At 49.8% G+C, this 128490-nt stretch overlaps 7 protein-coding genes, 1 non-coding gene and 1 pseudogene across 17 annotated transcripts; 7 read left to right on the top strand and 2 right to left on the bottom strand.

Annotated features, from left to right (window-relative positions):
* The first annotated feature begins 11967 nt into the window (after window positions 1-11967).
* GRIPAP1 (GRIP1 associated protein 1) lies at window positions 11968-41943 on the top strand. 3 transcript variants are annotated; one of them, XM_039475562.2, is made up of 26 exons: window positions 11968-12044; window positions 14746-14812; window positions 14951-15012; window positions 16047-16073; window positions 16872-16979; window positions 21649-21799; window positions 24158-24342; window positions 24536-24583; window positions 25592-25623; window positions 25713-25760; window positions 25886-25985; window positions 27398-27475; window positions 27698-27790; window positions 29623-29757; window positions 30823-30918; window positions 31265-31477; window positions 31605-31718; window positions 33443-33520; window positions 33623-33718; window positions 33841-33897; window positions 33997-34096; window positions 35982-36112; window positions 39298-39420; window positions 39605-39698; window positions 40390-40544; window positions 41382-41943. In XM_039475562.2, exons 1-26 carry the CDS (start codon window positions 12003-12005, stop codon window positions 41472-41474), a joined length of 2526 nt encoding a protein of 841 aa, XP_039331496.1. In that variant the 5' UTR covers window positions 11968-12002; the 3' UTR covers window positions 41475-41943. The 3 variants fall into 3 exon arrangements, with proteins under 3 accessions (XP_039331496.1, XP_074248268.1, XP_074248267.1); XM_074392167.1 differs by having other exon boundaries at window positions 11982-12044; window positions 14903-15012; window positions 40408-40544; XM_074392166.1 differs by having other exon boundaries at window positions 11982-12044; window positions 14903-15012.
* Window positions 18924-19012, bottom strand: LOC120366699 (small nucleolar RNA SNORA40; annotated as a pseudogene).
* Window positions 41944-43605: 1662 nt separating the features above from the next.
* Window positions 43606-51956, top strand: KCND1 (potassium voltage-gated channel subfamily D member 1). The gene is made up of 6 exons (XM_003939557.3): window positions 43606-46517; window positions 48890-49052; window positions 49151-49234; window positions 49322-49420; window positions 49693-49943; window positions 50446-51956. Exons 1-6 carry the CDS (start codon window positions 45397-45399, stop codon window positions 50669-50671), a joined length of 1944 nt encoding a protein of 647 aa, XP_003939606.1. The 5' UTR covers window positions 43606-45396; the 3' UTR covers window positions 50672-51956.
* A 2019-nt stretch (window positions 51957-53975) lies between these two features.
* Window positions 53976-54082, top strand: LOC120366663 (U6 spliceosomal RNA). The gene has a single exon (XR_005581248.1). It is a non-coding gene; the product is annotated as a U6 spliceosomal RNA (small nuclear RNA).
* A 1076-nt stretch (window positions 54083-55158) lies between these two features.
* OTUD5 (OTU deubiquitinase 5) lies at window positions 55159-87950 on the top strand. Of its 5 annotated transcripts, XM_074391714.1 has the most exons (10): window positions 55159-55499; window positions 55680-56623; window positions 68038-68131; window positions 77697-77761; window positions 77850-78006; window positions 78105-78253; window positions 84151-84354; window positions 86108-86309; window positions 86421-86657; window positions 86867-87950. In XM_074391714.1, the coding sequence occupies exons 2-10, from the start codon at window positions 56030-56032 to the stop codon at window positions 86989-86991; spliced, it is 1827 nt and encodes a 608-aa protein (XP_074247815.1). In that variant the 5' UTR covers window positions 55159-55499; window positions 55680-56029; the 3' UTR covers window positions 86992-87950. The 5 variants fall into 5 exon arrangements, with proteins under 5 accessions (XP_074247815.1, XP_074247816.1, XP_074247814.1 ...); XM_074391715.1 differs by having other exon boundaries at window positions 55159-56623; window positions 86870-87950; XM_074391713.1 differs by having other exon boundaries at window positions 55159-56623.
* A 3380-nt stretch (window positions 87951-91330) lies between these two features.
* On the top strand, window positions 91331-97117 carry PIM2 (Pim-2 proto-oncogene, serine/threonine kinase). The gene is made up of 6 exons (XM_003939556.4): window positions 91331-91612; window positions 91742-91851; window positions 92591-92641; window positions 94886-95258; window positions 95717-95893; window positions 95990-97117. Exons 1-6 carry the CDS (start codon window positions 91552-91554, stop codon window positions 96151-96153), a joined length of 936 nt encoding a protein of 311 aa, XP_003939605.1. The 5' UTR covers window positions 91331-91551; the 3' UTR covers window positions 96154-97117.
* Window positions 97118-97670: 553 nt separating this feature from the next.
* On the top strand, window positions 97671-111533 carry SLC35A2 (solute carrier family 35 member A2). 3 transcript variants are annotated; one of them, XM_074391717.1, is made up of 5 exons: window positions 97671-98915; window positions 100171-100254; window positions 100492-100674; window positions 107420-107571; window positions 109227-110058. In XM_074391717.1, exons 1-5 carry the CDS (start codon window positions 98825-98827, stop codon window positions 109980-109982), a joined length of 1266 nt encoding a protein of 421 aa, XP_074247818.1. In that variant the 5' UTR covers window positions 97671-98824; the 3' UTR covers window positions 109983-110058. The 3 variants fall into 3 exon arrangements, with proteins under 3 accessions (XP_074247818.1, XP_003939603.1, XP_074247817.1); XM_003939554.4 differs by lacking the exon at window positions 100171-100254 and adding an exon at window positions 111251-111533 and having other exon boundaries at window positions 97715-98915; window positions 109227-109963; XM_074391716.1 differs by lacking the exons at window positions 97671-98915; window positions 100171-100254 and adding exons at window positions 98926-98993; window positions 111251-111497 and having other exon boundaries at window positions 109227-109963.
* Window positions 111534-111571: 38 nt separating this feature from the next.
* Window positions 111572-117571, bottom strand: PQBP1 (polyglutamine binding protein 1). Of its 2 annotated transcripts, none has more exons than XM_010350205.3 (7): window positions 117319-117571; window positions 116932-117016; window positions 113104-113215; window positions 112671-112783; window positions 112193-112477; window positions 111920-111983; window positions 111572-111787 (listed from the first exon to the last, which is right to left on the bottom strand). In XM_010350205.3, the coding sequence occupies exons 2-7, from the start codon at window positions 116996-116998 to the stop codon at window positions 111631-111633; spliced, it is 798 nt and encodes a 265-aa protein (XP_010348507.1). In that variant the 5' UTR covers window positions 116999-117016; window positions 117319-117571; the 3' UTR covers window positions 111572-111630. The 2 variants fall into 2 exon arrangements, with proteins under 2 accessions (XP_010348507.1, XP_010348508.1); XM_010350206.3 differs by having other exon boundaries at window positions 111920-111980.
* TIMM17B (translocase of inner mitochondrial membrane 17B) lies at window positions 117561-122521 on the top strand. The gene is made up of 6 exons (XM_010350207.3): window positions 117561-117659; window positions 118516-118615; window positions 120818-120881; window positions 121706-121834; window positions 121927-122037; window positions 122127-122521. The coding sequence occupies exons 1-6, from the start codon at window positions 117634-117636 to the stop codon at window positions 122213-122215; spliced, it is 519 nt and encodes a 172-aa protein (XP_010348509.1). The 5' UTR covers window positions 117561-117633; the 3' UTR covers window positions 122216-122521.
* The last annotated feature ends 5969 nt before the right edge of the window (window positions 122522-128490 follow it).

The following is a 128490-nucleotide window of genomic DNA, read 5'->3' as shown; positions in this document are numbered from 1 at the left end:
CAAGATTGTGCCATTGCACTCCAGCCTGGGTAACAAGAGCAAACCTGTTTTTCAAAAAAAAAAAAAAAAAAAAAATACGGCCAGGCGTGGTGGCGCACGCCTGTAAGTAATCCCAGCACTTTGGGAGGCCGAGGTGGGCAGATCATGAGGTCAGGAGACCGAGACCATCCTGGCCAACATGGTGAAACCCCGTCTTTACTAAAATACAAAAAAAATAGCTGGGTGTGGTGGCGCACGCCTGTAGTTCTAGCTACTTGGGAGGCTGAGGCAGGAGAATTGCTTGAACCAGGAGTTGGAGGTTGCAGTGAGCCAAGATTGCACCATTGCACTCCAGCTTGGGCAAGAGAGCAAGATTTTGTCTCCAGAAAAAAAGGATAACAGTTCTCCTGAGATTGATCTATAGAATCAATGTAATCCCAGTCAAATCCCCAGCAGACGTTTTTGTAGAATTGACAATTTGATTCTAAAAGTTATACGGAAATGTAAAACAAAACAAAACAAAACAACGAAAACAAAACCTTGAAAACCTGGAACAAATTTGGAGGACCTGCACTTCCTGACTTCATGACTTACTATAAAGCTACAATAATCAAAATATTGTGGTATTGGTGTCAAGACAGCCAATTATATCAATTAAAGAGAATAGAAACTCCAGAAACAGGCCCACACATATATGGCCAATTGACTTTTGAAAAAAGTGCAACGTGCAGAATGGAGATTCTTTTCAACAAATAATGTTAGAACAATTGGATAGCCATGTGCCCCCCGCCGCCCCCTGCCAAGTTCTTAACTTCTTTTTTTTTTTTTTTTTTTTTTTTTTTTTTGAGACGGAGTTTCGCCCTTGTTACCCAGGCTGGAGTGCAATGGCGCGATCTCGGCTCACCGCAACCTCCGCCTCCTGGGTTCAGGCAATTCTCCTGCCTCAGCCTCCTGAGTAGCTGGGATTACAGGCACGTGCCACCATGCCCAGCTAATTTTTTGCACTTTTAGTAGAGACGGGGTTTCACCATGTTGACCAGGATGGTCTCGATCTCTCGACCTTGTGATCCACCCGCCTCGGCCTCCCAAAGTGCTGGGATTACAGGCTTGAGCCACTGCGCCCGGCGCAACTTCTTACTTTTCTTTTTTTGAGACAGTCTTGCCTGTCGCCCAGGCTGGAGTGCAATGGCATGATTTTGGCTCACTGCAACCTCCACCTCCCGGGTTCATACAATTCTTGTGCCTCTGCCTCCCGAGTAGCTGGGACTGCAGTTGCACGCCACCACACCCGGCTAATTTTTGTATTTTTAGAGACGGAGTTTCACCATGTTGGCCAGGCTGGTCTCCAACACCTGGCCTCATGTGATGCACCCACCTCAGCCTCCCAAAGTGTGGAATTACAGGACTCCCGAAATTATAACACTCACTGCTTCATCGGGGAGAGGACTGACTGTCTGAGAACAGCTGGGAAAGAACTTTCTGGGGTGACGTAAACATTCTATATTGTGATAGGGGTGGGAGCTACTTGAGTGTATTCCTTTATCAGGCTGTTATGAATTTTAATTTGTGAACTTTACTATGTAAATTTTACCTTAAAAATGCCTGTAAACAATGGGTGGGGTATGCTGGCTGTCATCTGCAATCCGGGCACTTTGGGAAGCTGAGACAGGTGAATTGCTTGAGGCCAGGAGTTGGAGATCACCGTGGACAACATGGCAAGATCCCTATTTCTAATATATATATATATATATATATATATATATATATACACACACACACACATATAGTGTGGAATTAGAGGACCTCTGAAATTGTAACATATATAGTAATATATATATATATAATTATTATTATTATTATTTTTGAGACAGAGTCTCACTCTTGTTGCCCAGGCTGGAGTGCAATGGTGGAATCTTGGCTCACTGCAACCTCCGCCTCCCAGCTTCAAGCGATTTTTCTGCCTCAGCCTACTGAATAGCAGGGATTACAGACATGTGCCACCACACCCAGCTAATTTGTGTATTTTTAGTAGAGACAGGGTTTTACCATGTTGGCCAGGCTGGTCTGGAACTCCTGACCTTAGGTAATCTTCCTGCCTCTGCTGCTCAAAGTGCTGGGATTACAGGCATGAGCCACCATGTCCTGCCATGCCTGGCTAGTTTTTTAAAAATATTTTTTGTAGGCTGAGCACAGTGGCTCACGCCTATAATCCCAGCACTTTGGGAGGCCGAGGCAAGCAGATCACGAGGTCAAGAGATCAAAACCATCCTGGCCAATATGATGAAACTCCGTCTCTACCAAAAAAAAAAAAAAAAAAAAAAAAATTAGGTGGTATGCCCTAAGTGAATGCAAAAAAAAGTAAAAAAAAAAAAGAAAAAGGCTGAGTGTGGTGGCTCATGCCTGTAATCCAAGCACTTTGAAGGCCAAGGTGGGTGGATCACCTGAGGTCAGTAGTTCAAGACTAGCCTGACCAACATGGTGAAACCCCGTCTTTATATAAATAAATAAATAAATGAAATAAAATAAAATAAAATTAGGTGGGTGTGGTGGCACATGCCTGTAATCCCAGCTATTCAGGAGCTGAGGGAGGTTGTAGTGAGCCAAGATCTTGCCACTGTACTCCAGCCTGGTGACAGAGTGAGATTGTGTCTCAAAAACAAAAATTAGCTGGTCATGGTGGCGTGTACCTGTAGTCCACGCTGCACAAGAGGCTGAGGCAGGAGGATCACTTGAGCCCAAGAGTTTGAGGCTGCGGTCAGCTGTGATCACATCACTGCATTCCAGCCTGGGTGACAAAGTCAGACCCTGTGTCAAGAAAAAAGAAGTATGGGAGGCTGAGGCACGAGAATCACTTGAACCCGTAAAGTGGAGGTTTCAGTCAGCTGAGATTGTGCCGCAAAAAAAAAAAAAAAAAAGTCTGTAAACAAATGTTGTACTCTGGTAAGTAGATTTGCTTTTGAAGTGGTATAGGTTAGGCAATTCTGAAAATTCCTTTGTATTATCTAGGCTTGAGGAAACAAGCAACTATATTAGGAATAATGGGAGTTACTTACGAAAAGACTGACAAATATGGATGGGGAAAAGAAAAGTTTACTCTGCAGTGTTGAACTGGAATTGGAGGTATCAGAATCGCATGGTTTTATATATAGACAGAAAAAGAGAGTTATGTTATAATGAGAACCAGTGTGTGTGTGTGTCCATCCCATGTTTCTTCACTGAGAGGACCTAGAAACAAATATATCTCTAGCAATGAGCAATAAGCATATCTATGGTACAAATTTGGTTTCAATTTCGTTTTTCTATGTTTCTTTCCTTTTTTTTGAGACAGTCTCACTCTGTCACCCAGGCTGGAGTACAATGGTGCAATCTCACCTCATTGCAACCTCTGTACCCGGATTCAAGCAATTCTCGTGCCTCAGCCTCCTGAGCAGCTGGGATTACAGGCGCATGCCACCGAGCCCAGCTAACTTTTGTATTTTCAGTAAATTCAGGGTTTCACCATGTTGCCCAGGCTGGTCTTGAACTCCTGGTCTCAACTGATACACTGGCCTAGGCCTCCCAAAGTGCTGGAACTACAGGCATGAGCCACCACACCTGGCTGGCTTTTCCATTTAAAATTTTGTCTTTAAATAATTTTGGATTAATAGAATAGTTGTGGCCAGCCCGGTGGCTCATGCCTGTAATCCTTGCATTTTGGGAGACTGAGGCAGGCTGACTGCTTGAGCTCAGGAGCTGGAGACCAGCTTGGGCAACATAGCAAAAATCCATCTCTACAAAACCTATAAAAATTAGTTGGGCGTGGGCCAGGTGTGGTGGCTCACACCTGTAATCCCAGCACTTTGGGAGGCCAAGGCGGGTGGATCATGAGCTCAAGATATCGAGACTATTCTGGCCAACATGGTGAAACCCCGTCTCTATTAAAAACACAAAAATTAGCTGGGTGTGGTGGCACGCGCCTGTAGTCCCAGCTACTCTGGAGGCTGAGGCTGCAGAATAGCTTCAACATGCGAGGCAGAGGTAGCAGTGAGCTGAGATCGAGCCACTGCATTCCAGCCTGGAGAAAAAGCGAGACTCTATCTCAAAAAAAAAAAAAAAAGAGAGAGGAGGGTGCCAGGTGCAGTGGCTTAGGCCCGTAATCCCAGCACTTTGGGAGGCCAAAGCAGGTGGATCACGAGGTCAGGACATCGAGACCATCCTGGCCAACATGGTGAAACCCCATCTCTACTAAAATATAAAAAATTAGCCGGGCATGGTGGTGCGTACCTATAGTCCCAGCTACGCAGGAGGCTGAGGCAGGGGAATTGCTTGAACCCGGGAGGCAGAGGTTTCAGTGAGCCAAGATCATGCCACTGCCCTCCAGCCTGGCAACAGAGGAAGACTCCGTCTCAAAAAAAAAAAAAAAAAAGGCTGGATGCGGTGGCTCACTCCTGTAATCCCAGCACTTTGGGAGGCCAAGACAGGTGGATCACCCGAGGTCAGGAGTTCAAGACTAGCCTGGCCAGCATGGCAAAACCCCGTCTCTATTAAAAATACAAAAAAAAAAAAAAAATTAGCCAGGCATGGTGGCAGGCACCTGTAATCCCAGCTACAAGGGAGGGTGAGGCAGGAGAATTGCTTGAACCGGGGAGGCAGAGGTTTCACTGAGTAGAGATCGAACCATTGCACTCCAGCCTGGGCAACAAGAGTCAAACTCTGGCTCAAAAAGAAAGAAAAGAAAAGAAAAGAAAAGAAAAGAAAAGAAAAGAAAGAAAGAAAGAAAGAAAGAAAGAAAGAAAGAAAGAAAGAAAGAAAAGAAATAAAGAAGAAAGGAAGGAAAGAAAGAGAAAAGAAAGAAAGAAGAAAGGAAGGAAGAAAGAAAGAAAGAAAGAAAGAAAGAAAGAAAGAAAGAAGGAAGCTGGGCGCGGTGGCTCAAGCCTGTAATCCCAGCACTTTGGGAGGCCGAGGCGGGTGGATCACGAGGTCAAGAGATCGAGACCATCCTGGTCAACATGGTGAAACCCCGTCTCTACTAAAAATACGAAACACTAGCTGGGCATGGTGGCACATGCCTGTAATCCCAGCTACTCAGGAGGTTGAGGCAGGAGAATTGCCTGAACCCAGAAGGTGGAGGTTGCGGTGAACTGGGATCATGCCATTGCACTCCAGCCTGGGTAACAAGAGCAAAACTCCATCTCAAAAAAAAAAAAAAAAAAAGAAAAGAAAGAAAGAAAGAAAGAAAGAGGTCAGGGTGCGGTCGTTTATACCTGTAATCCCAGCACTTTAGGCGGCAGCTCGCACCTGTAGTCCCAGCATTTTGGGAGGCTGAGGCAGGTGGATCACCTGAGGTTAGGAGTTTGAGACCAGCTTGACCAACCTGGTAAAACCCCATCTCTACTAAAAATACAAAAATTAACTGGGCATGGTAGGGCAGGCCTGTAATCACAGCTACTTGGGAGGCTGAGGCAGGAAAATTGCTTGATCCCAGGAGTTAGGGGTTGTAGTGAGTCGAGATCTCAGCATTGTACTCCAGAATGGGCAACGAGAGCAAAACTCTGTCTCAAAAAAAAAAAAAAAAAGTTGGCCGGGTGCAGTGGCTCATGCTTGTAATCCCAGTACTTTTGGAGGCTGAGGTGTGCAGATCACTTGCGGCCAGGAGTTTGAGACTATGCCCTGGCTAACACGGTGAAACCCCATCTCTATTAAAAATTCAATAATTAATAGTAGCTGGTGGCACATGCCAGCTACTTGGGAGCCTGATGCAGGAGAATTGTTTGAATCCAGGAGGTAGAGGTTGCAGTGAGCAAGATTGAATCACTGGACTCTAGCCTGGGTGACAGAGGGAGACTCTGTTTCTGTCTAAAACAAAAGGATAGCTACATGATAGGATTAGCAAGAAAAAAAGACACAGTTGGGATCCAGGAAACCATGCACAGGCTTCTTTATACTCTGTACCTCCCTTGAGCAAGAGGCTGAAATCTGGAGGACCAGGCACAACCTTCCAAATAAGACTCATTTAATTTCTCCAGTAATGAGTTGTGACAACATGTGCAAAGTGCAAAGGGTTGTCTACTGGGGAAGCTCATTACTCAGTGCCCCAGTGTTTTTAGTGGAGACTAGTCACGTATGCACTATCTACCTAGCACATCCCAGAATCCTAGACTCAGAGAGAATGCAGATGTTCTGCAGAAACCACAGTTTTTCTACAGTTTAGGCAAAATGAACCACTTTTTTTTTTTTTTTTTGAGACAGAGTCTTGCTCTGTTGCCAGGCTGGAGTGCAATGGTACAATCACAGCTCACTGCAACCTCCACCTCCTGGGTTCATTCGATTCTCCTGCCTCAGCCTCCTGAGTAGCTGGGACTACAGGCAAATAGCTATTTTCCAATTCCATCATTCCTTGTATATTTATTAGTTGGCATTCCTCTGTGAGGAAGAGTTTTCCCTTCACCTCCATTTATTTATTTAGATCACTTTGGACTCCTGGATCCTTTTTTAATTCAAATTCTTTAAAGGTGTGGTAAAACAAGATGTTCCAGGCTAATCTTGTACTTTTCTTGCCCAGTCCTGCAATCAGCCATTTCTCAAAGGGGCCCTTGTTCCTGTTAGTGGAAAATGGTAATTAGGCAAGATAAATCAATTAGAGCCAGTGTGGGTGTGATTGATTAGAAAAGAATAAATAAAGATATCACTATTTTCAGATGGTATGATTTTGTACCTGGTAAACCCTAAAGAATCAATGATAAAACACTCTAACAATAAAAAATATTCAGTAAAGGGCCGGGCGCGGTGGCTCAAGCCTGTAATCCCAGCACTTTGGGAGGCCGAGGCGGGTGGATCACGAGGTCAAGAGATCGAGACCGTCCTGGTCAACATGGTGAAACCCCGTCTCTACTAAAAATACAAAACATTAGCTGGGCATGGTGGCGCGTGCCTGTAATCCCAGCTACTCAGGAGGCTGAGGCAGGAGAATTGCCTGAACCCAGGAGGCGGAGGTTGCGGTGAGCCGAGATCGCGCCATTGCACTCCAGCCTGGGTAACAAGGGCGAAACTCCGTCTAAAAAAAAAAAAAAAAAAAAAAAATTCAGTAAAATGGAAGGATATAAAATTAACAGAGAAATCAATGGCTTTTGTATATATCAACAATAACAAGTGAGAGGATATAAAGATGCACAGTGGCTCACACGTGTACTTCCAGTTACTTGGGAGGTTGAGGTGGGAGGATCACTTGAGCCCAGGAGTTCAAGGCTGCAGTGTGCAATGATCACATCTATAAATAGCCACTGCAGTCTAGCTGGGGCAACATACTGAGATGTGAATATATGTGAGGAACACTTTTAAATGCATCTGTCAAAACCCATCGATCTTTATCAATGCCTGTAATCCCAGCACTTTGGGAGGTGGATCACTTGAGGTCAGGAGATCGAGACCATCCGGGCCAACACGGTGAAATCCCGTCTCTACTAAAAATACAAAAATTAGATGGGTGTGGTGGCACACACCTGTAGTCCCAGTTACTCAGGAGGCTGAGGCAGGAGAATTGCTTGAACCCAGGGGCAGAGGTTGCAGTGAGCTGAGATTGCTCCACTGTACTCCAGCCTGGTGACAGAGTGAGACTCCATCTCAAAAGAAAAAAAAAATGTTAGGCCGGGCACAGTGGCTCATGCCTGTAATCCCAGCACTTTGGGAGGCCGAGGCGGGTGGATCACAAGGTCAGGAGTTCGAGACCAGCCTGGCCAAAATGTTGAAACCCTGTCTCTACTAAAAATACAAAAATTAGCTGGGTGTGGTGGCACATGCCTGTAATCCCAGCTACTCAGGAGGCTGAGGCAGGAGAATCGCTTGAACCTGGGAGGCAGAGGTTGCAGTGAGCCGAGATCGTGCCATTGCACTCCAGCCTGGGTGACAGAGTGAGACTCTGTCTCAAAAAAAAAAAAAAAAGTTTGCTAATGTATGAAACATTTAAAAATACAACCAGGAGGTCAGGGGATCAAGTATGGAATGGAGACTGTGACAACATAATTTATTTTATTATTTATTTTTTTTTTTTGAGAAGTCTCACTCTGTTGCCGAGGAGTGCAGTGACACAATCTCGGCCCACTGCAACCTCTGCCTCCTGGGTTCAAGCAATTGTCCTGTCTCAGCCTCCCGAGTAGCTGGAACTACAGGCGTGTGCCACCACGCCAGGCTAATTTTTGTATTTTTAGTAGAGACAGGGTTTCATGCTGTTGGCCAGGCTGGTCTTGAACTCCTGACCTCATGATCAGCCTACCTCGGCGGCCCAATGTGCTGGGATTATAGGTGTTAGCCACCGCGTCCAGCCAACAACATAATTTATATATTACAAATGTAGGCAACGGCCAGGCACGGTGGCTTACGCCTATAATCCTAGCACTTAAGGAGGACAAGGCAGTCAGATCACTTGCGCCCAAGAGTTTGAGACCAGCCTGGCCAACATGGCAAAACCTATCTCTACCAAAAATACAAAAATTAGCCAGGTGTGGTGGCAGGTGCCTGTAATCCCAGCAACTCGGGAGGCTGAGGTAGGAGACTTGCTTGAACTCTGGAGGTGGAGGTGGCGGTGGCGGTGAGCTGAGATCATACCGCTGCACTTCCGATTGGGCAACGTTGTGAGACTCCATCTCAAACAGACACACATACACACACAAACACACACACACACACAAAACAAATGTAGGCCAGGTGTGGTGGCTCACCCCTGAAATCCTAGCACTTTGGAAGGCAGATGTGGATGCATCACTTGAGCCCAGGAGTTTGAGACCAGCCTGGGCAACATAGTGAGACCTCATCTCTACAAAACATTAAAAAAAAAATTTTTTTTTTCCAGGATGGTAGCCTGTGCCTGTAGTCCCAGCTACTCAGGAGGCTGAGGTGGGAGGATTGCTTGAGCCCAGAAGGTTGAGGCTGACGTGAGCCAAGATCACATCACTGCACTCCAGCCTGGATGACAGAGTGAGACCCTGCCTCAAAAAAAAAAAAAAGTCCGGGTGAGATGGCTCATGTCTTTAATCCCAGCACTTTAGGATGCCCGGGCAGATGGATCACCTGAGGCCTGAGGTCAGGAGTTCGAGATCAAGCTGGCCAACATGGTGAAACCCCGTTTCTACTAAAAATACAAAAGTTAGCTGGGCATGGTGGTGCGTGCCTGTAATCCCAGCTACTCAGAACTGAGTAGCTGAATCCGGGAGGCAGAGGTTGCAGTGAGCCAAGATCGCGCCATTGCACTCCAGCCTAGGCAACAAGAATGAAACTCCATCCCTCCCCCTCAAAAAAGTTGTTAATATTCCTAATATACAAAGAGGCCAGGTGCAGTGGCTCATGCCTGTAATCCCAGTCCTTTGAGAGTTGGAGGTGGGAGGATCACTTGAAGTCAGGAGTGTGAGACCAACCTGTCCAACATGGTGAAACCCCGTCTCTACTAAAAATACAAAAATTAGCTGGGCTTGGTGGCTGGCACCTGTAATCCCAGCTACGTGGGTGGCTGAGGCAGGACTATCTTTTGAATCTGGGAGGCGGAGTTTGCAGTAAACTGAGATCATGTCACTGCACTCAAGCCTGGGTGACAGAGGGAGACTCTATCTAAAAAATAAATTAAGGGGCCGGGCGCGGTGGCTCACGCCTGTAATCCCAGCACTTTGGGAGGCCGAGGCGGGTGGATCACGAGGTCGAGAGATCGAGACCATCCTGGTCAACGTGGTGAAACCCCGTCTCTACTAAAAATACAAAAAATTAGCTGGGCATGGTGGCGCGTGCCTGTAATCCCAGCTACTCAGGAGGCTGAGGCAGGAGAATTGCCTGAGCCCGGGAGGCGGAGGTTGCGGTGAGCCAAGATCGCGCCATTGCACTCCAGCCTGGGTAACAAGAGCGAAACTCCGTCTCAAAATAAATAAATAAATAAATAAAAATAAAAATAAAAAATAAATTAAGTTAAATTAAAAAATAAATTAAGAACATATATTAAAATGGTTCTTGGGCCCCGTGCGGTGGCTCACGCCTGTAATCCCAGCACTTTGGGAAGCTGAGGAGGGCAAATCACCTGAGATCAGGAGTTTGAGACCAGCCTGACCAACATGGAGAAACCCTGTCTCTACTAAAAATACAACAATAGTCAGGCATGGTGGTGCATACCTGTAATCCCAGCTACTCGGGAGGCAGAGGCAGGAGAATCACTTGAACGTGGGAGGCGGAGGTTGCGGTGAGCCGAGATTGCACTATTGCACTCCAGCCTGGGCAACAAGACTGAAACTCCATTTCAAAAAAAGAAAAGAAAAGAAAAGAGAATGGATAAACAAATTGTGGTCTATTCATACGCTGAATTTGTTTTGTTTTGGTTTTTGAAACAGAGTTTTCCCTCTGTCACTCAGGCTGGAGTGCAGTGGGGAATCTCGGCTCACGGCAACCTCCACTGTCAGAATTCAAGCGATTCTCCTGCCTCAGACTCCCGAGTAGCTGGGATTACAGGCGTGTACCACCACTCCTGGCTAATTTTTGTATTTTTAGTAGAGATGTGGTTTCACTACGCTGGCCAGGCTGGTCTTGAACTCCTGACCTCAGGTGACCAACCTGTCTCGGCCTCCTAAAGTGCTGGGATTATAGGCGTGAGCCACTGAGCCTGCTCGGCTCATACTATGGAATTTTACTCATCGATAAAAATTAAAAAAAAAAACTATACACAAAACAACTTGGATGAATATCAAAAGCATTATGCTGAGTGAAAAAAAGCCAGACAGAAAAGAATACATCCTCTCTCATTCTATTTGCATGAAACTGCAAGACAAATATAATCCAGGTAACAGGAAGCCAATCACTGGTTACCTGTGGTAGGGGGTGGGGTTTGGGATAGGGTACAAAGGAACCAATGCTCCCTATCTTGCTTGTGATGGTGGTTACGAGGTTGTATACGTTAGTCAAAGCTCACTAAATTGTACCCTTAAAATTCGTGCATTTATACATATAGACAGATTGATAGTGTTATCTTTTAATAAAGTTAATTAAATCAAGAAAGGAGTCCTGGCTGCTGCTTTGTGTGCGTGTGTGTGTAGACAGACTCTCGCTCTACCCCCTGGCTGGAGTGTAGTGGCGCGATCTCACCTCACTGCAACCTCCGCCTGGCAGGTTGAAGCAATTTTCCTGTCTCAGCCTTCGGAGTAGCTGGGATTACAGGCGCCCGCCACCACGCCCGGCTAATTTTTGTATTTTTAGTGGAAATAGGGTTTCGCCTTGTTGGCCAGGCTGATATCGAACTCCTAGACCTCAAGTGATCCGCCTAGCCTCGGACTCCAAAGGGCTAGGATTACAGGCGTGAGCCACCGCGCCCGGCCTTGGCTAGCTACACTGAGATACCATTTCTTATTCTCAGATCGGTGAGGATTACAGTGGGTTCTAATACTTAATTGAATGATCCTGATGTTTCACCACCCTGGTTTGTTTTTGTTTTGTTTTAATGAAGCTTTTTCATTTGATTCACTGTCATTCTTTCCACTCCGCTATTTTTAATTTATTGGTGGCTAAGTCCTTTACCTAATGTGACGTACAGCATCATGATAAGAAAATCACTGTCGAATCTTAAAAAAGCCAAAGGCTTTACAAGAGGTGGGATTCCCCTTTGGGGTCGCCCTGAGGAGGGCGGGAACAAGACCAGAGCGAAGCTTCCGCTTTCATTTCTATGGTTATTAAGTTACCCATTCTCATTAAAGGAGTAACGCGGAAGGGTTATTTTCTGTCGGCAAAGACTTCCCTAGCGACGAGTCCACTCATGAGACGGGGATGTCATAATGTCGTACCACAATGGGTGGCCTAGAAGAGTCCAAAAGCAAATCAGATGACCTACATTCTGGTATAACGTTATATTACAATTCACCTGACCCGTCGGTTTCGTTCTTTTCTCTGCGTCTCCAAAATGCTGTCCTTTGGATTTACGTTCTACCCCCTCCATTCCTGGCCAGTGGTTTGGTCCGACCTTAATTCTGACAGGAGGCACGAGCTGCGTCTGCGCAGAAAGCTGGCGGGGGGGTGGGGGGAGGAACATGGCGCAAGCTCTGTCTGAGGAGGAGTTTCAGCGGATGCAGGTGCTGCTCGCGGTGGGAAAGACCACCCGGCTAGGCGACCGAGGGCGGGGTAGAGAGAGGTCGTGCCACCAGCTCTGAGAAGGGGTTGGTTGGGATGGACTCTGAGTTTAGGGGGTGGGTCTGGAGAAGGTAAACTGAGGCTCGGAGTGGTGAGACTATTGGATTCCGAGATATTCTGGGGCTTTGAAGGTTGGACTCTGTTAGCATTGTGGGCGGGGGAGAGCGCCCTTGAGTAGGCGGTACCTTACTCAGACATGTAGGGGACGAGACTTTGGGCTCGTGCAGGGGACACCGTCGGCGTGTGATGATAATGGGCTTTGAGGGAAGGAGATCCTGAGAAGGCGAAACCATTTTGTCTGGAGAGGAAGGAAGCGGGTATTGGGTCGTTTGCGTCATGGTGGGGGGAGCCCTTGAGAGGGCAGAACCATTAGTGGGTGGGAGGTGGTAAGTTTTTGGGTGATACCACTGTACCCGGGGGTTGAGGAAAGACCCCAGTTGTTGTCATTGTTCCTGGGAGGTGGAGATCCTATGCCATTGGTGGTTGGTAGTGCATCTTAAGAGGGGCGGCACCATTGGATGATTAAGGGTGATCCCATTAGGCCTGGGGTGAAGAAGTCCATGAATGGGTAATACCATTAATCCCATTAATTGGAGGAAGGACTAGAGGAGGTAAAAGAGTGATACCTTGTACTACAAGGAGGGGAGATCACTGGGCTTTCGGGAGGTACCTCCACTTGATTCTTTTGAGGTGACTCTGAGATGCAATGAAAGGCCATAGCATTGCACTATAAATGGGCCCTTGTCAAGAGGGTTCCCTACTGGGGGACTCTGAACAGGGTCCTGCGTGGGGAGGGGAGGAACTCTGAGGGAGGACAGGTAATCCCATTGGTCCTTGAATGAGGGAAACCTGCTCTCCTGTGTGAGGGACACTGAGAATGGAAGGGTGAGTTGATTGGCCCATGAATAGGGAAGACCACTGTCATCTGAAGGGGATTCTAAGTCATTCTTAGAGTCATCCAGCTGGCCCACCCAAGACCTTGTAGAGGTGTACTCTGAAGGGTGTAGGGCCATTCCTGTTGGATCATGACTGGGGAGCTCTTGAGGGGAGTGGGGGTACCCTTGAATGAGGAACATTGATCGCACTGGGCCATGTATTAGGGAGAACTACTAGGCTTTGTTGGGAAAGGAGTCTCAAGGGATACAAAGGATATTCCAATTGGACCAGGACTTGGAGAGACAGATCACTGGGTCCTCAGGAGGACAGGAGCAGAAAAGATTCTATGAAGACCAACGCCTCTGACCTTGAGCAGACTACCAGAGGATAGGGAGTGGAGGCTGGTGCCGTGGCAGGGAGGGAAAAATCCTGGTAGGGGAAGGAATGGTGAGTTCCTTATCGGGAAGGAACCAGCCTTGCTGGGTAGAACCAGCCTCAGGGCCCTACAGGGGTGATAGGGAAGAGGATGCTGTTTGGAATGGCCCATACTTCACTTTCCCTTAATTATTATTATTATTATTTTTTTTTTTTTTGAGACAGAGTCTCGCTTTGTCACCCAGGCTGGAGTGCAGTGGCATGATCTCAGCTCACTGCAACTTCCACTTCCCAGATTCAAGCAATTCTACTATCTCAGCCTCCCAAGTAGCTGGGATTACAGGCGCGTATCACCATGCCCGGCTAATTTATTTGTATTTTTTAGTAGAGACAGGGTTTCACCATGTTGGCCAGGATGGTCTTGGACTCCTGACTTCAAGTGGTCTGCCCACTTCGGCCTCCAAAAGTGCTGAGATTACAGGTGTGAGCCACTGTGCCCAGCACTTTCCCTTAATTCTTTTTTTTTTTTTTTTTTTGAGACGGAGTCTCTGTTACCCAGGCTGGAGTGTAGTGGTGCAATCTCAGCTCACTGCAACCTCTGCCTCCTGGGTTCAGGCGATTCTCCTGCCTCAGCTTCCCAAGTAGCTGGAACTACAGGTGTGTGCTACCACACCTGGCTAATTTTTTATATTTTTAGTAGAGACAGGGTTTCACCATATTGGCTAGTCTGGTCTTGAACTCCTGATCTCGTGATCCGCCCACCTTGGCCTCTCAAAGTGCTGGGATTACAGGCGTGAGCCACCGCACCCAGCTCTCCCTTAATTCTTGAAGGGGGCCTGGATGTATTTTGAGAGACTTGGAAGTCGGGGTGGGGGGACCCTGGAAAGTCCCCTGAGTCAATGAAAGTTGGACAGAATACTAGACCCTCTTCCCTTGGGAAAGAGGGAAGAAGACAGGCTTCTACCCGCTGCCTTCAGGGGCTTCCAAGTCTGGCCAGAAAGATGGACAACCCCCCTGATAGTGTGTGTTCAGTGTGTGGAGAGGTCAGCCAGGATGAGGAGGAGGAACTTTATCCTGTGGGCATGGAGAGCCAGGGAACTCACATAAGCAAGAACCTAACTGGGGCAGTGCTCTAGGATCGAGTGCAGTGTGGATTGTAGTGTGAGATGGAGATGGGAGCCTGGCTGGGGTTATAAGTGGAGGTGGAAAAGGTGAGCCAGGGTCTGAGGGCCTGGAAGCTCACTTTGGGTACAGCACATACAGGTCTTAAGGAATACCTAAAGAGACATATGGAAGGCGTAAGGTCTGGGGAACTTAGGAGCTTGGTTCCCTCATGGTAGGGGTAGGGGTGCTTTCCTGACCAAGTCTTTTCCCTTCCTGCTTCCCGCAAAGGCTCAGCTCCTAGAACTCCGGACAAACAACTACCAGCTTTCAGATGAACTACGCAAGAATGGTGTTGGTGAGCCAAGAGGGCCTTATTAGATGGGGGTGGCTTTGGGGCATGGAGTCTGAGGTTTTTCCTCAGAGACCTGGCAGGAAGCCCTTTCAGTTGCTTGCCACTGGCTGAGGCTGAGATACCCTGCTTTCCCGACACCAGAACTTGCCAGTCTTCGACAGAAGGTCGCCTACTTGGATAAGGAGTTCAGCAAAGCTCAGAAGGTACCTCCCTCCACCCACCCATCCACCTACCCGTCCACCCTTGCTCTACCTATCTGACTCATTCATCCCTTCAGTGAGCAGCTGCAGTGAACCAGACCTAATTTTGCATGCTGTTTTCATGTAGTCATTTAAAGAAATCTCATGGAATTCTCTTTAGTTTGCTAATTTCGTCTAATCCTGCTTAATTTATTGATTAATTTTAATTTACTTTTAATTCATTTCTAATTTCAGTTACTCATTCTCATTCACTGACTTTTAATTAAATATTCAAATCTATCAGTAAATCTGCCTCGAATCTGCCTCCTGTCCTCCACTCACACTCCTAGCTTGTGCTCCTATTTCCCATCCCTGTCCTGGTCCAGTTGAGAAAGTGACAGCAAACTCACCTCTCAGATACTCTAAAGATGAGAGATGAGATAGAATATAACCTATTGTGGCCCCTCAAGACATTCAAGGTTCTCCTTTGTCGCTGCTCTGTCCCCATACCTAGCACAATGTTAACACATAATATGTGCTCAATAAATATTTGTTAAATGAACGAATACAGAATGCAGAAAATCTGGCAGTCAGGAAGCTGTGCTTCTCTTTGGTAGGATGCTGATTCCCCTAAGCTGGCAATGCTCTTGGCTGCCTAGCAGGGGAGTGACAGTTTCCACACTGTGTGGGAGAGACCCACAGAAACAAGTATGGACAGATGTAGCAATGAAGCCACAGTTTCTGAGCCTGGAGATCCAGCCCGCAAATGGTTAAATACCATCTCCCCCATCCCCCTACCAGCCTCAAGAGCTTCCAAGAAAGGATGATTTCTGTGTACTGGGGCCCCAGGGCAGGACTTGCATTCATTCACTCACTCACACACTCATTCTATCATTCCTTTGGGCTCCAAATTGTCACACATGTTCTGTGATTGAAGATGCTCCCATCCTGCAACCTCTATTGTCCTCCCAAAACGCTTGGCACGATTGTCTCCATACCCTAGTAAGGCAGTCCGTCTCTGTTCACTTTAGCTCTCTTCCCACCCACCCCCACTTTAGGCACTGAGCAAGAGCAAGAAAGCTCAGGTAAGGGGATCCCTGGTGGGTGAGTGTGACTGGGAGACTCTGTCTTGGTGGGCTATCTGTATATGCTGAGCTTTTCTTGTACTGGCCTTTCTTCCTCTGTGTGCCCTTATGTCTGCTGCTACCTCACTGCCATGTGTTGCTGTATCTGTCCGTGTTTCCCTATATTTGTCTCTAACTCTGTCTCTTTCCTTCTCTTTCTCTCGCTATCCTTTTCTCTGCGTCTCTTTCTGTCTCTGTCTCTGTCTTCTTGTTCCTGTCTCTCTCACTCGTTTCTCTTCCCAATCTTCTTTCTCTCTCCCCCATCTGTCTCTGTGATTTCTCTTTTTTCTGCTTTCTCTCTCTGACTCTTTGTTTCTCCCCCACCATTCCTCTCTCTTCCTAACTCATTTATTTCCTTGACCCCTCCTTCTCTTCTCCCTGTTCTGTTTTTTCCCTATTGATTTCTGTTTGTTCCTCTCTCCATCTTTTTCACTCTCTTCCTCCCAATCCCTCTCCCCTTTTCTATCACTCCCCCCGTTTCCCCATCTCTACCTCCTCGCTCCCCTATCATTATCTTCTCGTCTTTTCCTCTGCTCTCTTCCTCCCTGTACTCCCTTTTCTCTACCTTCCCATGTCTTTTTCTCTCCATCCTGTCTCTCATTTTGTCCCTCCCTGTGTCTCTCTCTCCTATCTCACCTCATTCTCTGTACCCTATATCCTCCCCTACCCATGTCATTTTCTCCCTCTCTCTGTTTCTTTGCCCTACCTCCCCATCCTTCCTGCCCTTGCTGGAGTCCTGGCCCTTGTCTGCCACTGCAGGAAGTTGAGGTACTGCTGAGTGAAAATGAGATGCTGCAGGCAAAGCTGCACAGCCAGGAGGAGGACTTCCGTTTGCAGAACAGCACGCTAATGGCCGAGTTCAGCAAGGTGCTGGTGTCTGGGATAGTCAACGGGGAAATGAGGGGTAGGGTCCATCTGGGCTGAAACCTAACATCAGCAGAGTGATTGGACAGGGTCTGGCCCTGGAGCACTGTCCGTGGTGCTGAAGCAGGTCCTGGATTGCTGCTGGGGGGCAGTAATTTGAAAGATGGAGCCACTCACTGTGCTGGGATTAGAAGGCTTTGAGCCCTGAGGTCAGCTGGTTCCTGGCTAAGTCACTCCTTTTATTTGAGCTTCAAGTCTCCATGTGTATAACGTGGGGTTGATGCTATGGAGCTCCAAGCTATTTGGTGGGGCGGGGGGAGGGGGAAGGGTTAGGTAAAGTTCTTATGCTTAATATAGAATGGAAAAGTGTTCGAGCTTCTTCCCTTTTCTTCATCTGACATAAGCCTGAGGTTCTACCTCTTCCAGATAATTCATCCTGGATCTACTAATTATGTCTCTCCACTGATTTTAGTGTCCTGGCTGTTTCTAAATCTACTGGGCAGTTGGAAGCATTGTCTTTTGTTCCCTCATCTATCTTCTGTAAACAGTTAATACTTGTTTATGTTGGCCAGGCGTGGTGGCTCATGTCTGTAATCCCAGTACTTTGGGAGGCTGAGGCGGGCAAATCACAAGGTCAGGAGTTCAAGACCAGCCTGGCTAACATAGTGAAACTCCGTCTCTACTAAAAAATAAAAAAATTAAAATTCTCCAGGCATGGTGGCATGTGCCTGTAATCCCAGCTACTCGGAAGGCTAAAGCAGGAGAATCGCATGAACCTGGGAGGTGTAGGTTGCAGTGAACTGAGATAGCACCACTGCACTCCTGCTTGGGGAACAGAGTGAGACTTCATCTCAAAAAAAAGTCTATGTTTTTAGTATATTTTAAGGAAAAAAGTCTCATGGCAGCAAAAATGGTATTTCTAAGGCTCCATCTGAGAATATAGTGCCTATGACCTTAAAAATACAAAACCGAGGCTGGGCGTAGTGGCTCATGCCTGTATTAATCCCAGCAGTCTGGGAGGCTGAGGCGGGCAGATCACAAGGTCAAGATATCAAGACCGTCCTGGCCAACATGGTGAAACCCTATCTCTATTAAAAATACAAAAATCAGCTGGGCATGGTGGTGCACGCCTGTAGTCCCGACTACTCAGGAAGCTGAGGCAGGAGAATCGCTTGAACCCAGGAGGCAGAGGTTGCAGTGAGCCGAGATCATGCCACTACACTCCGGCCTGGCGACAGAGTAAGACTCTGTCTCAAAAAAAAAAAACAAAATCTGAAAATAACCTTTAAGCAGGTACAATACCAGGAGAGGCACTTGAGCAAGTAGTGGTTACCAGCAGGACTCTGGAACCAGAAGGCCTAGATTAAAATCTTGGCTCTATGTTTTACTAACTGTAATCTTGAGCAAGACACTTAACTTGCCTGGTTCTTGGTTCCCAAATATCAAATAGAAGTCATGATAATAACAGTACCTGCCTCCTCACAGGGATTTTGTGAGGACTAAATGAATAAATGTATGTAAATCACTTAGAACAGAGCCTTGCACATAGTATCAGCTAGGGAAGCATTAGCTATAATATTATCCTTCTATTAATTCATCTTCCCTCTAAAATATTTGACTTTTTAAAAGTTTTTTTTTTTTCTGCAACATTTATTTTTTAAAGGAATGGATTTTGAGAGAAAACAATGTGGTACAGAAGTATGGAATAGAAAGCAAATACAAATGTAGGCTATTTTGCTAATTGTTTTATAACCACAACAAACTAGTTCAGAGAATCCCCTGTACAAAACACAGAGGTTCAAACATCAAGGTGTTCCCTTAGCAAGGCTGAAAATTTCAGTCTCTGGTATTTGAAATTTAGGCTGCAGTCCTTGTTTTTGGATGGATCACTTGGTGTGTGGCACAGTCCATGTTTTTTTTTTTTTTTTTTTTTTTTTTTTTTTTAACAATATCCCTTCTTATAGATATCAAAATTCATGCTGAACAATGAATTCTGGGTTGCAAAAGAGGATTTATTTTTTGCACCTATCCATGCTTTTTTTTTTTTTTTTTAAATGAGACAGAGTCTCATTGTGTTACCCAGGCTGGAGTACAATGGCCTGATCTCAGCTCACTGCAACCTCTGCCTCCCAGGTTCAAGTGATTCTCCTGCCTCAGCCTCCCGAGTACCTGGGATTACAGGCGCATACCACCATGCCCAGCTAATTTTTATAATTTTTAGTAGAGACAGAGTTTCATTATGTTGGCCAGGCTGGTCTCAAACTCCTGACCTCAGGTGATCTGCCCGCCTCAGCCTCCCAAAGTGTTGAGATTACAGGCATGAGCCACCGCGCCTGGCATACTTTTTAAAAGTTTTATATCCACCTTGTGGCCCTCCTCTGCTTTAGCCTCTACCACCTCTTATCTGCTGTTTCTACAGCTGCCTCCCTGGTCTCTTCACTTCTAGTTTCTTCTACTTAGTTCACACCACAGAGGCTATTCTGACCAGCAGATGTTATGACATCACTCCTTTACATAATATATTCCAGTGCCCCCTGTCTTGCCCCTAGTTCAGAGCCCCTAGTATTCACATAACTGCTGGTCTCACCAACTGACTCCTCACTGCTTCCTGCCTCCAGCCTCCATGGTATCATGATTCTTGCAGAATGAGGCAGGGGCAGATATTCTTCCATAAATACAGCTTGTTTCCCTGCACCTGTCCTGGGCTGGCACTGGAGCAGTTGTAGGGACTTCCTACATACTCCCCTTCCTCCTCCCACTCCTCCCAGGAACTGGAAGTGCTCGCAGAGAGACCTATGTTAAACCTGCCACCACCCCTTATTCACCACGACATTTCAGCTCAATTGTTCCTTCAACAAATAGTTACTGAGTACCCACCACATGCTCTATGTTCTAGAAATCCAGTTGTAAGCAGCACAGAATGATCTCCACTCTTGGATAGCTTACATTCTGGAGGTGGGATGGGGAGAAAGATAACAGTAAACAAATAATACTAGTAGTGATAGCTGACATTTATATGGTGTTCTGTGTGCCGAGTCCTGTTTGAAGTACTCTACATGATTCACTCATTTAATCTTTGAAACAAGCCTATGAGATATTATTAGTGTCCCTATTTGACAGACGAGGAAAACTGAGTTCCATGGAGATTAAGTAATTTGTCACACAGCTGGTAAATGACAGAGTAGAGATTCACATTCAAGCAGTTTGGTTTCAGAATCTGTGCTTATAACCCTACGTTACAAAAGAAAATTGTGATTAGTACTAGGTAAGAAAGAAATGAACAGAGTGCTGTGACAGAGAGTACTGGAATTTTCTGTGTTGAGGGATACTACTTTAAAGGCAACATCTGAGCAGAGCACTGAAGAATGCAAAGAACCCAGTTATGTGAATACGTGGATAAAAGAATGGGTGTTCTGGGTAGAAAATATTGCAGGCAGGCCGGGCGTGGTGGCTCACACCTGTAATCCCAGCACTTTGGGAGGCCAAGGCAGGTGGATCACCTGAGGTCAGGAGTTCAAGACCAGCTTGGCCAACATGGTGAAACCTCGTCTCTACTAAGAATACAAAAATTAGCCAGGCAGGGTGGCGCATGCCTCTAGTCCCAGCTACTCAGGAGGCTGAGGCAGGAGAATCGCTTGAACCCAGGAGGTGGAGGTTGCAGTGAGCTGAAATCACACCACTGTACTCCAGCCTGGGTGACAGAGCAAGACTCCATCTCAAAAAAAGAAAATATTGCAGACAATAAAATAAAAATTCTCTGTAGGCCTTGGTATTCTCATCTGAAAGGAGGACAAGGGATTTTTTTCAGGACTACTTTGAGAAGTATACTTTAGCAGGAGTTGGGCAGGGGCTGGCTTAGTTTTATTGGCATTGTATGCCTCTCCAAGGCTAACGGCTGGCAATGCAGGAGCTGTCATCAGTTTTTGGCCCTGGAAATGCCCTGCAAGCTCTTTGTGGTGCCTAGGATGAGAGGGAGCTGTCTCTAGACCTAGGATCCAGGACACAGAGCCCTCCACAGAAGAGGGGTGGCAGTAAGGCTGTCTGTAGCACTGATAACTTCCAGAGGAGCCTGAGGTCTTGGATTGCATCTCTGAGGTTGGAAGTAGGAAGGGGAAAATTGTTCTTGGTGTCCTTATGCTTGGTATGCTCTTGGTATCCTCTAACTCTGCCACTTAAAAGGGGTGTGGACCAAGCACTGTGGCTCACGCCTGTAATCCCAGGACTTTGGGAGGCTGAGGCGGGCAGATTATGAGGTTAGGAGATTGAAACTGTCCTGTCTAACATGGTGAAACCCCGTATCTACTAAAAAAATACAAAAATTAGCCGGATGTGGTGGCAAGGGTCTGTAGTCCCAGCTACTAGGGAGGCTAAGGCAAGAGAATCGCTTGAACCCGGGAGGCAAAGGTTGCAGCGAGCCAGGATGGCACCACTGCACTCCAGCCTGGGTGACAGAGCAAGACTCTGTCTCAAAAACAAAAAAAGATGTGTGAATTTGAAATTGTTTAACATCTCTGTGCCCCAATGTCCTTATTTGTAAAGTGGGAGGGCACCTACATCATAGGGTCATGATGGGAATTAAGTGAATTGTAAAGTGCATGGACAAATGCTATGTAGGTTTCAGCAAATACCGTTCTGATTCTCTGCTTTTTTGCCCTTTTCTTCCTCTGTTCAGCTCTGCAGCCAGATGGAACAGCTGGAGCGAGAGAACCAGCAACTGAAGGAGGGGGCTGCAGGAGCAGGGGTTGCCCAAGCTGGGCCCATTGTGGATGGGGAGCTGCTGAGGTTACAGGCTGAAAACACAGCCTTGCAGAAGAATGTGGCAGGTACATAGAGGCCCTCCTGGGGATGCGGAGACCCTGGGGCTTGAGTAGGGCAAGGAAAGCTGTCATCCTCTCAGGGTAGGGATAAGAGCTTCAGAGTTATGGTTGGCCCATGCACTTTGTGGCTTCGGACAAGCCATTTTGCCTCTCTGAGCCAACGTCTTGTCATCTACATAGTGCATGTAGTGATGTCTTGTCACCTGGAAGATTGTAGTAGAGATAAAAGGTGGTATCATTCTGCATTAGATAACTTTCTGCTACCTAGCAAATGTTACAGATTAGCAGCTTGAATGTCAAGAAGGAGATATTTGCTAAGTGGAGAAAGTGAATAGAGTGTTGGGAAAATTCTGAGCCCAGGTTATAAGTGGGGTTTGGGATGAAAGCTGAAAGAAAGCTTGATAGCGTGTGGGAGCATGTGGTGTGTGGACCTTTCGAGAGCAGCTGGGACTTCGGTGGTGGTAGGAGCTGATTCCATGACCAGGAGGGAGACTTAATAGAATGTGGGTGGGAATTGGGAGGCTCTAGGAGGGATTCAGCTGTACGTCGAGGGTGGCACATGGTGGACATGGTCTTAAAAGATTATGGGTGGCGCTTGAAGGATTGAGAATGGGGTTTATGAATCCAGCTTGAGCTAATTTAATAGTAAACAGGATCTTAGTGGTTGGTAGGGCTTGAAAGATTTGTAAGAGGCTGAGCACAGTGGCTCATGCCTGTAATCCCAGCACTCTGTGAGGCCAAGGCAGAAGGATCTCAAGGCTAGGAGTTCAAGACCAGTCTGGGCAATATAGCAGGACCTTATCTGTACTAAAAATAAAAAAATTGACTGGGCCCAGTGACTCACACCTGTAATCCCAGCACTTTGGGAGGCTGAGGCGGTCGGATCACCAGAGGTTGGTCGTTTGAGACCAGCCTAACCAACATGGAGAAATCCTGTCTCTACTAAAAATAAAAAAGTATTCGGGCATGGTGGCGCATGCCTGTAATCCCAACTACTCTAGAGGCTGAGGCAGGAGAATCGCTTAAACCTGGGAGGCAGAGGTTGCAGTGAGCCAAGATCATGCCATTGCACTCCAGTCTGGGCAACAAGAGTAAAACTCCATCTCAAAAAAATAATAAAAATTAAAAAATTAGGCCAGGCGTGGTGGCTCATACCTGTAATCCTAGCACTTTGAGAGACTGAGGTAGGCAGATCACCTGAGGTCAGGAGTTTAAGACCAGCCCAGCCAACATGGTGAAACCCTGTTTCTATTAAAAATAGAATAATTAGCCAGGTGTGGTGGCACATGCCTATGATTCCAGCTACTTGGGAAGCTGAGGCAGGAGACTTGCTTGAACCCAGGAAGCAGAGGTTGCAGTGAGCAGAGTTTGCACCACTGTACTGCAGCCTAGGTGACCGAGGGAGACTCTGTCTCATAAATAAATAAACAAGTAATAAATTTTTTTTTTTTTTTTTTTTTTTTTTTTGAGACGGAGTTTCGCTCTTGTTACCCAGGCTGGAGTGCAATGGCACGATCTCGGCTCACCGCAACCTCCGCCTCCTGGGCTCAGGCAATTCTCCTGCCTCAGCCTCCTAAGTAGCTGGGATTACAGGCACGCGCCACCACGCCCAGCTAGTTTTTTGTATTTTTAGTAGAGACAGGGTTTCACCATGTTGACCAGGATGGTCTCGATCTCTTGACCTCGTGATCCACCCGCCTCGGCCTCCCAAAGTGCTGGGATTACAGGCTTGAGCCACCGCGCCCGGCCCAACAAGTAATAAAATTTAAAAATCAGCCGGGCATGGTGGTGTGCACTTGTAGTCCCAGCTACTTGGGAGGCTGAGATGGAAGGATCGCTTGAGCCCAGGAGTTGGAGGCTGCAGTGAGCTATGATTGCACCACTGCACACCAGCCTGGACAACAGAGCAAGACTGTCTAGGGAAAAAGATTTTTTGGGGGAGGCTGAGGCGGGAGGATTGCTTGAGCTCAGGAGTTCAAGACCAGCCTCAGCAATGTAGCGAGACCTTGTCTCTACAAAACAATAAAACAATTAGCCCAGTGTGGTGGCACATACCTGTGGTCCCAGCTACTTGGGAGGGTGATGTGGGAGAATCACTTGAGCCCAGGAGGTCAAGGCTACAGTGAACCATGATCACTCTACTGCACTCCAGCCTGGGTGACAGAGCAAGTCCCTGTCAAAAAAAAAGAAAAAAATTGTAAGAATTGTGGCTAGGGCTGAACCTTCGTCTTTTAGGCATGTGGTCACTTGGCACAGGGTCTCTGCCACCTGAGGGGTTGAATGCCAGTTCTCCCTCTATTCGAGGCATGGCAAGGGACTTCAGAGACCACCTCATCCATCATGTATTCCTATTCTACTTACCAGCCCTGCAGGAACGCTATGGGAAAGAAGCCGGGAAGTCCTCAGCTGTCAGTGAGGGCCAGGGGGACTCCCCAGGGGGCCCTGCCCCCACCATCCCAGCCCCCATGCCACTGGCAGAGGTGGAGCTGAAATGGGAAATGGAGAAAGAGGAGAAGAGATTGCTCTGGGAGCAGCTGCAAGGCTTAGAGGTGAATCTGGGTCTGTTGGAGCTGGGATGCCAGAGGCAAGGCAGATGTTCTGCCTCTGCCTATGGTCCCACAGAGATGTCTGTGACATCACCATCTTGTGGGCTGATGGGGTAAGGGAAGCAGGAGGGCAGGGGAAGACCTCTCCTCTGTCCTTGCTGACAACAACACTCCCATTCCTCATCCTTCCCTGCAGAGCTCAAAGCAGGCCGAAACATCCAGGCTGCAGGAAGAACTTGCTAAGGTGGGGCTGCTTGGCTCTTTCCCATTCTATTCCCAATCTGCTGGACTCTTTCCCATTCCACTCTCAATCTGACTTTTGAGGGCAGAAGGGGCATTGTACCCCATCAAAACCTCAGTTTCATCATTTGTGAAATGGAGAGACTCACACCTGTGTCTCAAAGTTACTTTCAGTATGGAATGGGCTAATGTGGTCCTACTATATCTTGTGCATGACAGTTTCATCCCATCCATCTCCTCTCAACTTTGCCCATTCACTTAACTCGTTCATTCATGGAAGCATTTACAGACTCCTGGCTCTTATCTTAGGACCTGGAGACCCAGTGATGAGGCAGCCAGTCATGATCCCACTTTCCAGGCCTCCCAGCCTAGCCATTCTATAACATGGCCATTGGCCACTATTTTGGGAGCATAAATACTAGACTTTGGAGCCTGAAGGATCTGGCTGGAGATAATATTGTTGTTGCTGACCAGCTAGGCAACCAAATTACTTAATCTTTCTGAGATTCAGTTTCCTCATTTGTAAAACTGGTACTACTCACTTCTCACGGCTACTTCGAGGATTCCACAAGATAACATGAGTAAGCCGGGCGTGGTGGCTCAAGCCTGTAATCCCAGCACTTTGGGAGGCCGAGGCGGGTGGATCACGAGGTCGAGAGATCGAGACCATCCTGGTCAACATGGTGAAACCCCGTCTCTACTAAAAATACAAAAAATTAGCTGGGCATGGTGGCGTGTGCCTGTTATCCCAGCTACTCAGGAGGCTGAGGCAGGAAAACTGCTTGAATCTAGGAGGCGGAGGTTGCGGTGAGGCGAGATCGCGCCATTGCACGCCAGCCTGGGTAACAAGAGCGAAACTCCGTCTCAAAAAAAAAAAAAAAAAAAAAAAAGATAACATGAGTAAATCCTGGCTTCCAAAAAGGACTTAATAAGAAGTGTCTGTATTGATTAAGTTTATTTTTGTCTTTATATTGTTCTCAGTGTTATCTCTTGTCTGTACTCCTCTCCCCAGCTCTCGGAGAAACTGAAAAAAAAACAAGAAAGGTAAATTTCTTTTTCCCAGGGGTATTGAGGGCCAAGGGGGGAATTGACTTATGGAACTGACCCATCTATATCTGTCTTTCTGTGCCTAGTTTTTGCCGTCTGCAGACAGAAAAGGAGACGTTATTTAATGACAGCAGGTAACTGCTAGATTTGCGGGCATTGGTGGACAATGGGGACAGGGCCCAGTGAAGACTACAGGGGCAGAGCTAGGAGACTGGGCCTCAAGCCATGCCCAACACACCCCCTCCCCCATCATCCCTAGGAACAAGATTGAGGAATTACAACAACGGAAGGAAGCTGATCTCAAAGCTCAGTTGGCTCGAACTCAGAAGCTGCAGCAGGAACTTGAAGCTGCCAATCAGGTGATGGGGGCTGAGTTCTGAGATCCCTGGGGTAGGGGCTAAGACTGGGAGCCTGGAGAGGTCTGAGGTCCATGGAGGCTGGTTGGGGAGTCTGAGATTTCCTGTGTTGGAAATCGGTGCTAGGCCCCCCTGCCCCAGGAGCTATGAAAATGGGAACTGGAGAGACCTAGGAATTGTTATAGGAGTATTCATGAATGTAAGATCTCAGGGGGCTAAGGACTTAGGGGGCTGTGTGCTGTAAGTTTGTATAAATCTGAAGCTCCTGGAGGTTCGAAACCACAGTCTGGATAAATTTGTGGTCACTGGGGCCTAGGACCAGGCATTGCAGTAAGTCAGAACTCCCTAGGCGCTGGGTGACTTTGATCTTTAGGGGTCTGGGATGTCAGTAAATTTGCGACTCCCAAGGAGTGAGGACATGGCTGGGTAGATATATGACTTTCAAGGGTGAGACAGTTGGGGCTGAAGGCTGAGTGCATTTGAGACTCTCAGGATCTGGGCACTGACTTGGGCCTAAGACCACCTAGGAAGTGGGATCATAATGGGCTAGGTGGTCCTGAGATCCTTGGGGGCTGTGAACAAAAAGTTGGTCAGTCTGAGACCTCCAGGGGCTGGAGCAAAAGTCTAGATGGGTCTGAGGCTCCTGAGGACTGGGGACTGGATGAATAAAGCCTCTGGATTTCCTTCTAGAAAAGGTGAGTCTGAGGTTCCTTGGAATGGAGGATATGGTGGCTTGTGGTTCTCAAGTCCCTAGAAATTAGGAACATGGGATCTGAGACAGGAGTCTGGATAAAGCTGAGATCCCCCCCCCACCTCAGGAACTGGGTCTGAAGATCCCAAGAGACTAGGGAGCAGAGTGACAGGTGAAAGGGTCAGTCTGAGAGTTCACCAGGACCTGGAAACTAGGAGGTTGTGAGTTTGAGACCTCTAGGATCTGGGACTGTGAGTTTGGGTGGATCTCACTTGGGAGGTAGGGATATGGGAGATGAGTGTGTCTGAAACCCCTGGTGGTTGGGATTGGGAGACTGGATGAAGCTGTCATCCTTGTGTGCTGACTACATCTGAGATCCATGGGGCTGACTGTGTCAGAATCCTGGGGCTCCCAAGCTTGAAACTGGGTGAGTATGAGATCTTTTATGGATGGGAGCTGAGTGAGTTTGAACCGCGCAGGAGCTAGGGCCAGGAGCCTAGGTGTGTCTGAGATCTTGGAGGCTGGGATAGAGGGATTGACTCTGTCCCAGGCCCTGAGGGTAGTGACCTGGAGTCTGGGTGAACTTGAGATCCCTGCTGGCTGGGTAATCTGAGACCCACAGGTGCTGGGAACATGCTGTTGGGTGGTCAAAGAGGGAGTCTGTATGGTTATTTCTACACCAGGGGAGGCTGACATGTAAAATGGGCTACCCTGGTCTCCACAGAGCTTGGCAGAGCTGAGAGATCAGCGGCAGGGGGAACGCCTGGAACATGCGGCAGCTTTGCGGGCCCTACAAGATCAGGTATGCTGTACTGGGTGGGCTCAGGGAGCTGGGATTCAGGATGGGGCAGCCTGAGTGGGTACTACATAGGCAGGCAAGGTCCCAGGGGTCCTGCTTCCCCCAAACCTTCGTGTGTGTGTGTGTGTGTGTGTGTGTGTGTGTGTGTGTGTCCTTTCGTAGCCGCAGGTAGGTCCTGTCCCCCTGTTTTGGACCCGCTCTCACCTGCTGTGGGCGTGGGACCAGGTATCCATCCAGAGTGCAGATGCACAGGAACAAGTGGAAGGGCTTTTGGCCGAGAACAATGCCTTGAGGACTAGCCTGGCTGCCCTGGAGCAGGTAAAGGACGCCTGGGGGCCCTTGCGGATCCCTCTCTAGTTCCCCCATCTCCATCTGCTTCTGGTCCACATCAGGGTAGGGTGGTCTGGCTCCATGCTGTTCTCCTGTCTTTGTTTCTGTTGCTCCTTTTTGTTGGCGTCTAGCCCTTTTCTCTCTGGCCATCCATCCCTACGTTTTTGTTTTAACTTTAAAAAATTTTATTGCCGGGCGCGGTGGCTCAAGCCTGTAATCCCAGCACTTTGGGAGGCCGAGGCGAGTGGATCACGAGGTCAAGAGATTGAGACCATCCTGGTCAACATGGTGAAACCCCGTCTCTACTAAGAATACAAAAAATTAACTGGGCATGGTGGTGTGTGCCTGTAATCCCAGCTACTCAGGAGGCTGAGGCAGGAGAATTGCTTGAACCCAGGAGGCGGAGGTTGCGGTGAGCCGAGATCGCGCCATTGCACTCCAGCCTGGGTAACAAGAGCGAAACTCCGTCTAAAAAAAAAAAAAAAAAAAAAAAAAATTTTACTGGCCAAGCATGGTGGCTCATGTCTGTAATCCAAGCACTTTGGGAGGCAGAGGTGGGCAGATCACCTGAGGTCAGGAGTTCGAGACCAGCCTGGCCAACATGGCAAAACCCTGTCTCTACTAAAAATACAAAAGTTAGGCCAGGCGCAGTGGCTCACGCATGTAATCCCAGCACTTTGGGGGGCCAAGGCAGGCAGATCACAAGGTCAGGAGTTCGAGACCAGCCTGGCCAAAATGGTAAAACCCCATCTCTACTAAAAATACAAGAAAATTAGCTGGGCATGGTGGTGCATGCCTGTAATCCCAGCTACTCGGGAGGCTGAGGCAGGAGAATTGCTTAAGCCTGGGAGGTGGAGGTTGCAGTAAGCTGAGATTGAGCCACTGCACTCCAGCCTGGGTGACAGAGCGAGAGTCTGTCTAAAAAAAAAAATACAAAAATTAGCCGAGTCTGGTGGTGCCTGTAATCTAAGCTACTTGGGAGGCTGAGATAGGAGAATCACTTGAACCTGGGAGGCGGAGGCAGCAGTGAGCCGAGATGGCGCCACTGCATTCCAGCCTGGGCGACAGAGCAAAACTCTGTCTCAAAGAAAAGAAAAAAAAAAATTTATTTTGTAGAGGCAGGGTCTCACTATGTGGCTCAGACTGGCTCAAACTTCTAGATTCAAGCTATCTTCCCACCTTGGCCTCCCGAAGTGCTAGGATTACAGGCGTGAGCCATGGTGCCCAGCCTATCTGCCTTTCTTGCATTCTAGCTTCTCTCTAGTAAAGTGCATGAAGTGCATTAATCCTAAGTGTACACTCAGTGAATCCTCTTTTCCTTTCTCTCTCTCTCTCCTTCCCTCTGTCGCTCTTTACTCTCTTTCTCCCTTTCTCTCCCCACTGCTGCCATAGCCAACACCCAGATCAAGGAATAAAGCACTTTTAGTACCCCAGAAGGTCCCCTTTACCACTTCACAGTCAGTGCTTCCCCAGAAGTAACTATTATTCTGATCTCTAGCAACAAAGATTCATTTTGCTTGTTCTTTAACTGCATATAAATGGAATCAGCTGCTCTTTGTCTCTGACTTCTTTCTGGCAGCATTATGTAAGTTTATCCATGTGCAGCACAGCTCTGTTCTCTTATTGTTGTGTGATATTCCATTGGATGGAATACCACATTTACCCATTCTCTTCATTGCTTTTCTGTTTGAAATTACCTCTCTCTTCCTGGTTCTCTTCCCACCTTCCTCCCTGTTTCCCTGGATCTGGGAGGCTCATACCCTGTGCCTGGCCCCTGGGGTCCTTTTTACTCTACTTCTCATTACCACTGCTTTCTCCAGATCCAAACAGCAAAGACCCAAGAACTGAATATGCTCCGGGAACAGACCACTGGGCTCACAGCTGAGTTGCAGCAGCGGCAGGCTGAGTATGAGGACCTTATGGGACAGAAAGATGACCTCAACTCCCAGCTCCAGGTAACACCTTTGGCTCTGGCCTGTCTCCTCCTAGTTCCCTAAGTAATGGCCCAGTGAAGTCCTCAATAAGGTGGAATAGGAAGACTAGGATTAGGAGGACCTAGGCTCCAGTCTGGCTCCTTAACTTATTAGTACCTGTGTGTCCTGGGAAAAGTCATTCACTTCTCTGAAACTGAGCCTCTTCAGTTAGTTAGGATGTCCATTCTTTTTTTTTTTTTTTTTTTTTTAAGACATAGTCTTGCTCTGTCGCCCAGGCTGGAGTGCAGTGGCGCAATCTCAGTTCACTGCAATCTCCACCTCCCAGGTTCGAGTGACTTTCCTGGCTCAGCCTCCCAAGTAGCTGAGATTACAGGCACCTGCCACCATGCCCTGCTAATTTTGTATTTTAGTAGAGATGGAGTTCCACCATGTTGGTCAGGGTGATCTTGAACTCCTGACCTCAGGTGATCCACCTGCCTCAGCCTCCCAAAGGATATCCATTCTGATTCCATAATAGAAACCAAAGAATCATGGATTAAATAAGATAGAAATTTAGTTCTCTCTTGTTAAAAGTCCAGGTAGGTTGTTCAGGGATGGAGTGATGGCTTTCCAATTATCAGTGACCCAGGTCCTTTCTCCATTGCTGTTCCTCTACCTTCAACACAAGACTTTAATCTTGGCATCCAAGACGGTTGCTGAAGCTCCCCAACCATCATGTTTGCATTCTATTGGGAAGGAAGGAGGAAAGGAGGCAGGGAAGAGCGTGCCCCTTTCCTTTAAGAGCATAACCTAAATTACACTCAGCGTATACAGGAATAAATCACATGGCCACACCTAACGGTGAGGGAGGAGGGGAAATATCTGCTAGACAACTGTATGCCCAACTATACATTGTATTGATAAGGAAGTAAGGGAGAATGAATACTGGGGAGCAAGTAGCAGTCTCTGCTATATTTCCTATCCAGAAATTGAGATCACAATACCAACTTTACCAGGGAGAAGGGAGATGGTCTAATAGATGGTCCTGGGTGACTAGCACCTGCCGGGTGCTCTTTATCAAACTCATCCCCTTTGTGTCTGCATTAGGAGTCATTACGGGCCAATAGTCGGCTGCTGGAACAACTTCAAGAAATAGGGCAGGAGAAGGAGCAGTTGACCCAGGAACTACAGGAGGCTCGGAAGGTAGGCTGACATGAAAGTTTAGCGGGGAGGATGAGGGGTAGGAATTGGCTCAGTCGATGAGCCATGGGAGGATGCAGGGAGGTGGTATAGCCAAAATATGTGGGTTTAAGAGGGAAAGGAAAATTGACTGGTTTGTGGTTGACCAGTTTCTTGGCCAAATCCATGACAGTGGGAGGGGAAAGAAAGAAGTGACCAGTTCCATAAGGATGGGTGATGAGTGCTTTAGCCAGTTCAATGGAGACGGGAGGGAATGGAGTTTGGCTAGTTGCTTGGGCATGGGAAGAGGATGGGAGGCCTTTTTTTGGTGTTATGGAAGGAAGTTGACTGCCATCCTCCTGGCCCCCAGAGTGCTGAGAAGCGGAAGGCCATGCTGGATGAGCTGGCAATGGAGACGCTGCAAGAGAAATCCCAGCACAAGGAAGAGCTGGGAGCAGTCCGTCTACGGCATGAGAAGGAGGTGCTGGGGGTGCGTGCCCGCTATGAACGTGAGCTTCGAGAGCTGCATGAAGACAAGAAGCGTCAGGAGGAGGAACTCCGTGGGCAGATCCGGGAGGAGAAGGTGGGTGGGTAGATGACAATGCCCTTCCTCCTCTGAAACCACAGCTTTGCTGATAGGCCAGTGTGTGGCGTGTGTGAGGTGCCTACTCCTCTGCCTGCCTGGCCCATGACAGTCTGCCCCATCCCAGGCCCGGACACGGGAGCTAGAGACTCTCCAGCAGACAGTGGAAGAACTTCAAGCTCAGGTACACTCCATGGATGGAGCCAAGGGCTGGTTTGAACGGCGCTTGAAGGAAGCCGAGGTGAGTTGGTGATGCCTGGTCCTCACCATGACTGGAGCCCTCATGTCAAACCATAGAAGCAGGAGTAGTCAGGCCCTGGAACTTTCTGAGATGTTCTGATCTTAGGGATATCCTCATAGTCCTCTGGCTCAATAGCAGCCCTCTGGACTGGATTAGGGGATGGCCATTAGATAGGACAGACTGTCACATGTTCAAGGCTGCCCTGCCTTTGTGCAAATTTGGAAAGGCACTTCTTTCTCCTGAAACTGTACTTCTGTCAGGAAATTAATGCAATACACTGATGTTATTTAAACAAGAACCTGCTGGGTGCGGTGGCTCATGCCCATAATCCCAGCACTTTGGGAGGCTGAGGTGGGCAGATCACTTGAAGTTAGGAGTTGGAGACCAGCCTGGCCATGATGAAACCCCGTCTCTACTAAAAATATAAAAATTAGCCAGGTGTAATGGCTGGCACCTGTAATCCCAGCTACTCAGGAGGCTGTGGCAGAAGAATCACTTGAACCCAGGAGGCAGAGGTTGCATGAGCTGAGATCGTGCCACTGCCCTCCAGCCTGGGTGACAGAGCAAGATTCTGTCTTAGAAAAAGAATCTTTGTTGCCATTTTCTGGAAATCTTTCTTTTTTTTTTTTTTTTTTTTTTTTTGAGACGGAGTTTCGCTGTTGTTACCCAGACTGGAGTGCAATGGCACGATCTCGGCTCACCGCAACCTCCGCCTCCTGGGTTCAAGCAATTCTCCTGCCTCAGCCTCCTGAGTAGCTGGGACTACAGGTGTGCGCCACTATGCCCAGCTAATTTTTGTATTTTTAGTAGAGACAAGGTTTCACCATGTTGACCAGGATGGTCTTGATCTCTTGACCTCGTGATCCACCCATCTCGGCCTCCCAAAGTGCTGGGATTATAGGCGTGAGCCACCGCGCCTGGCCTTTTTTTTTTTTTTTTGAGACGGAGTCTCGCTCTATCATCCAGGCTGGAGTGCAGTGGTGCCGTCTCGGCTCACTGCAACCTCTGCCTCCCAGGTTCAAGTGATTCTCCTGCCTCAGCCTCCTGAGTAGCTGGGACTACAGGCGCGTGTCACCATGCCCAGCTAATTTTTTATATTTTTAGTAGAGACGGGGTTTTACCGAGTTAGCCAGGATGGTCTTGATTTGACCTTGTGATCCATCCACCTTGGCCTCCCAAAGTGCTGGAATTACAGGCGTGAGCTACCTCGCCCGGTCCATTTTCTGGAACTCTTATAATACATTGAAAGGAATTGTCATGTAGCAGTGAAAAGCACAGGCGGGAGCCAGTTGTTTGTTTAGGTTTAAATCCTGGCTGGGTTGCTTCCTAGCTGTGTGACCTTGGACAAGTTATCTTACCTCTCTGTGGCCTCTTTTCATCAATGGTAGAAAGGGGATAACAATAATATCTACCATCTAGGTATTATGGGAGAATTATAGAAAATGAGTTAATATATGTAAAACCCTTCGAACATTCTTGGCACGTAGTAAGTGCTGTGTTATGTTTTGTTAAATAAGAGAAAATGGTAATGGAAATCTAGGTCAACCATGTGAATGGGGCAGACCTAGATGTGAACTTCTGTATACTGCCTAAGGGCGTGTGGGGTTCCCTGCAGGAGGGGTCATTTCTGCATACTTCTGGACCCCCATTGCAGTCCCTCATACCCCTAACTGGGGATGATGTCTTCTGAGGGGCTGTGGCGAGACCTGGGACTTGTTTTGTAGGAATCCCTGCAGCAGCAGCAGCAGGAACAAGAGGAAGCCCTCAAGCAATGTCGGGAGCAGCACGCTGCCGAGCTGAAGGTGCCTCTCGCATGATGGTGTTCCTCTCTCCAGACACTGACGGGCCCCTTGGGAGGACAGAGGCTTCCCTAGCCAAGGCCTGAGCTGCTTTCTGCTTTGCAGGGCAAGGAGGAGGAACTACAGGATGTGCGGGATCAGCTCCAGCAGGCCCAGGAGGAGCGGGACTGCCACCTGAAGACCATTAGCGGCCTGAAGCAGGTCAGCGAACCCTGCACAGCCCCAGACACACCCCTGATCCTCAGTGTGCAGCAGGGCAGGGAGGGAGCATGCTGCAGGCAACCCTTCCAGCACCCACCAGCCATGCTTGCTTTCTCCCACAGGAGGTGAAGGACACAGTGGATGGGCAGAGGATCCTGGAGAAGAAGGGCAGTGCTGCGGTAAGACAGAGGGGTGCCCAAGCACAGCTCCCTCCTACCAGTGGCCTCCTCCTCTGGGCCCACTGGGCCTCAGTCCTAAGCTTACCCCCTACCCCAAAGCTCAAGGACCTCAAGCGGCAGCTGCATCTGGAACGGAAACGGGCAGACAAGCTTCAGGAGCGGCTGCAGGACATCCTCACTAACAGCAAGAGCCGCTCAGGTGAGGGACCAGGAAAGGAAGAGGAGGCTGAGGCATGGGGAAGGCAGGGCCTGGGCCTGCAGGCTGCAGGTCAGTCCTGAATCTTCCTCAGCTGTGCTTTCCTGCTTCTGTCGCTCTAGAGCTCCATCTGTCTTTTACCTTTTGTCTCTCCTCTGATTCTTTCTCTGCATTCTCTGTTTCTTTCTTTCTGTCTCTTTTTTGCTCTGTCTTCTCTGTTTCTGTCTCTGCCTCTTTCTCATTTTGTTGTCTTTCCTCTATATTTGCCTTCATCTCCTTACTTTCTTTCTCTAGTTTTCTCCTTTTCTCCTCCCCCCTTTCTTTTCTCTGTTCCTTTATCTCTTCTTACTGTTCTCTGTCTCATTTTTCTTTCTTTCTTCTGTTTGTCTGTTTATATCTCTGTCTCCTCACTGTATGTACTATACACACTCCCACACCTCACTTGGTGTTTCTAAATCTGTTGTATATAATCTCTCATTCTATAAATCTCTACACTCAAGTCCAGGGTCCCTGATATCAAACTCCCTGAGTCCCTGCCCTCCAGAAGCCCCCAGTTGAGCTAGGGAGACAGACTTAAGACAGTCAGCAACACTGTGGTGTTTTCATTTTACAGCTAATCCAATCTGTTATTTCTGCCACTTCAAGCAGAAGACACACACACACACAACTTGAGTTGCTTCAGCCTTTTTTTAGACAGGGATGGCCTATAAATATATTTAAGTAAGTAAAATGCAGTGATGGCTCTGGTGCATCTCTGAGATCACAGACTCAGAGAAAACTTGGTCCCTTGTTCCCCTACTCGGGATACCTATGGATCCCCAATTCAGCCACCCCACCCTTGCTGGAGATCCTTGAGGGCGTGTTGTCATCCCCCTCCCTGACACCCAGAAGCAGCTACATGAGCAGCCGCACAAGCTCTGTGCCTGTGCTTTAAGTGACGTGGCAAAACAGATGTATCTCTCACCAAATCAATTTTTCTCTGAGGCACTCAGTCTCCTGAAGTAACCTTTCTTTATAAAGGAGGAGTTCTGTTTCTGTTTTATTACAGATGAATGTAAAAATCTTGGGAAAGGTTACAATTGTATACCATACATTCACCTTGTCCATTAGATTAGGTGCATGGTTATGAGATTTAGGTGCATGGTTACGAGAGCCTGCCTGCATCTTTTGTCTCTCTGTTGCTGTCTCTGCTCTGGCTCGTTTCTTTAGTTTCTGCCATTTGCTCTGGCTTTCCATCTCTGGCGTTTTCTCTCTGCAAGTGGCTGTGCCCTGTGCCTTCTCTAGTTGTCTTCCTTTCTTTGAACCTTGTGTCCGAGTGTGTCTGTTTGCCACTTGAGGCCCACGTGTACCCACATTGCTGTGTTTCTCCAGCCTCTTCCATTTTCTCTCTCTCCTTTTGTATGTGTTTCTCCAGAAAGGCAGCCCTTTTTTCTTTTCTTTTCTTTTTTTTTTTTTTGAGACAGTGCAATGGTGTCATCTCAGCTCACTGCAACCTCTGTCTCTCGGGTTCAAGTGATTCTCCTGCCTCAGCCTCCCTAGTAGCTGGGATCACAGGTGTGCACCATCACACCCAGTTAATTTTTGTATTTTTAGTAGAGATGGGTTTTTACCATGTTGGCCAGGCTATTCTTGAACTCCTGACCTCCAGTGATCCACCCGTCTTGGCCTCCCAAAGTGCTGGGATTACAGGCGCTGGGATTACCCTGCGCCTGGCCTCAGCTCTTTTTTCTGTCTCTGTCTCGCCCTGTCCTGCCATCCGCTTCTGCCTTTCCCCATGCCTAGGTGTCTCTCTTTCCATCTCTGTCAAATCTATTTCTGCTTCCTACTGGTGGCTATCCTGGGACTCACGGGGATTGGGGCTCAAGTTTCTCTTCCCTCCACCACCCAGGCCTTGAGGAGCTGGTTCTCTCAGAGATGAACTCACCAAGCCGGACTCAGACAGGGGACAGCAGTAGCATCTCCTCCTTCAGCTACCGGGAGATCTTGCGAGAAAAGGAGAGCTCGGCTGTTCCAGCCAGGGTAAGGGGCAAGGAAGAACCTACAGCCCCAGCTTCTCCCAACCTAAAAATCTGAGAACCCCTCTCCTTTTCTCCTTACCTAAAACCATATCCTACTTTGGGGCACAGCACACATATTTTCTTGTCACCTTCTCTCCAAGCCCACCAACTTGGATTCAGATTGTTATATGGGGGACAGGCCAATAATCCTCTCTCTCTCTCTTGCTGACTCTCTGTTTCATCATCTGTGGGCTAATTTCCCCTTCACTGTAGTACATTTTCTAAAAACCACAAATGATGCCAGGTGTGGTGGCTCACACCTGTAATCCCAGCACTTAGAGAGGCCGAGGCAGGTGTATCATGGGGTCAGGAGTTCGGGATCAGTCTGACCAACATGGTGAAACCCCATCTCTACTAAAAATACAAAAAAAAAATTAGGCAGGCGTGGTGGGGGCCTGTAATCTGAGCTACTCAGGAGGCTGAGACAGGAGAATCACTTGAACCCGGGAGGTGGAGGTTGCAGTAAGCCAGGATCGCACCACTGCGCTCCAGCCTAGGCAACAGAGTGAAACTCCATCTTAACACACACACACACACACACGAGCAAAGATTTTTTTTTTTTTTTTTTTAAGAGACAGGGTCTCAATATGTTGCACAGGCTGGAGTGCAGTGGCTATTCACAGGCGTAATCCCACTACTGATCAGGATGGGAGTCTCGACCTGCTCTGTTTCCAGCCTGGGACGGTTCACCCCTCCTTAGGCAACCTGATGTTCCCCTGCTCCCGGGAGGTCACCATATTGATGCCGAACTTAGTGCGGACACCCAATTGGCATAGCGCACTACAGCCCAGAACTTCAGGGTTCAAGCGATCCTCCCACCTCAGCCTCCCGAGTAGCTGGGACTACAGGCACATACCACTGTGCCCAGCCAGCAAAGATTTTTTAAAACCTTAAATGTCTGGCTGGGTGTGGTGGCTCATGCCTATAATCTTAGCACTTTGGGAGGCCAAGGTGGGTGGATCACTTGAGCTCAGGAGTTCAAGACCAGCCTGAGAAACATGGTGAAAACCCAACTCTAAAAAAAACAAAAACCGCTAGGCACGGTGGCTCACGCCTGTAATCCGAGCACTTTGGAGCCCAAGGCGGGCGGATCACCTGAGGTCAGGAGTTCAAGGCCAGCCTGACCAACATGGTGAAACCCCGTCTTAAAAAATAAATAAATAAAAAATAAAACCCAAAAAAACCTTAATGTAAAAAAAAAATTTTCACCATCCAGAAGTCACCATTGTAAATTCTTAGTTCAGGACCAGGCTTACGCCTGTCATCCCAGCACTTTGGGAGGCTGAAGCGGGTGGATCACTTTAGGTCATGAGTTTGAGAACAGCCTGGCCAACATAGGAAAACCTTGTCTCTACTAAAATGCAAAAATTAGCTGGGCATGGTGGTGCATGCCTGTAACCCCAGCTACTTGGGAGGCTGAGGCAAGGGAATTGCTCAAACCCGGGAGGTGGAGGTTGCAATGAGCCAAGATCACACCATTGCACTCCAGCTTGGGCAACAGAGTGAGACTCCATCTCTAAATAAATAAATAAATAAAACAAATTATTGCCGGGTGCCGTGGCTCACGCCTGTAATCCCAGCACTTTGGGAGGCCGAGGTGGGTGGATCACAACGTCAGGAGATCAAGACCATCCTGGCTAACATGGTAAAACCCCATCTCTACTAAAAATACAAAAAAAAAAAAAAAATTAGCTGGGCACAGTAGCACACACATGTAGTCCCAGCTACTCGGGAGTCTGAGGCAGTAGAATCGCTTGAACCTGGGAGGCAGGGGTTACAGTGAGCTGAAATCGTGCCACTGCACTCCAGCCTGGGTGACAGAGCAAGACTTCTTCTCAAAAAAGAAAAGAAAAAATAAGTAAATTCTTAGTTTATACTCTTCCAGAATTCTCTCTCTTTTTAAAACCTAGATGAGATTAACCTGTTTTTATTCAACTGTTGTCTCTACCTTCCCAATTTGATAAATTTTCAAGTCATCAGCTGGGTACGGTGGCTCACACCTGTAATCCCAGCACTTTGGGAGGTGGAGGTGGGCAGATCACTTGAGGTCAGGAGTTCAAGACTAGCCTAGCTAACATGGTGAAACCCCATCTCTACTAAAAATACAAAAATTAGCTGGGCGTGGTGGCACACGCCTGTAATTCCAGCTACTCGGGAGGCTGAGGCAGGAGAATCACTTGAACCTGGGAAGTGGAGGTTGCAGTGAGCCTAGATTGCACCACTGCACTGCGATCTGGGCAACAGGAGCAAAACTCTTGTCTCCAAAAAACAAAAAAAAATCATGTTATCTAATACTTTGACCTTAATCATCAGATTTCTCTAGTTTGCCCCAGAATGTCCTTTCTTGCTGGTTTTATGAAAACTAGCATTCAGATTCAGAGCACATGTTATATCTGGTTGTTTTATGGCCCTTAAATCTCTTTTTTTTTTTTTTTTTTTTTTTTTTGAGACAGAGTTTCGCTCTTGTTACCCAGGCTGGAGTGCAATGGCGCGATCTCGGCTCACCACAACCTCCACCTCCTGGGTTCAGGCAATTCTCCTGCCTCAGCCTCCTGAGTAGCTGGGATTACAGGCACGCATCACCATGCCCAGCTAATTTTTTGTATTTTTAGTAGAGACGGGGTTTCACCATGTTGACCAGGATGGTCTCGATCTCTTGACCTTGTGATCCACCTGCCTCAGCCTCCCAAAGTGCTGGGATTACAGGCTTGAGCCACCGCGCCCGGCCTGGCCCTTAAATCTCTTTACTGTGATCCCTTTTTTCCTGAGACCAGCTTGTTGAAGAGGCCAGCCCAGTCGCCGCACAGGAAGTATGTTACCTTTTGGGTTTGTCTGCTGGCTTCCTGATAGTATGATTTAGCATGTCCCTCTCTCTTCCAGTTTTCCTGTCAGCTGAAAGTTAAATCTCATGTGCTTTGGGATCTTCCTTTAATCCTCTCCATAAGGCTCTGATGTCGTTACTCTCTACCCCCGTTTAGGCAGAGGGGAAAACAGTCTGAGGGTACCAAGATGGACCTACAGTCCCAGTTTCAGGGTCTGTGTTCTCTCACCTACCTCTGGCCTGGTTCTCCGCCCCAGTACCTGACACTTGTCTGGGGTGGGTGGTGCTAAGCCTGGGGCTGGCCTCTCCCCTTCTCTTTCCTGCAGTCCTTATCCAGCAGCCCTCAGGCCCAGCCCCCTCGGCCAGCAGAGCTGTCAGATGAGGAAGTGGCTGAGCTCTTTCAGCGGCTGGCAGAGACACAGCAGGAGAAATGGATGCTGGAAGAGAAGGTGCTGCCTGCCTGTCTGCCTGCCTGCCTGCCCGCCCGCCCGCCTGCCTGCCTGCCCGCCTGCCCGCCTGCCTGCCTGCCCATCCTCACTTGAAGTGCCCTTGGGGATGTGGGATATGGCCGGGACGCCTCATGTGTGAACATGTACAGTAGAGAGGTCTCAAGTGGGCTGGGCCATCCTGCAGGTGAAGCACCTGGAGGTGAGCAGTGCCTCCATGGCAGAGGACCTCTGCCGGAAGAGTGCCATCATTGAGACCTACGTCATGGACAGCCGGATCGGTCAGTGCCCGCTCCCCACCCTTAGCCCTGGTCCAGCCTTCACCTGGCCTTCCCGCTCCTTTCTATGCCTGGGCTTCTCTCCTCTCCTCTTGGAACTCAGAGAAGCTACTGACAAGACCATGACCTATGGAAGGGAGAACAGGAAAGTGCTGTCTCTTGCTCTCGCCTCCTCCCTCTTCTGTCTCTGTCATCTCTCCACTCTCATTCTCCAGTGTGTCTCTCTGTCTGCTTTCTCCTTTCCTCTCCCTATGCCTCATCTTCCTCTCCCCTCTCTCTCCCTTCTCTCTTCCTGTTTCTTTTTCACCCACCGCCTTCATCTTGTCTTGCTGTCTGTATCCATACATTTTCCTTCTCTGTATCTTCATTGCTTGTGCTTCTTTCTTTCAAACCTTCTCCTTCACAGATTTTTCTTTATTAATCAGAATCATACCAACCAACATGTGCCGAGGGCTTTCTGTGTGCTCTGTGCTTCACATGCAGTCATGTGCATCTTTCCAGTCCATGAGTTATCCTCATCTCTCAGGGCCGCAGAGCTAGTGACTGACAGAGCTAGGTTTCCTATGTCAAAGCCTCTGCCCTACATGGCGTGGCTTTTCCTGCTCCCTTCTCCCCTGGTATTCGTCTCACTCTTTTCTCCTCCGGCTCTGCCTGGCTCTGCCGAGGGGGTGGTTTTCAGCCTGGGCCCTTGCAGATGTGTCTGTGGCAGCAGGCCACACAGACCGCAGCGGGCTGGGCAGCGTCCTGAGAGACCTGGTGAAGCCAGGCGACGAGAACCTTCGGGAGATGAACAAGAAGCTGCAGAACATGCTGGAGGAACAGCTCACCAAGAATATGCACTTGCACAAGGCGAGTGTGGCCTGCCAGCCTACCCATCTGTTCACCCAGCCGCCTGCCTACCCAGCCACACAGCCCATGGGTCACCCACCCACCCAGCCCATCCTCCCAGCTATCCTCCTACCCACTCAGCTACCCCATCATGCTCTCATCTTCCACCCTCTCATCAACTTACCCATTTGTTCCTTCCATGTACCCGCTCATCCATTTATCTACACATTCACCCAACCATTTGCCCATCTGTCCATCTATCCAACCTACTACTAATTCATCTCATTGTCTACTTCGTCCTGCCACCCATTTCCTGACAGATCATTCTCTTACCTACTCATCAGTTGCCCCTTATGTTACCTTTCACCCACCCAGTGACCTTCCTGCCTGCCTATTGATCTCCATCTGTCCTCTGGACAATTCATTTGTTCACCTGTTTGCCTACAATAGATCCCCCATGGGCCCACATACCCATCTTTTTGCCCAACCTGCCACCCAAAGACTTCCCCCATCTCTGAGAGTCAGAAAGGAGTCAGATCCAGCTCCTGCCTTTGAGAAGTAAGTGCACACTTAGTAGAAGGGCAGGTGGCCAGAGTGGTGGTGTATCCTGCAGCACCACCATGACGCAGGAGGCGCTGCACTCCCATATCTGTAGCTCGCCACCCATCTTCATGACTTGAGCCCAGCCCACTGCTGGTGGCGCTGTGAGCTTCTCCAAGTACCTTCCCATCCCAGGCCAGACACAGCTGAGCATTGATTAACGAAGGGGCGTGAAGGAAATCACAGATGATACCCTAGGTTTGGCAAGGGAGCAGCCTGTCCCGTTCTCTGGCCCCTGATGGTTCATTTGTTTCTTAGGACATGGAAGTTCTGTCCCAGGAAATTGTGCGGCTCAGCAAGGAGTGCGTGGGGTCTCCTGACCCAGACCTAGAGCCAGGAGAAACCAGCTAAAGACCTGCAGGCTGTACCCACCCCCTCCCCTTCCTACCCGCTAGGATGCCATTCCCCTGGGCTGTGGTGGGAAAATGAAGGCTGGAGCCAAAATCAAATATGTTAGGAGACTGGACATTAAAGGGGCTAGAGGCCTGACGCTTAGTGTTAATGATCCTGTCTTAGGGCAGAAGCCACTGGGAAGTGGGGATCCTGAGGGAAGGGGCAGGGATTTCTCCTTCTCCTTGGTCCTGGCTCCCAAGGGCTTCTGCCTTTATCTCTGCATGAGCTCTCCTTCCCAGAGACCAACTCTTTATTTTATTTTATTTTATTTTTTAATTTATGTCTGGAGCCTGGCTACTCTGCATTTGGGATTGGGGATGTTGGGTGGGTGTGTGGTCCATGTTCAGCGTTCTAGCAACACGTGTGTGTGTGTATGTAAAGGCTGTGCAGCCAAAATACCATCTGGCCAGACGGGCCCACCCACTGACTGTCTGGTCTCGTTCTTTTCAACCAGGAGGGATGTGCTGGGGGCGGGGAGGTTCACACCACTGGAATAGGGAGGGAGGTCTCTGGCTGCAACATTACTTTCTTTTCCCTACCCTCATCCAGCCTGTCTCCATTTACTGCTGACCAACCCCTCAAACTGAGTGGAGCTGAAATACCTGCAGATATGTACATGGGTAGACATGTATGGGATTGCGGGTGTAGATGAGTAGACAGATAGGAGGATGGATAAGTGATTAGATGGACTGATGGATGGATAAGTGGATGGTTGCATGGACTGATGATGGATAGGTTGAAAAATAAACGATAGACGTATGGATGGATGGGTGGTTGGATGAATAAATGGGTAGATAGATTGGTAGGTGGATAAAAGATGGATAGTGGAGATGTAAATGCACAGGTAGATAATAGGTCTGTGGACAAATGGATGATGGATGAATTAGGTAGATAGGTGAATGGATGGGTTTATGGACAGGTTGGGAGTAAATGAACCAATGGATAGGGGAATGGATGGATGGGTAGATGAGCTAATGAATGGGAAAGGTAAAGAGTGGGGGAAAAAATGATGAGTGGAGCTATGTATGAACAGAGATGGGTGGAGGATGTCGCCCTGCGTGTGTTCTGGGTGGACAGAGATGGGTGGAGGATGGATACAAACAGATAGGTTGGTGAATAGTTAGGTGGATGGGGTGAACTTACAAATGGATGAATGAGTGGGTGGGTGGATTAACAACTAAGTGGACAGATGGGTGGGTGGAGGGATGGTTAGAGTAACTGGTTGTGTGGGTGGGAGAACGGGTGGATGGGTAGGTGGAAGGATGGCCGTAGAGATGGACAAATCAGGAGTGTGCCAAGTGGGCAAATGGAAGATTACATGGGTGGGTAAATTGGATCAAAGGCTAGGCCTGGCCCTGTGATACGATGCCCCCATCATCACACTCCTTTAAGGTTAAGCATCCCTGGTGGTATGTCCTATGCCCTTTCACATCATGTAATGCTCCAAATGACGCTATCGAGTTAGGATAACACTCTCCATCTTACAACTGAGGAAACAATGCAAGTCACTTGCTCAAGGATGCAGCAAGTCAGTGGCAAAGCTGGAGTTTGAACCCACTGTTAGCCAGCCAGAGGCACTCCATAATCAGTGCTCCTGCCATCCAGAAGCAGAGCCCTCTAGCGGAGGAGGTGTGATTTGAGGCCACTGGATGTGGACAGATAAGGGAGACCCCCCTCGGAATGGGGCCTGCCTGGGAGATGACTTGGTAGGGGCGTGGGACCTGGATTGTCCCCCTCTACATTCCCTTTACCCTCATTTCATATCTAAAAACAGGAAGTTGCGTGCTCCAGTCCCACAGCCGAAATCTTAGAGCAGGGGCTCTAACCTATGCTGCGTTCCTCAAGGGGCAGCTTTGGAGACTTGGCCGTCTGGAGAAACACTCCCCAGCAATTACCCCTGGTTCTCCTGCCCTTCCACAGTCTAGGGGGGCAGGGAGGGGACAGCGCTGCATCATTCCCTGTGGCACTCCGCTCTGGGGCCATTAACAGACGCCTCCCCATCGATCGGATCTGCTAAGTGCTGCTGATTCAGGCGAGTGGGGGTGGGGGCCCCTGGGGGCAGAGGGGGTAGGAGCTGGGCAGGAAGAAAGGGGAGTCCAGGAAGGAGGTGAGGAGAATTGGCAAAGTTCCCTGCCACCCCCATTTTCCAGATGACGCGACTGAGGCCCAACCAGCTTTGTAGGAGGCGGAGTCTCCCCAGGGTCCCTCTCTGGCTATCCTAGGGGAGGGGGCTCAGGGAGCCAGAGGCCCCTCCCTGCCTCTCTCTTCATCTCCCGGCAAGCTTGGAGGGGCGGGGAGAGAGAGCCAGAGGAGGAGGAGAACTCAGGCAGCTCTGCAGAGGGTGCCAGGAGCTCGGGTGTTTGGTACCCCCAGCCCCACCGCTGTTGCTGCTGCTGCAGCGGGGACACAGGTGAGGACGGCCCGAGGTGGGGGGAGGGGGACCACCACTAGCGCTGTCCTCATCCTTTCCTGGTCCAGCCCCCACACCCTAGCCCATCCTGGGATAGTCCCCAGGGGTCCCGCTGGACCTTGTCCTTCCCAGGCATCCTTCCGGGGACCCCGAGCCCTCCCCCTGCCTATGCCACCTTCTCTCCTACGCCTGGCTGTGGTTGCTTCTCTTCCTTCTGCTGCCGCTGCTGCTACTGCCACTGCCCGGCAAGCACCGCCAGCCCCTCGGGGTGTGGTTTCCCCAGACCTGCCCCCAACAGTGGGACCCAGCCTTCTCCCAGCCTCCCCTGCCAGCTTCCTGCAAAGCCCAGGAGCACCCCCTCCCTGGAGACACACCCAACTCCCTTACAACATCCCACCCCATCTTAATCCGATTTTGGGGTAACCCCCTTCCTCTGATTTAGTCTTTATAGATCCCCTGGGTGCTCTGGGACTGTGCCCAACTTCCTAACATTTGAGTCCTAGTCCCTTGGAATTCCCCAGGCCCCTTTCTCCTCCCTGTAGAACTCCTGAGAGTGTCGACCAGGTTTTCTGGGCCCCTCTAGATACTCACCTCCCCCAGATAACTCTCGGCCTCTCAAAAAATAACCCAGCCCCTCTCTAACCCTTTAGATAATGCCTTCCCCTCTCTAGCCCTACTAGGAGGCCTTCGCCTCTCCTTTCTTCCCCAGAACTCCTGTATAGTACAGACACCCCCCCCCCGGGCTATTCTTGGCAGCTCTAGGCACTCCCAATACACCTTTCAGCCTCTTTACAACCTCCTGGCTCCACACCCACCCCTCGAGATGCACCAGCTCCCTTTCCAGATCCGTGAGGGGGCTCCAACTGTCTTATGCTTCTCCTAGAAGTCTTGAGGGTGTGGGCAACTGTCCTCACCTGTCTCAGCCCCTCTAGAACCCCCACTTCCAGGCATTCTCAGCCTCTTTCAAGCACCTCAGGTCCCATTTCTATCCCTCTGGATGCCCCAGTCTCCTCTCCAGCCCTGCAAAGGAGTTCCAGGCCCTTCTGCCTTCCCTGAGACTCTTGAGAGTGTAGACAACTCCCCACGTGTGTCTTGGCCCCTCTAGATGCCCCCCAGACACCTCTTAGGCACAGGCTGACTCCTTTAGAATCATCTCAGTGTCTCTAAACCCTTCCTCAGCTCCTTCTTGGCCCCATCCCCCCACCCTTTTTCTGCTCTTCTCCACATCCCCAAGTCCCTTCTCAGTCCCTCAGGACATTGCCCAGGCCCTTCCTAGGCCCTATAAATGTCCCGCAAGCTCCTGCCCATCTCTCTAGTTCTTCCTCCTGGTTCCTCTTGGCCTCTCTAGACACCCCCAGTTTCCTTGTTCAGGTGGCTCAAGGCATCTCCAAGCCCCCACCATCCTGGAGACAGCCATATTCTCCTAAACGCCACCCCCGCTAAGTCTCCCTGGGCTTGGGGAGTGGCACGATGGCGGCAGGCCTGGCCACGTGGCTGCCTTTTGCTCGGGCGGCAGCGGTGGGCTGGCTGCCCCTGGCCCAGCAGCCCCTGCCCCCCGCCCCGGGGGTGAAGGCATCTCGAGGAGATGAGGTTCTGGTGGTGAATGTGAGTGGACGGCGCTTTGAGACCTGGAAGAATACTCTGGACCGCTACCCAGATACCTTGCTGGGCAGCTCAGAGAAGGAATTCTTCTATGATGCTGACTCAGGCGAGTACTTCTTTGATCGGGACCCGGACATGTTCCGCCACGTGCTGAACTTTTACCGAACAGGACGGCTCCACTGCCCGCGACAGGAGTGCATCCAGGCCTTTGATGAAGAGCTGGCTTTCTATGGCCTGGTCCCCGAGTTAGTCGGTGACTGCTGCCTTGAAGAGTATAGGGACCGAAAGAAGGAGAATGCTGAGCGCCTGGCAGAGGACGAGGAGGCCGAGCAGACCGGGGATGGCCCAGCCCTGCCAGCAGGCAGCTCCCTGAGGCAGCGACTGTGGCGGGCCTTTGAGAATCCACACACGAGCACTGCAGCCCTCGTTTTCTACTATGTGACCGGCTTCTTCATCGCTGTGTCGGTCATCGCCAATGTGGTGGAGACCATCCCATGCCGCGGCTCTGCACGCAGGTCCTCGAGGGAGCAGCCCTGCGGTGAACGCTTCCCACAGGCCTTTTTCTGCATGGACACAGCCTGTGTACTCATATTCACAGGTGAATACCTCCTGCGGCTGTTTGCCGCCCCCAGCCGTTGCCGCTTCCTGCGGAGTGTCATGAGCCTCATCGACGTGGTGGCCATCCTGCCCTACTACATTGGGCTTTTGGTGCCCAAGAACGACGATGTCTCAGGCGCCTTTGTCACCCTGCGTGTGTTCCGAGTGTTCCGTATCTTCAAGTTCTCCAGGCACTCACAGGGCTTGAGGATTCTGGGCTATACACTTAAGAGCTGTGCCTCTGAGCTGGGCTTTCTCCTCTTTTCCCTAACCATGGCCATCATCATCTTTGCCACTGTCATGTTTTATGCCGAGAAGGGCACAAACAAGACCAACTTTACAAGCATCCCTGCGGCCTTCTGGTATACCATTGTCACCATGACCACACTTGGGTGAGTGCGGACTCTGTATTGGAGGCTGCCCAATCAATTACATTCACCCTTTCTGCAAAATTAGGAAGTTTAAAGGAATGATCTCCTTTCCTTCCTTCCTTCCTTCCTTCCTTCCTTCCTTCCTTCCTTCCCTTCCCTTCCCTTCCTTTCCTTCCTTCCTTTCTCTTTCTTTCTTTTTTTTTTGAGACAGAGTTTTATCTATCACCCAGGCCAGAGTGCAGTGGCAAGATCTCAGCTCACTGCAACCTGTGCCTCCCAGGTGATTCTCCTGCCTCCGACTCCCAAGTAGCTCGGATTACAGGTACATGCCACCACGCCCAGCAAATTTTTGTATTTTTGGTAGAGATGGGGTTTCACCATTTTGGCCAGGCTGGTCTCCAACTCCTGACCTCAGGTGATCCACCCACCTTGGCCTCTCAAAGTGCTGGGATCACAGGCGTGAGCCACAGTGCCTGGCCTCTTTCTCCTTTTGGGCTTCAGTTTGCTCATCTGTATAAACTGAGGGAGCTTGACTTATTCTTCAGATCCCTCCCAGCTCTGACAATGCCTTAATTTTCTAGGTCAGGAGACTTGGGTTCAAGGATTATCTTAGCTGCTGTCTTTCTGTTGATGTCGTTTTCTCGTGGCCTCAGTTTTCCCCTCTGTAAAATGGGAAATGCCGATCCCTTCATCATCTAGAGAGGATTCAATGGCATCACAGTTGTGAAAGTTCTCTGAATGTTTCTGGTGCAGGATACATAGGTGTTGGCTTTCTGTTTTGGGGACTCATGTCTGCAACCTTCTAGAATTGTCTGCTGTGTGGGGCACTACTTCTGTGCCTTTGCGATTCCTGGATGTTTCCCAGAACAAGATGTTTTCAGCATTTTTTTTTTTTTTTTTTTTTTTTGGTCAATCACTGCAGAAGAAACAGTTGGGATAAAAGTATCAAATGGAATCATCAAACTCATGAGCTTTCTTTTTTCTTTTTTTTTTTTTTTGAGACGGAGTTTCGCTCTTGTTACCCAGGCTGGAGTGCAATGGCGCGATCTCGGCTCACCGCAACCTCCACCTCCTGGGTTCAGGCAATTCTCCTGCCTCAGCCTCCTGAGTAGCTGGGATTACAGGCACACACCACCATGCCCAGCTAATTTTTTGTATTTTTAGTAGAGACGGGGTTTCACCATGTTGACCAGGATGGTCTCGATCTCTTGACCTCAAACTCATGAGCTTTCTAAAGATATTGTCTAGGGCAGATGCTGTGATCCTTCTCTAAGTTTCCATCACTGGGATTGAATATACAGTTGGTGCTCAGTGTTCATTGAAGGAATGACTGAATGAATTGGGTTTGCTCAGTGCCTTCATAGAAGTACAAAAAAAAAATTGATTTGGGGTTTCTAAAGAGTAGACATTAATTCTGGTTGGAGGCCCAGGATCAGACCGACAGACAAATACTGAGTGCTTACAGTGGGCTGGAACTGAGTATTTTGATGGCTTTTACTCTATTCAAGTCCTCACAACAACTCTGTGAGGGTGGATGGCTGCCCATGCCTCATAGTTGAGGACACGGTCTGAGATGACACATCACAGAGCGAGCAATGGCCAAGTTGGAGAGACTTTTGAGCAGAGTCCTGCATGCTTAAAATGAGTCAAAATACAGAAATAAGGAACAGCCATCCTAGGGCACAGCCTGAGAAAGGGCTTAGAGGCTGAAGACTGCAGAGGCTGTGTTTCTGTGGAGAAATTCTGATTGGTTCTGCAATCAGAACCAAAGTATGCAGTGTGATCTTTGGCGAGTCAGTTACAGAACCTCCCTGATCTTCAGGGGAGCTCTCTGTGAACAAGTTAGTAAGGCTGACTCTGCTCTATCTCTGTGGGAGGTGGGTGGCATGGAGAAAGGCAGGGGGGTTTCAAGGCTCCTCCCTGTTTCGTCATATGTGGACAGTTATCAAGGATTCCCCTATAGGGGAATGAGAAGGGGGTCCTACCTAGACCAGGTAAGACAGAAGCAGCCAAAACCAACAGAACACTCCTCCCAGGACTTGAAGCCCTTCGGCTCGCCTGTGGTGCTGGGACTCTCTCCCCAGGAGGCTGTGTTCACTGCCTGTGAATTCTGAAGAATTGCTCCCCTCTACTTGGTTTTCACAGATTTCCAGCTGACTCAGGTGCCTGGTATATAGCTTGGACAGGGGCAGCAGATAGTAGGGGCTGAGGGCCAGGCCCATTTCTTATTTGGCACCCCCCCGACGTTTTACAGAGCAAGAAACCAAGGCACTCAGAAGGGTTGAATGCCTGACCAGGGTCACAGAGCTAGGCTGGGTTAGATGGGATGGAGTGGGGGACTGAGAGGTAGGTGGGCACTTTTCCTGACCTTGACCTACCTCCCCTCGCTCCAGCTACGGAGACATGGTGCCCAGCACCATTGCTGGCAAGATTTTCGGGTCCATCTGCTCACTCAGTGGCGTCTTGGTCATTGCCCTGCCTGTGCCAGTCATTGTGTCCAACTTTAGCCGCATCTACCACCAGAACCAGCGGGCTGACAAGCGCCGAGCACAGCAGGTAACCACATTTCCCATCTGAGCACCTCCTACTGTCCACACCCCAAGCCAGTCTACTTTGGGGCTTACCCCCTGACCCTTTATCTCCTCTCTCTGCAGAAGGTGCGCTTGGCAAGGATCCGATTGGCAAAGAGTGGTACCACTAATGCCTTCCTGCAGTACAAGCAGAATGGGGGCCTTGAGGTGGGTTGGGGTCTGGACTGGGGTTAGGGTCAGCCATGACAGTGAGAGGAAGGTGCTGCCCTTATCGCTCTGCTCCATCCACTCCAGGACAGCGGCAGTGGCGAGGAACAGGCTCTGTGTGTCAGGAACCGTTCTGCCTTCGAACAGCAACATCACCACTTGCTGCACTGTCTGGAGAAGACAACGGTAAGGCCTAATGTGAGGTGGTATAGCAGAATATAGGGGGTCCCTCTGTGCCCATGCCAGCTCTCTCCCTTGGATGGGAGGCTCACTACAAATTGTGGAAATCACACAGAGCTTCCTGAAAGAGGCTACAGGAGAGCCAAGCCTTGAAGGATGGGCAAGGGAAGGGAAGAGAGAGCAATTTCCAGAAAGGAGAAAACAGCCTGAGCAAAGGCTTGAGGGTGAGATCAGCTCCCCTGGGATGCCCCGTGACTCTGCCTCCCTTCTGCCCACAGTGCCATGAGTTCACAGATGAGCTTACCTTCAGTGAAGCCCTGGGAGCTGTCTCGCTGGGTGGCCGCACCAGCCGCAGCACCTCTGTGTCTTCCCAGCCAACGGGGCCCGGCAGCCTGCTGTCTTCTTGCTGCCCTCGCAGGGCCAAACGCCGTGCCATCCGCCTTGCCAACTCCACTGCCTCAGTCAGCCGTGGCAGCATGCAGGAGCTGGACATGCTGGCAGGGCTGCACAGGAGCCCTGCCCCTCAGAGGTAAGCAGCCCTCCTACCTGCAAGCCATACCTGGGGAAGCTCAGAGCTTGCACCAGTGGTTTTGAGATTTCATGATTCCAGGCCTAGCAAGTTACGCTTGAACCCAAACCCCTCCATGCTAGGAGCTTGGGTTTATCTTGTCTGGAACTCATTCTTCATCTATTTTTTTGTTCTGTTTTGAGACAGAGTCTCACTGTCACCCAGACTGGAATGCAATGGTGTGATCTCAGCTGCAGCTTCCACCTCCTGGGTTCAAGTGATTCTCTCACCTTAGTCTCCCAAGTAGCCAGGATTACAGGCATGTGCCACCATGCCTGGCTAATTTTTTGTATTTAGTAGAGATGGGGTTTTGCCATGTTGGTCAGGCTGGTCTTGAATTCCTGATCTCAGGTGATCCACCCGCCTTGGCCTCCCAAAGTGCTGGGATTACAGGTATAAGCCATCGTGCCCAGCCTAAGATAACTTTTTAAGAGACTTCCATCTTCTCCACCCTTGTCCACAGCCGCTCAAGCCTCAATGCCAAGCCCCATGACAGCCTTGACCGGAACTGTGACAGCCGGGACTTCGTGGCTGCCATTATCAGTATCCCTACCCCTCCTGCCAACACCCCAGATGAGAGCCAACTTTCCTCCCCTGGCGGTGGCGGCAGGGCCAGCAGCACCCTCAGGAACTCCAGCCTGGGTACCCCTTGCCTCTTCCCCGAAACTGTCAAGATCTCATCCCTGTGAGGGGTAGACCTGCCCATTCAGAGGGCCCTCTTCATTTCTGGGGACTTCTTTCCAAAGCCATATTTTTGGGAGGCAGAGAGGTGCAGGCTTGGGGACCCCTTCTGCCCCCCACCGAGAACTATGCAATGGAGTTTTGTGAAATGGTCCACATGGTGGGGAAGTAGCAAGGGAATGGGAAACTTCCCCCCATCTCAGACATTTTTCCTGGTGGTAACTGAAGCACTGGGCTTCCACAGGCCCCTGGCCTCCTTGTCCCAGCACACTGGGAATGGCCCCTCTCTCCCAGCTGGACTCCTGCATGCTCCTCCCCCTCAGGCTCTCAGATGAAGGTAAAGCTTTGATCCAACATCTGAGCTCTGGCCTAAGAAGGAGAGTTGAGATTTCCTTCTCCCTCCAGCTGGGATATGGAGATTTGGAGGTTCAGAGAAGAGAACCCTCACCTCTGATCTGGCCTCTAAGTGAGGTCCTCACCCTCCATCTAGCCCAACAATTCCCAAATTCCGAAGCTTGGAATGCAAACACAGGCTTCATGGGCTGTGGCCTCTGCAGTGACCTGCCATCCCCAGGCCTTGTCTGAGGGGTCAGGCTGCCTCTCCCAACACACACTCAGATAGCACAAACTTCACCATCCCCTTCCCTGGCTGCTGGAAATGGGACCCCGCAACCCTATCCTCTGCTGGGCCCACAGCAAACTCTAGCAATAGCAGCTGCTGCCGTGTCATTATGCAAAGCCTCTGACCAGTTTGCTGCAGCATTTACATCTGCCCTAATCAGGGGGCCACCTCTAACTACTCTTCCTCCTCTCTTCTCCTCTGGTTTGCTTCCTTCCTGGGTTGGGCTGGAGTCTGGACTGGCTGAGATAAGAGCCTGGCAGCCAGCAAGAGCTGGGCGGTGTCTGGAGATCATGGGCTGATTCCATGTTCTTGGGCAAGAGTCCAGAAGCATCAGGGACTCAGGCCTGGGATGTTCCTGAACTTGGGAGTTATAGGAGACAGGAGGAACTTCTTGATCTCCTCCTCCTCCTTTACAATTCCTTTTCACATACTCCTTTCTTCTCCCTCAAGTCACCTTCCAGAACTCTGCTCTCAGGCTGAAATCTGGCATCATCTCAGGTTCCCTGTCCCCAGCACTGTCCCCATGGAGCTGGCGGCTGACAAAGATGTAGTTTCCATCAGTCAATAAAACCTGAGAGGAGAGATGAGGACTGACTATCTCCTGGCTCTGTGGGTTTGGGGGCTGGGTTGGGCTGGAGGGGTTGAAAACACTCTGATTTTGATCCCTTTTAGCTAGGAGAAGGGCTGGTATGGGTCAAGGTATGGGAGATGGATGGTTGTTGATATATTCTGAAAGATGGGGATCCAGGAGTAATGAAAGAACGTGGTTTGAAGAGTCCAGCTACAGTCAGTGAGGAAGGCCAGGGGGTCCTGAGGCATTCCTCCTTGGATATCATCTGCTCCAGTCTCCTCATTCACAGATGGGGAAACAGACCCAGAGAAACACATAAGTTGGTTAGAGGAGACTTAAACCCAGGCTTCCTGACAGCAAACAACTCTGGGAATTTAACCCTAATAAAAGCATCTCTTGGTTTGGTAAATTTCCCTTCCTTGCGGACACCCCCTACATTCTCTCTTCTTGGCTACTGGCTATACCAGGCTAGTGTGTGGCTGAGTTCTGTAGAGCACTGAGCAGAGACCATGGATTCAGGTTGACCTGGGTTCCAATCCCTGGGTGAGAGAATCATTTACCTTCTCTTGCCTCAGGTTGCTAATCTGTGAAACAGGGATAATATATTTAGTTACCAAATATTTATTAACTTCCATCACATGCCAGCCCTAGGAATACAAAGATGGGCAAAGTAGACATTGTCTCTGTTGTAGAGTTGAGCATGGAAGGCAGACAATTAAGTCATTACAACATGGTGTGGCAGAACTAAGATCCATGTGTTATAGAAGCATGCAGATGGCAGGAGAACCTAACCTGGCCAACACACAAGGAATGAGTTGGACTTAGCCAGGCAGCAAAGGAAAGGGTGCAATGTTCTAGGCAGAGGGAACAGCATGTGCAATGACCTGGAGGTTAGAGAGTGAGCTCAGGCCTTCGGGGAACTGAAAGTAGTTCAGTCCAGCTAGAGAGGAGAGTGCGAGCCTGTGAGGAGAGGAAGGATGGAGAGGTAGGCCAGATAACAAAAGGCTTTGGAAGCTATGATGCAAATTTTGAACTTCATCCTAAGGATAGTGGGGACCTCTAAAGGCTTTTAAACAGAAAAGTCATAACGAAGTTTGTTTCAGAGGGATCATTCTGTCTGTGAAGAGTGGATATAAACAGTCCTGGAAGGAAGAAAAGTAGGGAGGAGGCTTTCATAGTAGTCCAGGTGGTAGGTGACAGTGGCTTGGACCAGAGTAGTGGCAGTAGAATTGGAGAATCTAGAGATTTGGGAGGTAGAATTGGCAGGACTTGGGATTGACAGGCATGTGGGAGTTGAGGAAGAGGGAGCAGTCAAGGTTGACCCCCAGGTTATGGCTTGAGCAGTGGCTGGATGGGAGTACTATTCCCTGGTAAAGGGAACATCAAAGCTGTTAGCACTCAGTGCTAGGTACATAGTAAGTAGTTCGTGAAAGGTAGCCATGATTACTATCATCAGTTCAGTTTTAGATGTGTAGTGAGTGGAATATATGGGGCTGGAGTGAGATGATCATGAGAAGATTCAATATGATAATGTGCATAGGTATTTGGCACAGAGCCCTGAACACAACAGGCCCGGTAAACATGAAAGTCCCCTCCTCCCATTAAGTCTCATGAGCAGAAAACACTACTAGAGCCCATTTATTACTTAATGCCTTTCAGGGAAGAACTTCAACTAGGGTTAGTATCTGAAGGGAATCAAAGCCCTATTCAAAACAGCTTTCCCATGGTCTCTTTCAGTCAACCTGTTGTATGGCTTGTCTCCTAAGACTGGAAGTGAACTCTAAATACCTTCTTGGTTCATCAGCTCATCTGAACCCCACAACCATTCCCTGAGATAGTATGGGCAGGCATTATCATTCCCGTTTTAAACATGGGTAATCCCAAAAGCAACACAATGAGTTCCTCAAGGTCTTAGTTGGTAATGGTCCATCTGTGCCTGGAACTGAAGTCTTTCTGGCTCCAAAGGCTGGGGTCCTTCCACTGCACCACCATACAGACTACTTTATTGAACACTTCCTATGTGGTGGGCACAGCACCAGGCCCTTTACAAGCATTAATCTCTGATCCTCAGATTGGAATTATCATTGCCAATTTATTATAGAGTGGAAATTGAGGATGGGTGCTCGCTTCCCAGCACATATACTAAAATTAGAATGATACAGAGAAGATCAGCATGGCACCATGTGAAAGGATGACACGTGAATTCGTGAAGCGTTCCATTAAAAAAGTAAACAACAGGCCGAGCGTGGTGGCTCACCCCTGTAATCCCAGCACCTTGGGAGGCCGAGGCGGGCAGATCACGAGGTCAGGAGATCGAGACCATCCTGGCCAACATGGTGAAACTCCGTCTCTACTAAAATACAAAAAATTAGTCGGGCATGGTGGTGTTGCACCTGTAGTCCAAGCTACTCGGGAGGCTGAGGCAGGGGGAATCCCTTGAACCCGGGAGGCGGAGGTTGCAGTGAGCTGAGATCGCACCACTGCACTCCAGCCTGGTGACAGAGGAAGACTCCGTCTAAAAAAAAAAAAAAAGGTAAACAACAACAACAAAAATTGAGGACGGAGTGGGTGCTAAATGACTTGCCAAAGATCACTCAGACAGGAAGAGCAGAGCTAGAATTACTGTGTAGCTCTCCAGCCACTCAATAGCAGGGATTTTGCCAACCCCATTGCGAGACACTGACTGGTGACAGAGGTGGTTCATAAATCTCGATCGACCCAAGCAAACTTAGTTTTAGAAAAAGGCTAGGCTTGGCCAGGCACGGTGACTCATGCCTGTAATCCCAGCACTCTGGGAAGCTGAGGCGGGAGGATCCTTTGAGCCCAGGGGCTCTATATCAGCCTGGCAACATAGCGAGACTTTGTCCCTACAAAAAAAGTGGAAAAAAAAAAAAATTAACCGGGCGTGGTGGTGTGCGCCTCTGGTCTCAGCTATTCGGGAGGCTGAGGCAGGAGAATCGCTTGAACCTGGGAGTTGGAGTCTACAGTGAGCTATGATCGCGCCACTGCATTCCAGCCTGGGCGACAGAATGAGACCCTCGTCTCAATCAGAAAAAAAATTAAAAGGCTGGGCCGCGCCTGCGCATTAGCCATAGGGGCGGGGAGGTCACCGCGAGGGCGAGAGTGCTGTGTCGCCAAAGAAGGCGTGTCTGTTTCACAAACCACCACTGTCCCCACGGTGCCTGTCGGTCTCAAGGTTGGTCGGTATGACGGGAGTGAAGGCGTCTCTTAACCAATCACCGCAGAACTTAAGCTGTTGCCGGGGTGAAGCGGTGTTCACCTCCCCCGGAAGGGTATCTGCAGGTGGGTGGGATCGGAAGTGACGCTCAAGAGGAATGCTATGCTCTGGACTATTGCTGTTTTCCTGTCAGTCCGGCTGACAGCGTTCAAGTTGGAAGCCTGGAGGGGAGGCGTTTTTCCTTTCGTACGTGGAACAGGCCACGCTGTCCGTCCACAGTAACGACGCCTGCGAGTCAGAGCTTCGGGGAGAAAAGTAAAGAGCAAGACGGGACCGACAGGGAGAAAGGCTGGGAACGAGGGTGTCGACTTTGACTGAAATTTGAGACGGAGGGCACCGGAGGGCAAGCACTCGCCTCTGATTGGCCCGTGGGCGTCGTCGAGGACCCACGCAGCTGCTCAATTGGTTGGTGTTAGCAATTGTTGTGGCGGCGGCGACGATTTTGCCCACGTACTTCCGAGCGAGGGGCGGGGCTGTGCCCTGGCGCGCGTGCGCAGCGCCCCGGGGCCCCACCCGGTAGTGCAGGAACCTGCGAGGGGGCGGAGTGAAGAGGTGCTTGTTTTGGTTCTGTTTCCTTTGAGGCAGAAGGCCGGAACAAGCGTAGCAATAAGCTTGCTGGACTTGGAAAGAAAGCTACGACAAACTCGCCGCACTGCCTTCATCTTGGACTTCACATCCGGGTTTTCCTCCCGGCGTGACCCGCGCGCCGCCGCCGCCGCCGCCGCCGCCACCGCCACCGCCACCGCCGCCGCCGTCGCCGCCGCCGCCGCCGCCGCCGCCGCCGCCGCCGCGGGTTCTCGGACCGGTGCCGCGATCTCTTTATCCGGGTCTCGCCGTTCCCGTCGTGCTTCGCACACTACACCAGCCCCCTCATCCGGGTTTTCTCCCGGCGTGCTCTGCGCCGGGTTTGCTGGGGGGTACTCGGCGGTGCAGCCATGACTATACTCCCGAAAAAGAAGCCGCCGCCTCCCGACGCCGACCCTGCCAACGAGCCGCCGCCGCCCGGGCCGCTGCCCCCGGCGCCGCGGCGCGGCGGGGGCGTGGGCGTGGGCGGCGGCGGCACGGGCGTGGGCGGAGGCGATCGCGACCGTGACTCCGGCGTGGTGGGGGCCCGTCCTCGAGCTTCGCCACCGCCTCAAGGCCCGCTACCAGGACCACCGGGCGCTCTTCACCGCTGGGCGCTAGCAGTGCCGCCTGGTGCAGTGGCGGGCCCCCGGCCACAACAGGCTTCTCCACCTCCTTGTGGGGGCCCAGGTGGGCCCGGCGGCGGGCCCGGTGACGCGCTGGGCGCAGCGGCGGCGGGTGTGGGTGCCGCGGGCGTGGTGGTGGGTGTGGGTGGTGCCGTAGGCGTGGGCGGCTGCTGCTCCGGGCCTGGGCACAGCAAGCGGCGACGTCAAGCTCCCGGGGTTGGCGCGGTTGGAGGGGGTAGTCCCGAGCGTGAGGAGGTCGGCGCAGGCTACAACAGTGAGGACGAGTATGAGGCTGCTGCAGCACGCATCGAGGCTATGGACCCCGCCACTGTCGAGCAGGTAAGAGCTGTGGGGTGATGGGTGGGCAGCTACAGTAGATGGGACCCCACACTGTGAAGATACTCGAAGGCTGTTTGAGATCGCCCCAAGGGATCTAGGCCTTTTCACTAGGCCTGACAGTCTTCTCTCGTGGTAGGGGTGTGAGACACCTTCTTTCCTCCCCTCTAGGGATTTGGGGCTAGAGGCCTACGATGAAGTGGCAGACTTAAAGGTGGGATCCAAGGCCTCTTTTAGGGTCTGTAGTCGTCATTCCAGCTCCTGGGACCTCATCTTGTAGGGCCAGTAGGTGAGAGTTCTCCAAGAGACACAGGTAGGATCTCGCCCCTCTTGAACAGGAGTCTCAGGTTTCCCAAGAGACTTAGGTCTGTGTTCAGTGGCTTAAAAGGTCTTTTTCTCTGGGATACAAGTTTGGGATTAGCCCTCCAGGGAAATCAAAGTAGAGACCTCAGAGAAGGGATATGAACATCCGCAAGGAGCCTTAAGCCCCTTCAAGAGTCTGAGACACTGCATATAGGACAACCCTCTCCACTTTGCTGGGTAATAGAACACAGGACCACTGAATAGCCAGACCTGAGAGCTCAAGGGTCCTAACTCTGTCTTCAGGGGCCTGAGAGTCCCTCTAGAATCAGGGTCCTGATAAACACATAACATCCTCTTTAATACCCTGGGGAGAGGGATCTTCTAAGCTTTTTCCAGGGATATAAGACTTTTTGCAGGGAGACATGGGCAACATAGGATCCCAGAGATGATGTCTGGGGCCTCCCTGTGGATCTCTGCCTACCGTTAAGGGCCTGAGAGCCACTCTATCAAGGACATTTGAGCTTTCTTTCAGGGACAGGAGATTCATACATACGCTGGTGACTTCTGTGTCTAGAGGTAAGGTCTGAGCTTCTTTCTCAAGAAACTTGAGATGTTCCCCTGAGAAACAGGAGGACTCCTCCCCCAGACCTGACCCCTGAGACCCTTTTCTTGGGGCATGGATAAAGGATCCCTGTGGAACGGGGTCCTGAGTCTACCCCCAAGGGTTTGAATCCTACCCCAGGTGTGCAAAGGCCTGTTCCCCACCTTAGGAGCTGATTTCTAAAACTACCCTGAGGGTACTGTCACCTCACCTCAGACAACATACATACACCCCAGTCATAGGTGTCATTTAGAGACATAAGGTTTGGGCCTCAGATTCCAGCTCCCCTTGGAGATATGAATAGAGTAGGATTCTGAGGAAAAGAGTCTGGGGCCAAACTTTTGCTCTGGGACAAGAGATCCTTTGCCTTAGGGACTGGGGCCTGGCTCTCACTTGGGCATGAGGCTCTCCTCCTACCACACTAGGCAATCCTTTCTGTCCAGGGAGAGGAATGTGAGGTCATCCTCTCCCATTGGACAGATGGACTTGGATGCTCTTCAGGGTTATATGAACCCCATATTCTGAACCCCCTTGTGGCCAGGGCCAAGAAGGTCCTCCTCCTTTCTGTGAGAAGATTGTCAAGTCCTCGGGACATGGAGTGTGGAGCCTCTCCTCTGAAACCAAGAGTGATTTCGAGTCTCTCCCTGACCCAGCTATGCTTGCTTCTCACCTCTAGGTCATGTAATAAGTTCTGAACTGCTTTTGACAAGCTTTTTTCTTCCCAGAGACAGAAAAGGGGTTTGGGACATTGCCACTCTGGAGAAACTCTCCTCCCATATTCCTTTTCCCTTCGGCTCAGGTAAATCTGTAATTCACAGGGGCCGCAAGCCTTGTCTTGAGCCCCTTGTTCTTGTTCCCTTCCTCCCATCATTCTGGCACGATAAGCCATCTGTACTCAAGGGTCAGGACCAGTTATTTCTTCTCTGTCTGGTCAGGTAGTTTCTCTCCTTCCACAGAAGCAGGGAGCGGTACATCACGGGTCCCAGGGACAGAGGAAGAACATCCTGTGCTGGCATGAGAACTCAAAAACACTTCCTTACTCCCCCTCCCTTGATATACATCCCTGGTTCCAGGTGCAAAGAGAAGGAACATCTTGTGCTGCCATTGTAACTCAGAAACACCTCCTTACGCCCCTTACAGTCCCTTATACTTGTCTTTACAAGAACGTAGGAGTAAGCTGGGCATAGTGCTGTGTGCCTGTAGTCCCAGCTACTTGAGAGGCTAAAGCAAGAGGATCACTTGAGCCCTGGAGTTCAAGACCTGCTTGGGCAACATAATGAGACTTCATCTTTATTTAAAAAACAAAACGAAACAAAAAAAAAAAAAAAAAAAGGGCTGGGCATGGTGGCTCATGCCTGTAATCCCAGCACTTTGAGAGGCAAGCAGATCATCTGAGGTCAGGAGTTCAAGACTAGCCTGGCCATCATAGTGAAACCCTGTCTCTACTAAAAATACACAAAATTTGCTGGGTGTGGTGGCACGCGCCTGTAGTTACAGCTACTTGGGAGGCTGAGGCAGGACAGTCGCTTAAACCTGGGAGGCGGAGGTTGTAGTGAACCAGGATCATGCCACTGCACTCCAGCCTGGGTGACAGAGTGAGACTCCGTCTCAAAAAAAGAAAAAGTCACGTTCTATGGGCTCATGAAACCTGCCCTTCCCAATGACAGAGGAGAGGCTTTCTGTCCCTGCACTTCTTGGGACAAAGATGATCCTCTTCTCCCTTCCTCACCTGGTCCAACTGGAGAGCTTTTGGGGATGAGAAGAAGGAACATTCCTCCTACCACTGCAGTATTGGTCCTAAACTGTCACTAGGGCTGTTTGTAGCCTGGAGGTGAGTTGGATCCCTTGGGAAGAGAGGGAGTTGTTGAGAGGGAGTCTGGATGATGATTCTGGTTCTGGTTCTGACTACTTAGGCTTCCTCATTGTCCTGATTCTCTAAATGTATCTCTACTCCCTTTAGGAGTCTTTTTGGTACCCTGGGGTCCAGGTGCTGGGTGGGTGGTGATGTCAAGGGTTACCAGGCATGGTTGCCTTGCTGAGAGTCTGCTCTGTGAAAAGGTCGGCCTGTAAGCATCTTGAGTTTAGAGACCCCACAGAGAGCTCTTTGAGAAGGGGCATATGAACTGAGGTGGTGGAAGAAGCTGGGTGTGGTACCATAGTTGTTGCCTGGGATCCAACTCTGGGTCTTTCAGGGCTTTGCTGGGTAAACCAGGGTAGGTTCTACCTATGCTGTCTGGGCCTTAGTTTTCTTACTGGTCAGGCAAGATGCTGGTGAGGTGTTGTTTAGCTTTGGGATTTTAGGGAACTCAGTCCAAAGCTCTCTGGACCTGGAGGTGATAAAGAATGATGGATGTCTTTTGAGGAGGAACTGGGTTTCTCCCCTCTCTTCCTGGCTCCTCTGTTCCCTCTCAGCCATCCAAGCTTGGTGGACAGGACAAGCAGCCTGTTTCGTATGAGGCTCAGGGTTGAAGAACAGCCATTTTTTGTGGGCAGCCATGTTGTAGCGAACAAGCTCGGTGGGATTTCCTGTCCGGAGGCATGTTGGATAGTGGTGTAGAGAGGTAGAGTTGTATGTGGAGTTTGGGCTTCAGAGCAAGGCAAGCTTTGAGCCATCATCCCTCAATTCTTTCATCACCTTCCAGACTTCAGTGTCTCCTCCTTACCTGCCTTATAGCTTTAGGCAAACTACTTCCCCCATCAGCTGCCTTTATTGCAAAAGTTCATTCATGTCCAGGTGCGAGTATGTGACCTTGCTCACCTTGGACCTTGGCGGGTTCTTCGTCTTGGCCAGAATGGGCAGTTTGCCCCAGGGTCATCTTGGTTCTTCCTAGAAGACTTTATCCACTCCTAGTAACCTATCTTTGGTAGCAAAAGCCCTTCATTGGGCATCTAGGAACCTGCTGATTTCTTGGGCTCCCCTTACCCCACCTGGAATTGGGTAGCTAGCTGGTAGGAAAGCAGGAAAGGGTCGCTGCCCAGGCAATATGGATATGAGTCCTGTTTCTGCAGTAAGTTTTTTTGTGGTCTTCAGGCAGTTTCCTTCTCTGGGTCTTGGTTTCTCCCTCCATGAAATGGGTAGTGGTGATGAGGGAGGTTAGACTCACTGCTCTGAAGTAAGTTGTAGTCTTTTCTTTAATTCCCTGCTGCCACTCCCTTCACCCTTCATGCAAGTTTTAAGTGGGACCGCTTGACCTTTGGGGGTTATGCTAGGACACTTCAAGCAGTGTTCAGCGTCCTCCTTGGCTGGTGCTGAGCCCTTGGATGTGTTTCTTTTAACAACTTTAATGAGATGTAATTCATGTACCATACCATTTACCTATTTAAAGTGTACAATTCATTGGCTTTTAATATATTCACAGATCTGTGCATCCATCACTACAGTCAATTTTAGAACATTTTCATCACCTTGAGAAATCCTGCACTCCTTAGCTATCAGCCTCCAATTTCCTTATCCCCTTCCTGCCTCTGGCAACCACTAATTTACTTTATGGCTTGATTGATTTGTCTATTCTGGATGTTTCATGTAAATGGAATAGTATGCAGTTATTTGTTACTTGGTTTTTTTCAGTTAGCATAGTACGTTCGAGGCTTATCCACGTTGTAGCATTTATCAATACTTCATTCCTTTCTGCTGCTGAATAGCAGAATAACAGGATCTTGGTTTTTGTTTTTTGTTTTGCTTTTTTTTTTTTTTGAGACGGAGTCTTGGTTTGCCACCCAGGCTGGAGTGCAGCAGCCTGATTTCGGCTCACTACAACCTCTGCCTCCCGGGTTCAAGCGATTCTCCTGCCTGAGCCTCCCGAGTAGCTGGGATTACAGGCCTCTAACACCATGCCCAGCTAATTTTTGTAAATTTAGTAGAGATGGGGTTTCACCATGTTGACAAAGTTGGTCTTGAACTCCTGACCTCAGGTGATCCACCCTCCTCGACCTCCCAAAGTGCTGGGATTACAGGTGTGAGCCACCATGCCTGGCCAATTTTGGGGGTTTTTAATCCCCCTCCCCTCAGTGGCTTAGCCAAAGCTTGGGGCCTTGCTCTTCTTCCCTTCTGCCCTGGAGGGGTTGTGTTGGTCCTTAGAGTGCAGTGTGTCTATGTTTCTCTTTGGATGGATTGCCTGTGTTTTGTCCATGGAGCCAGGCTAGTGTTCTGGGTGCTTTGCTGGAGGGGGTGGTCTTGGCACCAGGGCTGCTGAGACAGAACTGTGAATCCCAGAATACTAAATACCTCTTGGCCGTGGGCTCTGGGAAGACATCTGTCTATGAGCTGCCACTGCTGCTGCCATCTTTTGTCCCCTTCCCACTTCAGTGGCAGCCCATCCATCCATAGGCAGAGTCAGTAGTTTCCCAGGCTGAGAGGGGAGATTCCAGGGCCCTGCTGCCTTAATTCTAGCTTCTCACCCTGGAGGATGCTAGGTAGGTGGACCCTGAAGAGTGGGATCCATGCTATGTTGTCTCACAGTCGTGAGGTCCTAGGGCTCAGACACCAAGGATTGCTACCAGTGGGGGTGTGTTAGTTTCCTGCGGCTGCTGTGATACTACCACAGACTGGGCGGTTTAAAACAACAGAAGTTGACTGGGCACGGTGGCCCACCCCTGTAATCCCAGCACTTTGGGAGGCCAAGGCGGGTGGATCATGAAGTCAGGTGTTCAAGACCAGCCTGGCCACGATGGTGAAACCCCCATCTCTACTAAAAATAACAAAAATTAGCCAGGCATGGTGACAGGGCCTGTAATCACAGCTACTTGGGAGGTTGAGGCAGAGAATTGCTTGAACCCAGGAGGCGGAGTTTGCAGTGAGCCAGGATCCTGCCACTGTACTCCATCCTGGGCAACAGAGCAGGACTCCATCTCAAAAACAGACAAACAAAAAATACAACAGAATTTTATTCTCTCACAGTTCTGGAGGCCAGAAGTCCAAAATTAGTTTCACTATATCCAAATCAAAATGTTGGCAGGACCATACTCCTGGAAGCTCTCAAGGAGAATTCAGACCTTTTCTAGCCTCTCACGGCTGCCAGCATTCCTTGGTTTATGTTACAGCTGCATCATTCCAATCTCTGCCTCCATCTTCACCATCGCCTTCTCTGTATATGTGGTTTCCTCTTCTGTTCTTACTAAATTTTCCTCTGTCTCTCTTTTATAAGGACACTTGTAATTGCATTTAGGTCCTACCTGATACTCCAAGATAACCCCCCATCTCCAGATTTAATAATGTAAGTTAATTACATCTGCAAACACCTCCCCTTCCTCTTCCCCTTCTTCCCCTCTTCTGACAGGGTCTTACTCTGTCACCCAGGCTGGAGTGCAATGGTGCAGTCTTGGCTCACTGCAACCTCCACTTCTAGGGCTCAAGTGATCCTCCAGCCTCAGCCTCCCAAGTAGCTGGGACCACAGGTGCAAGCCACCATGCCTGGCTAATTTTTTATTTTTGTTTGTTTCTGAGATGGGGTCTCGCTCTGTCGCCCAGGCTGGAGTGCCGTGGTGTAATCTTGGCTCACTGCAACCTCCACCTCCCAGGTTACAGCAGTTCTCCTGCCTCAGCCTCCTGAGTAGCTGGAATTACAGGCGCCTACTACCACGCCTGGCTAATTTTTGTATTATTAGTACAGACAGGGTTTCACCATGTTGGCCAGGCTGGTCTCGAACCCCTGACCACAAATGATCTACCTGCCTCAGCCTCCCAAAGTGCTGGGATTACAGGTGTGAGCCACTGCGCCTGGCCTGTATTTTTTGTAGAGATGAGATTTCACCATGCTGCCCAGGCTGATCTTGAACTCCTAAGCTCAAAGCAATCTGCCTGCCTTGGCCTCCCAGAGTGCTGGGATTACAGGCATGAGCCACCACACCCGGCCCTACGTTTTTCATTATAAGTTAGCATTTACATGTTCCAGGGGTGTTAGGGTTTGATATCTTTGCGTGGCTGTTAATCAGCCTACTACAGAGGCTTTTTTCCCTTCCAAGGAAGGGAAGGGAACTCATTAAGTGGTCTCTTCCCTTCAAATATTACAGGGGAAGCCCTTAATACTTGAGTCTGCTCAGCATCCCTATTGGGAGGCTTGATGTCCCCATTCACAGATTGGAAAACTGTGACTTAAAGCAGTTCACCACATGGCTAATTGGTGGAGCTAGATTGGAACCCAAGTCAGTTGGGTTCCACAGCCTCCTCCAACTTCACTTGGGCCTTTAGACCACTAGGTGACAATCTTGTCTCGGCTCCTGGGATCCTCTGGTGTTAGAGAGCTTTACTCAGCCTTTTTGTGGAGGCTCAGAGGTAGGGACTTTCCCACAGGCTCTGCAATGGGTTTGCAAGGTTCACAGCCTGGACTTGACCTCCTCAGGCAAGGGCACTGTTGGAGCTTAAACTTATCTATGGCTGAGCTATCCCCTACCCCCAACTCCTAGCAGCCCTTCCTAAGCAACGCTTTACCCCCAAAGGGAGAAAGAGAGAGAAAGGCCAGAGCCCAAACTCTTCAGGCTGCTGATGCCAAAGCCAGTGGGTGGCTAGCAGTCCAGCCTCTAGATCCAGGCCTGGATGCCAATTTGACTGGCCCAGGACCCAAACCCTGCTGTGCCAAGGGGCCTACTCAGGTCTCTTTCATTTTTAGAGACAAACAAGGGTATTTCATGAATGGACTGCAAGGTATGTCCTCCATGCTGTGGCTCATGGGAGCCTTCCCTGTTGTCTCTACACTAGGCTTTGCTGGTATCCAAACTCCAGCTCCTTTCACTTTTTGCCTTTTTTTTTTTTTTTTTGAGATGGAATTTCGCTCTTGTTACCCAGGCTGGAGTGCAATGGCGCGATCTCGGCTCACCGCAGCCTCCGCCTCCTGGGTTCAGGCAATTCTCCTGCCTCAGCCTCCTGAGTAGCTGGGATTACAGGCACGTGCCACCATGCCCAGTTAATTTTTTGTATTTAGTAGAGACGGGGTTTCACCATGTTGACCAGGATGGTCTCGATCTGTCGACCTCGTGATCCACCCGCCTCGGCCTCCCAAAGTGCTGGGATTACAGGCTTGAGCCACCATGCCCGGCTTTTTTTTTTTTTTTTTTTTTTTTGAGACAGAGTCTTGCTCTGTTGCCTAACCTGGCTAGAGTACGATGGCACAATCTCAGCTCACTGCAACCTCCGCCTCCCAGGTTCAAGTGATTGTCCTGCCTCAGCCTCCCGAGATACAGGGATTACAGGCACACGTCACCACGCCCAGCTGATTTTTTGTATTTTTAGTAGAGATGGGGTTTCGCCGTGTTGGCCAGGCTGGTCTCAAACTCCTGACCTCAGGTGATCCACCCACCTTGGCCTCCCAAAGTGCTGGGATTACAGGCGTGAGCCATCACGCCCAGCCTCCTTTCTGCCTTTGTAAAGTGTGGGTAATGTTTCCTGCCACCTGGACTGTGGTCAGGACAATTAAATGAGGTCACTCTTTGCATCTGGCGTGGGGTAGGTATTCAGCTAATATGAGTTCGTCTTCCTGGCCCTCCCTGCTTACCTGCCTAGTACTACCCAGAACTTTAGCTCTACGGAATTCATAGCTGGGCTCCGGGCATCCCTGGTGCTTTGTGGCAGAAGTGACTTCATTTCCCATCCAGTTAACAAGCATTTTTGGAAGTCTTGATGTTTTAATGCTTTGCTCAGGTGGCACCTCCTCTCAGGTGCTCGCCTAAATGGCTGGATCAGGTCTCTGTTTCTTTTCTTTTCTTTCTTTTTTTGAGACAGTCTCACTCTCTCACCCACCCAGACTAGAGTGCAGTGGCATGATCCTGGCTCACTGCAACCTCTGCCTCCCAGGTTCAAGCGATTCTTCTGTCTCAGCCTCCTCAGTAGCTGGGATTACAGGCATTCAACACCACACCCAGCTAATTTGTTATTGTATTTTTTAGTAGAAACAGGATTTCACCATGTTGGCCAGGCTGGTCTTGAACTCCAGACCTCAAGTGATCCACCTGCCTCAACTTCCCAAAGTGTTGGGATTACAGGCGTGAGCCACCGCACTGGGCCCCTTTTTCTGTTTCACAACACCTGGTATTCACCTTTTTCACAGCCCTATTCATACCTTGTGGTGGTTACCAGTTTCCCTGCCTCTCTGCTAAGTAGTTTGTGAACTTATCAAGAGTAGAGACTAAATCTGATTCATTTCACTGTCCTCACTGCCCAGCCCAGGATCGATCTTAGTAGCTACCTGGTAAGTCTTTCTTGGCTGGATAATGGGAGCCCCTCTCCTGTTTGATCTCCTTTTCTTCTCTTTTCCCCCTCTCTCCACAGGCAGGAAGTTGTTGTGTTCCCTTCTTTTTTAAGAACCTTTTCTTCTGTCAGGTTTGGGACTATAGTTATGGTTGCAGCATTCCTGCTGGAGACCCCTGGCTGGGGCAGGCCCATGACTCTGGGAGATGGCTAACCCTGTGGGGCCAGGATGGACTTAGGGATAACTGGCGGGAGTGTGTTAATCCACAGGCTCGGGGGCAAGGAGGGGCACCTGGACCACTGGAATGCTGTATACAAAAAGGAGTCTTTGCGCTGCCCATAGAAGCTCATTAAGGGCTTCCAGGTGCCTTTGTCATCTTTAGAAATCTAGCCACATCTTCCTGAGGTATGGGCCCTGATGTTGGGGCTGACTGGGTATTCCCTTGTCAAATCTTCATCCCCTCCTGTCCAGCTACTCAGAAGGACTTTCTGAGGGCGTCTCAGTTGTACATAATCTCCGTGCTGATTTCGTCCACTTCTGTGATTGGCAACAACCTCCCCCAGTATATGGTACGTTATTTAAAAATAATCTTTAGGTCCTGATACTCCTCTGAACCTGTTGACAGCTCTGTCCGGTAGATCAACGTATCCCCCACTCCATAGGAAACTGAGACTGATGTCGGGCAGCAATGTGACGAAGCTGGGGTTGGAACCCAAAGCTCTTTGCTTCCGAACTTTGTGCTTACAACTTTGCTAGAGATGCCTCTCCACTGGCTTTCCTAGGGGATGGGTTCCACCCCTTGCCTGAGCTGGGGAAAAATAGCCTTATGGATAGGTGGGCCTCTATGTCTGATTTCTGTTAGCCTGGATCGTATAAATCCCTGGGTAGGGCCGTGTCCCCAGGGAGCAGGCTTGAGATCCTGTTGTTTGCAGCCCTGTTGATGGGTCAGGCTGGCTGCTTCTGGTAGCCAGCAGAGGGCGTGAGGGACCCAGGAAAGGTTGATCTGCTGCTTCTGGTTTGTTTTGTTTTGAAATGAAAATTATGTTTTAAGAGGTTATGTGGTCATTTTTTTTAAATTCAAAAATATGTATTTATACAGGTTCATTTAACTTGAACCTTTGTGGTGCCAGATGTGCTTTGAAATTTAGGAAAAATTCAGAATCTATAACCCTCACCTGGTGTATATACTTTGTATTATATAACACCTCCAGCAGGGTCTAAGGCAGTACTTCATAATCAAACACCTGAATATTGTCTACATTGAAATATTTGAATATTCGCCCCAAGTGGGATAGATTCTTGTCAGTTCTGGTCAGATTATCATGCCAAATGAGTTAGATAGAGACTTTTGATTTTCAAAGCTTTTTGGGTTTAGTATACCTTTATAAAAGGGAAATGGGCCAGGTGCAGTGGCTCGTGCCTGTAATCCCAGCATTTTGGGAGGCTGTGGCGGGCAGATCATGAGGTCAGTAGATCAAGACCATCTTGGGTAACATAGTGAAATCCCATCTCTACTAAAAATACAAAAAGTTAGCTGGGCATGGTGGCACACACCTGTAGTCCCAGCTACTCGGGAGGCTGAGGCAGAAGAATCACTTGAACCTGGGAGGTGGAGGTTGCAGTGAGCCAAGATCACACCACTGCACTCCAGCCTGGGCGACAGAGCAAGCAAGACTCCGTCTCAAAAAAAATGGAAAGTGAAATAAAATTGCTAATAAAATCAGCACTTAGGGATGATACTTTGCTGTCTAGTCTTCCCAATTTTGTGTATGTGTGTTCGTATACATACATAAGAATATATGTGTATAAATGTGTGTGTATGTGTATCTGTTAAATGTGTTTAGTTACAGATGAGAGCATTGTTTGCAGACTTGTTACTTATACAGTATATCTTGGAATCCTCTAACTCTTTGTCAGATTCAGGATCTAGGCTCTTGCCACTCACTTCCTCTTCAACATCTTTCCTAGATGAAACCCCTTGAGGTAGAGCTACATTCTCCACCCAGACACTTGCTGGGTCTGAGTCTTTGGCTGTCTGGTGGAATGTGGCTCCCTGGGCCAGGCCCTTCAGGATCAGCAGAAGGCAGATGGGGCCACTGTTCTCAGGTTCCTTGGGACCCTTTTGGGAAGCAAGTCTTAGGTTCACCCGGCAACTGATTCCCTATAAGAGTCTCCTACTTCACATTCATGGAGTGGTCAAACAGGGCTGAGAACTTTACTTTGCCCAGCGTCCTCTCTTGTCAATGATCTAGGCCCCTCAGGAGCTTAAGGTCGGGGCCCAGGGGAGGGAGTACAGGTCTTCCCTGTTGCTGACTCCCACCTTTTCCCTCCAGCAGGAGCACTGGTTTGAAAAGGCCCTACGGGACAAGAAGGGCTTCATCATCAAGCAGATGAAGGAGGATGGCGCCTGTCTCTTCCGGGCTGTAGGTGAGTCTCTGCCTTAGTCCTTAAGGGCCTAGGGCTGCCCCTAAGCAGTGTCCCAGTTATCAGGAATAGCCCCTGAGACAGGGTTGAGGCAGTTAGCTAATCTTTTAGGGACTCTAGACTCCACTCTCAAGTTGATATGTGACCTTTAGCTGTGGGTCTTGAGACTTTGTAGTGGTGGAGGATTAATACTAATAATAGCAAGAATAGTGATAAAGAAAATAACATCCTTTGGGACACATTGGTCTGTCAGGTGCTACAGGAAACCTCTTTGATTCTCCACTAAGCTAGGTGAGTGTAGGGACTACTGTTGCTTCCATTTGTCAGAAGAGAAAAGTGGCTCAGAGATGGGGGAGGTGACTTTTCTGGAGTAAAGTAAGTAGTAGAGTTGGGATTCAGTGTCTGGGTTAGATTAGTCTGAGGCCCATGCTCTTAACCATAGCACACTGCTGTCACCCTGGGCTGTAGGACCCCTAGGTTTATACCCAGATCCCATCTCTGGTGTGTTGTGAGTCTGTTCCTCAATCTGTGTGTATGCGGGCTATGAAACTAGATCTCTACAAATTTCTTTCTTTTTTTTTTTTTTTTTGAGACGGAGTTTCGCACTTGTTGTCCAGGCTGGAGTGCAATGGCGCGATCTCGGCTCACCGCAACCTCTGCCTCCTGGGTTCAGGCAATTCTCCTGCCTCAGCCTCCTAAGTAGCTGGGATTACAGGCACACGCCACCATGCCCAGCTAATTTTTTGTATTTTTAGTAGAGACGGGGTTTCACCATGTTGACCAGGATGGTCTCGATCTCTCAACCTCGTGATCCACCCGCCTCAGCCTCCCAAAGTGCTGGGATTACAGGCTTGAGCCACTGCGCCCGGCTTACAAATTTCTTATATACATTTTTTTCAACTTACACGAAAGAAGAAGGATGAACCCTCATGTACCCGTCATCCAGCTTCAAAACAGTCAACACATGGCCAGCCTTGTTTCATCACTATCCCACCCACTCTTTCTCACTCCCCTGAAACAAGAGTATTTTAAAGCAAAACCCTGACATTGGATCATTTCATTCATAAATATTTCTGTATGTTTCTCTGACAGATACAGACTTTCTTCTTTTTAACATAATCAAAATGCCATTACTGCACCTAACAGAATTAATAATGCCTTAATATCATCTGCTATCCAGTCTGAGCTGGATCTTTGAGGCAATTTTGGCTCTGAATGTGTGACCCAATAGGTAGTTGTGAGATCCTGTGCTAGGGTGAAGGGGAAGCTGGGAGTGTGACCTGATCCTCCCTTTGATGCTCTGATACCTACCAAGGAAAAGTACCCTCTGATAGGTGCTTTGAGCTGGGAGTCAGAAGACCTACCTTCTAGTTCTGGTCCTGACTCATAACTGCTGTGACACTTGGCCTTGGTTTTCCCATCTGTGAAATGGTGTTGATTCTCAGTGCCTCTTTGAGTTCCTTCTTGGTCTGCTGTTCTCTCCGTCTGTGGGTACCCCCATGTCTACTGGTGGGCTGGACTGTTTCAGGCTCCATCCCTGGCTGCGCCACTGATTCTCGGTATGACCTTAGGCAAGCAGCTCTTCTTTCTGAGCCTGTTTCCTCGTCTATAAAATGGGGCTAAAAGACCCTCATGCTGTAACGATTTAATGAAGTTGCTTTGGTAAATCCCTTTAGTGCCTGACACACATAGCAGACTCTCAAGGAACAGTAGTATTTGTAAAACCCAGATGCCATTTTCAGTGGTGCCTCAGAGTCACATGTGTTTGTTGAAAGGGTGGAGTGAGTGATCTCCTCTCTATTCTGCCAAGCAGAAGAGGCCCAGTGGGCTCTGTTGGACTGGGAAAAAACTCACCCCTCCTACACCTCTGGCTCAAGTCTCTGTTCTCCCTGGGATGTTTCCCAGAGGAAGAGCTGGGTTTGGGGGCATCTTGGACAAAAGGAAGGCAAAGGAAGAATAGATGGGGACCTGTTAGGTGCTAGGCCCCGTGTCGAGACCTCAGGCCGGATGTGGGGTAAGCAGGGCTGCTGGTGGAGTTAGGATCAGAGAATGCAGCAGGCATCTGAGTCTTGGGCAGTCATTGAGGGTAGGCCTTGGGGCCAGCTAGTGAGGACCCGGCTTATGTAGTAACTCATATCAAGAGCAGAGAGAGAGAGTGCGTGTGCGTGCGCGCGCGCGCATGTGTGTGTGTGTGTATGTATATCTAGCTGTTCTCCCCAAATACCCCCGACCCTTCCTCCCACTGGGGCCTTCAGTAAGGGGGCCTCCACTTACAGGAAGAGCTGACCACGGCAGGTTGAAGGCCTTTCCTTATCGGCGCTATGACTACACATTTCCCCTGACTAGGCTGCCTTTGGCTTTTCTCTGTAAAACCTCAGAAGTCTGTGGCCTCTCCCCAGAAGTACATGGCCCCTGGTCTCTAGGCCTTATCTGGAGGTTTCCCTGGTGCAGAGTGCATAGTACATGTGCCTGGGAAGGGGACTTTGTCCCCGGGCTTTTTGCTGCCCCCTCCCCCCGTTTCCAGCCTAGCCTGGATGGGGACAGATGGCAGTCAGCTTAGGCTGTAGCGTGAAGCCCTACAGGTTGACTTCCTGCCCTGTGTTGAATAGTGGAAGGAACGTTTAGCAGAGTTGGAGCTGGGGGCGGGGAGTGGTGTTGCAAATGTAGAGAGCACTTGTTTCCTTGACCCCTGCTGTGTGATAGGCATTCAGCTGGGTGCTTCAGGTTCACTTGCAAAACTTGGATCATTATCCCATGAGAGGTGAAAAGATTGAAGCATAGAAAGGGAAATGACATGCTCAGAGCCATTAGTCAGAGCTGGCCTGGGAACCCAGAGGTGTCCAAAGGACACATTTTGTTGTTGTTGTTGTTTGTTTGTTTGTTTTTGAGACAGAGTTTCACTCTTGTTGCCCAGACTGGGGTGCAGTGGTATAATCTCGGCACACTGCAGCCTCTGCCTCCCGGGTTCAAGTGATTCTCCTGTCTCAGTCTCCTGAGTAGTTGGGATTACAGTCTTGTGCCACCATGCCAGGCTAATTTTTGTATTTTAGTAGAGATGGGGGTTTCACCATGTTGGTCAGGCAGGTCTCGAACTCCTGACCCTCATGACCTACCCGCCTTGGCTTCCCCAAGTGCTGGGATAACAGGCATGAGCCACCGTGCCTGGCCAGGACACATTCTTTTTATGATCCTAGGATCCTTAGCTTCTTAGCTTGGTTGTCAACTGGCAGATGACCTTGGCTGTGTTCCTTAATGTCTCTGGGCCTTACCTCCTCCAAGTAGGAGCATGTGGCCCTGTGTTGTTGGGAGTCTTGAGGCAGGTGGGTTTCTGCCTTCTGTTCCCCTGGATTATCTTCCCTTTTTTTTTTTTTTTTTTTTTTTTTTTTGAGACAGAGTCTCGCTCTGTCACCTAGGCTGGAGTGCAGTGGCACGATCTCAGCTCACTGTAGCCTCCGCCGGCCAGGTTCAAGCAGTTCTGCCTCAGCCTCCTGAGTAGCTGGGATTACAGGTGTGTGCCACCATGCCTGGCTAATTTTTTTGTATTTTTAGTAGAGAGTAGAGATGGGGTTTTATCATATTGACTAGGTTGGTCTCGAACTCGTGACCTCATGATCCACCTGCCTCAGCCTTCCAAAATGCTGGATTATCTTCCTGTAGGGTCCTACCATTTGCTTTAGAGACATCTGAGAACTGCCTACTCCCCAGGTAGCTGCCTGTCTGCCATTGGTTCCCCTGAGTGAACCAATATTCATTGGCTGCACTCAGTTCTCTCCCACCTCCTCTTATTGGGGACTCGTGAGCATAGGAACCTGAGCCTCAGAGGTAGCCTCAGTGGCCCACCCTGTCCCTGCTATGCTCAGATAACCTCCTCTTGGAAACGTGACTCTGCATCTCTCCCTTGCTCCCTCCCTCCATGTGGCTTTGACTCAGCAAAAACCTCTAACCCTGACAGGGTCCTAGTGCTAGCTTCTGTGGGCAAAGTGGAGGCCACATGGTTGTTTCTTCATGAGCCATAGGGGAGCAGCAAGGTCTGTGCATGTTACCAGGATGAGGCCCAGAAACATTAGCTAGGCCCACTCCTCTGGGCCTTTTGGTCTTGGAACCTGGACCATCAGCACTAGGAGGGATGGATCTGAGATCAATTTTGACTGTTTTATAAATGGGGAAACTGAGGCCTCAAGAAAGCCAAGACCTTACCCTATCTAGGTCATACAACCAGTGTCAGAACATTGATATCTGAGGTTGAACTAGGCCACAGAAGGAAGAAGATTCCCATGGGCCATTTCTTATACACCAGTTTCTTTCAGCCTCTCTCCCCTGTATCCTTCAGTTTTTCTCATTCTTGCAGTGAGAATCCTTAAGCAGAGCAGCACATATCTCAGGGACTAGGCTATCCAGGTTGATGAGTTCTCCTGTCTCTCCCACTGAGGGTATGCCAGTTGTGGTAGTTGGGGCCACAGACCAGGTCACACCACAGCTGCTTGACAAGCGGGTGAGACCTTTGTCCTGGCTCATATCCTCAGGAGATTTGTTCTCAGTGGGACCAGGGTTCCCACTGGACTAGGAGGGTAGTGTGGAGCAGACCAGGTCCTTGTCTCCCTCTGTGGCTGTGTGTACACATATTTGTGTGGTTTGTTTTTAGGTTCCCTGTAGATACCAAGGTTCCTTTTTTGCCCTTAATGGAACTTGCTATGGCTCTTCTGGCAGGTAAGCAGCTATTTGGGGAGTAGGCAGTTCTCAGCTGTCTCTAAAGCAAATGGTAGGACCCTATAGGAAGATAATTCAGGCTCCCGTGTCTTGCTTCTTCACATAAATCTGGGTACATACTGGTTAGTTTACATTGGTTACATAAGGACTTCTCCTAGACAGCAGAGGAGAGAGGCTGAGGCTAGTCTGTTAGAGCTCTTAGGGTTATTTCCCCTGTCCTTCACCTACCCAGCCAGAGGCTAGGAAAGAGGTTGGTGGGATAGAGTATTCCTCAGTTTGTAGAGCCTCACATCTTCAGTCTTTCCTGGTTGGTGGCAAGGGCGTCTGCTCGTTGAATGTGATAGTTCTCTGTTGTGGGATTTGTTGGGTGAGCATTTAGCTTCAGGGAGCATCTTTGGCAGGCTCTGCTGGGTGTGTATACACATGTGCATTTCTATGTCGTCTATGTGTCCAGAAAAAGGAAAGAAGTGGGGTGCATATGGGGAGGGTGAGGTTGGCCTCTGTGGCCCTAGGGAGAGTTACAGCCCCTGATATCTATAATCTTTGCCCATTCCCATGTCTTTCCTGGGTTCTAGCTGATGCCTGCTTGTACTGGTGTGGAAACTGAGGCACACAAGATCAGGTCCTGCCCCAGGGAGTAAGGTGACTAAGATGGTAGCTAGACTGGGATGAGGGTGGTAATATCACCTGGGGCCAGCAGCTACCTTTGAGAGCATGGCCTTACCTTCACCCCCTCTAGATGTGTGATTCCAGGTCAGCTTTACCACATTTCTGTGTCCCCTGTGTAAAGTCAGAGTGTTTTGGTAAGAATAGAATGAGTTCGAGTGTGAAAAGTCTTTGGTGGAACCAATTGTAGCATCGTACTGAGGATTTCTGAGCCCTGTTGGAGATGGGAACAGAGGTAGAATGGTGGGGGACCCCCTTCTAGCTGGCCTCTGGGAGGGGAGAACAGGTGCAGATTGCCCACAAGTGCAGCGTCAGCAAGAGGAGGAGTTTCAGTTTCTATCAAAACAAGTTCTCTGAATTCCCCTTCCTCTGCAGGTCATCCCCCCAACCTCAGACCCCTCCAAAGGGAAGTCTAGCCTGGCCCCTAGCCCTGTGTGCCAGCCTTCTGGGAAGAGGAGGGCTTTCTGGAGGACAGAGGTGGAGCTAGGAAAGTCAGAGAAATGAATTCTTTTTTTTTTTTTTTTTTTTTTGAGACAAAGTTTCGCTCTTGTAGCCCAGGCTGGAGTGCAGTGGCGCGATCTTGGCTCACTGCAACCTCCGCCTCCTGGGTTGAAGTGAGTCTCCTGCCTCAGCCTCCCAAATAGCTGGGATTATAGGTGTCGGCCACCATGCCTGGCTAAGTTTTTGTATTTTTAGTAGAGATGGGATTTCACCGTGTTAGCTAGGCTGGTCTCGAACTCCTGACCTCAGGTTATCCACCTGCCTTGGCCTCCCAAAGTGCTGGGATTACAGGCATGAGCCACCACACCTGGCCAAAAAGGAATCCTTGTTGAGTACTTCCTATGTGTTTAGCTCTGTGCTTAGATGCTTTTCCTGCCTTATATTATTGGAGAAATCCTTCTATTCTCCTTGTTGTGGGGGGTACTATTGCTGTTTTCCTTGGTTTGGAGATGCATATATTCTTCTACATTAATGATTCCAAACTTAGGGTATACCTTACAATCAGTGTGGTGGGTTTCCTCCCTCAAAAGCTGTGATTAAATACATGTTATTTAATACACCATATCACCTAATAGTGGAGGATTGAGGAGAGAAGTTGGTATTTTACATTTTACAGATAAGTACAGAAGTGTCATAACTTGTCCGTACTTTAAGACCCTGTTTTATGAAGCCTGTATAGATAATTTGATATTAATTTGACTGCTGAAGTTTTGAACTAAGGGCTCAGAGGTAGACTTGTGGACCTTTGGTTTCAGTAAAGATAGAGAGCCGGGAGAGAACATGCAGCCTAAGCTCTGCATTTGGGGCTTTCCTCTGGCTGAGGAATTGCAACAGAAATGAGGAGAAGGGCTTTATAAGTGGTTCTGGCAACATTCTGGCTGTCTTGTGGGTAACTAGCAATATGAAGGAATCGTTGTCCTCATGACAAATGGTGCTCCTGTTTTCTTGACCACCTACTGTGCCTTAGGTGCTTGGCAGACCTCCTGTGTAGGTTTGACAACACCCAGCAAATGGAAGGGGAGTTAGTTACTCTCTCCACCTTATGCCTGAGGACATTTCAGCTCAGAGAGGTTGAAGGCCTTATCCATTGCCACACAGCTAGGAGGCAGCAGAGCCCTTCTGCCAGGCAAAGAGGTTAGTGGCAGAGAAATGGGACCCTCGGGGTTTTCCCCCAGCTCCCTTCCCTGTTCCACGGTGTCCTCTCTTTCCCCCATTTTCCTGCATCTGGCGTCGAGCTCTTGAAGATAGAACTCCCAGGCCTGGAAATGACAATTGACTTTTCCATCGAGATAGGTTTTCTCCAACACCTCAGCCTATCTCTTTGAGCCTGGCCAGCCAACCCCTATTTAACCCCTTCACTCTCATCTTTGTTCCTGTTTACTGCAGTTGCTGACAGTACTGCCTCCCAGCACCCCAAGCTCAGCCTACAGAAATAGCTCCTCAAGCAGCTCACTGTGCGGGCTCTGTGGTTCTGGCTTCTAAGAAAGGCAGCAGCAGGGGGCCCCCAGCCTGTGCACAGGACATGTGACTTGCTGGAAATGCCGCTGAGGGGGCGGGGAAGAGTGTGGCCGCAGAACCCACATCCTTGTTTACATTGGTGAAGGGGCTACCCCTTCCCGCCTTCACAGCCTCCACACCCCCTCACCCTTCAGGTCTCTTTGCCTCCAAGAGGACTGGAGACAATTGTGGGCCCTATTTTTGATCTCAGAATAGCCTTTCTCACAGAGCCCTCCAGAGTAGGAAGGGGAAGGCAGGGAAGGCATTCTTCTGACTGTTTTCACGAAGGTAGACTGACAGGGAGGAACTCAGGAGTGTTCCCATATGACCTGATCCTAGCCCAGTGCCCTAAGGGGGATCCCATCAGAGCAGTGGTCCTCTGGGGAAACAAAGGGACATTCCCTAAACCAGTAGAAATCAGACTTGCATGATCTTCAAGCTCACTTTAATTTCACAGGGAGAAGAGCTCCCTGGCTTACCCAGCCTATCCATTTGCTCAATAAACTTCTCCTGATTTCCTTTACTATATCGGGCCCTGAGCTGGGGGTGGACTTCAGTGTGAACTGCCCTTTGCCTTCAGTGGGAGCCCAGTGTGGTCGGGCAGAAGTCTATGCACACCTTTGATAACAATCTGGTGAGGTGTCCTGGGCAGTGGGAAACTGTGTTAAAGAACATGTTGGGCCAGGTGCGGTGGCTCACACCTATAATCCAGGCACTTTGGGAGTCTGAGGCGAGAGGATCGCTCGAGCCCAGGCGGTCGAGGCTGCAGTGAACTGTGATCATGCCACTGCACTCCAGCCTGGGCAACAGAGCGAGACCTTGTCTCAAATAAATAAATAAATAAAGAACACATTGGTGTTTGAGAAGTAGGCAGCTGACGAGGATGGAAGGAGCGTCCTGAAGAGAAGGAACGGCATGTGTGAAGATCCTCAAGCGAAGCAGAGGGAGTGTGTTTCCTTCTCGCCTTAGTTTGACCAAATCTCACGACGCCTGGACTATTCGGGCCACAGGCTGCCCTTGCTGAGTTAAGCTAAAGTTAGTTGCATGTGTGTCTTATCTCTTTTACTAGACTGTGTGCTCCCCGAAGGTAGGGGCAGGATTTTACTCACCTCTGTCACCTTCAGTATCCCATATTCAGGCCTCCCTATGGAGGAAGGAATTCTGATTTACTGTGTGGCTACTCTGTCCCAAGCCCAGTGGTAGTCATTTTATACCCATTATTTCATTTAATCCTCACCAAAGACCTCCCATGTTGTTACCCCTCTTTTTTTGTGAGAGAGTCTCACTCTGTTGCCCAGGCTGGAGTGCAGTGGCACGGTCTCAGCTCACTGCAACCTCTGCATCCTGGGTTCAGGCGATCCTCCTGCCTCAGCCTCCCAAGTAGCTGGGATTACAGGCACCTACCACCACACCCAGCTAATTTTTGTATTTTTGGTAGAGATGGGATTTCACCATGTTGGCCAGGCTGGTCTCGGACTCCTGACCTCAAGTGATCTGTCTGCCTCAGCCTCCCGAAGTGCTGGGATTAAGGTATGAGCCACTGCACCCAGTCTGTTAACCCTCTTGTTTCCATTTTACAGATGAGGCATATGAGGCTCAGAACACTTGGGTCACTTGCCTCTGGTCACTCTGTTCTCTAGTATCTGGCAGAATTGGGCTTAGAGCCCATTTTGTTTTTTTCCTTTCCTTTTTTGTCTTTGTTCCTTTTTTTTTCAACCTATAAAGGCCGTGCTGACTCATGGGAGTCAGGAAAACTGAATTCCAGAGTTGACTCTGTCACAAACTGAGTCTTTATGACCTTGGACAAACTACAAACTCCCCCTGAACCTCAGTTTCCTCATGTGGAAAGTGAAGTGGGGGTGTGGGAATCAATAGTGTTTGAAGCCAACCTATGGAACTTAGAATGTTCTTGATTTCTCTGAGTGGCCGCGTGTGTCCTAGACAAAGTCATCTGCCCAAGAGGCCTGTGGCTGTGTTCCTCTCACCTGCACTCTCTCGTTCTTCAAGTCTGGTCCTGCCTGCCTTATTTTTCCGTGACCCAGTTCTAGCCTACAAGGGCAAGAACTCTCCAGGCCTTGGGGTAGAAAAGGGAGTTTCCCTGGTTCCCTGGCTCCTCCTCCCCAAAGGATGTTCTATGATTCAGAACTCTTTTCTGGCATCTCTGACCCCAAGGTGCTGCTTTCTTCTGTCCCCACAGCTGACCAGGTGTATGGAGACCAGGACATGCATGAGGTTGTGCGAAAGCATTGCATGGACTATTTGGTGAGAACTTAGGGAGGCCTTGGGGCAAGGGGCAGGGTGGGAGGGTTTCTTCTCCACACCAACCTTGACCTTCCAATCTATTCTGCAGATGAAGAATGCCGACTACTTCTCCAACTATGTCACAGAGGACTTTACCACCTACATTAACCGGAAGCGGAAAAACAATTGCCATGGCAACCACATTGAGATGCAGGCCATGGCAGAGATGTACAACCGTCCTGTGGAGGTGTACCAGTACAGCACAGGTACTTCTGCAGTGGGTAGGTGAGGGACTGATGGCACCTCGTTCGAGCCTGCCCTACCTGGCCTGCTGTGGATGCTCCCTCCTTCTCTTTCTCTGCAGACCCCATCAACACATTCCATGGGATACATCAAAATGAGGACGAACCCATCCGTGTCAGCTACCATCGGAATATCCACTATAATTCAGTGGTGAATCCTAACAAGGCCACCATTGGTGTGGGGCTGGGCCTGCCATCATTCAAACCAGGGGTGAGTGGGTTCCTGTGCCTAGAATGGCTGCTGGATATAGAGGTCAGAAACCTCTCTTGGAGTCTCTTTTGCCCCAACTCACAAAAATAATCTGTCTCCTCTCTGGATCTCCCCTGAGGTCTCACCCTTTAGTAGGGAGTTACTCAAGGAGATCTCTCAGGGCTTATTCTTTGGTTTTGGTTTACCTGTCTGATCTGGCTTATCTTTTGTGCCCGTTGAGGGCTGGCATTTTAGGATATGGAGTCCTATTTGGGAGCAGTGAGCTAGGGCTTGGTCGGGGCGTCTTGGCATGTATCTTCCTCCTGGGATCATGGTGGTTACAGATAGCTGTGGTCACAGAGACAAGGGGTACAGGCCTGGCCCCACCACTGACTCGCTGTGTGACCTAGGCAGATTCTACAGGTATTCCAGCTGGCAGCTTGGCTGATACAGAAAGCGCTTCCCACTGGGCCTGGGACCTACTAGGTGTTCAGAAGGTGGCAGTGCATTTTCCCAGCACACACTGATAGATTCTCATTCTTTTATTTTTATTTTTATTTTTTTTTTGAGACGGAGTTTCACTCTTGTTACCCAGGCTGGAGTGCAATGGCACGATCTTGGCTCACCGCAACCTCCGCCTCCTGGGTTCAAGCAATTCTCCTGCCTCAGCCTCCTGAGTAGCTGGGATTACAGGCACACACCACCATGCCCAGCTAATTTTTTTGTATTTTTAGTAGAGACGGGGTTTCACCATGTTGACCAGCATGGTCTCGATCTCTTGACCTCGTGATCCACCCGCCTCTGCCTCCCAAAGTGCTGGGATTACAGGCTTGAGCCACCGCGCCCGGCCAGTTCTCATTCATTTCTGTCTCTCTCTTTCTCTCTCATGGTCATCTGCTGGGGATTTTGATATCTTCTATTCAGGTTTCACTTCTACAAACACAAAGTACTCCTGCTTCATTTTCGGAAACACATACCCTAACATCAACACACCCTCTAGCATAGGATTCTTTTTTGTTTTGTTTTTAAATAAACTTAATTTTAGAGCAGCTTTAGATTTATAGAATTATTGCAAAGAGGCCAAGTACGGTGACTCACGTCTAATCACAGCACTTTGTGAGGGTGAGGCAGGCAGATCACCTGAGGTCAGAAGTTCAAGACCAGCCTGGCTAACATGGTGAAACCCTGTCTCTACTAAAAATACAAAAATTGGCTGGGCGTGGTAGCGGGTGCCTGTAATCCCAGCTACTGGGGAGGCTGAGGCAAGAGAATCACTTGAACCCGGGAGGTGAAGGTTGCAGTGAGCCGAGATTGTGCCATTGCACTCCAGACTGGGCAACAGAACGAGACTCTGTCTCAAAAAAAAAAAAAATTATTGCAAACATATTCCAGAATTCCGATATGCCCCACTATGATTAATGTATTAGCATAGTACATTTGTCATAGTTGATGAACCAATATCGACATATTATTAACTAAAGGCCATACTTGACTCAGACTACCTCAGTTTTTCCCTAATGACTTACCTGTTCTAGGATCCCATCCAGGATGCCACTTTATGTTTGTTTCGTAGTTGTTTCTCCTTTATCTCCTCTTGGCTGTGACAGTTTCTCAGAATTTTCTTGTTTTTGTTTTCGATCTGTTTACTGATTATAGTTTTGCCTTTTCTGGAATGTCATATAATTGGAAATTTACAGTATGTACCTTTTTCAGACTGGCTTTTTTCACTTACCACTATGTATTTAAAATTCATCTGTGACTTGTCCTGGTTTAAAGGCTCATTTTCTTCTTTGCTGGGTGGGTGGGGAGACAAGGTCTCACTCTGTCAACCAGGCTGGAGTGTAGTGGGGCAATCTTGGCTCACTGTAGCTAGGCTATGCTTCCCAGGTTTTAAGCAAGCCTCTCACTTCAGCCTCCCAAGTAGCTGGGAGACTACAGGCGCTCGCCACCATGCCCAGCCAGTGTTTTTAAAAAAATTTTTTTGTAGAGACAAGGTCTCACTGTAATGGGGAGGCTGGTCTTGTACTCTTGGGCTCAAGTGATCCTTCTGCCTTGGCCTCCCAAAGTTCTGGAATTACAGGCATGAGCCACTGCACCTAGCTTCCTCTTTTTCTTTCTTCCAAAATGTGAATGTTTTGGCTGGGCATGGTGGCTCACGCCTGTAATCTCAACACTTTGGGAGGCCAAGGTGGGAGGATCACCTAAGGTCAGGAGTTTGAGACCAGCCTGGCCAACATGGTGAAGCCCTGTCTCTACTAAAAATACAAAAAAAGTAGCTGGGCATGGTAGCACACGCTTGTAATCCCAGCTGCTTGTGAGGCTGAGGCAGGAAAATCACTTGAACCTAGGAGGTGGAGGTTGCAGTAAGCTGAGATTGCACCCCTGCACTCGAACCTGGGTGACAGAGCAAGAGTCTGTCTCAGAAAAAAAAAAAAAAATGTTTTAAGTTTTTATATTTAATAGACTTAATTGTTTAGAGCAGTTTTAGATTTACAGAACAGTCGAGGAGATAGTACAGAATTCACACATATCCTCCTCCTGCCAAACACAGTTCTGCTGTTATTAACACCTCAGATGATTATGGTACATTTGTTACAATGTGCAAACCAAATATTAATACATTATTATTAACTGAAGTATGCATGCCTCCTTCGGCTTCCTTATCTGTGAGTTTCTCGGTTTTGTTTTAATGACCTTGACAGTTTTAAGGAGTACTGATCAAATATTTTGTAGGAAACATCTCTTTTGGACTTTTTCTCATGATTAAACTAGGATTGTTGGTTTTAGAGGGGAAGAGCACAGAGATTAAGTGCCATTCTCATTACGTCATTTCAAGGGTGTATACTATCAGTGTCATTTATGCCCATTGGTGTTATCCCTGATCACCTGGCAGAAGTAGTGTTTGTTAGGTTTCTCCACTTAAGATTACTCTTTCCCACCTTTTCCATACTCTACTGTCTGGAAGGAAGTCAGTGTGTGCAGCCCACGCCTAAGAAATGGTTATGCCCCCATCCCCTTGAGTGTAGGTATTTACAAAGATTATTTGAAATTCTTCTTCAAGGGAGCTCTGTCTTTTGTCCTTAACTCATCCTTAATTTATGAATTTTTCCAGTCATTTATTCATATCAATATGGTCTTTTTTTTTTTTTTTTTTTTTTTTTTTTTGAGAGGGAGTTTCGCTCTTGTTGCCCAGGCTGGAGTGCAATGGTGAGATCTCGGCTCACCGCATCCTCCGCCTCCCTGGTTCAAGTGATTCTCCTGCTTCACCCTCCCAAGTAGCTGAGAATTACAGGCATGCACCACCACACCCAGCTAATTTTTGTATTTTTAGTAGAGATGGGGTTTCACCATGTTGGTCAGGCTGGTCTCAAACTCCTGACCTCAGGTGATCCACTTGCCTCGGCCTACTTGGGAGGTTGAGGGAGGAGAATCACTTGAACCCAGGAGGTAGAGGTTGCAGTGAACTGAGATCGCGCCATTGCACTCTCCAGCCTGGGCAACAAGAGTAAGACTCCATCTCAAAAAAAGAAAAGACAAGACATTCTTGGTTGCTTCTAGTTTTTGATGATTTTGAATAAAGCTTCTGTAACGTGCTTGCAGGTTTTTTCGTGGACATAAGTTTTTAGACCAGTTGTATACATACCTGGGAGCAAGATTGCTGGATTGTGTTGTAAGATTATATTTTGATTTGTGAGGAACCTCGAAACTGCCTTCCAAAGTGGCTGTATTATTTGCATGCCCACAGTAATGATTTGGAAGTTCCTGTTGCTCAGCATTATTACCAGCAATTAATACTGTCATTGTGTTGGATTTTAGCCATTCTCTTAGGTGTGTAGTGGTATCTCATTATTTTAATTTGCAATTGCCTAATGGCAAATGCTGTTGAGCATCTTTTCATATGCTTATTTGCCATCTGTGTATCTTCTTTGGTGAATTGTGTTTGTGACTTCCTGGCATACAATTCCTAAAATTCTTAAGAAACTCCAAAGTGATGCCTTTTTGTATGCTAATGAGTTGACTGATGGCTGGCAGCCGGTAGGTAGCTTCAGGATGGGGGCTGGTGACCAGAAAGACCAAGGCAGGATTAGGGGTTTGAGACTTTAAGCCCATCCCCCAGCCTTTGGGGAGGGGGGTAGGGCTGAAGATTAGGTTGATCACCAATGTCCAATGGCTTAATCAATAATGCCTACATAATGAAGCTTCCATGAAATCCTGAAAGGATTGGGTTCTGGGAGCTTCTGGCTAGCTGAATACGTGGAAGTTTCTAGAGGGTGGCACCCCAGGGAGGGCATGGAAGCTCCACATCCCTTCCCCCATACCTCACCCTGTGCATCTTTTCATCTGTATCCTTTGTAATTTCCTCTATGTAAACTGGCAAACGTGTTTCCTGGGTTTTGTGAGCTGCTCTAGCAAGTTAATTGAACTCCCCCCAAAAATACTGTGGGAATCCCAATTTATAGCCGGTCAGTCAGAAATTCTGGAGGCCCAGACTTTCGACTGGTGTCCGAAGGGGAGTGGGAGGAGGGGAGTCTTATGGGACTGAGCCCTCAACCTGTGGGATCTTAGGCTGTCTCTAGGTATTGAATTGCATTGGAGGACACCAGGTGTCCGCTGCTCGCTGTGTGGGAAAACACCCTCCCCCCAGCCCACACCTTTGGTTACAGAAGTCTCCTGTGTTGATTGTTGTTGATGGAGCAAGTAGAAAAAACACTTGGAATGTGTTTAACACTGCCAGAGTGTGTTTAGATTTTTTGACTATTTTTTAATTGGCTTGTTTTAACATAGTTTTATGTATTTTTTTTTTACTGTTATCCACAGTAAAAAATTACGTTTTATCTGAATGCAAGGTCTGCAGGAAAAAGAAAATAATAAATTTTACATGATTATTTAGCATATATGCATTTGTGTGTAGCGTATATATGTGCATAAAAATAATGTTAACTATGACATTTTGGGCTGGGTGATAGAAAAATTTTAAAAAATGAAAAAAAAATAATGTTAACTAAAGCTTCATGAAATAATATTTGCACTTATTCCCTGGGATATACTCTGATATTTTCTCTTTTTTTTTTTAAATACTGTTGGATCTCACAGCCTGAAAAACAGTACTCTCATGTAGTGTCGTGTAACTTACAGTACCCCACACCATGTTGATACTGCCCTCTTATCCCCTCACACCCCCACTGCTTCCCCCAACCCCTCACATGCTTGAACTCCCTCCACCCTGTGCACACATAGCTGATTTTTCTCTTTGTCTCATCTGCTCATATGTGAGGAAGGCCTCAGCATTGTGAAACAGTCATCTCTGGATGGGGCTTCTTTAAATTAAGGCCCAGGCCAGGTGCAGTGGCTCATGCCTATAATTCCAGCACTTTGGGAGGCCGAGGTGGGCGGATCACCTGAGGCCAGGAGTTCAAGACCAGCTTGGCTGACATGGTGAAACCCCGTCTCTACTAAAAATACCAAAAAAATTAGCCAAGGGTGGTGGTGCCTGCCTGTAATCCCAGCTACTCAAGATGCTGAGGCAGGAGAATCGCTTGAACTTGGGAGACAGAAGTTGCAGGGAGCTGAGATCGCGCCACTGCACTCTAGCCTGGGCAACAGAGTGAGACTCCATCTCAAAAGAAATAAAAATTAAGGCCCAGACTGGAGGGTACCTGACTGCCTCAGTTGAGGTGGTTGGGGTTGGAGTCAGGTTTTCCAAGCAAAGGAGGTTGGAATGACAGGTCTCACACCCTCAGCCTGCTTTCCCCCAGTCCCGGATCAAGAGGCGGTCTGCAGAGGGTTGCTCTGTGGGAACATCTGCTCTCCTGTCTTCTTTTTTTCTGGGCCTTTGGACCTACCCCACTGAGCCTGTTCTGGCTCTTGGGCAGGTTCAGAGTGTTATTGCACATCCCTGCTCCTCTCCCTCCTTGCAGTTTGCAGAGCAGTCTCTGATGAAGAATGCCATAAAAACATCGGAGGAGTCGTGGATTGAACAGCAGATGCTAGAAGACAAGAAACGGGCCACAGACTGGGAGGCCACAAATGAGGCCATCGAGGAGCAGGTGGCTCGGGAATCCTACCTGCAGTGGTTGCGGGATCAGGAGAAACAGGCTCGCCAGGTCCGCGGCCCCAGCCAGGTGGGTCATGGACTCTGTCACAGGCTTGGCCAAGAACCCATTACTTCTCATGCTTTGCCCTCAAGCGAGCAGGAAAAAATTAAGCAGTTTTGACATCTGGGAGGGAAGGAAGCATCCAGCACCTGTAACTCATCTTGTGTCTTAGTTTTGGCATTATACCTTGAAACTTTAAATACTTGTGCAGAACAGGCACTTAAGGAGTGAGAGGAGGGCAGCCACTGCTGCTGGTGACACAAGAATGTTGGATAGCTTCAGAGACGCAAGGTTTTGTTGACTGCCCGTTTGTGCCAGGTTTCTACTGAGAATGTAACATCAGATCTGGACTGCTCTGCCCTCAATGATCTCATCTGCTGAGGGAGACAACTCACTGGTGGGATCCTTGACCGTGGCTGGGAGATCAGTGGAGGTGGGGGCTCCAGTTAGTCTTCACAGAGGAAGGTTGAATTTTTTTTTTTTTTTTTTTTTGGAGACAGAGTTTCGCTTGTTACCCAGGCTGGAGTGCAATGGCGCGATCTCGGCTCACCGCAGCCTCCGCCTCCTGGGTTCAGGCAATTCTCCTGCCTTAGCCTCCTGAGTAGCTGGGATTACAGGCACGCGCCACCATGCCCAGCTAATTTTTTGTATTTTTAGTAGAGACAGGGTTTCAACATGTTGACCAGGATGGTCTCGATTTCTTGACCTCGTGATCCACCCGCCTCGGCCTCCCAAAGTGCTGGGATTACAGGCTTGAGCCACCGCGCCCGGCCTGGGAAGGTTGAATTTTTAGGGAAGGGAGGGGCAGGGCAGACAAGCATCTGAGGATTTGTAAAATCACAAGGAGTTTGGAGTGATTGTAAATGTTGGCTGGCAAGAGCTGAGTCTTATTCCACAAATGCTTATTGCCAGTCTGTGCCAGGCATTGTTTTCGATGTATGGGGGACACATAGGTGAGCCCAGCAGGCCAAGATCCCTATCCTTGTGATGCTCACATGTTTGCAGATTGACACAAAATAAACAATAAACATAATGAATAAATTACTTGGGAAGTGCTATGGATGGAAAGTATAGAGCCAGGATAAAGGGGCTGAGCGGGGATGTGAGTTCACAGTATTAAATAGCGCAGTCAGGATAGGCCTCAGAGCAGGTGAGATTTGCGCCTTGCGGAAGGTGAGAGTTAGCTGCACGCACGTGCAGGGGAGGGCAGCAGGCCCACACACCTGGTGCGACTCAGGCACAACCTAGAGGAAGGCCAGTGTGCCTGAACAGAATGTAGTAGTAGTAGATGAAGTCAGAGAGGTGGTGAGTCCAATTGGGTAGGGGCTTGTGGGCTGTGGCCAGGACTTTGGCTTTTACTCTGAGTGAGGCAGAAGCCATGGGAGGATTGTGAGCAGAGGAATGACAGGATGTGGTTGGGGATTTAACAAGATCGCCTTGCCTGCTAGTCATCCAGAGTCTGGCGGGTGAGGGCAGAAGCAGGGGCCAGGTGACCGGTGCCGGTGCTGGCAATGGAGATGGTGAGAAGGGGTTGGATTTGTATCTGTTTTGAAGATAGAGGTAACAGGGTTTCCTGTCAGGTTGGCTATAGGGATGTGAGAGAGAGGGTAAGGAGCTCCACCCCTGTCATGTGAGGAGCCTTGTGAGTGGGGATGATGATGACCTATGTAGAAGCTATATCATAGCCAAGGTCCTGGGAAGGGAGCCAGAATTCAGGGATGGGTCACAGGAGGGTCATGGCTGTTGGTCATCCTTACTGCATTTTCCTTCCTCACTGCAGCCCCGGAAAGCCAGCGCCACATGCAGTTCAGCCACAGCAGCAGCCTCCAGTGGCCTGGAGGAGTGGACTAGCCGGTCCCCACGGCAGCGGAGTTCAGCCTCATCACCTGAGCATCCTGAGCTGCATGCTGAGCTGGGCATCAAGCCCCCTTCCCCAGGCACTGTCTTAGCTCTTGCCAAACCTCCTTCACCCTGTGCACCAGGTCAGTGACTTGCTCACAGGGAATGTGCTGGGGGTTAGGAGGCACTGCCTGGGTCCTGGGTCCTGGTTCCTGGATCCTGGGTCCCTACCTTTGACTGTCTGTCTGCTTCAGGTACAAGCAGTCAGTTCTCGGCAGGGGCCGACCGGGCAACTTCCCCCCTTGTGTCCCTCTACCCTGCTTTGGAGTGCCGGGCCCTCATTCAGCAGATGTCCCCCTCTGCCTTTGGTAAGCCTCCTTTGTGTGGGGGGATGAAGGCTACTAGGAGCTGGGAGAGACTAGAAGAAGCGGCAAGTCCTGAGAGGGGGTATCTGGAGCCTCCGGCAATCTCCCCGAGAAAAGAAGAGAGAGGTACTGGAGGGGATTTTTCAGGCCCAAGGAATTTTCCCCAGAAGGGGCCTGGGATCTAAGTGGGGTTTCACAGGCCTAGCAGATCCTTCTGTTTTAAGAAAGGAGTGAGAAGGGTCCTATGGGATTTCTCCAGAGCCCCAAATACTGGCACAGGGTGAGAAGGCAGGCTGAGAGCACTCCATCATCCTTTTTCTCTTCCTCTTGCCCAGCAGGTCTGAATGACTGGGATGATGATGACATCCTAGCATCGGTGCTGGCAGTGTCCCAACAGGAATACCTAGACAGTATGAAGAAAAACAAAGTGCACAGAGACCCGCCCCCAGACAAGAGTTGATGGAGACCCAGGGATTGGACACCATCTCTCAACCCCAGCACTCCTGCCCTCTGGTGCCGCCTCAACCTTCTTTGGCTTCTTCCCTCTTGCCTCCTTCTGTTCTTCCTGCTCTCCCCTCTTTTCCCTCCTCCTCACTTCCCTCTGGCTAACCCACCCCTGCGCTCCCTCTCATTGCTGCTGCCACTATCACCTGTCTCTCTGCCAGCTGACGTGCCCTGTTGCCCCCCACCCTGCATAGTACCATCCCTGCATTCCACAGGGGACTCGGGCAAGGGTGCCGAAGATAGACAAGAGGTACACAGAGACAGACCAACTGGCAGCCAGGCAGCCCCAGAGGAGAGAGACATTCAGACAGAGGAAAGTCTCCCTGCCCCTCATTCCTTCCAAGATGAGAAAAAGTTGCTGCCCCCCCCCCACACTGATGCCAGGGAGGTGGGAGGAAGAAGTGGGAAATTTCCCTTTCCAGTACCCCAAGAATGTCTGAGCCTTCAATCTTGAATTTTTTCTTTATGAAAATGTACTTTTATCTTATGAAATCAACTAATCAAGAATGATATAGATGACAGCACTGGGTCTGTGAAGGTGGCATCTTTCTGGCCAGGCAGGTCATGGGGCATGGAGGGGGGGCGAAAAGATGTGGGTTGCTGTCTTCTAGCCTCCAGCTGCATGGAGGCGGGCCCAGGGCCAAGGGTGTGCACTGCGCAGGGCAGCAGGTGTCAGGCCAGCTTGGACAATGAAACCCTGACCTTGCTGCATTCCTTTTGCTTCCACCACCACTAGCCTCTTTGGAATCTTGGGGTGGGGGACATCTTTGGGGATCACGGCTGCCACCCAGGATTTGAGTGTAGCCAGTGTGGGAGCAGCCTTGGCAGATGGGGCACCCGTGCCCTGCAGGTGTTGACAAGATCCGCCATCTGTAATGTCCTTGGCACAATAAAACCAAATGTCAGTTTCCCTGAGCGGCTCTGTTCTGTTTGGGACAGTGGTTGGTCGGGCTTCTGGGCAGAGGAGGGAATGGCACGGACCTTGGCTTGACCTCAGAGGTGTGAATCCTCTCCAGTAGGGTCTGTCTGGGGTCCTGGAGTTTGTATTTGATTTGCTGCTTATTAAACGTCCTTCTAATTACCACTGGAAAAGCTGCATCTTTGCCTGCTGACCCCACCCCTGCCTATCGTATTTCCTGGGATGTGATGGTAGCAGAGGACTGTGAGCTTGAACTTCCTGCCTGAATTCCAGCTTCTCCGCCTGCCTCGCCATGAATGTTACTCTTTCCTTCCCATGATCTGATGAAGAAAAGCCCTGGAAAAGCACAACTGATCATTTGCGGCAACATGAGTTTAGTGGTAGTAAACAAGGGCCTCCCCTAGTGGGTTCTAGAAGGTGAAGGATGGCTAAATCCCTCTTCGTTCCTGTCCGCTAGTCCTCTGACACCTCTTTCCCTGCCCTCCCTAGGGGTAGATCCAAGGTAGAGAAGGCTGGCTGGCCTCTAGGTTTTCTCAAGCATCTTTTATGGAGACCCTCTGGCAGGGTGTATGTCTGGTTCTGCAGTTGAGGGCATGGCTAGCTGAGTGGCTGGCTGCAGAGTATCTCTGGAACCCAATGGCCAAGCATCTATTTGTTGTAAGAGTTGCTTTGAAACCTTGCCTGGTATTTTCTAGCTGTGTGGCCTTGGTCAATTCATAGTTTCTCTTGAGTTTCAAGTGTCTCATCTGTACAAGAGAGGTGATTAGGCTGGGCACAGTGACTCACACCTGTAATCCCAGCACTTTGGGAGGCTGAGGTGGGTGAATCACCTGAGATTAAGAGTTTGAGACTAGCCTGGCCAACGTGGAGAAGCCCATCTCTACTAAAAATACAAAAATTAGCAAGGTGTGGTTGTGCCCACATGTAATCCCACCCACATGGGAGGCTGAGGCATGAGAATCACTTGAACTTGTTGGGTGGAGTTTGCAGTGAGCCGAGATTGCACCATTGCACTCCAGCCTGGGTGACAGAGACTCTGTCTCAAAAAAAAAAAAAGTGATAACTACTCCCTCATGCTGTCTGCTTGTGATCATAGAGAGGGAATAGGCATGGTCAAAGGAAGTAATGTACTACTGGGCACAGTGCCTGGCACATTCAGAGGGCACAAATGTGTTATTTTTGTAGAAGTTTCTGTACCATTTGGCCCCTGCCAATCTCTTGCTGCTTTGTCCAGTTTTCTTGGCCTTTGCCTGCAATTTGCCCTCCCCTGTCCTGAGCCACCAACCTTTGTCTTTCAAGACAGGTAGTGGGTCACCTGCTGAGAAGCCCATTCACATTCTGTTTGTTGAGTGTGTGTTGCCAGGCTGGAGTGCGGTGGTGTGGTGGATCTTGGCTCACTGCAACTTCCGCCTCCCAGGTTCAAGCTATTTTTTTTGTATTTTTAGTAGACATGGGGTTTCACCATGTTGGCCAGGCTAGTCTCGAACTCCTGATCTCAGGTGTTTCACCCACCTCAGCCTCCCAAAGTGCTGGGATTACAGGCATGAGCCACCACGCCCGCCAGGACATTCTCACTTCTATCTAAAAATTTCCCCAGTAACTACTACAGTTAAACTTCATGGCACAGGTTTGATGCCTGACTTATTTGTGCATCTCTAATATCAGCATCCCCACCAAGGCTTGGCAGGCTTATAGTAAACCCCTAATAATGTTGGGTGAACAAAGGAGAGTACATGTATGCTTTTTCGGTGTTGTCTGTGTGTGTGACTGTGGCGAGTCCAAGTCTTCATGTGCAGTTCACCGAGTGTCTCCAGTTGTGTGTGTGATGAGGGCTTGTTTCCAGGTGTGTCAGATGGTGACTGAGTGTGGGACTCAGAGTTTGTGTCTAAATCCAAGATGTGTGCATGCCTGCGTGGGTCTGTCTGTGACAGTGCATCTGTTGTTTCTGTCTGATGGGGTGGATGTCCGTTTGTGTTCCTGCCACAGATTCTGGATAGCTATTTCTGGACAGTCTGTTCCATTGATAAGCTGCACATGTGATGGTGTATGTGTCTATGTCTGAACAGGTCTATCCATGCCTGTTTTTGTGACACTGCCACAAAATGTGGCTCTGTCACATCAGTACATGTATGCCTTCAGAGCAGTGCACGTGTGTCTCGGGAGCATCTGTGTATCTTCCTGTGACAGACTCTGTGTCTCATTTCTGGGACACTACAAGTCTTGCTGTGACAGTGCATGTCTTATGGTGCCAGTGTGTTTGTGACAAGTTCTGTCAGTGTGTTTGAGGGGACATTTCTGTGTCATCACATGGCCAATGTAGGTCTGCATGAGTGCCTTTCTGTAACTGTGTCTCTGGGTGTCATTCTGGGACGTAACTATTTTTCTAACAGCGTGCCTGCGCCTGAAAGTGTTTGTCAGTCTCTGTATGATAGTGCATGGCTGCATGTGTATTTAGGTCGTTTCCGTGAATGTGACAGTATGCGTTTGTGTGTATCATGGCGTTCATGTGTCTTGGGAGTGCCTTTTTCTTTCTGAGGTGTAGTGCCTTCTCTGGCTGTTTTTCACAAATTTGTATACTAGAGTTGCCACTTCTCTAGCAGCCTCTATCATGTCTCTCAGTCCTTGCCTCTCAACTCCAAGTGCAGCCCAATGCCACCACCACCCTGGGCTCACCCCCATCCCCCAAGAACCACCCCCTGCTGTTCTAGATTCTAGACCTGCTGACTGGGCTCAGGGCTCTGGGTTAAAAACTCCATTCAACACTCCACAGACAGCAGCCTTAAGCCATGGGAAATGTTACCTTTGACCAATGCACACCCGTGGCGGTGATGGCGGGGGTGCCCCCTCCCTGGCTACCAGATTTTTCTAGGGCCCTGGTTTCAGCCTTCCAGTGAAGGCCACCAGTCTCCTGGAGGACTTTGGTGAAGGATGACAAGCAGCTTTCGAGACGGGGTCCTGGATAGCCACAGGCTCGAATTCTTAGAAGCCCGGCTGGCGCTATCTCTGTGCTAATTTCGAGGCAGCGGCGGCAAACCAACGTCCCAGGAAAGGATACTGCGCAGTTATTTTTTAAGTGTAAATACACACACACATCACCACAACTACCAACAACAACCCCGCGCAACAACCAAAACAAGCGCGGTTGCTGCAAAAGGATTCCCAGAACCTGTTTCCTCTTGGTGTGAGCCCCACCTCGAGCCCCCTTATTTACATGCAAGCCCCGCCTCCTCGGAAGAACCAAGCGCGTATTTGCATATGGGGGCATTTGAAACGAAGAGGGTGGTATGCAAATAAGAACTGGCTCCGATTGGCTGTGGTACAGCAGGTGCCGCGTCCGGATTGATCAAAGCCAGGTGGGCGGGGCTGTCGCCCAGGGTGACTCTCCCGGGAGGCGCGTGCCCCGGCTCAGTAGCTTTGGGGCTGGCGCGCGCGGCGAATCTTAACGCTGCGCCGTCTGCGGGCGCTTCCGGGCCACCAGTTTCTCTGTCTTCCACCCTGGCGCCCCCCAGCCCTGGCTCCCCAGCTGCGCTGCCCCGGGCGTCCACGCCCTGCGGGCTTAGCGGGTTCAGCGGGCTCACTCTGCGCGGTGCATCCTCCATGTTGACCAAGCCTCTGCAGGGGCCTCCCGCGCCCCCCGTGACCCCCACGCCGCCGCCAGGTGAGCGCATCCTCCCCTACTGCAACCAGACGGGGTGGGTTGGAATGATGGGTTGCAGAGCAGTGGGGAGGGAGTCGTGGCTGGGCTCAGCACGCCGCCACCCTGACTTCCTTGCCTCCGCCTGCGTAGGAGGCAAGGATCGGGAAGCGTTCGAGGCCGAGTACCGACTCGGCCCCCTCCTGGGTAAGGGGGGCTTTGGCACCGTCTTCGCAGGACACCGCGTCACAGATCGACTCCAGGTATCCATCACGAGGGTCTTGGGAGGGTCAGGTGCGTGTGTCGGGGTCGGGGGTCCTGGGCATGGAATGCTGGTTGACGGAGTAAGCCTGCAGAGTGTGTAGAGGACCAAGAGAGAGAGAGAGAGAGAGAGAGAGAGTGTGTGTGTGTGTGTGTGTGTGTGTTTCCGTCCGTCCGTCCGAGGAGTGAGCCTGCAGTGTGTGTAGAGGACCGGGTGTGTGTCTGTATGTTTGTGTGTGTGTCGGTCTAGGGGGTTGTGTGTGGAGGGTAGGGGGCTTCAAGGCGAGGATTTCTGGAAGTCCTCGACCCCCAGGGTCCAGGCTGTGTATGTGTGGGAAAGCGGGAACCTAGATGTGAGATTTATGGGATTTTTGGAGGTAGATGTCCAGTGTGAAGTCATGCGGACCAGGACTCTGGTACAGAGTTGGGGTATCGTAGAGCTAAATAGGAAGATTGTGGGCCTGGGGTATCAGGAAATCTAGAACTCAGGACTTGGAGTGATGAGTACTGATGCCTGAGAACGGAGAGCCCAGGGCTGAGGAGGGTGGGAGAGATGAACTTGGTTCCGGGGACTTGGAGGGCAGGGGAGACGCCCTGGTATGGGTTGTGTGGGGTGGTGTGGTTGGGGACCAGAACGATTAGAGTGCTGGTGGATGGAGGAGCACTGGAGGTGGGCAGGTCTAGACTGGGAGGGGCCTGGGGATCACCTGCTGGCCTCCTTATCACGGCCCTCTTCTCCAGGTGGCCATCAAAGTGATTCCCCGGAATCGTGTGCTGGCCTGGTCCCCCTTGGTGAGTACTTTTGGAGCCCTTCCTGACCTATCCATCATTGATGATGAATTGATTGACCCCCTTGCTTTTCCAGGGGATGTATGACTCCCTGGGCCCTGTAACAGTAAGAACACTCCTACCAGCCCATGTTTACTACCTTGGGGTGACATACAGTTCTGATTCACCCCAATTCCCCTAGAGCCCTGGAGTCTTCCCTACAACAATCCTTTTTCATCCTCCCTCCAAACGCTGCTGGAGGGCTGCCCGCAGAGCATGCTGGTGGGGAACGAGGGGCAGAGGTCACTGGTTGCCATGGTGATGGCGGCTTCTCTCCGGCCATTGTAGCGCTAACGGACATCAGGGCGGGTCTGGGCGAGTTGTACAGTTGGGAGCGCCCCCTGGCGGACTCTAGGGGAAACTGCGCCTGCGCAGTCCGTGGGACCCAGGAGACGATGCGCCTGCGCAATATCAGAATTTTTGCATCTCTGTGAGAAAGTCTGCTGCTGTGCAAGTCAGCAGGCTGGCCAGGAGAGGGCTCTACTTCAGCCCAGAAGGTTGCTGCTCGAAGTGTGCCTGCTCAGCGCTGGGGAGCGGATTTTGTGGCCAGTAGCATTTATACCTTCTTTTTTTTCATTTTGAGGCAGAGTCTCCCTCTGTCTTAAAGGCTAGAGTGCGGTGGCGCGATCTCGGCTCACTGCAACCTCCGTCTCCCGGGTTCAAGCGATTCTCCTCCCTCAGCCTCCCGAGTAGCTGGGACTATAGGAGCGCACAACCACGCCCGACTAATGTTTGTATTTTTAATAGAGACAGGGTTTCACTATGCTGGCCAGGCTGGTCTCGAACTGCTGACCCCAGGTGATCTGCCTGCCTCGGCCTCCCAAAGTGGTGGGATTACAAGTGTGAGCCACCGCACCCTGCTGCTTTTATGCTTTTTATTGACTGGTTCTAGGTGCTTGATGATGCTGACAAAACAACACTAAGTCCTTTTGTGCTAAGTCCTTTGCAATTAATCACTCGGCTGTTTAACAAAGGTATATTGACCACCTACTGTATGACAGACAATTCTAGACACTCAGCAAATTATTACATAATAGTTATTGAGAGCTCATTTTGTGCTAGGTCCTTTTTTACTAATTGTTTTTACCTGTTTAACAAAATATTCAGCCCTATTTTGTTAGCAGGCACTGTTGGAGTGCTTCAGATACGTCCCTCTGTGAACAAAACAAACCATTACACAATAACTGTTTATTGAGTGCTAACTGCTTGTCAGAGTCTATGCTATCAAGTTCTTTCATCTGTTTAATATTTATTGAGCACCTACTGTGTGACGTACTATTCTAATCTGTGATATGTCCGGGAACAAAACATAAAACACTACATAATGGTGCTGCTTCTGCTGAAGGCCTTTTGTTAATAACCAGTTTGTTGTTGTTTTGGTTCGTTTTGAGACAGTCTTTCTCTGTTACCCAGACTGGAGCATAGTGGTGCGATCTTGGCTTACTGCAACTTTTGCTTTCTGGGCTCAAGTGATCCTCCTACCTCAGTCTCCCAAGTAGCTGGGACAGGTGCATGCCACCAAGCCTGGCAAATTTTTGTGTTTGTGTAGAGATGGGGTCTTGCCCTTTTGCCCAGACTGATCTTGAACTCGTGGGCTCAAGCGATCCACCTGCATCAGCCTCCCAAAGTGCTGGGATTATAGGCATGAACCACTGTGCCTGGCTGAACTAACCTTCTTTTTTTCTTTTTTTTTTCTTGAGACGGAGTCTTGCTCTGTCACCAGGCTGGAGTGCAGTGGCGCAATCTCGGCTCACTGCAACCTCTGCCTCAGCCTCCTGAGTAGCTGGGACTACAGGCACCTGCCACCACACCCGGCTAACTTTTGTATTAGTAGAGATGGGGTTTTACCATGTTAGCCAGGATGGTCTCAATCTCTTGACCTCATGATCCACCCGCCTCGGCCTCCCAAAGTGCTGGGATTACAGGCGTGAGCCACCGCGCCCAGCTACTTTCATTTATTCAGATGTATTGATCAAGTACATGCAAGATGTGTGCAGGCTCTTTGCTGGATTCACCCTCCCAATCCCTGTGTGAGCTTCTGTCTTTAGGGAGACTGAAGTCCACGAAGGGAAGTGAATTGCTCAAGGACACACTGTCAGGAGAACAAGAGGCCATGATTTGACCTTAGGAAAAAAGTCAGCCTCAGAGCTGTTGGCCTGACATCTGTCTTTTTTCTCTCCCTGCCTCCCACCCAACCTGTGCCCCCAGTCAGACTCAGTCTCATGCCCACTCGAAGTGGCACTGCTATGGAAAGTGGGTGCAGGTGGTGGGCACCCTGGCGTGATCCGCCTGCTTGACTGGTTTGAGACACAAGAGGGCTTCATGCTGGTCCTCGAGCGGCCTTTGCCCGCCCAGGATCTCTTTGACTATATCACAGAGAAGGGCCCGCTGGGTGAAGGCCCAAGCCGCTGCTTCTTTGGCCAAGTAGTGGCAGCCATCCAGCACTGCCATGCCCGTGGAGTTGTCCATCGTGACATCAAGGATGAGAACATCCTGATAGACCTACGCCGTGGCTGTGCCAAACTCATTGATTTTGGTTCTGGTGCCCTGCTTCACGATGAACCCTACACTGACTTTGATGGTAAGGCTTCTCTAAATCTCACCGGAGGGATTGTTTTTACTTGATGGCCTTGTGACTTTTGGCCTCCAGTGGTGGGGTGTCCTGTAATCCTTGACCCATACTGCATCTATATAAGATAGATGATCAATTTCTAATACTGGGGATTCTCAGCCTTGCCCTCTGATAAAGTCCATCTTCTAATGGTGCCCTAACTTTGTTCTGGATTCTTAACTCTGGCAAGGGGATCCTTTTACTATCCTGAATATTCTTTTCTCTGGTAAGGGGATCCTGTGACTTTTCAGTGCTCTTATTCTGTTGAGGGGACTCTGCTATTTTAGCTGTTCTTTATGTAGTGAGGGGACTCTGCTTTTTGTATTGAGTGCTCTTAATTGTGGTAATGGGGCCATCTGTCCTGGGGAGTTTGGGATTGGAGAAGGGCATCATGAGAGAGAGTGGTCTAACTCCTGGCTTGTGTGCAGGGACAAGGGTGTACAGCCCCCCAGAGTGGATCTCTCGACAGCAGTACCATGCACTCCCAGCCACTGTCTGGTCACTTGGTATCCTCCTCTATGACATGGTGTGTGGGGACATTCCCTTCGAGAGGGACCAGGAAATTCTGGAAGCTGAGCTTCACTTCCCTGCCCATGTCTCCCCAGGTGAGGCCTCACTAATCCCGGCCCACAAGACCATCCCTCTCAGAGACCGGGACCTGCTACTGACTGTTAATCTTCCCTGTGCTTCTTGGCCCACAGACTGCTGTGCCCTAATCCGCCGGTGCCTGGCCCCCAAACCTTCTTCCCGACCCTCACTGGAGGAGATCCTGCTGGACCCCTGGATGCAAACACCACCCGAGGATGCACCCCTCAACCCCCCAAAAGGAGGGCCCACCCCTTTGGCCTGGTCCTTGCTACCCTAAGCCTGGCCTGGCCCCCAATGGTGGGAAGAGCCATCCCATGGCCATGTCACAGGGATAGATGGACATTTGTTGACTTGGTTTTACAGGTCATTACCGGTCATTAAAGTCCAGTATTACTAAGGTAAGGGATTGAGGATCAGGGGTTAGAAGACATAAGCCAAGTCTGCCCAGTTCCCTTCCCAATCCTACAAAGAAGTTTTCTTCCCAGAACCTGTGGTCCCTGATTCTGGAGGGGGAACTTCTTGTTTCCAGTTTTGCTAAACGACATTTATTTTGCGTGAAGTTGTTCCCATTCTGAGCCCCGGGACTCATTCTGATGACGTGTCACCCCTACATTGGCACCTCCTCCTACCATCACACAAATTTCCTTCATATGCTCTTACTTGGGCAAGGGTGCTTTCCTTCCAATACCCCAGTAGCTTTTATTTTAGCAAAGGGACCCTTTCCCCTGGCCTAGGGTCCCATATTGGGTCAAGCTGCTTACCTGCCTCAGCCCAGGATTCCTTATTCTGGGGTAGGTAATCCCCTGTTACTCCAAGGCTTTTTTTTTTTTTTTTTTTTTTTTTTTTTTTTTTTTTTGGTGAGGGGATCCTACTCTGTTATCCAAAGTGCTCTTATTCTGGTGAGAAGAACCTTACTTACGAATTTGGGAAGGAATGGGATATGGACACCACCAGACCCCACCAGACACTAGGATGGGATGGATGGTTTTTTGGGGGATGGGCTAGGGGAAATAAGGCTTGCTGTTGGTTCTCCTGGGGCAACCCCTCCAACTTTAGCAGATTTCTTGCAACCTTCTCCTGAGCCGGGATTGTCCAATTGCTAAAATGTAAATAATCACTATTGTGGGGAGGGGAGTTCCAAGTGTGCCCTCCTCTCTTCTCCCCCTGCCTGGATTATTTAAAAAGCCATGTGTGGAAACCCACTATTTAATAAAAGTAATAGAATCAGAAGCGGCTGGCCATTTGTAGGGGTGAGGCTTTTATGGAGCATCTACTGTGTGCTGAGACCGACTGTCTGCTTTGTCCTCATGAAGCCACAGTCTTGTCTTGCCATCCTAAAGAGCTTGAAGGATTCTGGAAGCTACACCACACACACAAAAACTTGATTTCCCCTGTCCATGATCTTATGCCGTGTCCAGTACATGCAGAAGGGCTCTCTGTTGGAGATACTGTGCATATTGAAAGTGTTTAGGGCATATCCCCAATCAAGATGGCCATCTCAGTAGCAGAAAAAACTACCTCCCCAGCTGGGTATGGTGGATCACGAGGTCAGAATATCAAGACTCTCCTGGCCAACATGATGAAACCCTGTCTCTACTAAAAATACAAAAATTAGTAGAGCGTGGTTGGTGCACCCCTGTAGTCCCAGCTGCTCAGGAGGCAGAGGCTGCAGTGAGCCAGTATCATACCACAGCACTCCAGCCTGGGCAGCTACCTTCCCTGCCACCCCTGGGGAGGGAAGAAGCCCTTTCCCTGTTGGAGAAGAAAAGCCCTATCAGGATACTGGTGAGGGCAGTGCTGGAGTTGGGTGTTGACTGTAATCTTGTAGCTCTTGTCTACTGATGTGCAGAGTGCAGTCACCAGTTTTACTCTTATCTTTACTCTCTCCCCCATCTTTACCCTTACATACCCACCCTTCCCATTTCTACTTAACACTTGATTACCTGGCCTGCCCTATTCCATCTTGATTTCCCTTGTTCTAACCTCAGCTGTCCCCTCTTGCTCTGCTTTTAATTTTTTAAAATTTGAGATGGGATTCAAGCGATTCTCCTGCCTCAGCATCCCAAGTAGCTGGGTACAGGTGCACACCACTACGCCTGATAATTTTTTTTTTAGTTAGAGAAAGGGTTTCGCCATAGGCTGGAACTCCTGAGCTCAGGTGATCTGCCAGACGGCCTCCCAAAGTGCTGGGATTATAGACTTAAGCCATCGCCCCCGACCCGGTCTCCTGCCCTGTTTCCAAATGCTAGCTAACCTGTGAGCCTTTCACCTGTCTACTTTGCCATCCTCAGTGGTGACTCACTTGTCTTCCCTTATCTGCGTCAACTTTCCTTTGCATTTTCACTTGTTTATCCTCACCTGCTCTGCTTTTATCTGCTGGTTCACATGCCTGACTCGCCTGTTGCTTCAGCCAGTATGCCCTCACCCGCCCCGGCCAGCTCAAAGTGTCTTCGTCCCTAGATTCCCGTGTGCTCCACAGGGCGGATGGGACCTCGCTGGGGAACGGGAGAGCGGAACTTCAGTCCAACCAGGAAGCACCTGGGAGTTTCTGATGCGGAAAGGGCGGTGCCTTCTAGAGAATCTGCCAATAAAAGGCCGAGATGAAAGGGGTGACTCACACTAGGAGACGGGATTGCGGGGTGACCTGGAAAGTGCGACGAGTGAAGCGAACGCCAAGACAAGGCGGGTCTAGTGACAGGAATGGGCCGGTGAAGCTGAGTAGGGACGGTGGGTAGGCCGAGCCGGCCGTGTACCCTGCATCCCGATCCGACAGAATTTGGAAGTCCTGGGGCTACTCTTACATTGAGCTTTTAGGAGCGGACGAGGAAAGCCACCACCCTGACTATCCCGGCTCTTACCCAACCTGCACGCAGGTGGCCCGGAAGCGGAAGTGACGAACACGGAAGTAGCCTACTGTTGCCGAGGGGACGGACCGGGCAGATGCCAACATGGCAGCGGTTGGGGCTGGTGGTTCCACCGCAGCGGCTGGGCCAGGGGCGGTTTCCACGGGTGCATTGGAGCCGGGGACCGCGAGTGCCGGTGAGACAGTCTGCGGCCGAGCAGTCGCGTGGAGGCGAAGGTCGCGATTGTTACGAGTCGGGAATGTTCCTTACTAAAGTGAGAGGGAGCATCCCGTGTGGTCCGACGTGTGTGTGTGTGTGTGTGTGTGTGTGTGTGTGTGTGTGCGCGCGCGCGCGGGCGCGTGCACCTTGTGAGTGCGTTGGGGGCGGAGAAGAGAACCTTGTGAGGTTGATTGTGGGATCCCTTCGCATATGGAGAGTAGAGACCATTGTCAGTGTGGAGGGTATTTCTTTTTGGGGACGCTAAGGCCACCGAAACCATTCTGAATGTGTGGGGTCCTTCCGTGTGGAAGAGACCATTCTGCGGGTGTGGGAGTTCTTCGTTGATGGGAGAGACTATTCTCAGGGTGGTGGTTCCTTCCTTATAAAGGGACAGAGACTATTCTGAGGGTGGGGCGAGTCCTTCCTTATATGACTAGAGAGGGTCCATTTTGAGGATGGGGATGTCCTTCGTTATGGGCAGAGAAGATCATTCTGGGGGCTCCCTTCCTAATGGAGGTAGATATCATTGTACGTTCGGGTGGGAAGGCTCATCGTTATATGGTGGAGAAAGAACATTCTGAGGGTGCCGGGTCCTTCCTTACAGCAGAGAGAGCTAATTGTGAGTGTGGGTAGAGCAAGGAAAAGTTCATTAGCTAGAGGGTCGGTGTGCGGTGGTGGGAGGACGGTCCCTTTGGAGTGCAGGGAAATATTTCCCCATCTGTTTGAGGGAGCCAGACCATTCTTAGTGGGATAACCATTTCTGATACAGGATTCAATCATGGAAGCATGGGGGAATCCATTCTTATATTCAGTGGATTATTCCGTGTCGGGAGGAACCAGTTGTCACAGGAGGGAGGGGTTGGAGAGACCATTCTGAGTATGAGGAGGATCATTCCATATGTGATATAGACCATTCTGAGTGTGATGGAATCGAATAATTTCTTAGATGAGAAAGACCAGTCCTTAGGGGGTGAACATACCTCATACAGTGGCGTCATTCCCTGCACTGATTTATTCTTCACATGGGCCAGTCCCTCGTTAAGTAAGAGCATCATTTCATATAAATTCTCAGTTTGCTCATCCATAAAATGGGAATCCTTGCAGTTATTTTAGAGATGAGAAGGATATGAGAGTCTGTTGAAGTAATCCATAGAAATCCCTTAACCCAGTGATAGGCACACATAAACAATAAACGTGGAGAATGTAGTTGTCGGTATTCTGCCTGGGGAAAGAGTTGCTTCTCACTTGGGAGGGAGCCGAGGCACATGGCCAGAGTTTGCCTCAGCCATTTCCTGACACCTCGGTAAGGGTTCCAGGTATGGACTGGACAGGGTGGGGCCCATTTCTCCCTTCTGGCTCTTCCTGCTCATGGCTGAGGCAGTCAGCTGTTAGTAATCAGACCTTCATTGGGTGAGGGCATGCAGGCTAAGGGAGCAAGGAGCTGTGGCTAGGAGGGTCCTGGGTGAGAAAGGAGAGGGGTTAGGTGGCAGTGTGGCTATGCCCCAGCGGCTTCTGACCCTTCCTTTACTCCTTGCTCCTTCCGTTCCCCACAGCTCACAGGCGCCTGAAGTACATATCCCTAGCCGTGCTGGTGGTCCAGAATGCCTCTCTCATCCTCAGCATCCGCTACGCCCGCACGTTGCCCGGAGACCGTTTCTTTGCCACCACAGCTGTGGTCATGGCAGAAGTGCTCAAAGGTCTCACCTGCCTGCTGCTGCTCTTCGCACAGAAGAGGGGTACGAGCCAGGGAGGGGGCTGCACTGGGGGCGGTGGGTAGGACTCCTCATGTATGTGTGTGTGTTCACACAGAGGGTTTGCTTCAGTTGTCTCCAAATCTGAACCTGCCTGGGGAACCCCTCCAGCTATGCGTAGCTGCATCTTACACTTTTCTAGCCCTAAAGGTGGGGAGCTGGCCTGTGTGGACTGTAGGAGTGATTGTCTATACTTATAAAGTAGCACATGTGATTTAATCATCTTTAGCTTCATATTATGAAGAATTCCAAATACATGCAAAATTGGAGAGAATAATCAAATAGTAAAATATCCATGTACCCATCCCCCAGAGTCAGCAGTTAGCAACTCCTGGCTGCTCATTAAAAAACAACATCAGTTATTGTCCACTCACTGCCAATCTATATGTCTACCTATGTCCTTATCCCGTTCTATTTTGAAGTTAATCCCACACAGAGTAATATTGTATGGAAGTAAATTCCCCCATATTATCTTGAATAAATGTTTTGGTACTTTTTTTTTTTTTTTTTTTGAAAAAAAAAAAAAAATCCCAGCACTTTGGGAGGCCCAGGTGGGCAGATCACCTGAGGTCAAGAGTTCAAGACTAACCTGACCAACATGATGAAACCCCATCTCTACTAAAATTACAAAATGAGCTGGGCGTTGTCGTGTATGCCTGTAATCCCAGCTACCCGGGAGGCTGAGGCAGGGGGATCACTTGAACTCAGGAGGCAGATGTTGCAGGGAGCCCAAGATCTCGACATTTCACTCCAGCCTGGGTGACAGAGCAAGACTCCATATCAAAAAAATAAATACCCAGGCATGGTGGCTCATGCCTGTAATCCCAGCACTTTGGGAAGCTGAGGCCGGCAGATCACCTGAGGTCAGGAGCTTGAGACCAGCCTGGCCAACATAGTGAAACCCCATCTCTACTAAAATTACAAAATGAGCTGGGTGCTGTCGTGCGTGCCTGTAATCCCAGCTACCTGGGAGGCTGAGGCAGGAGAATCGCTTGAACCCAGGAGGCAGAGGTTGCATTGAGCCAAGATCTCGCCATTGCACTCCAGCCTGGACAACAAGAGCGAAACTCCATATCAAAAAAATAAATAAATAGCCAGGCACTGTGGCTTATGCCTGTAATCCCACTACTTTGGGAGGCCAAGGTGGGTGGATCACCTGAGGTCAGGAGTTCAAGACCAGCCTGGCCAACATGATGAATACCCATTTCTACTAAAAATACTAAAAAATTAGCTGGGTGTGGTGGCAGGCGCCTGTAATCCCAGCTACTCAGGAGGCTGAGGCAGGAGAATCACTTGAACCCGGGAGGTAGAGGTTGCGGTGAGCCAAGGTCCCACCATTGCACTCCAGCCTGGGCAATAAGAGTGAAACTCTGTCTCAAAATAAAATATAAATACATACATATATATATACAGTACTGGCCTGGCACGGTGGCTCACGCCTGTAATCCCAGCACTTTGGAAGGCTGAGGTGGGTGGATCATTTGAGGTCAGGAGTTTAAGACCAGCCTGGCCAACTACTAAAAATACAAAAATTAGCTGTATGTGGTAGTGGGTACCTGTAATCCCCACGACTCAGGAGACTGAGGCACAAGAATCACTCAAACCCAGAAAATGGAGGTTGTGTTGAGTGGAGATCACCCCACTGCACTCCAGCCTGGGTGACAGAGTGAGACTCCATCTCAAAAATAAAATAAAAATAAATACAATGCCTAGGAATCATACATGAAAAAATTAACACTAATTTAAAAAATAGGACAGGCCAGGTGTGGTGGCTCATGCCTGTAATCCCAGCACTTTGGGAGGCTGAGGTGAGCGGATCACCTGAGGTCAGGAGTTCAAGAACAGCCTGACCAACATGGAGAAACCCTGTCTCTTCTAAAAATACAAAATTAGCCGGGCTGGGTGGCACATGCCTGTAATCCCAGCTACTTGGGAGGCTGAGGCGGGAGAATCACTTGAACCTGGGAGACAAGAGATTCCCATGAGCCTAGATCGTGCCATTGCACTCCAGCCTGGGCAACAAGAGCGAAACTGTCTCAAAAAAATTTAAAAAAAAAAAAAAAAAAGCTGGGCATGGTGGCTCACGCCTTTAATCCCAGCACTTTGGGAGGCAGAGGTGGGTGGATCACTTGAGGTCGGGAGTTCAAGACTAGCCTCGCCAACATGGCAAAATCCTGTCTCTACTACAAATACAAAAATTAGCTGGGCAAGGCGATGCATGCCTGTTAATCCCAGCTCCTTGGGAAGGTGAGGCAGGAGAAATGCTTGAACACGGACGGTGGAGGTTGCAGTAAGCTCAGAGCACGCCAGTGCACTCCAGCTTAGGCGACAGAGTGAGAGTCCACTTCAAAAAATAATAATTCAAAAAATGACATGGACATAGTGGAATAATTGGCCTTGGAGACATGAAAAGGTGGTAGGCGAGTCAAGAGAGAGAAATTTTCTAATGGGTACAGTGTACACTGTTCAGGTGATGGGTACACTAAAAACACAGACTTCACCAGTGTGCAGTATCCATGTAACAAAACTGCAGTTGTACCCCCTAAATGTATGGGGTTTGTTTGTTTTGTGTGTTTTTTGAGACTGGGTCTTACTTTGTTGCCCAGGCTGGAGTGCAGTGGTGTGATCTTGGCTCACTGCAGCCTTGACCTCCTGGGTTCAAGCAATCTTCCCACTTCATCCTTCTGACTAGCTGGGACCACAGGCATTGCTAATTTTTGTACTTTTTGGAGAGACAGGATTTTGCCACGTTGCCCAGGCTTACATCTTTTTCTGATTTTTTTTTTTTTTTTAACAAGTCCTGCTCTGTCACCCAGGCTGGAGTGCAGTGGTGCGAGCAATTTTCGGCTCACTGCAACCTCCCCGTCCCGGGTTAAAGCAATTCTCCTGCCTCAGCCTCCCCAGTAGCGGGAGATTACAGGCACTCACCACCACACCCGGCTAAATTTTTGTAATTTTTTATTAGACACAGGGTTTCACCATGTTGGTCAGGCTGGTCTCAAACTCCTGACCTCAGGTGATCCACCCACCTCGGCCTCCCAAAGTGCTGGAGTTACAGGCATGAGCCACCGCGCCTGGCTTTTTTTTTTTTTTTTTTTTTTTTAGGACAGAGTCTCACTCTGTTGCCCAGACTGGAGTGCAGTGGATGCAATCTCGGCTCACAGCAACCTCTACCTCCTGGGTTCAAGCGATTGTCCTGCTTCATCCTCTCGAGTAGGTGGGATTACAAGCACCTGCCACGACGCCTGGCTAATTTTTGTATTTTTAGTAGAGACAGGGTTTGGCCATGTTAACCAGGCTGGTCTTGAACTCCTGACCTCAGGTGATCTGGCCGCCAAAGATCCTGGGATTACAGGCATGAACCACCACGCCTGGCCTTTTTTTTTTTTTTTTTTGAGATGGAGTCTTGCTCTGGCCGGAGTTGCAGCCTCTGCCTCCCAGGTTCAAATGATTCTCATGTCTCAGCCTCTCGAGTAGCCTGGGACTAAAGGCGTGTGTCACCACGCCCAGTTAATTTTTTTTTTTTTCACCATCCCAAAATTACCTCTTTTAATATTTTTTGCATATTTCCTGGCAGTCCTTTTATTATTTTTTGCACACACAATATAGAAAACAGATCAGATTGTGCATACTATTCATATGCATTGTAAATTTTCCAAATGATTAAATATTATTCCATAGCACATTTAATGCCTGAATAATAATCATTTGGAATTACAGTAATTTATCAAGCCAATCTTTTAGGGTTGTACAATCAGGCTGTATTCTATTTTCAACATGCTATGCCACACTGCCGTCAACATCCTTGAACAGAAAACTTCACTTATATAAATGTTTTCCCTCATTTGCTATCAAAGTCAATATATATTTTTTTTAGATTTTTTTTTTTTTTTGCATTTTAGGTTTTGGGGTACATGTGAAGAACATGCAAGATTGTTGCATAGGTACACACGTGGCAGTGTGATTTGCTGCCTTCCTCCCCTTCACCTATATCTGTCATTTCTCCCCATGCTATCTCTCCCCAACTCCCCACCCTTCACTGTCCCTCCCCCATTTCCCCCAGCTAATTTTTGTATTTTTGGTAGAGACGGGGTTTCACCATATTGGCCAGGATGGTCTCGATATCTTGACCTTGTGATCCACCCACCTTGGCCTCCCACAGTATTGGGATTACAGGCGTGAGCCACTGCACCTGGCTCCTTTTTAAAATTTAAATAAAAAATAGTCAAATAATCGTGACACCGCACTCCAGCCTGAGTGAGAGTGAGACTCAGTCTAAAAAAAAAATAAAAGTCAAATAATCAAATAATCCAGTCAGTGTTCAAATTTATAATGATCTCTTAAATGTTATAAAAGTTTTTTTAAAAATTCACTGGTATTTAGTCAATGTTTTGTAATTGGAATCTTTTTTTTTTTTTTTTTTTGAGATGACTCACTGCAAACTTCATCTCCCAGGTTCAAGTGATTCTCCTGCCTCAGCCTCCTGAGTAACTGGGATTACAGGTGGGCACCACTATGCCTGGCTAATTTTTGTATTTTTAGTAGAGACGAGGTTTCACTATGTTGGTTAGGCTGGTCTCAAACTCCTGACCTCATGATCCACCTGCCTCAGCCTCCCAAAATCCTGGGATTACAGGTGTGAGCCACCAAACAGATGCCTGTTTGGTATCTTCTAAATCTGTTACTCTAGGGGTTTTTTTTGTTGTTTTTTTGGGTTTTTTTTGGGGGGGTTTTTTTTGTCTTTGCAATTAATTTGTTGGAGAAAACAGGTCATTTGTCTTGTAGACTTTGGGTAGTCTGGATCTTACTGACTCCCTCCTTGAGGCAAATATTCTCAAAAATTTAACAAATATTCTTCTGTCTTCTACATCTCTTGTAAATTGGGAGTTCTGTTTATCTACTAATTTCAACATCTCCCTGAAGGCCTTCTACTTTGAAGTGTTGCCCAATTGTTTCTCTAAAAAGGTCTTGCATAAGTAAAGGGATAAAGATGAATTATGTACCTTTGCCCATTGTTTACATTGAAGAGAGCACTCACCCACTTGTTAACTCCAGGTTAACAAGATACCTGCTCTTACCTTTATTGACCCTGTGGACAGTGTAGATGTGAACACTGCCTCAGGCCATGGGGTTAGATGGGTTAGCAATGCTGAGGAGCAGCTTGTCCTCATTGCTGATGGGAGATGGCAATAACAGATAGTTACAGTCTTAATCACAGGCCTTCATCTCAGCCACAATTTCAGCTCCTCTCCCTCCCTTACCCCCTGAAATTTTTTTCCCCTGAATTAGAGTTTGAAGACCAGTAATTACTCCTGGGATTAGTGACATGAAGGGCAAGGACAGGGTTTGGTGAATGAGCATCATTAGGAGTTCCTGGGACAACCTTGTTCAGTGGCTGTTGAAGTTTTGCCTGCTGGAGTGACACCCAGCTATGACTTAAAAGATAAACTGCCAAATAGTGGAGCAAGCTTTGCAAAGGCCTTGTTACATAGCAAATGATTCTCATGTTTCCTTTCTTTCTTTCATTCTTTTTTTTTTTTTTTTTTTTTCTGAGACAGAGTTTCACTCTTGTTGCCCAAGCTGGAGTGCAGTGGTGTAATCTTAGCTCACTGCAACCTCCACCTCCTGGGTTCAAGAGATTCTCCTGCCTAAGCCTCCCGAGTAGCTGGGATTACAGGTGCCCACCACCATGCCCAGCTAATTTTTGTATTTTTAGTAGAGACGGGGTTTCACCGTGTTGGCCAGGCTGGTCTCAAACTCCTGACCTCAGGTGATACACCCACCTTGGCCTCCCAAAGTGCTGGGATTACAGGTGTGAGCCACCACGCCCACCCCAATTCTCATGTTTTCATTGGAGCAGGTCCCAAGCAGACTTCTGCTTAATGGTCAGGCCTGCATTCATCGGGCAGAGGCAACTGTGTGTGTCTAGGGCTGACAGAAAGATGCGACAAGGGGGAGATGGCCCCTGTCCTCAGATAGCACACGGGCCAGTGAGGAGCTAGAAGTCTAAAAGTCTAGACTAAACTTCTCTTCTGTGTGGGAGACAGCCCTCCAGCCCAGCTCCTAGGGCTTCTACTTCATAAACTCTGAGTTCATAATGGTTCTTTTTTTTTGAGATGGAGTCTCACTCTGTTGCCCAGACTGGAGTGCAGTGGTGCAGTATTGGCTCACTGCAACCTCCGCCTCCCGAGTTCAAGCAATTCTCCTGCCTCAGCCTCCCAAGTACCTGGGACTACAAGCGCATGCCACCACACCCAGCTCATTTCTGTATTTTAGTAGACAGGGTTTCACTATGTTGGCCATGATGTTCTCGAATTCCTGACCTCATGAGCTGCCTATCTTAGCCTTCCAAAGTGTTGGGATTACAGGTCTGAGCCACCACGCCTGGCCTAATGATGGTTATTTCATTGTACACACATGTATTGAGTATTGAGTACTTGCCTTGAATGTGGCTCTCTGTCAGTGAGGTAGGCTCTGAGATGAGTGACATGCTCTGTGATTAGCAGACACCAATGGTTGATTCTTTTGCTTCTATTAAACTTAGTCTCAGAAAGGCTTGCTGGAAACACGGTTGCACTCTAGGGAAAACCAAGATCACAGACTTCATTCCAGCCCCCAGGAAGTGGAGAGCAGGATGGATAGGGAAGTCAGGGAGCCAGGCCTGGCCCCAGCTTTCAGGGGTTCCCGATGTATGGCTGTCAGTCCTAAAAAGGGTTCTCCTCCCACCTAGGTAACGTGAAGCACCTGATTCTTTTCCTCCACGAGGCTGTCCTGGTGCAGTATGTGGACACACTCAAGCTCGCAGTGCCCTCTCTCATCTACACCTTGCAGAATAACCTCCAGTATGTTGCCATCTCTAACCTACCAGCTGCCACTTTCCAGGTGAGCCCCAAGCCCAGCATGGACCCAGAGGAACTAACAGGGATGGGGACTGGAGTATGAGAATGCCGTGGTGGCAGGTATTGCAGAGGACAGGGGCTGTATTAACCTCCAGAATGTCCTCAGAATGCCCTCAACCTCCCTTTCCTTGTCTGTGAGAATTGGGGGTGGAAACAGTAATGCCTGTTCACTGAGATGCTAGGATACTTAAAAGAAGTATCTATGAAGAGCCCTTGGCTGGCGATAGATAAGCTTTAGGCTATTATTTGTGGGCAGCTTTGTGAAATGGTTAAAGAGCCTGAGTTCTAGGGCGAGGCTGCCTGTGTTCAAGTCTTAGCTCTGCTACTTTCCAGCTGTGTGATTTTGAGGCATGTCACCTAACCTCTCTGTGCCTTCGTTTTCTCATCTTTAAATCAGGGGTTACAGCCAGGCATAGTGGCTCATGCCTGTAATCCCAGCACTTTGGGAGGCCGAGGCGGGTGGATCACAAAGTCAAGAGTTTGAGACTAGTCTGGCCAACATAGTGAAATCCCGTCTCAACTAAAAATACAAAAAATTAGCTGGGTGTGGTGGTGCGTGCCTGTAATCCCAGCTACTCGGGAGGCTGAGGCAGGATAATCGGGTGAACCCAGGAGGCGGAAGCTGCAGTGAGCTGAGATTGTGCCACTGCCCTCTAGCAGTGTGAGACTCCATCTTAAAAACAAAAACAGGCCAGGTGTGGTGGCTCACGCCTATAATCCCAGCACTTTGGGAGGCCGAGGCGGGTGGATCACGAGGTCAAGAGATCGAGACCATCCTGGTCAACATGGTGAAACCCTGTCTCTACTAAAAATGCAAAAAAATTAGCTGGGCATGGTGGCGCGTGCCTGTACTCCCAGCTACTCGGGAGGCTGAGGCAGACTTGCTTGAACCCAGGAGACCGAGGTTGCAGTGAGCCAAGATCACACCATTGCACTCCAGACTGGGTAACGAGCGAAACTCTGTCTAAAAAAAAAAAAAAAAATCAGGGCTTATAGTGGTACTCACTTCAGAATGGTGTTGTGAAGATGAAGATTAAATGAATGAATTCATGTGTAGTTCCTAGAACTGCACTGATAGATAGTAAGCACTATGTAAGTATTTGCTGACATTGTTGCTATTGATTCATTTGTATCAAGTCCCTCATCACAAAGATTACCTACTTCTTTTTTTTTTTTTTTTTTAAGAGATGGGGTTTCACCATGTTGGCCAGGCTGGTCTTAAAGTCCTGACCTCTAGTGATCTGCCCACCTCAGCCTCCCAAAGTGCTGGGATTACAGGCATGAGCCACCACGCCCAGCTGAGATAACCTACTTCTATACCTCAGCCATATTTTATAGACGATGCCAGGGCTCAAATAGGGCAAGTGCTTTGTCCCTGGTCACACAGCCAGGAAATGGGATTGGGATGTGGACTTTCTGGCACAGCCATCCTTTTGTGCACTTTCTGGGAGGGACCTCAGAGCTGTTTTGCTACAGCTTGGCCAATGGCCAGTGGCTGGCTACTTTTGCTGTTTTTATTGTCATCCACCCCACCCTGTCCCTCTGTTGTGCCTGGGGGCCCACAGTGGATGCTGCCCCCCACGTGCACCTGTTGGGGGCTGGGGTCAGCCCTCAGTGCCTTCCATGTGCCACTCACAGGTGACGTACCAGCTGAAGATCCTGACCACAGCGCTGTTCTCCGTGCTTATGCTGAACCGCAGCCTTTCCCGGCTGCAGTGGGCCTCCCTGCTGCTCCTCTTCACTGGCGTCGCCATTGTCCAGGCACAGCAAGCCGGTGGGGGAGGCCCACGGCCACTGGATCAGAACCCTGGGGCAGGCCTGGCAGCTGTCGTGGCCTCCTGTCTCTCCTCCGGCTTCGCAGGTGTCTACTTTGAGAAGATCCTCAAAGGCAGCTCAGGCTCTGTGTGGCTACGCAACCTGCAACTGGGCCTCTTTGGTACAGCACTGGGCCTGGTGGGGCTCTGGTGGGCTGAGGGCACTGCCGTGGCCAGCCGCGGTTTCTTTTTTGGGTACACGCCTGCTGTCTGGGGCGTGGTGCTCAATCAGGCCTTCGGTGGGCTACTGGTGGCTGTGGTTGTCAAGTACGCTGACAACATCCTCAAGGGCTTTGCCACCTCCCTGTCCATTGTGCTGTCCACTGTTGCCTCCATTCGCCTCTTTGGCTTCCATGTGGACCCATTGTTTGCCCTTGGCGCTGGGCTCGTCATTGGTGCCGTCTACCTCTACAGCCTTCCCCGAGGTGCAGCCAAAGCCATAGCCTCTGCCTCTGCCTCCGCCTCCGGGCCCTGTGTTCACCAGCAGCCTCCCGGGCAGCCACCGCCACCACAGCTTTCTTCCCACCGTGGAGACCTCATCACGGAGCCCTTTCTGCCAAAGTCAGTGCTGGTGAAGTGAGGGCTGGCAGCTATGGGGGGACACAAGGGAGGGGGACTGGGTGGAGGGTGTTGGGCATCTGCAGGACCCAAGTCGCCGCCCTCCGGGGCCTGGCTCCTTTGGGTTTGGAAGATGGTCTTTTCTCCCACGTCACTGAGACTTCTGGAGGGGCGTGAGACTAGGGCTGGGTGTCATGTGAACCCTTCCTGGTAGGCTGATCCTCTTCCTCTGGAGGGAATTTTAGAGCTGCCTCCTCTGTCCCCTCTAACCTCTTTGGAGGCAGGGTTGGGGGTTATTGTCATTCAAGGCCTTTTTTTTGTCTGCCCCTCCCCTACTCTGTGCCCTCTGCTGGAGGTGTCTTGTCTGGGAGAGTCCCTCCCAGCAGTCTCTCCACCTCCATAAGGACACACTGGACAAAACTCCCGAAGCTCTTCAGGAATGACTGACGCCTACCTGTGGGGTTTGGTTGCCCATAGTTTGAGGCCTTCTCTCCTCCCTTACCACCGCTCTGGATCATGTTAGCAGTTCGGTCTTTTGTGTGGCCTTGGGGCAGCTTCCCTGACACCTTGAGGATGGGCTTCTTGCGAGTCCCGGACAAGAGCTGAGATTTCTGCATCAGCCCTTCTGGCGGGCGGTAGAGGCTATTTTTTTTTTTTTTTTTTTTTTCTCCAGTGGACTTGGGATTTGTGGTGTAATCAGATCATTAATGATCCAGAGCGTGGGAAAAGTGGAAGTCCTTGAAGTGGCTGAATCTCATTGTATTTAAGACACTGTCAGTTGCCAGATGCAGGGTTATTTATGGAGACATCTAGAGAGGAAAAATAAAGCTGCCAATCACACTCTTGATACCCCACTGGCTGTGTGAGGCACCCCTACCTCATCGGGGTGTCTTGGGATTGATGAACTGTGAAACCTGCCTCCTGCACTCCCCAAAGCTTATTAACCCCTTAACTGTATCGGGGCACGGGGTGTGTGTGTGTGCATGGAATATGCCTGGGCTGTCTTTGCTATATGTAAATAGGGCCATCGGATCTTTATTTTTGATTAACTTGTTCTGATTTTTTTGGTTTGTTTTTTAAGGAACTGTAATGAACAAATGTCAGGATACCCAATGCCAAATAAAGATGTTGTATTTATTTAGTCCACGTGTAGCTTTCTGACCCAGGCGGGCACCGTTACTAACCCCCAGGACTACCAGCCTCACCACTGCCGCCCTCGCTTGCTCAGGAAGCCCACCTGCCAGCCTAGCCCAGCTTTGTGTTTTTCTTTCCTCCCCATTCCCACCACAGGTTGCTCACCAAGGTGAAGGGTTCCTAGCCGCTGGGATTGAAGACGTTGGCCTGGCCTCGTTCTCTCTTCTTGCCCTGGCCCAGCTGGGACCAAACTGATCAGTATTAGGGGTAGGGTGAGGTAGACACCGAACTCCCTGTCCCCACCACCCCTGCCCCGTGCAAGGCCAACATGACTAAGCTGTCTCGTAATGACCCACCTTAGCTCAGCCCCCAGCCCCTGCCAGCCCCACACTATCTCTTAGCTGAGTTTTTGCAAATAAAATGTGTTGTACATCTTGCCGACTTGGGTTGGGCAGCCTCGAAGGAACCACTCAGGCATGGTGGACAGCATCACCGGAAAACTTTTATTTTAACCCAGGGCTGGGAAGGCTGAAGCTTCAATCCTGCTGCTTGGTTCGGGAGGCCTCCGCATTGGCTCGGAGCACAGCCCCTGGGGATGGATACGGCCGCTGCTGGAAGAGGGGCCCAGCTGCTGTTGTGTCAGCACCGGTCTTGGCCTCATTCCGCTTGGGGAGTCCCGTTGACCACGTGCCCCTGCCGATGAAAGAGTCAGGGGATGTGGATGGGAGATGTGGCGGACACAGCCCACCTGGTCCCAATGAGGAATGGAGGAAGGAGGCAGGAGGATGGTGTCCACATACTGAGTCATGAGGGGCTGTCACTTACCGGGGGGCATCTGAGTATGAGCTAGGGTCCATGGGGTCTAACTCTTCATCCTTTCGGCTTACTGCTGTGGAAGTGGCAGGGCAGGATCTTCAATAGAGGTACCAGGAGCCCCTGATCACTGAGCCCCACCCCCAAGAAGAAATGGAGCCCCTGGCTGCCATGGACCACAGCACCCTCCTCCAGGGCCCAGGTCCAGGCATCTTTCTGAGAGAAGGCTTCCTCAGTGTGCCCTGTGCCTTGCTGGTTTCACCAGCCCCATTCTGCCCAGCTTACCCTTCTTGCTCTTGGGGTAGGGAGCCAGCTCCTCCCGGCGATGGTGGCGCCGTTCTTTGCCCTCTTCCCGGTCTGCCTTGTCATACCCGCGGTCCCGATCCCGTTCCCTGTCTCGCTCTCTCTCTCTTTCTACCTTGTCGTAGCCACGCTCTCGATCCCTGTCAGATTTGTCGTGGCCCCGGTCTGACTTGTCATGGCTCCTGTCTGGTTTCTCATGGCCGCGGTCTGACTTGTCATGGCCCCTGTCCGACTTGTCATGGCTCCGGTCCAACTTCTCTTCAGCATCTGAGGACATGAGTCTTGAAGTGACCTTCTCTTCCTACCCCAGGACCCAGCAGCCTCTGCCTTCAACAACCTCCCTTGCCTGAGGCTGGGCCCACCTGGTCTCACCTGCCCCTCTGATCCACTATCATTCTACTTGGCCTCTCAGTGAAAACTGCTAAGATCACTCAAGGCCCCCTTGTACCTGCCAACTCACCTGCATTACTGTTTCTGAGCTTCTTGGCAGATTTAGTGACCACAGAGTTGGGGTCATGTGGGGAGAGCCAGGATACGAGGTCTGTGTCCGCATTCCAGTAGTAAGGGAGCCCACTGTGGGGCCGCAGGAGGAGAGGAGCGTCAGCACAGAAGTCCTCGCCTTACATCCTCAACTCTTGTCTCCCCAGTCTCTGACTATACTTGCCCCATGTCAGGACCCCACAGGGAGGATCCCCAGAATCTCATCTCTTAAAGAGAAAAGACTGTCTTCCAATCCCCTAGGAGCCAGGCCCAAGCATGTAGCAACTTGGTTCCTGCAGATACCCAATACCCTCCACCCCAGGGCCCCTCCCTTGTGTCCCCCTGTACTTCACAATCAAGGTCAGCACAGGAAGGGTCATGTCAGAAGTCAGCTCCCCCTCATCCAGGCTCACCAGGAAGGGTCGAACACTTTATACCAGCTTGGAGGTAGGCCCTCCAACCTGGTGGCCTCGTAGTCCACAGGATCATCGTCATAGTCCTCAGCAATGATCTCTTCCTCTGGTTCTGGCAGATCAAGGAGGAGGAGAGCAGTTAGGGACCAGGGGAGTCCTCATCCTACAGAGCCTAGACACACACACACACACACACACACACATTCACACAAGCCACATGTAAAAGACACGTGTGTGTGCATGCCAGGAAGGATATGAAGTATCCCTCACATTCCAAATCCAACTCTCTGTATTAGGAGGGTTACAAAAAAAAGTTTACCTAACTCTGTTCTGTTTCTGGGTTCAGATGATGAGTTCTATTGTTGGCCAAAGCTATCTGGTTTCAGAGCTGATAGAGATTCATCAAAAAATTTACCCTTTTCTTTTTTTCTTTTCTTTTTTTTTTTTAAGATGGGGTTTCACCATGATGGCCAGGCTGGTCTTGAACTCCTGACCTCAGGTGATCCACCTCGGCCTCCCAAAGTGCTAGGATTACAGGCGTGAGCCACCGCGCCCGGCCAAAATTTACCCTTCTCTGTTCAGTTCCTGAGTTCAGATATGTGAAACTGTGTTATCCAAATCTATTTAGATAAAATGGGTTTGAACAGTAAAGGATTAATCTGACAATATGTTCAATCTGTTTAGCATGCAAGCTTCATGATTACAGGGTAAGTCCCGTATATTGGGTATCAGGAGTTTGGATGGCAATGGATTTATCCAAACATTACTCTGAATCCATTCAGTTCCTGAGGCCTGACACACAGAAAGCCTGTAACAGATGTCAGTCAATATCACAGAATAAAAAGATGTGTCCCTTAGCTCAGTGCCTGGCCCTCAGTAGGCCTATAACAGATTTCAGCTGTGGATATAATAAATAACGAAATGCATATACCAGCAACAGCACAGTGCCTGTCACACAGCCGAACTAAAACAGATGTCAGCTATATAATCACCACTACTGTTAATAAGAGGCTGGGTGTGGTGGCTCACGCCTGTGATCCCAGAGCTTTGGACTAAGGTGGAGGATTGCTTGAGGCCAGTTCAACATGAGACCAGCCTGGTCAACATAGCAAGACCCCTGTCTCTACAAAAGAATTACCTGGGCACAATGGTACATGTATGTAATCCCAACTACTCAGGAGGCTAAGGCAGGAGGATCATTTGAGCCCCGGAGTTTGAGCTTGCAGTGAGCTATTATCGTGCCACTGTACTCCAGCCTGGGCAAAAGAATGAGACCATGTCTCAAATAAATAAATAAGCAAGATACATATACCATAGGGACAGGTCACTCAGTAGGCTTAAAAGAAAATCAATCCAGCCTGGCCAACATGGTGAAACCCTGTCTCTACTAAAAAATAAAAAAACTAGCCAGGCACAGTGGTGTGCACCTATAGTCCCAGCTACTCAGGAGGCTGAGGCAGGAGAATTGCTTCAACCCAGGAGGCAGAGGTAGCAGTGAGCCGAGATTGGCCCACTGCACTCCAGCCTGGGCGACAGAGCGACATTCTATCTCAAAAAAAAAAAAAGGAAAAGAAAATCAATGATCATTGTCAATTTTATTAACCACAAGGAGGTCTATGCCTTGCATACAGTAGGCTTGTAATAGATGTCAGTTATCAATAAGGATAAGATGTAGTTTTCAGTGCCACACCATAGCCTCAAATAGATGCCAGTTTTTAGTATTACTGACAATACGGTGTGATTTGCAGCCAGAGCACAATAAGCCTAAATGACAGATCCTCACTGAAACTGTACTTGGCACACAGGAGACAGCAGTAGAAGTTTAGCAATCCTTCCTATTAGATACTGTGTCATCACTCCCAGAGTAATCCATGGATTTAACCTGGCATACTATAGGCCCAACACAGGCATTAGGTGCTCAGTATTGTTTTATGTTTTTTTGGATTTTTTTGAGACAGGGTCTCCATGTGTCACCAAGGCTGGAGTGCAGTGGCACAATCTCGACTCACTGCAGCCTCGACATCATCCCAGGCTCAAGCAATCCTCTCACCTCAGCCTCCCAAATAGCTGGGACTACAGGCACACACCACAACACACAGCTAATTTGTGCATTTTTTGTAGAGATGGGGTTTCGCCTTGTTGCTCAGGCTGTCTTGAAACCCTAAACTCAAGTGAGCCACCACGCCCATCCAGTCAGTATTGTTTTGTTTTTTTTTTTTGAGACAGAGTTTCGCTCTTGTTACCCAGGCTGGAGTGCAATGGCACGATCTCGGCTCACCGCAACCTCCGCCTCCTGGGTTCAGGCAATTCTCCTGCCTCTGCCTCCTGAGTAGCTGGGATTACAGGCACGAGCCACCATGCCCAGCTAATTTTTTTGTATTTTTAGTAGAGACGGGGTTTCACCATGTTGACCAGGATGGTCTCGATCTCTCGACCTCGTGATCCACCCGCCTCGGCCTCCCAAAGTGCTGGGATTACAGGCTTGAGCCACCGCGCCCGGCCCAGTATTGTTAAGAATGAAACATCCGTGGGACGTGGTGGCTCACGCCTGTAATCCCAGCACTCTGGGAGGCCGATAGGGGGTGGATCACCTGAGGTCAAGAGTTTGAGACCAGGTTGGCCAACATGGTGAAATCCTGTCTCTACTGTAAATACAAAAATCAGCCGGGTGTGGCTGGGCGCCATGCCTCATGCCTGTAATCCTAGCACTTTGGGAGGCTGAGGCAGGTGGATTACTTGAGCTCAGGAGTTTGAGACCAGCCTGGGCAACACACTAAAACCCCGTCTCTACCAGAAATACAAAAAATTAGCCGGGCATGGCAGCGTACGCCTGTAGTCCCAGCTACTAGGGAGGCTGAGACAGGAGAATTGCTTGAACTGCGGAGGTAGAGGTTGCAGTAAGCCAAGATAGCACCACTGCATTCCAGCCTCTGTGACAGAGCAAGACTCCGTCTGCAAAAAAAAAAAAAAAAATCAGCCAGGTGTGGTGCCACATGCCTATAATGCGAGCTACTCGGGAAGCTGAGGCAGGATAATCATGAACATGGGAGGCAGAGGTTGCAGTGAGCCTAGATCGTGCCACTGCACTTCAGCCTGGGCGACAGAACGAGACTCTGTCTAAAAAAAAAAAAAAAAAAAAAAAAAAAAAAAAAAAAAAATCGCCTGGTATGGTGGTGTGCCTGTAGTCCCAGCTACTCGAGAGGCTAAGGCAGGAGAATCCTGCTTGAACCCGGAAGGGGAGGTTGCAGTGAGCCAAGATGGTGCCACTGTATTCCAGCCTGGGCACAGAGCGAGACTCCGTCTCCAAAAAACAAAATCAGCTGGGTGTAATGGCACACGCCTATAATGCCAGCTACTCGGGAAGCTGAGGTAGGAGAATCACTTAAACCTGGGAGGCAGAGGTTGCAGTGAGCCTAGATCGTGCCACTGCACTCCAACCTGGGCGACAGAGCCAGACTCCGTCTCAAAAAAAAAATCACCAGGTGTGGTGGGGCGTGCCTATACTCCCAGCTGCTCTGGAGGCTAAGACAGGAGAATCGCTTGAACCTGGAAGACAGAGGTTGCAGTGAGCAGAGATCATGCCACTGCACTCCAGCCTGGGCACAGAGGGAGACTCCGTCTCAAAAAAAAAAAAAAAAAAAAAAAGACTATTCCCCCAACCTCCTCCACTTGACATATGGTAGGGATGGATGTGAGGAATCCACATCGTTAACAACGAAAAATGCCTGCCACGCCATTGCTTGGTGCACAGTTGGCCCACGCTAGGTAACAACAAAAGTGTCCGTGGAGGCTGGAACGTGTAGGACCATCTGCTTTTAGCTGTCTCACCAGGCTCCAGATGTTTGAGGATGCCTCTCTTGGCCAAGCGGGTCTGCAGCGCAACGGGCAGCGGCATAGCTGGTAGCAGACAGACCTAAGAACAGAAGGACAAACTGATAAGCAGCTCAGATAAGGATTCATATCTGGATCCCGTAAACGAGCGCCTCCCCTCAACATGTACACATCTGACTCCCATCTATTCAATTGAAATAGTAGTTGGGTGGACAGAACAGGCTCCGCCCACCGCCTAAGAAGCGCGGCTACCCCGCACCCCAGAAATGGGCTCATCCAGCGTCCCCCAAGACCGCCGGGTGGGAGAAACCAAAGCGCTGGGATGGGGGAGCAGAGGGCAGCACTTCCTCCAGCTCCAAAAGAATGCACCCACCCCAACGTTACCAATATAGTCGTGCAGGTAGTGGAAGGCTGTCACACCGGCCGTCTCTCTCGTGTCGCCGCTACGATACCTGGGACCACACGACTCTCTTCCCAAGGCACAGAATGAAGTCTTCTCTCCCCGAGCTTGAAGGTAACTGGACTACGCTAAGGAGGGAGTGAGCAAATGGCGCACTCGATTGGCCAATAAGAGTGTGTCCTTGGTGTGACGTGTTGCGTAGCAACCCAATCGCTGCCCGGTAATAGGCGGAAAGCTCGGACGCCGGTGTGCGTCAACACTGGGGGCGTGGCCTGACTGCGCGGCCGGACGCCAGCGCCATGGAGGAGTACGCTCGGGAGCCTTGGTACGGCGATGGGCACTGGCATCGGGACTTGCTGCGACGCCAAGGCCAGCCGTGGGGGTCGGGCGGGGGAGGCGTCGGCCGCACAGAACCATGTACCAGACTCGGGGTACTCTTAACGTATCTCCCAGTCCCCCAACTTGGTTCCTGTCACTCGGGTTCTGTTATGAGGGGCCACAACTGTCTCCCCTCAGAAGGTGCGGCGGAGGCCGAACCACGTCACGTTTTCCTGACTTCGTAATCTAGTACCTGTTTGTTAACGAAAAAACACGTTGGTTGAATCCATCCCGGCTGGGGGTAGTACGGGGTTGAACGGAAATCCCCAGAGTTGCCGCGGGTGTTTTTCCAGGTCGCCTTTGTCAGTGGGGACGGGGCACGGATGAGCCTATTGAAGGCCAGAGGGGGCGGTGGATCCTCCCCGCGTTCGCCCTTGGTTTTTTCCAATTGTACTGGATTGAAAAGGGGCGGGGCTTGATTGGACGGTCTCACCGTCGGAGAAGGGGTGTGAGACGGTCCTGCTTTGCTGACGATCTGTCTTGGTTAGTTAACAGGCCTATTTCACTTATTGAAACGTCAGCTCCTTGCATGTGCCAATTCATTTAATCTTTGAGCACAGTAAAGCAGTTGGCTGATTCCTTGGTTGGTAGGCAGGACGAAGACTAATATTTCTCCCCGTTTGCCCTATTTCTCGCTTTAATGCAGGGGAAACTGACAGGACTAGCTCCTTATCTGAAGTGTTTGTTCCTACTTAGGCACTTCCCATTCTGGTGACTTGGTTTCTCCCAGTTAGAAAAGAATCCGTGTGACAGGGCCTAGGGGAGGGCTCACATTAACCCCGTCCTTCCCTTCCTGCTTGCAGCCCATGGCGAATTGTGGATGATTGCGGAGGAGCCTTCACTATGGGTGTCATCGGTGGTGGAGTCTTCCAGGCCATCAAGGGTTTCCGCAATGCCCCTGTTGTGAGTCCAGGCCTTCCCTGCGTTGGTGTGGGGTCAGCTGTCTTACCCACAAGGGATGTTGCTCTGAAAACTGCTTGGAGCTGTCAGTCACGTGTACTTTTTCATTCTGGTGCCCACTCACCTACTGTGTGCCAAGCCTGACTCCTGTATCTGGGATTTTGTAGGGATTGCAAACATGACCTCTGTCCTCCACCCTCCACCCCATCCAACTGAAGCTCCTCTGTGGAAATGCTGTGTTGTTCAAAGAGTCATTACCAAATCTTAAATGTGTGTACAAAGCTAAACAGATTTTTTTTTTTAGAGAGTCTCGCTATAACTCAATCAAGACAGTTAAAGGTGAGCAAAAAAAGAAAAGAAAGGAGACGGAGTCTCACTGTGTCACCTAGGCTAGAGTGCAGAGGCACGATCTTGGCTCACTGCAACCTCCGCCTCCCAGGTTCAAGTGATTCTCCTGTTTCAGCCTCCCGAGTAGCTGGGACTACAGGCATGTGCCACCACACCTGGCGAATTTTTGTATGTTTAGTAGAGACAGGGTTTTACTATGTTGTCCAGGCTGGTTTTGAACTCCAGATCTCAGGTGATTCACCTGCCTCAGCCTCCCCAAGTGCTGGGATTACAAGTGTGAGCCACTGCACCCAGCCAAGTTGTTTTTTTGTTTTGTTTTTTTTTTTTGAGATGAAGTCTTGTTCTGTTGCCTGGGCTGGAGTGCAGTGGCACAGTCTTGGCTCACTACAGCCTCTGCCTCCTGGGTTCAAGCAATTCTCCTGCCTCAGCCTCCTGAGTAGCTGGGATTACAGGCGCCTGCTACCACGCCCGCCTACTTTTTGTGTTTTTAGTAGAGACAGGGTTTTACCATGTTGATCAGGCTGGTCTCAAACTCCTGACCTCGTGATCTGCCTGCCTGGTGGGCCTCCCAAAGTGCTGGGATTATAGGTGTAAGCCACTGCACCCAACCTTTTGGGGTTTTTTTGTTTTTTGTTTTGTTTTTTCCAGACAGCATCTTGCCCTGTCGCCCAGGCTGGAGTGCAGTGGTGTGATCACGGTCACTACAACCTCCACCTCCCAGGCTCAAGTGATCCTCCCACGTCAGCCTCCCAAGTAGCTGGGATCACTGGACTGTGCCACCACACCCAGCTAATTTTTTTTTTTTTTTTTTTTTGGTAGAGATGGGGTTTCAACATGTTGCTTAGGATGCTCTCTAACTCCTGAGCTTAAGTGATCCACCCACCTCAGCCTCCCACAGTGTTGGGATTAGGGGCATGAACCACTGCACCAGGACCAGACACATTTTGCCTGGAGGCAGATTCTGGCTTAGAAACCTGGATAGAGGAAAATGACAGGAATTTAATTGCCAGAGGGAAGACAGCCTTAAAGTTGAGAGAATTCTTTTAACATAATTATTTTTCTCTGACCACCTCCCTTCCCAGAAGATCACAAATGCTGTGGCTTTAATGCCATCTATTTGCCAAGGTCTCTGCAATTTACATATTTAGCCCCATCCCTCCCCTAGATTCCTGGAACTCTCCTCCCTGGATCTTTGGCCAGGTTTATCATCATCAGGGTCTCAGCGCGAATTCCCCCTCCTTCAAGAGGCCTTTCCTGACCCCTCAGCCCCAATCATATTTCTTCATGGTGTTTCTGCTAAAGTGCAGATTGCTGTCTGAAGCTGCCTTGTTTACTTACCCTTGCTCAGGATCTGTGTCTCCCACTGTTAATGTGAGCTCTTAGAGGGCAGGGAGCAGATCTACCTTGTTCATGGCTGTATCCCTGTATATGGCATGGTGCCTGGCACATATAGTGGGTACTTGTTTACTTTTTGTTGTTGTTGTTATTGTTGTTGTTTTAGAGATAGGGTTTCACCATGTTGGCCAGGATGGTCTCCATCTCCTGACCTCGTGATCCGCCTGCCTCAGCCTCCCAAAGTGTTGGGATTACAGGCATGAGCCACTGTGCCTGGCCAGTACTTGTTAATCATTTACTGAATGAATGAACAAATATATGAATGAATTAGCACTTGTCAACTCAGCTCTGAGAACATCCATTTTGGGGCACCCTCCACACCCCTAGTTCTTGGCCACTTCTCCACATCCCTACTGCTGATACCTCTAACAGATCTCCCATCTTCTTCCCTCTCTTAAAAGCTGGAAACCCATCTGCCAGTGGCTTCAGCCCTGCCCTGACTCCCTTTCTTCCTTTCCCCAGGGAATTCGGCACCGGTTGAGAGGCAGTGCCAACTCTGTGAGGATCCGAGCCCCCCAGATTGGAGGTGAGGGGCTTGGGGACATAGATATAGGAGATGTCTTGGCAAAGATGGGAATGATTGATCCTTCAGGTCGAGGCTGCAAGTTGGGGGTTCAGATTCTAGCCCCTGCCGGAGACTTTCCAGGGGTGTGATGTTTTCCAACAATTGAATATGGAGGGGAAGAAAGTGGGTTCTGGAGTTTAAATTTAGGTCCTGACTCTTCCCTGCCATGTGACCTTGGGCTAGTGGCTTAACCCCTCTGAACCTCACCTGTCCCATGGGGGTGGTGATAATAGTAACCACCTTATCAGTAGTTTTGTAGTTTATGTAATTTACATACTACTAAGTGCTTGTTGCTATGCTAAACACTTTAATAACATTAACTAATTTAAAATTGCAGAAGTCAAATAACAGTACCTCGAACAGGTCCTGGCATACAGTAAGCCCTCAGTAAACATTTTAACTATCATATTAACTGGCTTTTCCAACTTATTTTCTTCTCACTGAAACCCAAATCAGAATTCCAACTCTGTGTGGTGATTATGAAGCTCAAAGTTACTCTGTTAAAGGCTGTATGAAGATAAATCTGCTTGTAAACATTTGTCAGCTCCCCATAAAGGTGAAGGGAATGTTGATGGTGATTATAGACAACTTGAAGTGGGAGCTACCACAGGATGGGGACAGATAGGAAATACTCTCTGGGGATTTGCTATCTGCCTTTGTGTCTGGATTTTTTTTTCCCTGTTCTTGGCCAAAACATTTAGGCCTTGGAAGCCCCCTGAAATGTAAATTCTTGGGATTTCCCAGGAACTAATTCAGGAACTAATTAGGCCTTGGTCCTACTACAGGTAGCTTTGCAGTGTGGGGGGGCCTGTTCTCCACCATAGACTGTGGCCTGGTGCGGCTTCGGGGCAAGGAGGATCCCTGGAACTCTATCACTAGTGGAGCATTGACCGGGGCTGTGCTGGCTGCCCGCAGTGAGTGCCCCCTGGCCCTGGCCCTGACCCCAGCCTCTTCTCTGCTGTTCTGCCTGCCCTCACCTCTGTTTCTCTGCCCCTAACTCCTCCAGGTGGTCCATTGGCTATGATGGGCTCAGCGATGATGGGGGGCATCCTGTTGGCCCTCATTGAGGGTGTTGGCATCCTCCTCACTCGCTACACCGCCCAGCAGTTCCGAAATGGTGAGTACCTGGTAGATGGTGGTGAGGGGAGCGGGAAATGCGCCACCTGGCCTCTTCCACTCATCCTTACCGGATTCTTCCCTCTCCAGCACCCCCATTCCTGGAGGACCCCAGCCAGCTGCCCCCTAAGGATGGCACTCCAGCCCCAGGCTATCCCAGCTATCAGCAGTACCACTGAGGAAGCCACTGCCACCGTGGGAGCTGCTTCTCAGTTCCCTCCCCGATGATCTACCTCGAAGGGAGGGCTGGCTCCCAGTTAGCCCTGGGACCCTCCAGAGAGGGCTTCTACTCTGCTCCCTAGTCCCAGGGTGGGGGTGGGGCACGCCAGCTGCCCTGACAGATGGGTCCCCTTTTTCTCTCTCAGGGCACCCCAGCCTCACACTCACATGTACCACGTTCTCACCCCAGCTCCTTTGTGTGGCACCCTGATAAGTATTTAAAGCCCGTTTTGAAAAAATAATAATAAAGCCCGTTTTGAAATGCCTATGTGTGGACTCCTGGAGCTGCCTATGGGGCCCCTCCATAGGACAAGGAGCAGAGCTTGCTTAAGGGACTCAGAAGCCCCAGACTTGGAGACCCACAGCAAGTGGGCTCTAGTAAATGTCTATGGGATGAATGAGCAGGAAGGGAGATTGAAGATGTGAATTAGGGACATGATGAGGTTGTCTGGGGCCAGGTGATGGGTCTGACCTGTCAGAGGAACAAGCCTGGGAAAGAAGGGAGTGAACACCAGTATCGCTGGGGGTGGGGGTGGTTCTGGATGTTGCATCCCTGACCCCGTCCCCACACACACACCCCAGTACCTCTGACCCCTGCTCCACAAGCCCCCATCCCCGAGGCTGGGAAGTGTGACCTCACCGGAGTCCTTTCTTTCTGGACACTCAGCACAGCATTTGTAAAGGTGATTCCCCTCCCTCCGTGTGGCCTCAGGGTGGATCTGGGATGGAAGGAGGGGCCAGGAGACCAGCTCCCTCAAGGTGGCCTGGTCTTTGTTTTGTTGTTGTTGTTTTGAGATGTCCTCTGTTGCCCAGGATCTATCCTAGCAGTGGCATGAGGTCTCGGCTCACTGCAACTTCCACCTCCTGGGTTCAAGTAATTCTCCTGTCTCAGCATCCCAAGTAGCTGGGATTACAGGCATACACCACCAAACCCAGCTAAATTTTTGTATTTTTAGTAGAGACAGGGTTTCACTATGTAGGCCAGGCTGGTCTCGAACTCCTGACCTCAGGTGATCTGCCCACCTCAGCCTCCCAAAGTGTTGGGATTACAGGCGTGGGGGTGGGGGCCAGGAGACCAGCTTGACCAGGTCAAGTGTTTTTAAAGGGTAACCACAAAATAACCAGAAATGAGTTTTCATTTTGGGATGAGGGAGCTAGAACATTTTTCTGAGTGGACATGGGCTCCCCCCGCCAAAGCTGTAACTTCTGCACAAACCTCTACATGGGTGGGGCAAACATTGTCTTCACTGGGATGCAGATGCCACAGGGAGGCGCAAAAGCTTCCTGAGGAGTCACCAGTTTCCTCTGCACAAACTGCTCTAGTTGGGAATGACCTCAAGAGACATGAAAACCGTCCCTTTCTTGCAAGTCATTGCAAGGCGGTTGAAACACCCTTTCTTCATTACAAAACTGGTCCTTGGGGATGCAGAGTCTTCAGCGATGACAGCTGAGACACTTGTTTGAGCGACGCAGTGCCGGGCGGTGCGCAGCTCCGCAGCACTGTGGCGGCAGCACCAGGCATGCATCTTTGAGACAGAAGCGCCAGTCAGACCCAGGGTGTTCCTTGTGCCTCAGGGCCAATACCTCCTTTAGTCCCGCCCCTTCTGGATCCTCCGGCCGGCCTTGCCCCCTGCAGGCCTCCACCTGCGTCGATCTAGCGTCGCCCCAGTAGCTCCAGAGGCCCTTCCTTTCCGCGAGTCCTGGGGCCACTGGGGACTCCACGCGCCCGGGGTCTCCCGCCCTGCCCCTTGGCCCGGTCTTGGTCCTATCGCTCAGCACCGCCCCCTGAGGCCGCGGCGGGCTCCACCTCCTTCCTACATCCACGCGGCTCCTCCGAGGCCCCGACCCTGCGGTCTCCCCAGGGTCCCTCCAAGGCTGCGCCCCTCCATGCTCCCCAAGACCGGCAGACTCCCGCCCTCGACAGCCGCTGGACCCACCTCCTCCCACTGCCAGGCCCCGCCCCTCTCCCGTGCGTGGGGCTAGTTGCGCTGTCTCCAGGGCGGGGGCGACCGGGCCCATCCGCGTGGCCTAGGAGTGGTGCTTCTGCGCGCCCTCGGCCATGGGTAGCTTGACAGCTCGCGGCGAGGTTCGGGGCCTTTTGTGAGAGTCGTAGGACGACTGGGGACGGTGCCGGTGGAGGCGGGACTCCGTGGAGGCCAGGCATAAACGATCTGGAGCTAGGTCGCCCTGAGTCGTCCTGAGGCCCCACCCTCTGAGCGACCTAGGCCCTGGGGCGGCGGCTTCTGTACCTAAAAGAAGGGAATGCAGGCCGGGCGCGGTGGCTCAAGCCTGTAATCCCAGCACTTTGGGAGGCCGAGGCGGGTCAAGAGATCGAGACCATCCTGGTCAACACGGTGAAACCCCGTCTCTACTAAAAATACAAAAATTAGCTGGGCATGGTGGCGCACGCCTGTAGTCCCAGCTACTAGGGAGGCTGAGGCAGGAGAATTGCCTGAACCCAGGAGGCGGAGGTTGTGGTGAGCCGAGATCGTGCCATTGCACTCCAGCCTGGGTAACAAGAGCGAAACCCCGTCTCAAAAAAAAAAAAAAAAAAAAGAAGGGAATGCAGCGTGAGACCCTCGTTTCCACGAGAAGAGACTACAGAGACCAAGGGAAGGCGGGAGATGGAAAGATTAAGAGAGAAATAGAGCCGGGCGCGGTGGCTCAAGCCTGTAATCCCAGCACTTTGGGAGGCTGAGGCGGGTGGATCACGAGGTTGAGAGATCGAGACCATCCTGGTCAACATGGTGAAACCCCGTCTCTACTAAAAATACAAAAAAATTAGCTGGGCATGGTGGCACGTGCCTGTAATCCCAGCTACTCAGGAGGCTGAGGCAGGAGAATTGCCTGAACCCAGGAGGCGGAGGTTGCGGTGAGCCGAGATCGCGCCATTGCACTCCAGCCTGGGTAACAAGAGCGAAACTCCGTCTCAAAAAAAAAAAAAAAAAAAAGAGAGAAATAGAAACAGACATGCATGTAGGGAGGTAGAGACAGACAGGTGGAAAGAGATGGAGGCAGACAGAGACATGCAAGAGGTCAATGAGACAGAAACAAAGAGGAGGGGAGAGACATTAAGAAATAGAAGCAGCTGCATGAGGGTCAGAAACGCAGGCAGGTAGAGGGGAATACCGCGTCAGATGCAGGCAAACGCGGGAGACAAAGCAAGGAGCCAGTAGAGCTGTGAGTTGGCTTCAGGCCAGGCCTCCTCCGGCTGCCGCCCACCTACACCCTAGCTGCGTGGCCTCAGGGAGGCCGACAGATGCCTCACCTGCATCCTCCTTGTGTCTCTCTCTGGCACTCTCCCAGTCTAGTCTCTAATTTAATCCCATCTGCTTCCAGCAAGGACTTCAGCGGCTCTGTCTCACGTTCCTCCTCCTGTTTCTTCCCGCGTCCTCCATGCCTTAGCCCTTAGTCTCTACTTCTATCTGTCTTGATCTTTCAGCTCCCCTCCCCAATTTTTCTGCTTTGGTCTCCTTGGCTGGTGCTTTCACAGTGTGATCCCGGTGGCCCTTGAGTTTGCCACCTACCTGTCTGCACGGGGGAGAAGGGAAATAGTCGGTGGGCTAGGGGGGTTAAGGAGGTGGGTGGGATCAGGGAAGAGCAAGGGGGTCCAGCCCTGACAGGTGTGGGATCACTTAACTCACTTCCTCAGGTAGGGACCCTGACAGATCAGGGAGAAAGAGACAGACATGGGGGAATCAGAGGGACAGAAGAAGAATAGGGAGAAACACATAGATAGAAAGAGAAGCCAGAGTTTACTGAGAGATCAAAGGAGAGACAGAGATGCAGAGAAAGATACCAAGAGGCTGGGCTCGGTGGCTCACGCCAGTAATCCCAACATTTTGGGAGGCCAAGGCAGGTGGATCACCAGAGGTCAGGAATTCCAGACCAGCCTAACCAAACAAGGTGAAACCCCATCTCTACTAAAAAATAAAAAAATTAGCCGGGCATGCTGGCGGGCACCTGTAGTCCCAGCTACTAGGGAGGCTGAGACAGGAGAATTGCTTGAACCCAGCAGGTAGAGGTTGCAGTGAGCCGAGATTGCGTTACTGCACTCCAGGCTGAGAGCCAGAGCGAGACTCCATAAAAAAAAAAAAAAAAAAAAAAAAAAAAAAAAAAAAAAAAAGAGAAGGAGAAAGACACAGATAAGAGGAAAAAAAGAAAAACAGGAACAGAGAGAGAACAAGATTGAGATGGTGAGATGGATACAGAGGAGCAAGAGATGGAGTCAACGCAGAGGGAGGAAGAGCAAGAGGGAGACAGAAGAGAGGTGCACGAACTTCACCTTGAGTATGGGGCTACTGGTCTCAGTGTTCCTATTTCCAGTGTTCTCTTAGTGGCAGCTGGAGAACAAAGCCTGACAGGCAGGGCAGCTCTGACACCCCCCACCCTAACCTAGGGGCAGAACTTTAGAGATCGATGCTCTGATATTAAAAAATGGGAACCATCCCAATGAGCCTATTTAGGACCATGTCTGAGGTGACACAAAACTGCCTTTTGTTGTCCTCGTTTGCATTTGAGGAAACTGAAACACAACAAGGTGAAGCAACTTCCTGTGATTACACTGCCTCAGAGGGGCAAGGTTGGGACTGAAATCCACGGCCGACATGGTGGCTTATGCCTGTAATCCCAGCACTTTGGGAGGCCAAAACAGGAGGATCGCTTGAGGCCAATAGTTCAAAATCCTTATTTACAGCACTTAGAGTTTCAGAGATGTAATTTGCAACATAATTTTTGGGACAACATATTCTCAATTATAATTACAGGTGTCATTTGAAGGTTTTATAAGTCTTCTTTGCTAAAGTAATAATTTCAAGGACAAACATTTATCTTTTTGGACAGGTTGTCTCTCTGTCACCCAGGCTGGAATGCAGTTGTGCAATCTCTGCTCACTGCAACATCTGCCTCCTGGGTACAAGTGATTCTTGTGCCTCAGCCGCACGCATAGCTGAGATTACAGGCACATCCCATCATACCTGGCTAATTTTTGTATTTTGGGTAGAGACAGGGTTTCGCCATGGTGGCCAGGCTGGTCTCGAACTCATGACCTCAAGTGATCTGCCCACCTTGGCGTCCCAAAGTGCTGGGATTACAGGTATGAACCACCACGCCCGGCTTATTATTACTATTATTTTTTTTTTTCAAGATGGAGTCTCACTCTGTTGGCCCAGGCTGGAGTGCAGTGGTGCAATCTCAGCTCACTGCAACCTCTGCCTCCTGAGTCAAGCAATTCTTCTGCCTTAGTCTCCTGAGTAGCTGGAATTACAGGCACACACCACCATGCCTAGCTAATTTTTAGTATTTTTTTAGTCGAGATAGGGTTTCACCATGTTGGCCAGGCTGGTCTCGAACTCTTGACCTCAGATGATCCACCCGCCTTGGCCTTACAAAGTGCTGAGATTACAGGTGTGAGCCACTGCACCATGACACAGCCTATTATTTTTAATAGATAATAATTGTAAGTATTTATGGGGTATAGTGTGATTTTTTTCTTTTCGAGGCAAGATCTCACTCTGTCACCTAGGCTGGAGTGCAGTGGCACCATCATAGCTGACTGTACCCTCGACCTCCCGGGTTCAAGCAATCCTCCCGACTCAGCCACCCAAGTAGCTGGTACTACAGGCGTGCACCACCATTCACGCTTGGGTAATTTTTTAGTTTTTATTTTTTTATTTTAATTTTTATTTTTTTGAGACAGAGTCTCGCTCTGTTACCCAGGCCAGAGTGCAGTGGCACAATCTTGGCTCACTGCTACCTCTGCCTCCTGGGTTCAAGCGATTTTCCCTGCCCCAGTCTCCCGAGGAGCTGGGATTACAGGCACCCACCACCACGCCCGGCTAATTTTTGTGATTTTAGTAGAGAGGAGGTTCTGCCATGTTGGCCAGGGTGGTCTTGAACTCCTGACCTCAGGTGATCTGCCCATCTCAGCCTCCCAAAGTTCTGGGATTACAGGGGTGAGCCACCATGCCTGGCCTAGTTTATATTAAAGAGAAGATCTCACCATGTTGCACAGGCTGCTCTTGAATTCCTGGGCTCAAGTGATTCTCCCAAAATGCTGGGATTATAGGCTGGAGCAGCTGCACCTGGCCGATAGTTGTACTTCAGTATTTGTTAACCAACCTTTTGCTCTTCCTACCATGGACAGGCTTGACTTAATGAAGATGGTGTTGGCAATGATCCTGGGCATTTCACAGGGTTCTATAGTTGTACTGGGGCTCAAGACAGACATTCTTGT

Source organism: Saimiri boliviensis, chromosome X (assembly GCF_048565385.1).
Source record: "Saimiri boliviensis isolate mSaiBol1 chromosome X, mSaiBol1.pri, whole genome shotgun sequence".
In the NCBI taxonomy this organism is placed as follows: Eukaryota; Metazoa; Chordata; class Mammalia; order Primates; family Cebidae; genus Saimiri; species Saimiri boliviensis.
Note: the sequence above shows the minus strand (reverse complement) of the source record. Positions and strands in the feature narration are given on the sequence as shown.

Coding starts and splice junctions, on each gene's coding strand:
- KCND1 (XM_003939557.3), top strand. CDS start 45,397: ATGGCGGCAGGCCTGGCCACGTGGCTGCCTTTTGCTCGGGCGGCAGCG. Junction 49,235..49,321: donor AGCAGAATGGGGGCCTTGAG/GTGGGTTGGGGT, acceptor CATCCACTCCAG/GACAGCGGCAGTGGCGAGGA. Junction 49,944..50,445: donor AGGAGCCCTGCCCCTCAGAG/GTAAGCAGCCCT, acceptor CCTTGTCCACAG/CCGCTCAAGCCTCAATGCCA.
- PQBP1 (XM_010350205.3), bottom strand. CDS start 116,998: ATGCCGCTGCCCGTTGCGCTGCAGACCCGCTTGGCCAAGAGAGGCATC. Junction 112,784..113,103: donor AAAGTGTTCGACCCTTCCTG/GTGAGCCTGGAT, acceptor GCGGCCCCACAG/TGGGCTCCCTTACTACTGGA. Junction 111,788..111,919: donor TCATACTCAGATGCCCCCCG/GTAAGTGACAGC, acceptor TTTCATCGGCAG/GGGCACGTGGTCAACGGGAC.
- PIM2 (XM_003939556.4), top strand. CDS start 91,552: ATGTTGACCAAGCCTCTGCAGGGGCCTCCCGCGCCCCCCGTGACCCCC. Junction 91,852..92,590: donor GCGTCACAGATCGACTCCAG/GTATCCATCACG, acceptor CCTCTTCTCCAG/GTGGCCATCAAAGTGATTCC. Junction 95,894..95,989: donor CCCTGCCCATGTCTCCCCAG/GTGAGGCCTCAC, acceptor CTTGGCCCACAG/ACTGCTGTGCCCTAATCCGC.
- GRIPAP1 (XM_074392166.1), top strand. CDS start 12,003: ATGGCGCAAGCTCTGTCTGAGGAGGAGTTTCAGCGGATGCAG. Junction 33,521..33,622: donor AGCACGCTGCCGAGCTGAAG/GTGCCTCTCGCA, acceptor TCTGCTTTGCAG/GGCAAGGAGGAGGAACTACA. Junction 34,097..35,981: donor TAACAGCAAGAGCCGCTCAG/GTGAGGGACCAG, acceptor TCCACCACCCAG/GCCTTGAGGAGCTGGTTCTC.
- OTUD5 (XM_074391714.1), top strand. CDS start 56,030: ATGACTATACTCCCGAAAAAGAAGCCGCCGCCTCCCGACGCCGACCCT. Junction 84,355..86,107: donor AGGTCCGCGGCCCCAGCCAG/GTGGGTCATGGA, acceptor TCCTCACTGCAG/CCCCGGAAAGCCAGCGCCAC. Junction 86,658..86,866: donor CCCGAGAAAAGAAGAGAGAG/GTACTGGAGGGG, acceptor CCTCTTGCCCAG/CAGGTCTGAATGACTGGGAT.
- TIMM17B (XM_010350207.3), top strand. CDS start 117,634: ATGGAGGAGTACGCTCGGGAGCCTTG. Junction 121,835..121,926: donor GGCTGTGCTGGCTGCCCGCA/GTGAGTGCCCCC, acceptor TAACTCCTCCAG/GTGGTCCATTGGCTATGATG. Junction 122,038..122,126: donor CGCCCAGCAGTTCCGAAATG/GTGAGTACCTGG, acceptor TTCCCTCTCCAG/CACCCCCATTCCTGGAGGAC.
- SLC35A2 (XM_074391717.1), top strand. CDS start 98,825: ATGGCAGCGGTTGGGGCTGGTGGTTCCACCGCAGCGGCTGGGCCAGGG. Junction 98,916..100,170: donor GCCGGGGACCGCGAGTGCCG/GTGAGACAGTCT, acceptor GCCTGGGGAAAG/AGTTGCTTCTCACTTGGGAG. Junction 100,255..100,491: donor CACCTCGGTAAGGGTTCCAG/GTATGGACTGGA, acceptor CGTTCCCCACAG/CTCACAGGCGCCTGAAGTAC.